The 138434-nt window shown below is 58.9% G+C and overlaps 3 protein-coding genes across 7 annotated transcripts; 2 read left to right on the top strand and 1 right to left on the bottom strand.

The window, feature by feature from the left end:
• Positions 1-15530: 15530 nt before the first annotated feature.
• On the bottom strand, positions 15531-16869 carry CEBPB (CCAAT enhancer binding protein beta). Its single transcript, XM_079118804.1, has one exon. The coding sequence runs from the start codon at positions 16707-16709 to the stop codon at positions 15681-15683; it is 1029 nt and encodes a 342-aa protein (XP_078974930.1). The 5' UTR covers positions 16710-16869; the 3' UTR covers positions 15531-15680.
• Positions 16870-45236: 28367 nt separating this feature from the next.
• Positions 45237-62887, top strand: LOC306653920 (plasmanylethanolamine desaturase 1). 2 transcript variants are annotated; one of them, XM_079127046.1, is made up of 6 exons: positions 45238-45469; positions 52146-52265; positions 58494-58585; positions 59423-59567; positions 60531-60743; positions 61499-62887. In XM_079127046.1, the coding sequence occupies exons 1-6, from the start codon at positions 45346-45348 to the stop codon at positions 61618-61620; spliced, it is 816 nt and encodes a 271-aa protein (XP_078983172.1). In that variant the 5' UTR covers positions 45238-45345; the 3' UTR covers positions 61621-62887. The 2 variants fall into 2 exon arrangements, with proteins under 2 accessions (XP_078983173.1, XP_078983172.1); XM_079127047.1 differs by lacking the exon at positions 52146-52265 and having other exon boundaries at positions 45237-45469.
• A 9670-nt stretch (positions 62888-72557) lies between these two features.
• UBE2V1 (ubiquitin conjugating enzyme E2 V1) lies at positions 72558-99869 on the top strand. 4 transcript variants are annotated; one of them, XM_079127049.1, is made up of 4 exons: positions 72558-72713; positions 87147-87295; positions 97325-97450; positions 98426-99869. In XM_079127049.1, exons 1-4 carry the CDS (start codon positions 72692-72694, stop codon positions 98570-98572), a joined length of 444 nt encoding a protein of 147 aa, XP_078983175.1. In that variant the 5' UTR covers positions 72558-72691; the 3' UTR covers positions 98573-99869. The 4 variants fall into 4 exon arrangements, with proteins under 4 accessions (XP_078983175.1, XP_078983176.1, XP_078983177.1 ...); XM_079127051.1 differs by lacking the exon at positions 72558-72713 and adding an exon at positions 93860-93917 and having other exon boundaries at positions 87159-87295; XM_079127052.1 differs by lacking the exon at positions 72558-72713 and adding an exon at positions 87432-87483 and having other exon boundaries at positions 87209-87295.
• Positions 99870-138434: the final 38565 nt, after the last annotated feature.

Genomic DNA, 138434 nt, shown 5'->3' with positions numbered 1-138434 from the left:
TCGGGAGGCCAGCCTGTCCCAAGGGCGCTGGGAGCCATGGGAGGTTACAGGGCAGGGGAGGGTCACGACCCAGCCTGCTGGTGTTTTGCAAGGCCATCGAGCAGCAGGTGGAGAGAGGGGGTCGGAGGAGGCTGGAGCTGCACTCAGGGCCCTTCTCCACAGTGAGGAAGCGGCAGGGTGGGCACCCGGCCCTGGAGGGCCCTGGGCCTGCCGTCGCCTCCCTCAGCCCTCGGGTTACCCAGGCCTGCCTCCTCATGGGGCCTGCTGACCCCCGGGCCCCCAGCCTCCCTCCCCAGCCCTGCCCCACGAGACCTGGTCCCCAGGCCTTCAGACGGGGGCAGGTCAGTCACCTGGACCCTCTCCCTTCCCACTCCAAGGATCCCAGCCAGAGACCCCATTTCCGCCCGGTTCTTCCGCCCCACTGTGGGGGCCCACTGGGAGGCCTGGAGACCCAGAGAGACACAGGCACCTGCCAAGGCCACCCTGCACACCCTGGCACAGGGGCCTGTGGCTGGATGAGGCCACCTCGGTCCTGTGTGTCATCTTGCCGACACCTGGGTTCCCTGATACAGTGCCCATGACTGGCCAGGAGATAATGGCAACCGGACTCTGGCCAGTGATCCATTACATCACAGCCAGGGCCCCGCGGGGGCTGAGGACGCAGAGGCAGGCTCTCGTGGGGCAGGACCAGGAGGGACGGGGCTGGGTACACAGGGGTCAGGGGACACAGACTGCTCAAGCTGCTTCCATGGTGCCCGCTGGCAGAGTTCCCCAGGGACACGACAGTGGTGAGTGACCCAGTGTCCACCCTCATGGAGAAGGCCAGCAACCACGTCAGTGCAGAACACCATTAAGTGGACAGCATGCTGAAGGAGAGAGGCAGGGAGACCTGGCAGGCCGGAGAGAGGCCTCCCCAGGGAGGTGACCTTGAGCTGAGGCTGGAGATGTTTCGGGCAGAGCTCCAGGAGGACGTGGAAGAAGAGCATGCAAGGCGAGGCATATGCAAAGGTCCTGAGGTGGACCAAGCCTGGGGTGGGGCAGGAAGGGAGGGCCAGCTTGATGGAGCAGGAGCGAGGGCAGAGCCCCCGCTTGGTGGAGGAGCCGGAGTTTCACTTAACATCATAGGGGCTTTCAAAGACTAGGCAGGGGACGGGACGGACCTGAACAGAGTGGAGCCGGGGCTCACTGGGCTGCTCCCACACTTGGCCTGGGGGCCTGAGTAACGGCAGGCTCTAGATCTGAGGGCCTGGCCTGTCTTCCCGGCCCTGATGCTCAGCCTTCTAGGCGGCAGCAGACCTGAGGAGCCAAACCCAGGGGCCCTCATGGAACATTCCAGACTGCGATGAGCTCAGTGCTGAGAACCAATTAGCTCGGCTACACCCCAGGACTCCCCAGCTCTTCTCCAAAAAGGCCCTCCTGGGGGCAGCCGCCAGTCTCGGGCCTCAGGAAGCCTGGAAGGGCAAGAACCCCGAGGCCTGCTGGCTCCTGGGGCTGCCCTGGCCCAGCCGGGACCCGGGGCTGTGGAAAGCGTCCTGTCGGGAAGCCCCCAGACCCTGCGCCGGCCACACCCGGGGGTGCACGCCCCGCCCGCCGGCCCCGCGCCCCACGCTGATGTCTCCACCGCTCCCACCTGCCCTCCTCGGCCTGTGTCTGAGTCTGTCCGTCTGTCTCTCGGGCCCACAACCAGGCTCTCCCCTCCCTGGTCTCCATCCCGGGGCAGGAGTGGGGCACACAGGCAGGAGCGGGAGGACGGGCCCGCCCTGGGCACCCCCAGGCCCTGGCCGAGCGGGGCTGCTGGGCAGGGAGGCCTGAAGTGAGCCTCCTGCTTGCTGGGCCTCCACACCACCCGGCTCTGAGCGGGAAGCACCAGCCCTTGGCACCTGGGGACCCCAGGCTGCCCGTCCCGGGGACCACACGGCTCCCTGCAGTCAGGACCTGAAGCCAGCACCGGGTCAGGCCCTCAGCCCTAACGGCAGGCTCCAGGGAAGGTGGCCTTGCCGCCCGAGCCCCACTCTCCTCCTGCAGTCGCCACCGGCTGTCCACGCCCCGGTTCTTCCTGATCCCGGTCTTTGTGAGCGTCGCCGGCTTCTCTCCTTGTCTCCATTTTAACCCAAGGAGCGAGAGGGCAGGCCCTCACCTGGCCTCCACCTGGTGGCCGGGAGCTCTCATCAGAACCACATCCTCCTCGTGGGCAGCACTGCCCGGTCCTCCCGCCCGGTCCTGCGGCCTCCCTCATGGGCCTCCGGTCCTTTCCAGTCTGCTTTCAAATAGAAAAATGTCACAGCGATGCCCAGCCCCCAGCACACGCCCGGGGCTGCGGGGCCCTGCAAGGTGGCGGTGAGTCTCCAGGGACCTGCCGAGCTGCCGGTTTCTGGGCATGCGTGCCGGGAAGCCCCAGAGCAGAGCACAGCCCAAGGAGCCCTGGCCGGACTCCCAGGAGAGGAGGCAGGGCCGTGGCCACCGGGCAAAGCGTCCAGCTGGGTGCCCGCTGCACTCTGCTCCCAGAGCTCCAGGGCGCAGCTCCGGGCCCCATCCCGGGTACTGAGCGAGGCCCAGAGGTGGGGAGGGGACAAGAGAAGCCTCTAATGAAACAGCAATGAGGAAGCAGAAAACCCAAGAGACAGGACAGGCAGAGAGGAGGCCGGGAAAGGAGCCCCAGAGCAAAGCGCCAGCAGGCTGGGAATCAGCCCCCGGTGCTGGCAGAGGCGGCGGAGGCTGGGGAGCCGGGGAGCTCCCCAGCCTGCCCCTCTTCCAGAACCAGCCGGGGCTGCCCTCTGCAGGAGCACGGCTCCCTGCCCACCCCAGCCCACCTCCCACTCCGCCCCGCCTGCCCCCAACTCATCAGGAGGCTGTAAACCCTCCAAGCAGGGAGGCTGGGGTCGAAAGTAACTCTGTGGCATCACCGGCCCAGCAGGAAGCCCATTAAAGCTCAGCAGGTCATTCCGTTCCTGAGCCTCCCCTCAGTGGTACAGTCCCTGCCCTTGGCTTCCCTGCCACCAGGAACGCCAGGAACGTGGAATGCATGGTGGACCCCAGGGCCTTTGCACTTGCTAGTGCCCCCTTCCCCAGACACTCCATGGTTCATGCCCTTCCCTTCCTCAGGGTTCCTTTGAACAGCTCCTTTCTCTGACCCCTATGGTTGGCAGCAGTGTCCCCCTCCCCTCCCCCCAGCACTCTCCTCCTCTTCGTCTCTCTCTGACCCTGGGCCCCACACCTCCACGGAACTCCACGGGCTCAGGCCTCACTTCCTGCGTGTGCTCGGCTCAGCACCAGGCCTGGCACATGGCAGGTGCTCAGTGAAGTCGCTGCTGGGGCTAGTCTGAGAGTCGTCCGCGTGCCAGGCTCTAGTTACAGAGCAGCAGAGAACAAAATGCAGACTTCAAGGCCAGGGCCAAGTCCGGGACACCCCCGCTCCTCCCAAGGTCCCTGCGACCTCTGCAGTTATTGTTCTTTCCAGAAAGTGCCAGGCTCCGTGACTGCTGACACGCGGCCTCCGGCCTGCGCTCTCACGGCCTTCGCGGGAAAACAGTGGTCCAGGGCCGGGCGGGCTTTCCCGCAGGGCGAACTGGTTTGGGATTTTGTCCCCTTTGCTTCCATAGCTCACCTGCCCATCACCTGTTTTTCCGAGCAGTGGGCCTGTGGCGTCCCCACCCACAGACAGGAGGGTTCACAGGGGTCGTGGTCCCTCAGACGTGGCTGCTGAGCATCCCCAGGTGTGGGGTAAACAGGGCACATCTGGATGAGGGCCTCAGGACTCCTGAGACCTTCCAGCCAGGCTCAGCGGGGAAAGAGCGGCATTGGCACCATCCACAGCAGCTCCACTTCCAAGACCAAACCCTGGGACCAACCAAATGTCTGCCAAGAGCAGAGTACCACACCATGAGCCGGGCACGGTGGCACAGCCTGTAATCCCAGCAACTCGGGAGGCTGAGGCAGGAGGATCCCAAGTTCAAGGCCAGCCTTGGTAACTTAGCAAGGCCCTCAGCAACGTAGTAAGACCCTGTCTCTAAATAAATAATAAAAGGACCGGAGACGTGACACAGTGGTCAAATGCCCCCGGGTTCAATCCCCAGTATTGGCCAAGAAAGAATGAAAGAGGAGGGAGGAGGCAGGGAGGAAGAAGGACATCACAGGAAAGCGGGGGTTTTTGCAGAGAAAGAAGCCAGACACAAAAGCAGATATCAAGACTGACTGGTCTGAATCTTCGGACTAGGCAGAACCTCGTCTGTGAGGCGTCAGGAGAGTGCCGTCCTGGTGACTGACGGCACAGAGATTCTGAGCAATCCGAGGGGTCTGTTCGGTGGCCAAGTGCCCGTTCCGGGGCGCCGACAGCATCGGGTGGCTGAAGAGGGGTCCAGCTCCTCTGCGCCCACTTCCTACCTCCACAGTAAGTTCAGAGGTTCAAAGAAAATTCCTTCTCAGAGAAAAAGGAAGGAAGACACATTTGCAAAGATAGGAAAGAAACGCATAGAAAGAAACTTGAACTTAGAACCCAAATCCCAAAACAGCAGGGGAGGGGCCGGAGGGGCCGGGAGGTGGGGGCCGCGACCCCAGGCTGACTTGGCTTGTTGGAAAAGGGCCCCTGTTTTGAGAGAATGTGGGCAAAGATGACTAGCGTCATTTTAACTCAGCATTTAATAGTGGAACCTGGGAATCGGGGCCAAGCAGGACTCAAAGCAGCTTGCCTCCTGCCCCCCGCTCTGCCCTCCGGGCGCACCCTGGCCGCCAGTCCTTGTTCCTCCTTTCAGGACAGACGCCCTCCGACCTCCACCTCCCACCTCCGGGGGCCAGAGGCATTGCCCAGGGCGTCCTCCCCACTTCTGGGAGGACGACACAGGTGAGGATGGGGCCACCTGCCCCGGTGTCCCTGAAGCTCCAAGGCGGTGACTCGGGTGTGAGCGCAGGTGACCTCCAGGACACGCGGTCCTGCGGGGCCAGCCGCACGAGATGCAGGCCTCTCGTTCCAGGATCACCGAGAACCAGCACGCCCACTGAGCACAGGACCCTCTGGACGCCTGCCCGGTCCCTCCTCAGCTTACCAAGAACGTCCACAAACTCAAGTGCCAAGTGAGACTTCTCTGACCTCGGGCAGCAGAAAGGCTTCGTCCTCCAGAACTTTCCACGCCGTCCAGCCATTTGCACGGGTAGGTGGCGCGAGGCCTCAGGGCCACAGGGCTCCCCCTCCCACAGAACGAGGCTCTGTGAGCACCTCGGGCTGCAGGCCTGCGGCTCCTCCACCCGCAGGGGGAGGTCCGCAGGCCAAGCTCCCAGCAGGCTCTGGGGAAATGGAGGCATGGAGGCATGGAGAGGGCAATGCCCAGCCTGCAGATTGGCCCCCACGCCTGTGGGGCTCCAGAGCTCACGCGCCAGCCCAGGAAGAAAGGCAGAGGCCGCGGGCGGAGGTTGGCAGCCACCCGGCCAAGGAGGGAGGCCAGGAGGGAGCTGCCCTCTGCCCCACTGCCTCCCCTCTCGACTTGGAGCCCTGAGCTCTGGGCTGCGCTGTCTTTGCCAAGTGCTGGTTTCGCCATGCCCCTGGCCCTGGGGAGCCTCTTGGAACAGAGCGGGCCAGTCCGGGCTGGTGAGGCCCAGTTGACGCTCTGGGGAGGAAGACACTCTGGACTCCCTCACACCCAGCTGCTGTGTGACCTCAGACAATGCGCACCCCCTCTCTGAGCGCCTGCGTCCTTTCTGGGTTTTTACTTTTGAAGCCCGGGTGCCAGAGGCAGTGTTCCCGGAATCCCAGTCCCCAGCACTGTTCCGGTGGTTGCCCGCCCGGCTCCGGGTTAGCCCGTTGGCTGCTTTACCTTGGCCCTTCCCCCCGCTCTGCCACCTCGCTCCCTGGTTTGATGTGCCTCTTCGAGTTTCAGGTTTTGACTTTACACAGAGGGGTCTCACCCGCGCACACGGCCCGGGGGGTTGACGGTTCTATGCACGGATCTCGACCTGTTCACAGGACCACCATCCCGATCAAGGCAGAAACTTCGCAGCAGCCGGGAGGCGGCCTCCTGCCCTTCCCAGGCATGACTCCTTGGCCACAGAGCAACCACTGTGGCTCCAGGGCTGGTGCCTGCTCTTGAACTCGCATCAGCGGGGCCTCTCAGGGGCGTCCCGGGCGCCTGTGTCCCTGGACAAGTCCCCTGTGGCACTTCCGAGTGTGCACCCTGAAGCCACGGAGCCTCTGCTCACGGACCTCGCTGGCCGCAAGGCCTCGGGCTGCCTCCCGCCTGGGGCGCACTGTGCCTGCAGCCTTCTGTGGGGGCGAGGCCCTGGTGCAGGAGGGCGGGTTTGGAGCTGGATGTGACTCTGAACCAGCCCCGGGCTCCCGCCAGCGCCTCCCTTTGCGGTTGGCTCTCTGCTCAGCCTCTCCTCCGGCCTGGGTTACCGGGGACTCAGTGTGGACCTGAGGTCCCTTTGCCCTGAACCCTGCAGCCCAGGCCCCTGACCTTCTGAAACCCACGCCTGGTGGTAAGAGCCCGTCAGGCCTTCCATCTCGGGCAGGGGCGGCCAGCAGGCCACGGGCCCCACGGGTCTGTGACGCTCATCTGCCCGGGATCACGCGGCCGCCTCCAGCCACCGTCAGCTCCTGCGGCCAGAAGCACTTGCTCCAGCCCCCGGTTCTGCTGGCCTCGACCTCCCCAGGGCGCCAGGCCAGGCCCTGCACGTGTCCCTCACTCCTGCTGGTCCAACGTGTCCTCCGGATGGGACTCAGGTTCTGCATCCCTGCGGGGACACACAGAAACCATTTCCTGCTCCCGTGTGTCCCCTCAGGTGACGCCCAGCCCTGACCTCTCACAGAAACAGGACAACCAGGGATGCCACCCAGGAGTCCCACAGGATGGGACGGGACACGGCCAGGGCTGGCTTCTGAACTACCCCCTGCACCTGCAGGGAGGCCGGGGCACCAGGAGCAGAGGCGCCGGCTGCCACGACCCAGACCTGCCTCCTGGCCTGGTCCTCGCCTGTGTCCCAGAACTCACACCCAGGACGTGGGGAGCGGAATTCCAGTCGGACCAGGTGCCTGATCGCCTGAGGAACCGGGCACGGAGGCCAGGGAGGCAGGGGTCCCCCCAAGGCCACACCGGCAGCCACCCAGGCCCCTGCACCCTCCGCCCAGTGACTGTCAACCAAGAGGGATTTTGCCCACAAGGGGACATGTAGCAATCGGGACAACATCCTGGGTCATCACACTGGGGGATGGAGAGCTGCTACTGGCTTCTAGTGGGTGGAGACCAGAGACGCTGACCAACACGCTACAGCGCACAGCTCCGTGGGGGACAGGGCGATTGGCCCCCAGTGCTCGGGTGCCTGGGCTGAGAGGCCCTGTCCACGCTGCACTCCTGGTGCAGGCAAAGGAGGCTCAAGTGTCTTCTGCCACCAGCTCCCTGCCAGGGCCACCTGGCTGCAGAGGACAGGCACTGGCCCCGGCAGCTCGAGGGACCCGAGGTGGGCGCTGCGTTTGGCAGAGGCTTTGCTGCCCACGTGTTTGCCACTGTTGATTTTTTTCCTGGATGCACAATGTTCGGGTCTGTGCATCGGAACGGGTTTAAGGGAGTCCCGGCCTCTGGGAGGCTGGGGGTGAGGATTCCCGGTAGTCAGGAGCCCCACCCTCTAACTTCTGGAAGCCGGACTCGGAACAATCTCAGCATATAAACAAATTAAGTGACAGAGACAACGATGGATCACAGCGCACCGGACACACAGGAAACCACGGCCACCGAGGAAGGACACGCGGATAACGACAGTGTGACCACATCGAGCGCTCTGCCCGGTTTCGAAGCACCAGCCCTCACTTGGCCAGCAGCGGGCAGGCTGAACACAGCACCCCTCTGTGGCTTTCCTGCAGGCCGCCCCAAGGGACCGGCCACCAAGCAGCTGGCCTGTGACCTCAAGAGCACCAAGGCCAGGAAGGTCAAGGGAAGTCCACAGAGCCAGCCTCGCTCACAGGAGACTGAAGACGCGTGGCCAGCGACGTGAGAGCCAAACCCGAGCCCGATCCTGAGTCGCCAGGCCGGCCAGAGCGCCTGGGCCGCACGTCGCATCCCTGTCCTACCCTGATGCTGGCTGAGTGACCGGCAGTTCTCCTCCTGCACGGGAGCTGCATTTCAAAACCTACCCACCACAAGGCGATGAAGAGCCCGGCATTTATTCTCAAATAATCCAGAAAAATGTTCTCCGTACGGTATTTGCAACTTTTCCATCAATTCGAGATCTTTTTCGAAATGATGATTTTAAAAAAACAGAGAAACAAAAGAAGAAAGAAGTAGCACAGAGAGCCACAGCGTCCCCTGCTCTGCAAGGCAGCCCAGCGTCCAGGTGAAACCCCGCCCGTGTCCATCCTCAGACCTGTCTGTCCCCGACACTGTCCATCTGCACCCCAAATGGGACACAGCCCAGACGTCTGTGACGACAAGACGGTGACTCCGTGGCGGAATCTCCACGTGGCAGGGTTCTGCTTGGTACCAGGAGGGGTCTTGGTGCACAGGGCCTGGCCCGTCGCCGCAGCCACCGCGCCCAACCAGAGAAGCCAGACCCAGTGCCCACCAGCCGCCCCCTCATCTGAAGCAGAGATGGCCAGGACTCCTGACCCTTCTGGGAAATGGAATGGTCACCCTCAGTGTGGGGGTGGTGAGCAGGTCCCAGGGCCCCTGGGTGCTGGCCTCTCTTGACCTGGACACTGGCGGGTCTGTGCCAGCAAAATCCAAGAGCCAAATACCTGGGTGGCGTGTACTTCCTGGTGTGTGCCGGGACAGAGGGACACTTTCCCAAGGCCCGGCGGGGTCTGCGAGAGGCAGGGGCAGGGGTCAAGGGGACAGTGGCCTGCGGCCATGGATCTGGCCAGGATCCAGGACCTGAGGCCAGGAAGGCTTGGTGAGCTCCGTGCCTGAGCTCCAGAGTGAAGCGGGAAAGGGCTCCTTTGTCCCTCAACATTCCCAGAGGGTCGGTCAGACAAGCCACGTGACTGACCCCACCCAGCACCAGAGGACAGCCAGGCAGCCCAGGTCCCCTGACCCGCCCCAGATCCCTCTCCTCCACGGCCCGAGGACCCTGCTGCCAGCTTCCCCAGGAGTTTTCGTCCTCTGCCACCTCTGTCCCTGCCAGGGCTCCAGGCTGGGACAGGGATCTGGTGACAGCTATAAAAATAAAAGCTCGCTGGGCCCAGCTCCCTGGCCTCCAGACTCACCCCAGAGATCTCGGCTGGCAGGCCCTGGGCCGGCTGGCAAAGCTGCCCACAGACCCTGGCCAGCCAGGGTCTCCAGGGAGCAGGTGGCCGAGGCAGCAGCCTGGGGCAGAGGGGTTATTCAGGGTGGCGCAGGGCACCTGGCCCCAGCACAGCTGCCCACACAGGCCGAGCTGCAGCAGAGCCTGGGTCTCTGTTTCCAAACGCCAGGCCCCCTGGGCAGACCACGAGCAGCGGCCAGGCGGACAGGACTTGGCGATGGAGAAGTTTCTGTCCATCCCAGGGTCTGGTTCAAGCCTGGCCTGACGCACATGAGACTTGAGAGTCACAGGGAAGAGACCCAAAGATGGCAGGACATTTCCGCAGCAGGATGTCTGGGTATTACTTCTATGATTAAAAGGATCAAATAAATTCCTTCTCCTGAGCAAGGAGCTCATTTCTATGCTCATGGGCAACAGAATCAGTAAAATATCCTCAGACCAGGAAGCACTGGGCACCGCGAAGAAATGCAGGTCACAGAAATGGCTCACATGGCTTGAGTCCCTCCCGGCGAATGTATCAGTTAGAAATAGATTCAGCTGCCGGTGACAGGAAGCCAAGTGACAGAGACCTCCCTAGCAGAGATTTCTTTTTCTCCCATGTCAACAAGTCCAGAGCGAGGCAGGAAAGGACGGTATAGCTGTCCCCCTGCCACGCAGGACTCAAGTGCCTTTGGTCTTTGGGTTTCATCACCACACATGAAGCACATGGCTTCTGTGCGGCCATATTTGTCTCATGGTTCAAGATGGCCCCCGCAGCTCTGGCCATCGCGTCTAAGTTCCAGGTAGGAAGTAGGAAGAAGTAAGTGGGCACAGTAAAGAAAAGAAGCCCAGCTGAGTCAGCCCCCTGTACGGAACTTCCCTGGAAGCCCCACCACGGCTTCTGTTCCATCTCACTGGTCATCCCTAGCTGCAAGGGAAGCTGAGAAATGCAGTGTCTTCAAGGGACGCTTGTCCCCGAAAATGGAGGCGTCCCATTCTAAAGGAGAGAGAAGGAAGGGGTGAAACCGTGAGAGGGAAATGCACGTAAAACGGAAACTCGGGGGGCAGCTGGGGACGGCCACACGCGGAGGCCTCTGGGCATTCACTCGGCCCAAGTCCACCTGTCATATCCTCACCGCCCGTTCTGAGAACCGTCACCATCCCCTCGTCACAGGCAGGGACACGCCCAGCCAGACACACAGCCAGGAGGTGGTGGGTTTGCACCTGGAACACAGGTGGCCTCTTGCAGCACATGTGTCTTAACCCACCAAGCGGTGACAACGGCAGTGACGATGGCGTGGCAAGGCGGCTGCCACATGCCCTGCGCCAGCACCAGTCTAGGCACATCATGTGGATGAACTCGGTCCTCACCGCCGCCCGATGAGGCAGGTCTATAATTGTCCAGAGAGGTGGAGTGACATACCTAAGGCGGCGCAGCAAGTCCGCAGGTTTCTCTGTGGGCATCGGGTTGAGGGTGCTCTTCACTTCCGTCTCCTGTGACCCTCCTCCTTCTCTGACCTCCCACCACAACCCCGCGTTCCTTGGGAACTTAAGAGACAACACCCCTGAGGGGCCCAGCCTCCTTCCTGTTCCCCAATCCCTCGCTGCTGCCTCCCTGTGCAGCCGGCCTGCCTCCTGCGCTGGGCTGGTGCCCTCTCGCCTGCAGTCAGGGCCTCCCGGAGAACTCTCCCTCCCTTGGCCGCCAGCCTTGTCCTGCAGGCCCCCTCCTGGCCAGCCCTGCCCCTCTTCCTGCCTGGTGACCAGCTCCCCGTGGCTCCGGGCCCTGGGTCACAGGCTGTCACCCGGGCTCTCCGGGGCGGGGCAGGCAGCGCTGCACCCTTCACCCACTACCCTCTGCCTCCTCCAGAAGGCCGGGGGCCGTCTCATTCCGTCAGCAGGCTTATCAAGGACTTGCTGGGTGCCAGGCCTGGCAGAGACACCCACTCGCTCATCCTCAAAACAACCTCTCCCAGCCTGGCGCTGGCCTCCGGGGCCTGCAGGAAGGCCCCGCCACCTCTGTCCCCCACCCCGCTCACCGCTGAGCTCCCCTCTGGCTCAGCCTGTTCGCAGGGCCTTTGCACCTGCTGACGCTTCTGTCCAGATGCCCCCCGAGGATCCCCAGGTACCCTCTGCCGCCACCCCCACTTTATTTTCTTCGAGGCCTTTGTCACCATCTGAGGCGTTTGCCAACTCCCTCGCTGCGTGTCGTCTGTCAGTCTCCCCACTAGAGCGTCAGCTCCAGGGGCAGGGACAATGCTGGGCCCAGCCTTGAGACGGGCCGACACGTGTACTCTCTGTTCACAGGTGAGGACGCCCAGGCCCAGGGAGGCGAGCCCAAGGTCCCCAAAGAGCAAAGGACAAAGTTCAGAACGTCTGTGTGGCCTGTGTGTGCTTGCCCCGGGCTCTTACCTCTCGTTGGGCATAGAGTGGTCAGGGCCTGCCTGCCTGTCCCTCAGTGTGACCAGGCCAGCAGGGAGGTAGCTGAGCTAGGGACCCAGATGGACCGAGATTCGAATGCCAGCATGACGCTCTCTGAGCCAGAGATGTTCTGCTCAGCGCCTGGCCCCTCCCACCATAAGCTGGGACTCAGGATACCCAAGAGGGTCCCAAACACCAGACGGCCAGGGCCCTGTGAGAGCCCGGCCTCCCCAGCAAGAGCCCCAGCCTCCCTGGGTTTGCCCGGCCCAGCCTCTGTCACTCCGGGCACGTAGCCCCCACAGCCACCATCAAAACTCTGGCATGGGGGGCCTGGGGCACCCAGGTCACCCGGCCCACAGGGCAGGATGGAGAACAGAGCGGAGACCCAGCTTGGAGGCCCTCTGCCTCCCGCAGGTGGCAGGTTCCCTCTCATGGCCGCTCACCAGCTCCGCGATGGCGACTTCCCCTGCGCTTCAGTGTCCCTGCCTGAGGAAGGGGAGTTGGCCGGCACCTGCCACGGGGCGTTCACAAGGACAAAGGCACATGAAGCACTGGGGACAGCCCAGGTGCAGAGCCAGCCCAGGGAGACCAGGACCTCCTGCCCGCCCGGCCCCACTTCTCTTCCCACAGAGTCCCTGCCCTCAGCTGTCATGTCTTGTCCCAGGTACTAAGTGCTTAGTGTCTGCTCTCAGTGGTCACCTCCATCTTGGTCACAACAGTCCCTGCACCTAGCAACGGGCGAGCACACTGCAGGTGCTCAGTAAGTGCCTGTCCAGCTGATGGAAAACAGCCCGGCCGTGAGTAACGAAGGTGGAGTGGTCTCCACCCGACAGGCCGTCCCTGGGGCGAGGAGCACTCTGCAGGGTTTAGAGGGAGCGGCTCCCCTTCCCTCTCCGGAGCCCACTCCTGCCACAAGCTGTGCAACCTCAGACAAGTCACTTCCCTCTCTGAGCCTGTGCACTTGGCAGGAAGATGCTGGTGGCGGACTCTGCAGCCTCCAAGGGGCTGACAGCTGATGACACTGTGAGCCCACCTCCGCCCAGGCCACACCGGTGGGGTCTTGTGCTCTCCTTCCTGTCCCCACCTTTCAGCTGGCAGAATCACGGGGCAGCGGAACAGCTGGTGGGACCAGGGGAAGGAGCGCGCTGTCACCTCGCCTGAGCAGACGTTGGCTGGGCTCCCAGGCTCGCCCTCCCAGCTGGGCTTGGTGGTCTCACCCACAAACGGGGCGCTAACCCCCTTCCCGGGACAGGGCCCGGGGCTGAGCGCCGCTCACTCCTGCCCTCTTCCAAGCTGGACTCGCCCTGCTGGTGACCGGCTGGGCGCATCCCTGGCTCCGGGCACCCCCACCAGCCCACTCTTTCTTGTTCCTGAACGGGCTGCTCCCTCCTCCCTGAAGCCCTCCGTCCTCGCAGCCTCGTGCTCCATGGGGTGGATGTCACCCTATCATGACGTCCCAAGTCCCCAGGCACGGCCCTGTCCACAGTGCTCCCACAGGAGGCCGCACGGAGCACTGTCAAATCCGAGACCCGTAACTGGCCTTCCAGCCTCTCGGGGGCCCCAGGGGGCTCGGGTTCAGAGCCTCTTTCTGCTGCTTCCAAACTCTGACGCTGTGTAGAAGTCACTTCAATCTGGGATTTGGGGTGCCTGGACCTGGGGCCGGGAAGGGAACCTCTAGGAAAGGCCCTGGACTTGGAGTGGAGGCCAGGATTTAAAACCAGCCTCAGCCTGAAACTTTCCACAGAGACTCGGGAATCAGACGCGGCCTCATCCCACCTTGAGCTTGGCCTCGTCCTGCGGCCTCGCGCTCCTCACTGGGGAGTGGGTGCCAGGCCCTCCCGGTGCCAGGCCAGCCATCCAGGGCATGGGTGTGTAACCAGCCTCCCTTGCTGCCACTCAGAGGGCGGAGGACAGGGAGGCTGCCCCCTTCATCTGTGTGTCCTCTGCAAAACAGGTGAGCAGCAGCCGCCCAGCTGTCAGTGACAGAGGGGACAGCGGGGCCTGAGGAGACGCCACCTCCACCCCCAGCTCCAGCCCCCAGGCTTTGCCTTGGGACACAAATCCCAGAGGCGGCTGACTGGTACTAAGGGAGGCCAGGAGGGTCACTGCGGCCCAGGACTGGACCAACCAGCATTGCCGGACCCCTCCTGGCCAGCTGTCCATCTGCCCAGGGCTGGGAGCAAATCCGGCCAGGGCCGCGGTGCAGCTATCTGCACCCAGTGGGCAGCACAGCCCTGGTGCCACCATGGAGACGCTAGCCGTAGGGAGGTGCGAGCTGAGGGTCCCCATGTGTCTCCTGAACTCCAGGCCCCAGAGGGAAGGGGAGGGGAGAGCACTCCCTTTCCTAAGCCACAGCCGGGGCAGCGGCTCCCAAGACCCCAGGCTGCCCCAGGCCCTTGGCAGGCCCAGCAAGGTCACCTGCCGCCCCTGAACTCCTCGGGGCAGGGTGACCCCAGCACGTTCCCTGACCCCGGGGCAGGAAGCTGCTCCAGGGCTCTAACGCAGGCATCCAACAGCGCCCAGCCGCCCACGGGCAGCCGTGAGGTTTAAATGAGATGGGCCACAGGGCTCTCGGACACAGGCCCTGGCCAACACTTGATGTGCTCACGCTGCCCTGAAGCCGGGCGCTGGGTGCCAGGAGCCTCCCAGCGAAAAAATAACAACAAGAGCAAGTGCTTATATAACGCCTCCTGCGCGCCAGGCTCCGTGGGACGCGGTGCTGGATCCTCCAACCCTCTCGACAGCTTCAACTCTCAGGAATGCTGTGCAGGGCCCCAGCCCGCGACGGGGCGCAGGGGGAGGCCGTCCCGGAATCAGGGACCAAGGCCTGGTTCAAACCCGGACTCAGCCACCTTGAGCACAGGTGAGGCCCAGCCTGAGAGTCCACATCTGGACCAAGAAGGCAAGGGGCCAGTGTCCTGTCCCAGGGGAAGGGCGTGTAGGTGTAGGAACCCCGCCCCCACTCCCTCCACCTGGCCCAGTCTCCTCCAGCTGGACAGGAACACACACCCCAGTCAGAGACACACAAACAGACTCGCCCACGCACGCACACACAGGCACGCACACCACCAGAGTATTTTTTAAACAGCCCACCTGGCTACACTTACCAACAGAATCTGCCCTGACTCGGGCTGGCAGGACCCAGACCTGATGCTCCTCCTCCAAAATCACAGAACTCCACACAGGGGTCACAGGCCTCCCGGCTCCTCCAAACCCACGCCTGACACTCAGGGGCGGCCAGAGACCCCAGATCCGCCTCCCCAGGCAGGGTTCCCAGCCAGCCCTTGTCCCCAGCACCCAGGGTGCTGAGTCACCCCGAAAACCTGACCCAGCGCTCTGCTCCCCATCTGCCAGCAGACCCTGGGGGGAGCAGCGAGGAGGAGGAAACCCAGCTGCACACCCCCACCCAAGCACTAAAAGTCCAAAAATAACCGCAGCCCCCTCACAGCAGAGGCAAAAACAAGCTGGTACAAAGCCACAGCAAAGAAAAAGCCGAAGCCAACTACTGCCCCCAAAAGGCTTTTTAACCATTCTCAAAAAAAGTTTATTAAAAGTGTTCTTACTTAATGCTCGAAACGGAAAAGATTCCCAAAATATACATACGCCTCTTTTCTCATAGAAATAGATTTTTTATAATACAAAAAGACCAAAAAAACAACGAAAACAACATCAACAGCAACAACCCCGGAGGAACATCTTTAAGCGATTACTCAGGCCCGGCTGACAGTTACACGTGGGTTGCGTCAGTCCCGTGTACACGCGCGTTCGGCCATGTTCCGCCGGCCGATTGCATCAACTCGGAACCGGCCGCCCGCCGGCGCCCGCAGCGGGGCGGGGGCAGAGTTCCAGCGCGTCCGCGCAGCGACGTCTCCTCTCGAGTGACCCACGGCGGGCGCCATTGCACGTGCGCTGGCCCGGGCCAAAGTGTAGGCAGAGAACGCAACGGCGAGTCTGCCCACGGGCTCCCCGCGCGGCCCGGCGCCCCAGCGCCCAAGTTCTGCCGGCGCCGCCCCGGCGGCGGCGGGGGCCGCGCGGCCGGCAGGGGGACGCGCGCGGGGGCCGCGCTAGCAGTGGCCGGAGGAGGCGAGCAAGGGCTCGGGCAGCTGCTTGAACAAGTTCCGCAGGGTGCTGAGCTCGCGCGACAGCTGCTCCACCTTCTTCTGGAGCCGCTCGTTCTCGGCCGTGAGCTCCAGGACCTTGTGCTGCGTCTCCAGGTTGCGCATCTTGGCCTTGTCGCGGCTCTTGCGCACGGCGATGTTGTTGCGCTCGCGCCGGATCTTGTACTCGTCGCTGTGCTTGTCCACCGTCTTCTTGGCCTTGCTCTTGACCTGCGCGGGCGCCGGCGCGGCCCCCGGGTAGCAGGCGGCCGGGGGCGCCTTGGCGTCGGCGGGGCTCGGCGTGCCGGGCGGGCTGGACGACGAGGACGTGGACAGGCTCCCGCTGCTGCCGCTCGGCACGGCCTGGTAGCCGAGGTAGGCGCGCAGCGCGTACGGGAAGCCCGCCGCCATGCCTGCGCCGCCGCCCGGCGCCCCGGCCTCCTCCTTCCGCTTGCAGTCCGCGGGCTCGAAGCCCGGCTCCGCCTTGAGCTCCGCGGGCGGCGGCGGCGGCGGCGGGTGCAGGGGCGCGAAGCAGCCGGGGTGCAGCGCGCCCTTGGCGGCCCCCAGGCGCCCCAGACTCACGTAGCCGTACTCGGCCGCCTTCTTGCAGTTCTTGCCCCCGTAGTCGTCGGAGAAGAGGTCGGAGAGGAAGTCGTGGTGCTGCCCGGAGGAGGCGGGCGCGGGGGCGGGCGCGGGCGGAGCCGCCTCGAAGGTGTCGGTGGCCGTGGCCGGCGCCGGGGCCTGCGGCGCGCCCAGCGGCTCCAGGTAGGGGCTGAAGTCGATGGCGCGCTCGTGGTCGCCGATGCTGCCCAGCTCGCCGGCGGGGGGGCGCGGCCCGGCTCTGGCCGCGGGGGGCGCCGCGGGGGCCGCCTTGCCGCCGTACGCAGCAGCCAAGCAGTCCGCCTCGTAGTAGAAGTTGGCCACTTCCATGGATTTAAAGGCAGGCGGCGGCGGCAGCGGGAGACATGCTGGGTCCCAGGCCACCAGGCGTTGCATGAACGCGGGTGCCCGGGGAGGGGGCCTGGGGCTGCCCGCTCCGGCCGGCCCGCAGGTGGCGCGGCCTCCCGGCTCCGGGCTGTCGCCTCTGTGCCCCCGCCGCCGCCGCTGCTGCTGCTTCTGCTGCTACCGCCGCCGCCGCTGCCGGTGGCAGCTATTAGTGCGGGGGCTGGCGCTGGACCCTCCGATGGGTCCCCTTCCCGGTCCCGTGCGCGGCTCTGACTCGCTAAAGTTTCTCCGGAGCCCGGTTATTTATAAGGCGGACCATGGTAACCGCTGCGTCACTGGAGGCCGCCCCGGCCCCTCCCGCTGCCGCCGGAACGCGACGGCCGCGACCGCCCGAGACCCCCGGGAGGGCGGCGGCTGGGCGCGGCGGCCCGGCAGGACTCGGCCGCGCGCCCTCCCGGGTGTCCCCCGACCGCGGGGGGCGGTCGCACGCCCCCTGCCCACCCCTGCCCGGCAGCCCCGGGATTGGGAAGGACAGGGGGAGGCGCGACCCCGCCCCCGGACCGCCCCCTCCGGGCGGGAGGCCGCGCCGGGAGGGGAGGGAAGCGGGGAGGGGGCGACCCGGTCGCCTTCCCCCACCCCAAACGCGGCCGCGGCCCGCCCCCTACTGGAGGAGGCCGTGGTTTCTAGATCGCCCGGGCCAGCTCCGAGGTCCCAGGGAAGGGCTCGCCTGACCCCGCTGGGACCCTGGAGACCCCGAGCCCCAGCTCCGGCGCCTGGAGAAGGGACCATCCCCGGGACCCTTCCTCAGCTGCCGCCCCGCCCTGAGCCCCCACTCGATCCCCAGCTCGTGGAAGGACAGGAATCCACGCCGGTGGAGACTCCCCTGCAGCCACCGCGAGTATGAGGACCCTGGGAATGGGGCTGAGGCCAGGGGCGGGCACCGCGGGGGCTTTGGCCCGGGTCGGCGGCCGCGCGCCTCCCCTAGTCCCGCCCGCCGCACCTGCCGGTCCGCTGAGACCACACCCAGCTCTTCTCCCGCCCTGCTCCACCCGACCTGGGCCTCGGAGAGGGTGGAAGGGGTGGGGGCTGCGTGGCTCTGCCACACTGTGTCACTGTGAGTCACTTCACTTCTCTGGGCTTCGGCGAAGGGTGTTGCTACTGTCAGGAGCAGTACTGTCCCCACACAGACTCCCAGATGCCACGCTTGATTCCTGTGACCATGGGGCGGGAAACGTCAGAGAGAAGCTGACCCCCACGGAGGGCAGGAGTGGAGGGGAACACGGCAGACCCCAGGTTACATGGCCTCCCGTCCTCCACCCCGTCATCCCAAAGGAAGAGCTTTATCCTGACCTACTTGCCAACCCCTGAGGCCACAAAGGGGCGGGAGCAAGCCAGACCCCACCTGGGCGGGACAGTGTGCAGGAAACAGAAGGGACTCCCCCAGTTTCACCAAGTCCCTACTGTGGCTGTAGGGTGGGCCTGGGCCAGGGTGCTTTTCCACCCTGCTGGGAAGATCTTTGGGCTGCCCGTCCAGGCTGGGACTGGAACAGCCTGGGCCTCTACCACCTGCCTCCTCCACCAGCCGGCTCAGTTCAGAGGGCTCTGTGCCCTCCCAGGCCCCACACCTAGGCCACTGGCGCAGCTCCCTAGGCCCACCTCTGCCACTCCCAGCCCCGGCCACCAGGCAAGAGCTCCGGGAGCTGCCTGGAGCTGACCCCCGGCCCACTGACCCCAGCCCTGGCCCCCGCGGGCTGGCAGGGATTGCTCAACCCTCAGCGTTATCTGCTGAGCTGGGGTGACCTCTGCCCCCAAGAGCTGGAGAAATGACATCTCTGTGTGCCCTTGGGGGTGGGGGGCAGGGAGGGACAGGATAAAACAAGGGCCTTGCCTGCCGGGTTCTGTCCTTCCCAGCAGCCTCTGGGCTGGGGAGGGATCAAGGCCCAGAGAGGCGTGGCAACTTCCCCAGGGCCACCCAGCCAGGCCTTCCTGCAAAAAAAGGAGACTCAAGAGCAGGCTGGAGGGCCTCAGCCTCCATGAGGCTGCCCGCCCCGCCCACTGTGGACTTCCTCCCCAGCCCGCCCTGCTTGTCCCCTCTGCCTCAGTTTCCCCAGCCCACATGCTCCGGGGCGGGCCCTGGGCAGTAGTCCTGGGCCTGGCAGTGGGGGCATTTGCCTCCCTGTCCCCAGCCTCCCTGTGTTTCACCCTGCTCCCCTTCACCTTCTCATGACCAAAAGTGCCCCCCTGCCGCCCTGCTGTCTGTCCCTGCTGCCCCCCAGAGCCAGCCGTCAGGACAGGATTTCTGTGCTGCCCCTCTGAGCCCAGCATGCGGCCCACAGAAGGTGCTCAGCAGATGGGCAATGAATGGGTGGAGCAGGCTGAGATGAAGGTGGGGTCCCCTGTCAGCTGGGCTATGCGACTACACGCAAAACGCCCCCCTGTGAGCCTCCGCCCTCAACCCTGCCTGGCCTCTCTGGGTTCTGGGGAAGATGGAGTGAGTCTGGAGCATCTGAAGCTAATTGGAAGATCTGCTGTGTGTCCTCTATCGATCTTCTTGCCTCTCTGATCCTATTTTAGTTCTCTCTGTGTGTTAACTAACTTAATTCTCCTGTGATTTGCAGAGGTGGGCCCTGTTATTATCTCCACTTTACAGATGAGCAAGCGTGGCCCAGCTGAGCTTAGGTGTGTCTGCTCAAGGTCACCTTGAGCAAGGGATGAGAAGTAGCATTTCCAGCCTGGCCTTCCTTTGGGATTTGGAATCCATTTCTCCGGGTCGGACAGTGTAAGTCCCACAGACTGGATGGAAAACCAGAGCCCCAAAGAAGAGTGACCTAGGGTCACACAGTGAAGCAAGGGGCAACAGACCAGTCCCCAAGGATCAGATCAGCCCCACCGGGGGTCTCGAGTCTCTGGCCTCCAGTAGGAACATGCTCCATTCTCACTGCCTGCTGCTGGGGACGGCCATCCCTGCCTGCAGGGCCCATCCAGGGCAGTCCAGGGTCCTGTGGGGAGAGCGACAGTGTGCCCTCCTTTACACCAGGCCTATTGCTGCATGGATCCTGCTGCCCACCACTAACGCTGACCCTTTCCCCAATGCCCCTGGCCAGGTCCGAGCCATGCCTGAGCGGCTGTACGGGCTCCTCTCTGCCCTGCAGGCAGCCAAGCCCAGACCTCCCCTCTCCCTTCCCAGGCTGCAGAGTGCTCCGGGAGGGGTCTCAAAGGGCAGCCAGTGACCCATCCAACCTGGAGATGTTCAGTCCAACCCCTGGGCTTGTGTGTGGTTTGTAGGGTTGGACTTGAACCCAGAAGCATTTAACCAATGAGCCACATCCCCAGCCCTTTTTATTTTTTTATTTTGAGATAGCGTCTTGCTAGGCTGCTGAGGAGTTCGCTAAGTTGCTGAGGCTGGCCTTGAACTTGTGGTCCTCCTGCCTCAGCCTCCTGAGTTGCTGGGATTACAGGCATGTGCCCCTGTGCCCAGCTAGAGTTGATTTTTCTTAAGTGAATGTATTGCTATTATAAAAATGATCAGGGGGCTGGGGCCGTGGCTCAGTGGTAGAGCACTCACCTAGCACGTGTGAGGCACTGGGTTCTAGCCTCAGCACCACATAAAAATAAGTTAAATAAAGGTATGTGTCCACCTACAATAAAGTTTAAAAAAAAAATTAGGAGACTTCACACCTAAATTCAGATTCCCAGCACTTTTTAAACCCAAAAGCTCAGGCCAGGCCCACATGGCCGCTCAGTGGTGGCGGGGAGGATCTATGGGGGCACAGTGCCCTCCTCCCGGGGCTCATGCCCCACACTGCTCCTCTGGAGCCTCCTCCCAGGCTCAGCAGCTTGTCCTTATCCCCATCGCAGGACACGGACGCTCCCATGTCCAGCAGGTGAGCCACCGAGGGGCCAGCAAGGGACCCCCCCAGGTTGGAAGGCAGCAGTAAGGTCTGGGGGTCTGGAGCCCCAGGGATGTGGGACTTGTACTCCTGCTCCTTCTAGGTGCCCTCTTGGCCCTGGTCCTCTCTGGCCACATCGGTGTCCCCTCCAGGCCTCGGGATGTGAGATCCCTCTCCCGGCTCGGGACCGCTGGCCCCGGGGCAGCCTCTCCCTCCCCGGCCCTACAGGGGCTTGGCCATGCACGCTGGCAAGAGAGCCGGGACCAGCAGCCACATCCCCGATTCCGTGTCGGGCCTGTTTCCCCACATGCCCAATGGGGCTGGCGGAGATGAGGCCGAGGGCTGCCAGTGGACATCCTCAGAACAGACCTGGAGTCCCCAGAGCCCCGCAGGCCAGCGGGAGACTCGCCCGGTGTCTGCTGCCACCATGTGGCGGTCCCTGGCACTGCAGGAGTGGTCGGCGCAGCCCACTGGGCGCCTTGCTCTGGGACACTGCGGCCAGTGCTGTGGGTGGGACAGCTGCTCCCAGGACGCGAACAGGCCCTAACAGGAACAAAATGTCCAACAGAAAGAGGAGGGGTGCTCCGCCTCCGAGTGGCCATCAGCAAGTGTCTTCTGGCCAAGGTCCCGACCCCAGGGACGCACCCGTGAAGGAGGCAGAAGTGATTCCGGTTCCGGGAGAGCTGAGCTTCTCCTGGGAAGACACAGGATGAGCAGGATGAGTGGTGGCCTCTACATTGTGTTCAACTCTGGAGGAAAATGCTGCAGGGGAGGGGGACCAGGAGTGCCAGGGGACTTGACTTACCTTAGAGTGGTCCCCAAAGGGCTCACTAAGGTGGCATTTGCACAGAGACCTGACTGCACAAGGGGAGTGGGCCTGGCAGGGGAGCAGCAAGTGCAAAGGCCCTGCGGTATCAGCAACCCAGCCCTGCGCAGCGGCGGCTGAGTAGAGGAAACCAGCAGGGAATTATGTCAGAGAAATAGTGGAGACCATACCACCCCCCTCCCCAGCTTTGTGGGCCACCGTGAACACTGGCTTCAACTCTGGGTGACCAGGAGCCACAGAGAGTGCTGAGCAGAGTGTGGGACCTGACTTGGGCTCTGATGGGACCTCTGCTGCAGGCGGCTCCCAGGCTGCAGTGGAGGGGAGGCCAGAGGCAGGCCCGTCGAGCTGGCTGGAGGTGAGGCTGGACCCCACTGGGGTGTTGGCCGGGGGCCTGGGAGAAGGGGTCGGATGCAGAAGGCAGGGTCTTCAGGATTTGCTGACGCACCTGATTCTAGATCAGCTACTCGGTGGACTGCACCACGGCCACTTAAAGCAACAAGGCCCGGGACACCCAAGCACGGGGGCAAAACTAAACTGCACCAGCGTTAAGGCCTGCGCGTGGCATACGGTCAGAGGGTGTGCAGGGAGCGCGGAGCCGGGGTGAGTGGGTACACATCCTGAGTCTGACCGACTCCGCAGGTCCAGGGGACACAGACCCCTGCGACGTGACAGTCACAAGGAAACGCCCTCATAAGGGACCTCAGACTGGGCGGACATTTCTCCAAAGACACACAACCAGCCAGCAGGCATGTGAGAAGATGCTCACCATCACCATCCCAGGTGACCCACATTCCAAGACCACGCAATCCACGTCACCCCATTAGGAGGGCTACTGCCGAGAGCAAAATGAGGCATCGGGAGGAGGTGCGGCAGCTGTGGGAAAGAGCCCAGCAAAGCTGCCATGTGGCCCAGGAGCCCCATTTCTGGCTGTGTGCCCAAAAGAGTTGAAAGCAGGCCTTGAAGGTGTGCGTGCACGTTCCCAGCAGCCTGATTCACGGCAGCAAAGAGGTGGAAGCAGCCCACCCACAGAATGAGCACAATGTGGTACATACCGACCATGGAATACTACTCAGCCCTAAAAAGGAAGCAGATTCTGTTGCATGATACATGGATGAGCCTTGAAATACCATTGCTAAGTGAAGTAAGCCAGACAAAAGGACACAGATGGGTGGGGCACCATGGCACACACCTGGAATCCCAGTGGCTTGGGAGGCTGAGGCAGGAGGATCACAAGTTCAAAGCCAGCCTTAGCAACTTAGGGAGGCCCTAAACAACTCAGTGAGACCCTGTCTCTAAATAATGTTTTTAAAAAGGGCTGAGAATGTGGCTCGGCAGTTAAGGCCCTTAGGTTCAATCGCCAGGTACCAAGAAAAAAAAAAAAAAGACCTAGATGGTCTGGGGGTGGGACGGGGGGCAGAGCTCTTGCTCAGCATGGATGAGGCTGTGGGTTCAATCACTGGCACTGCAAAAATAAAAATAAAAAATAGAAATAAAAGGACAAATACTCTGGTGGCACTTGTGAATCACTGAGAGTCGGCAGAGCCACAGAGACGTCGCTGGCAGGCGGTCGCCAAGGACTAAGGAGAGCGGGAGCAGGGCTGGAGTGTAATGGAGACAGTTTTCGTCTGGGAAGACGCAGGGTCGGAGGCGGGTGTGGGGGACAGTCCGCCGTGCGCGGGGACTTGGTGCTGCTGACTTTATGCGTGAGCAGTTCAGATGGTAAGTTTCATTTTGTATATTCTACCACAATTTGTAATAATAATAATAGTGATAAAGGACAGGGTGGATGGTCACGGGGACCCGGGAAGGGCCCCCATCCACGGCAAGTGGCAAGGGGACCCAGCGGAGGAGGCTCCGGGAGGATCGCACTGGCCCCAGGCCTTGGTCATCGGCGGGAGCTTCCTTAAGGTGACGTGCTGGGAGGAGTGGGAAGGGGCTCCCGGGCCCTCGCCACAGTCCTGATCCAGGTGGACGCATCCCGGCCAGGAACTGCAGGCGCGGATACCACAGAGACCCTCACGCTCCGAGGCCGGGGACACTGGGGCCCGCCACTGGCTGTCCTCACAGAGACACGAGGAGAACCAGGCAGCCCCAGGGAGGAACTGGACGGAGCTGTCCCTCGGAGCGTCCAGGGTGGCGGGAGTCCTTGACCTGGGCCAGGCCACCGGCAGCCGGCAGCCACATGCACGCCCCTGCGGGTGCTGCCCCGCCTGACCGCCTCCTCTCCACTCCACAGGGGGTCCCAGCCAGGCGGCCCCGTGTGCCCAGGTCACACGGCTCCACCCCACAGGCACGGCTCCTGGGCAGGCAGCCTGACCCTTGTGTCCCCCGGCCCCGCACACAGTGACCTGGAGCAGGTGTGAGGAGGTGCTCAGTGATTCGAGGGCTCAACTCAGGGAAAGCACCCCAGCCTCCACCTGCTGGACCTGCTGGGCCTCCACCTGCTGGGGACAGAGCAGCCGGGCTCTCTGGGCACCTGCAGTCGCACTGCCCGGAACTGTCAGCAGGGGGCGCGCGCCCGCCACCCGCCTCTGCAGCTACTGCCTGAGCCAGGAGACCTGGGTGAGAGGGAGCAGGGACGCAGGTGGTGTGCCTGCTGCGTCACAGGGACAATGTCCCAGCTGTCATCCAGTTTAGGGGTCCACGTCAGTGACCCCCAGAGAGTGCAGGCCCCTGGTCAGGTGGGTGCCCGGTGTCTGCCAGGTGCTGAGGAGCTGCACGCTGGTCCCTCACAGCCAGCCCAGCCCCAGCAGCCGGGCGCTGGCCTCTGCTCTCCGGGCATCAGGCCAAAGCTTCCGTGTGTCTTGGTGGCGTGTCTTGCCCCTCGTCTCCCGTGCCTGTCCCCTGGCCTCTCTCCCACCCTCTTCCCGAGGCAGCTGCTCTGCCTCTGGTGTCTTTTGTTTGAACGTGTCCCTGCAAAGCACATGCGTCCCGTGAAGGGCCATGGAGCCTGGCTCTTGCTGGGGTTCCACCAGGCAGCAGCCTCTGCAGGCTCCGTGCCCCCGCTGGACGCACCTGGTCCTGCATGTCCCTGTTGTGGGCACCCTGTCCCAGCCACCCCCCCCAGAAGTCATGTGGTGCCTCCCCAAGGTATGGACTTGGCCAGTACCGGGTGCTCTGCAGAAAGCCTGGCCCTTGCAGGCCGCCAGCTGCGCCCAGGGCTCCTGGGTCACCCCCTTGCCACAATCCACTTTTCTGTACTAGGCATTGACCCCAAGGGCACTTTACCACTGAGCCCTTTTTTGTTTGGGGACAGGGTTGCACCGCCAGGTCCGGCCGCCACCCACCTGTAGAATATTTTAATTTCAAACTGATTTCAGGCTCGAGGAAAAGTCACGGACACACACACGGTTCATATCTTCCAGATTCCCAAATGCTCTGCCACATTTAATTCCCTCCCTACTTCCAAACAGGTTGGTTTTTTTTTGTTGTTTTTTTTTTTTTTTTCCCCTGACCTGCCAAAGCCTAAGCTGCCTCTCTGAACACCTCAGGGTATATTTCCTAAAAATAAAAGCATTCTCTTAAATGACCACAGTATCAGGAAATCGATGCTGACATGCTACTATTATTATCTAACCCACAGTCCCCATTCAAATGTCACCATTTGCCCCCAGAATGTCCTCTGTAGGTCCCGGATGCACTTGCATTAGCTGTCCTGTCTCAATTGGACAGTTCCTCCGTTGTTTTCGGTCATGGCCTTGACACTGGAAGAGGACAGGCCAGTTATTCTGTAGAATGGGCCTGTCTGCGCTTCCTCCGTGGCCACGCCAGCTCTGAACCTCTGTCAGGACCCACAGGAGGGACACTGTCCACACTGCCACGGGAGCCGCAGGAGATCCCTGCGTCCTGTTGCTGTGACAGTAATATCACGGGATGGCCCGGTCACAGTGACTGCTGCCGGGGTGGGCACAATGAAAAGCCACCATTTTTAATAAATGGAGAGAGACTTTTGGACTATTTAATCCATTTCACATCCAACTTGCACCCACTGATCTCAGCACCTGCCTCAACCAGTGGACTGTCATGTAATAAATGACCCCAAAACTTAGTCTCGCCAAACGATAATGAGGCTCAGGGCAGCTCGGTGGTGGAGCACTGGCCTGGCACACCCGGCCCTGGCGTCCACCCTCAGCTCAGCAAAGACAAATGCAATAAAATAAAACAACGGTGGTCCACTTTCTCACTGTCCTTGTGGGACAGGAATGTGGAGCAGCTTGGCTTAGACACTCTCAGAAGGTGACAGTGGGACCTCAGCCAGCGTTGCAGTCATCGGAAAGCTCGGCCAGGCCAGGGATCGCACTGTCCCCTAGAATACGATGAAATACATTTTAAATACAATCGAAGCTGTAAATGCAAAACACACGTTTAATTTTGAATTTGCTAGCTGAAAACAAGAGAAGTGCAGATGAAATTCATGCTAGCAAGGTATTTTGTCACCCCCATGTGTCTTGAGTCCTTTCTTACGTCAACGTAGAGTGACGTGCCTGAGACGGGACGGTCCCTACCCTGCTGCCTTCACAGAGCTCATGCCCACCAGGAGGGTCCACTCGGCAGTGCTCGGCAGCCAGGGGCGGCAGGTGGCTTCGGGGCTGGACAGCTCTGTGCCGAGGGGTCTGTTCCAGCTGGCTCATGCCTCGGGCCGTGGGCAGGGGGCCTTGGTCCCTCGTCACAGCAGCTCGAGAGTCCTCGTGACAGGGAGGCTGCCTTCCCAGAAAGGGCCATTGCAGAGGGACAGCCAGGAGGGAGCCCACACCCTTCAGGACCCCGCCATCCACTCTGGCCGATCTTGTCCCAGGGATCAAGCCCACGCCCAGCCCTGCTGGAGGGACGTGGAGTCGACTCCGCTCTTCCAATAGAAAATGTCAGAGAATTCGTGGATGTATTTTAAAACCACACCCATTTTATTCGCTCACGTTCTGTGTAGCAGGGACCCAGTGATGTCCTTCTAGTCCACGACTTAGAAGCTGGCTGTCACCTTTGTTCGTGTGGATGCCCCGTGGACCTAGCCTGGGCAGGTGCTTGCGGTGAGCACCTCCCGCTCCCGGTGGGCCCGCGTTCTTCAGCCCGGCGCCGGGTGCGCCGGGTGCGCCTCTTCTCCGCGTTGCTGCTCTGTCCTGACGGCTTTCCGCGGAGGTGCTGCCTGTCTCCCTGCAGAAGTTCCTTCAGGGCCGCAGCACCGCTGCGGGACACCAGTGTCTTCTCACGCTGACGTCTGCCTTTTTTTTTAACGTTTTTTTTTTTTTTTTTTTTTTTTTTTTGGTTGCTGATGGACTGTTGTTTTATTCATTTATTTGCACGCGGTGCTGAGGATCCAGCCCAGGGCCTCACCCGGGCCAGGCAAGCGCCCACCGCAGCCCCAGCCAGCCCTGACCTCTGTTCTGCCCAGTGTCCTTCCCCAACCAGAATGGCTTCGTTTCAGTGTCATCGAAATTATTTTTAGAGAATCAGAGTCTTTGGGACAGGAGTGCCCTGTGCTTCTGCTTTACGAGCAAAGCAATAAACTTTCCTTTTTCTCAAAAAAAAAAATAATAATAATTTTTTTTTTTTTTTTTTTTTTTTCAGACATTTGTGCTTTTTGTGGTGGTGAAATTGAGATAGCATGAGATTTATCATTCTAAAGTGCACACTTGATCCGCGTAAAGCATCACTATTATCCGTTTCCAGAAGCTTCTTGTCAACCGGGACAGCTCTGCACCCACGGAGCGATAGCCGGTCTCCCTCCGCCCGCCGCAGGGAAGCCGGAGTCCACATCCTGCCCTTATGATCGTGACCGCTCTAGTGTCCCTGCAGGCCTGTGTCCGGCTGTGTCACTTAGTGTGACACTCCAGGGTCCCCGCGTTGCAGCGTGTGTCTGAATTCCGGCGCGTTTCAAGGCGGGGCAGTGCCGGTGCGGCCTCGCTGCGTGTCGGTCCTTCCTGCGGGTTGTCGCCGCCTCCTGGCCATTGTGAATAGTGCAGGATGCGCCGGTGTCTGCCCGCGGGGCCCTGGGCTGGGAAGCCGCCGCGGCCCGCGGTCCTCCGTCCAGCTCTGTGGGGAGGGTGCCCGTCGCCGGCAGCTCACGTCTGACTCGCAGGAGCAACGCGCAGGGCCGTCTGCACCCCACCACCTGCTACTTCCTGTGTGTCTTTAAATAATCGCCCAGTGGGTGGGCGTGAGAGGGTTTGATCTGCATCTTCCTGGGGACCGGGTGGAGCACCTTCTCCAGTTCTTGCCTCGCGACAACCCGCCTGGCTTTCTGAGCTGTGTTGTGAACGCCTGTGCCTTGGAATCCCGCCCGAGGCCCCTTCCCACCTGTACTCGTGGTGGCCGGGCAGTTGCTGGTTTCAGGATCTCTTACTGCAGAGATGAACAGCACACTGCTTCTCATTCACACCATCTGAGGAGTGCCCCTCGACCGCCACTGCCACCTACACCCCAAACACTCGGCCTCCCCGGGGAAAATTCATAGCGTGGAACAGCGGCTCTGGCCCCAGCCCCGGGCAACCTCAGAGGGACTCTGTCGCCATGGATCTGCTCCTCTGGGCACCTCAGGGGAGCCGGTCGCAGCGTCTGGCCTTCGGTGTCGTGCTTTGACTTAGCGCAGCAGCGTGTGGACTCAGCCCTGTTGGCGGCACGTGTCAGAATGCCAGTCCCAGCTGGGGCCAGCCCTGGGGGCGTGGGGCTGGGGGCAAGGGGGCGGGTCGCGACCGGCTGCGCAGGCTTCTCTCCTGGGCACCACGGTTCAACCAGGAAAGAGAAACCAGGAGCAGAGACACAGCGACTGTCCCGGGGGAGCTGGTCACGGGGTGATGGAGAAGCCCAGGAACCAAGCAGGGAAAGAAGGCCACGGCCTCAGAAGACACTCGAGGCCCTCAGTCGGAGGGATGAGGAAGGAGGGGCTCACAGCGGCCGGGCCCCTGGTCCCTGGGGAACGAACGGTGTCTCCCTGCAGGAGCCACTTACCACCCTGGAGAGACGCAGCCTTTGGCAGAGATGCGGCCTTAGCACAGGACAGAGGGAGAGGGACCCTGGCCTTGCCCCTCCTCCTGTCTCCTCCCCGGGGCCTGCCCAGGTCAGTGAGAAGTCACCTGGCCTGGAGCCTGGGACAGGTGGCCTGCCAAGATCAATCCTGGGGTCCAGAGAACAGGAATGGCAGGGGCAGGATCCAGCGCCAGGAGGGCAGGTCCTGGCTTCGTCTCGGCCCCTGCTGCGCATCCAGCCCTGGCTCCGGGGACCAGGGACCCTCTGCCTCTCCAGCTCCCACTGCACCCATCCTGGGTGCTTATCGGCCCCCTCCTGGGGGACAGCACTGCAGCCCACTCCTCTGTCTGGAACGCCTGAAGGGCCGCAGTTCCAGAGACCCCGGCAGGTGTGCCAGCCAGGCCACGACTGACCGATCGGCCACAGCGCCCCACCAGGTGTGTGGACGGACATCGTGATGAGCAGAGAGAGGGTGGGGACAGCCGGCGACCACCCACAGAACCAGGATCTCAGGACTGACGGACAGCAGGGGATGCTGGGCCAAGGCAGCCAGCCTCAACGGAGCGCCTACTGTGTGCCATCCATGCTGGTCTGCTCAGGCTGTGGTCACCACGTGTCACAGGCTGGTTTTAAGGACAGACATGTCTAGTCTCAGTGCAGGAGGCTGGACGGCCAGGACCAAGGTTCCTCCTGAGGCCCCCTCCTTGGTTACAGACCCCCTACCTCTCCCCGTGCCTTCTGGTCACCCCTCTGTGCATGTCCTCTTCTTATAAGGACAACGGTCGTGTTGGCTCAGGCCCACTAACCCACCTAACGACCTCTTTGAAGACGCCCCCAAACAGTCCCACCCTGAGGAACGAAGGGTAAGGAACCTCCTATCCCACGAGGTGGGCATCCACACTGTTCTCCAAATGGGGAGTTGGAGGACCAGGCGTGACCAGCCCAAGGTCACCCAGAGCTGGGCCTGCCCGGCACAGGCCCTGCGCTGCCCCAGGCCTGCTTCACCCACCGAACCCCAGGGACTCTTCTCTGCTTCTGCGACCGCCTCCGGATTCCCACCTCCCCTTTCCTTCTCTCCCGCTGGTTTCTGGGGTGAGGCTGTCCCACCAGGTACGGAGCCTTCCCTGCGTGCCAGGCCCTCCTGCTGGCATTCAGAGTCACGAGACGCCTTCGGAGGCGCAGGTGCTGGGCCTCTGCAGCACCGGGCACCGCCCCCGCCCTGCTCCTAAGGACGCTGCGCCCCGGGCGCCTGCCCTTGCGCCACGGTCCTCCGCGTGTGGCCACTGCCCAGAATGGTGCCACCTGACGCTTGCTGGCTTGCCGTCCCCACAACAGGCTCTGCCTGCTCCGTGAGACCCCAGCGCTCGCTGACGTCGCTGCTCCGTAAAGGATCAAGCCCACTCGCAGGCGGCTCTCACCAGCCACCCCGAGGTGGGCCCTGCAACCTCCTTCAGTAAGGAGCAGCTGAGGCTCTGAGGAAGCCCCCGCTTCTGCCACACCCGCCCGGCTAGGAAGCCAGGACTGGGTCAGCCCAGGCCAGTCTCCGCCGTCTTGTTCTGGAAATTCCCAGGCCAAGCTGAGCTGCAGGGCCACCTTGTGCCAGCAGGTGGCACCCGAGAGCTCCCGGTGGCCATGGCCCTGGAGGGCAGGGCGGTGTCTTTAATCACCTCCCAGGATGTTCCCAAGGTTCTCTGCACACACAGAGCTGCACCGCATTTTCGCACCTGGGTTCAAGGGCCAAGAGGAAAGGTTCCTAGAAAAGAGCTTGCCAAGAGCAGAAGACGCCGTTCATTGCAGCGCCTGCACCGCCTTGCCGAGCTGTTCAGGACGAGGCCCAGGGACCCCAGGAGGCACACAGCTGGCTGGGGAACAGCAGCCGAGCGCAGCCGAGCGCAGGGTCAGGGTTCTGCCTGGCTCCTCGGCTGTGGGCATTCCACAGCGCTCCCCTGTGCTTGGAGTGGCTGTCACTGAGGCTGAGCACAGTCAGGGGCCTGGGTCTGACGGTCCTTCACCAAGCATCCTCGCGCTTCGTCAGACAGAATGCGCTGGAGCTGCGGCCCTGCCCTAGCCAGGCTCCTCCCAGCCTCTCCTAGCAGGGAACAGCTGCTCTCCCTCCCTCCTGTCCAGAATGGCAGCCGTCCAGAGCTGAGCCGCGGCTCTTGGTGTCCAGGACCACCCTCAATCCGCCTTGTAGATCTTCCATCTTCAAATGGCAGTTTCCATCTCCAGGCCCAAAGTGGCTCGCGTCCGCTGTCACCCTCCCACTCAGTCCAGTGGGAGCAGAGGAGAGAGAAGTCATGCTCCTCAGGATGCAAGCCATGGGCGCCCCATCACTTCTCGCTCCTGCCCTTAGCCGAATTAGTCACATGTCACACCGCTGCAGGGGACGCTGGGAACAACGGCCTCTAGCTAACTCAGGCGGAGGCATTCACCATGGTGGAAATGTGGCTCGTCCTCTGCGCTCCTGTTTGCGAGCATCCACCATGGTGGGTGCGCAGGCTGGGGAAGTGGGCGGATTCTGATCTGCCTGCCCAGCTGGGGATCACCATCCTCTTCCCCTGGTTTCCTCCTTTGCACAGTCTCCTCCCTGCAGGAACCATGAGGAGCAGTGACACAGCCAGCATGGAGCCTGGGGTACGGGTGGCACTAACAGGCTCTCAGAAACAACAAAGATAATAAGAGAGTATGACCGGCCGGCACGGTGGCCACACCTGTGATCCCAGCGGCTCAGGAGGCTGAGGCACGAGGATGGTGAGATCAAAGCCAGCCTCAGCAATGGGGAGGCACTAAGCAGCTCAGTGAGACCCTGACTCTAAATAAAATACAAAATAGGGCTGGGGAGGTGGCTCAGTGGCCAGGTGCCCCTGAGTTCAACCCCTGGTACCAAAAAAAAAAAAAAAGAGAGAGAGAGAGAGACGGACACTCAACAAGATGGATAACCTAGAAGGAGTGGACGGATTCCTAAAAACCTGAGAGCTATGGAGGCTTAATCATAAAGAAATAGAAAATCCGAATAGATCTGTAACTAGTAGGAAGACTGAGTCAGTAGTCAAAAGTTTCCAACAAAGAAAAGCCTCAGACCTGGTGGTTTCATGGTGAATTCTACCAAATATTTAAAGAAAGACTAACTCAAGTCCTTTGCAAAATTTTCCACAAATCAAAGTGGAGGGAATGCTTCATAACTCGTTCCATGAGGCCAGCATGCCCCTAACAGCAGAGCCAGAGAAGCACACCGCAGAAAAGAAATTACAGGACAACATGCTGAAGAAAATATCCTCGACAAACAGAGTGAATCCAGCAGCGCACTAAGGGCTGTGTGCTAGGGCCAAGCGCATGGGTCAGTGCAAAACACGACATTAATAGAACAAGTTTGAAACCCGTGATCCTTGCAACCAATGCAGCAAAAGCAGGTGACAAAATTCAACACCCTTTCATGAAAGAAAAAAAAATTCAACAAACTAGGAATTGAAAGCAGTTACCTCAGACTCAATGAAAAAACCTGAAAGATTTTCCCATAAGACCAGGTATAAGGCAAGTGTGCCTACTTCTCTCCCCTCTGGTCAACACGGCACATAAGGTTCCTGCCAGAGCAAGGAAAGAAACCAAAGGTGTCTGAGCTGGAAGAAGCCAGCGAGATCATCTCTGTTACCAGATGACACGACCTGATGTGTAGAAAGTCCTAGAGACCACACGCCCACACACACACACTCACACGCAGGAAAAACTGTCAAGGTGAGTGACCTCAGCAAAGCAGCAGGACACAAAGGCAGCACAGAAAATCAGCTGCACTAACTGGACACCAACAACGAATGATCTGAAAAGAAAGTCACAATTCTATTTATAATATTATCAAAAAGAATAAAGTACTTAAAAATTAACCAAGAAAGTAAAATATTTGTATAATGCAAAGTACAAAACATTGCTGAATCTTTTAAAAATGGAAATATAGGGGCTGGGGCTGGGGTTCAGTGGTAGAGCGCTGGCCTAGTACTGGATTCGATCCTCAGAACCATGTAAAAGTAAATAACAGCATCGTGTCCATATACAACTAAAAAAATACTTTAAAAAAAAGTGGAAATATATACCATGTTCATGGATTGGAAGAACGCTCATATTGTTCTAATGTCAATTCCACCTAAAACAATCTACAGATCCAGTGCAATCCCTATCAAAATGCCAATGATGGTTTTTGCAGAAATAGAAAACCCCATCCCAAAGTGCATATGGCCTCTCAAGGGTCACCTAGCAGCCTAGACAACCTTGAAAGGGAGACACAAAGCTGGAGCATCACGCTTCCTGATTGTGAACCTTGTACAAAGCCGCAGTAATCTAAGTAGGGTGGTCCTGGCATAAAGACAGGGACTGATGGAAGAACAGAAAACCCAGCCAGGTGCAGAGGCACACTGTAGCCCCAGCGACTCAAGAGGCTGAGGCAGCAGGATCGAGAGTTCAAAGCCAGCCTCAGCAACTCTGCAAGGCACTAAGCAACTCAGTGAGACCCTGTCTCTAAATAAAAAATAGAAAGGGCTGGGGATGTGGCTCAGTGGTTAAGCACCCTGGGTTCAATCCCCAGGACCAAAAGGGAAAAAGAAAACCCAGAAATAAGCCCTCACACATATAGACAAATGATTGTTGACAAGGGTGCCAAACCCACCCAACGGGGAAAGGACCGTCTTTTCAACTAATGGTGCTGGGAAAACTGGATATCCACATGCCAAAGAACGACGTAGGCCCCTCACCTAACACCATGCCCGAAAATTAGCTCCACATGGGCAAAGGCCTAAATATGAGACTTAAAACTGTAAAGCTTTCAGGGGGAAGAAAGGGCAAGATTTCACAAAGTGGACTTGGCGTTGACTCCTCGTGGATGGCAGCACAGGCCCAGGCAGTGGGGGAGCAGAGAAGCTGCTGGAAACGCTCCACATGTGCATCAAAGCACCCGTCCACCGAGCAAAGGCAGCCTGGGGACAGGGAGAGCACCTGCCAATCACCCACGCCATAAGGCGATCGCATGCAGAATCACAGGAAGCTAAAACTCAACCACACCAACAGTTCCAAAAGGGCAAAGGACTTGCATCTACCCCTGGAAGAGGTAGGAAGGTCAAAACAGAAGAAAAGGTGCTGTACATCACTGATCATTACGGAAACGCAAATTAAAATCCCAAGGGGATACCACTGCATACCATCAGGATGGCCACTATCTTTAAATCAAACAACAAAAACAGGCTGCAGGGGCATCACCCAGTGGTCGAGCTCTTGCCTAGCACGCACCTGGCCCTGGGTTCTATTCCCATCATTGAGGAGGTAAAGAAATCAGAACTCTTAGGCTCTATTGGTGGGAACATAAAATGATGTAGTCAAGTGGGGCACAGTGGCGCACACCTGTAATCCCAGAAACTGGGGAGGCTGAGGCAGGAGGATCACAAATTTGAGGCCAGCCTCAGCAGCCTCAGCAACTTAGCAAGACTCTCTCCCAAAGTAAACATTTTTTTAAAGGACAGGAATAGCTCAGTGGCAGAGTGCTTACCTAGCATGTGCAAGGCCCTGAGCTCCATCCCCAGCACCACAAAAAAATAAAGAAAAGGGTGCAGAACGGCGAGGAGGAGGGCAGTTCCTCAGGAATGCAAGCAGGCCTGCCAAGTGACTCAGCAGTTCCACTTGTGGGTACACACCCAAGGGCCTCAAAGAGGCATTTGTACACCCACGTTGGTAGCAACACCGTTCACAATCACAAAGCATGGCAGCGACCGAGTGTTCACTGAACAGATGGGCACAAGGTGACCGCTCTACAACGGACATCATTCACATTTGACAGGCGCCACAGCGCCAATGACCCCGGGGCACTTTCGGCTGGTAACTTAGTGTCCAGTGTGTGTGTTTGGGAAGATGGCCTGGTCACCTGCAGACAGGCAGGTGAGGCTGCCCCGCTGTGAGCGGATGCCCGCCCCCCAGGGCTGCCGGGAAGGGCTGCCAGGTGACCCTGTGAGGCCGCTTCCACCACAGCTTTTAAGTCAGGATCGAGGGGGGCCAGGACAGAAAGAAATGGCAGCTGGTTTTTAAGTGAGCCGCCCCGCCCTGGCAGGCTCCTGGGGACCAGAGGTGACTCGGCAGAGGCCCCACCCTTGATTCGAATGGGGACGTTCCTGGGTAGCTCCGTTGGTGGGGTCGGGGAGGGAGACGTGTCAGCACAGAACCCGGGGAGGATGGAGCTGAGTCAGAGGCAATTAGCGCAGGTCGTAAAGCAGCGGCTCCCAGGGCCCGGCCCTCCCCAGCCCGCCCTGCAGGCCCCGCCACCGCCGCACAGAGGCTGGGTCCTGCTCTGAGCCGGGAAGCCGCCCTGGTGGACACCGAGCTCCCGGGATGGCTTGCCCACTGGTGTGACACGGGTGCACAGAGGCTTCCTTGAGCCCCTGCTGTCCACCCGGCAGGTGCATGCCCGGGTCCAGGGTGCTGGACCCCACGGGCGGCGGAGCTGGGGTCCCTCTGCACAGGGGGCGTCCAGCAGCATCTCCGGCCTCTACACGCTAGAAGCCAGTAGCCAGCCCCAGCCCATCCGTGACAACCACAGATGTCCCCGACATGAGGTCCCCCTGGGGTCACATCAGCCCCCGGGGACCTGCCACACCGACCGCACCAGCCCGTGGGCCGCGTCTGCGCAGATCCGCAGGCCTCGCCGGTGTCGCCTTTCCGCGCAGGTGCACAGGTGACCCTCCTGGGAGCGGTAGAGGAGGTCGGCGTGGCCAGCCTCGGAGTAAGGGCTCGGGTTATATCGGCCGAGTCTGGGCGTTCCATCTCCTGCTGGGGAAACAGACCCGGTCACAGGAGAGAAAGTCCGGGCCCTGACAGGCGGGCCCACGGGCACCGCGTCCGCACCGGGAGTGGGGCGCGTGCGCACGCAGGCCCGGGAGGAGGGACCCAAAGTCGGTTATACTACGCCTGCAACTTTCCTGTCGATTTGAAATACTTTTAAAGACTATCATCCGCCGCTGGGCCCGATGGCACACGCTTGAAATCCCAGCAGCTCAGGAGGCTGAGGCAGGAGGATCGCGAGTTCAAAGCCAGCCTCCGTAAAAGTACGGCGTTAAGCACCTCGGTGAGACCCTGTCTCTAAATAAAATACAAAAGAGGGCTGGGGATGTGGCTCAGTGGTCAAGTGCCCCTGAGTTCAATCCTCAGTACCAAAAAAAAAAAAAAAAACTATCATCCAACAAAGGCTTTCTTTTAATCACCTATATTTTATTCTAGCTTTTAAAACATGTTTTCATCTGTTGTTCCCACTTGCCCCCAGGAAAAGGAAAAATCATGATTGGGCCCAGAATCGGGGCCCCACTAGGGCGCGATTCCCCGAGGCTCCGGAAAAGGGGCCTCAGTGCGGGAGCAGAGCGCAGGAGGGCCTGAGAGCCCGCCGGGAGGGAAAGGCTAGAACTGTAACTGCGGGCGGGTGGGCGGGTCCCTGCCGTCCTGGCTCCTGGCCACCAGCCCCTCCCCTAGGCAGCCTGGTGCCTCCGGGAAGTGACCCCATCCCGGCTCCTCCAAGAGCCTTCACAGGGCAAAGGGTAACCCTGTCGCTCTGCTGACCAGGGAGAGATGCAGGCGCCCAGGAGGAACGAGGACGATTGCTGCGCGATCCAGGTGGGTGTTTGACTCGATAAAACGGGAGGAAGTGACTCCGTGAACCATCAGAGCCGAGGAGTCTTGGATGCTGCCCCAGAACTGCGCGTAGAGGCCAGTCCAGCCTCCCGAGATGAAAGGCCTTGCGCAGAGCCCAGAGGCCCTGGCCAACGACGGCCCACGCTGCTACTGCCGCCTGATCTCCTCTCGCCCTGAGCCAGGCCATCTTGGACTGGGAAGCCAAATGAAGCTGCATGAAGAGCCCAGAGGAAACCAGCAGAGGCTGCTCAGCAGCCCAGACTCCAAGGAAGCAATGGAACAAGCTGTCTCGAGGAACTGAGTTTGGGGATGAACGGAGAGATTGGGTGAAGCTATAACCTGGCCTGGTTCACAGTAAGCACTCAACAAACTCTGGCCAGGCCTGCTCCCAGCCCCCAAGCCGCCCACGCCCTCTGCTGGAGAGGCACTGTGAGGACTCCACACCAGCAGGGTGGAGGCCAAAAGGAAGGACCTACCTACGCCTGCGTGGCAGAGGCTTCAGCTTATCAAATAATATTCGTTCTTTTCTTGTTCCCAGAACTCCAGCCTTTTAGCTAGTCTCCTAAGAGAAAAACTCCATATGACCAAGACTAAGTTCTAACCAGTAGGCAAGAAACAGGGACGTGCTGTTGTCGCTCCTTCCTGCTGGACTACATCACAATGGCTGGAGCATGAGCAACCTTCTGGGTCCCTGAGGTGGAAGCCCCCACCGCCCCCATCGAGGTCGGTGCTGAAGGTGCCTGATGGCGGGGGATCTGCCACTCTACCGTCTCCTGTAACTGTGTGACAGAGAAAGAAACATCAGCCCTGTTGAAGCCACTGTGACTTTGGGATATCTGTCACCTGCAGTTAAATCTAGCGCAAACAAATGCACTTCCTTCCCCCTCCCGCAGATGAGAGAACTGATACAAGGTGCAGCAGCTGCGGCCGGGACACAGCACAGCCACCTGAGCCGGGCCTGCTCCCCATGGCCTCCCGGCCCCGGGTTGCCCCTGCGCCCCAGGAGACTGCTGTTCCCTCCTCTTGGCCTCGCTCTGCCACGACCTCTGCCCATCGCCCGCTGTGCCTTTTCCCTGGTGACATGTCACCCCACTGTGGGTGAGTTTGCTTTTCTAGTTCCAGTTTTTCCTTCTGTAAACGGTGTCAAATAGCACGGGTATTTAAATGCCTGGCACAGAGTGAACAGCTTCCAGCCTCGGCAAATAATTCTCCATTCCTTGCTGCCGGCTCCCTCCCTGACCTCCACCCCACACTCTACAAGGCAAGGAAGAAGAAAGACTGAGAAATAGAACAGGGAATTTACTCAATTCTTGTAACCGTGAAGTCAAGAGAAAAGTTAGAGTGCAGGTGGGGCTTGCTCTAGGGGCCCAGTGCTCCTAGTAACAGCTAAAGCTCACCGGGTATTTACCACGTGCCAGGGGCCCTTCTGACTACTGCATACTGACCTGTCTATCTTCACAACAGTTACCATCTCCATTTCCTACATGAGGAAACTGACATTCTGATGGAGTAAATAATTGGCCCATGGTCACAAAGCACACAGTGGTGGGGCTGAGACTCAAACCTAAATCTGTCCACCTGGAGAGGTAAGTCCTCCTTCAGGTGGAGCTTGATCCAGCAACTCAAAGATCTCGGCAAGGACCTGGTCTCTCTTGGTCTCTTCTTTTTGCTTCCTCTAATGCCGAACTCACCCCAAGGATGTCCCCCGCCCCACCCCAGCCCACCAGCCAATTCCAGTGAGACCTACTTCCTCACCCCCACCCCACTTCCATACCAGGATCCTGAAACCCACTGCCGTCGGACGGTCTGAAGACCTGTGCCCGTCTCTGAGCCTGTCACTGCTTAGTGTTGCCTGGGGCGGGTGGGGGGGGGGGGGCCTGAACATCCAGGGGCCGAGAATGAGGTGGGGGAGACTCCTCCAAAACTGTAGGGTGTCACATCTACCGAGGACGAGGAATGGACGTGGGCGGCCAGCAGAGGCCTCCGCCCCACTCACATGCAGGCAAAAGGCTCTGAAATGGATGGCGCAGGAAACCGAGGCCTGGCGTGGGAAGGGCCCTTCGGTCCACACCGGGCCCTTGCAGGCCCAGGGACAGGAGGTGGCAGGCCCGGCGTAGACGGCCAGCGGGTGCTGGAGTGGGAGGGGTGCCCAGTGACTGGTTTGGGGAGCAAGTGGCCCTGCTGGGCACACACAGCCTCGGGAGACCCACGCCTGGACCCCCAGCCCCCGCTTGCCCGGAGGCCGTTCTCGCAGCCTGGACAGCCTCTCTGAGGCTCCCAGCCTCCTTCCAGGTGCTGGCCTGGGTCCCTGAAGAGGCCTGTGGGCTGCAGCTCCCGAAGGCACGTCGGGAAGAACCCGATCCAGCGAGTCTTTGGGCGACGATGACGAGTCAGTGCCTGCGCCTGGCGGCGACGTTCAGGCGGGGGGCTCTGCGGGTCCTCCCGCCCCTGCCCCCCGCTGCTCCCACGTCCCTTTCCCCAGCGGCCTTCCTGGCCACCCCGGCAGCAGTGCCGCTGCCTGTCCTCCAGACCCAGCCTCCCCTTGCTGCCGCTCGCAGGTTCCGCTAGGGCACTCCTGCTGCCCCTGCCGCGCCCACCCAGCTCCGGCTCCGGAGGCGGCTGCCAGGCTGGCTCACTGCCCGCGTCGGCGCCCACGTCAGCGCGGGGGTGTTCCCGGCGCCCCGGCTGCGGCCCCGCAGGGCACCAGGAACAGCCCTCGGCAGCGAGGCTCAGGGGACGCCCCGGCACAGGGCTGGACGGGAGCGGGCGCCGCCGCAGCGGGCGGGCGGCAGAAGCCTCCGGGAGGCCCCCAGCCGCCCTCCTCCCCTGACACCCCGCCACCATCCTGCTGTCACCTGCCGGGCTGACTACCTGCCTCTGCTCTGGCTGCTGCAGGACCTTCTCTAAGCAGCGACGGAGGCGCGGCTCCCCTGTCCGTGCTTGGGTAAAGTCTGGTTTCCCACACGGGCACCGAGCTCGCCCAGCCCCTGCCCGGCTTCACCGCCCGGTCACCCCGCTCCAGCCTCCAGGACTTCTTCCCAGTTCAGGAATTAAAACCAGTCTTTCACCTGAAGGCCTTCACACACAGGGGTCCCTGTGCCTGGAAGCCCCGCATGCCTCCCTGACCCCCGTCCCACTTAGCCTGCAGCTTCAGCCCAGTGACCTCTTCCTCCAGGAAGCCCTCCCTGATTGCTCGCCCCATGGTGAGCTGCCCACATGCATTCCCAACGTGTGTGTCCACCTCTCGTCCATTTCAACACATGCTTGTCCTACGCTTGCTGTGCCATCTGGCCCCTAGTGCCTCTCTGATCCTGCCCCCTGCCCCCTTGCTCTCTGCCCCAGCCACATGCTCTCTGCTATGGTCTGCACATGGTTTGAGGGTGTCCCCATGTGGCTCAGCACTGGAGCTTGGTCCTCAGTGGGGCAGAGTTGGGGCCTAGAGGGATGTGGCTAGTGTGGAGGGTGTGCCTTGGAAGGATCTCCACCGTTCTCCTAGGATTATAAAAGAGCAAGCCTAGCCCTCTCCAGGCTCTCTCGGGCTTCCTGTCTTACCAAGTGATCACTCTGTGCACACGTTCCTGGTGATGCCATCTATCTCAAGATCCTGAGCAGAGCTAAGTCAAAGCCAGTAACAGCCCTTGAACTCCAGAACTATAAACTCATAAACCTCTTTTCTTTATAAAGCACACAGCCTCAGGCATTTTATCACAGTAACAGAAAATGGACTGATACAGCATTCTTGTTCTTCCTTGAAGACACCCAGCAGGGCCTTTGCACTTTTCTCACCTGGGTATCTGCACAGTGGCTCATTTACTTCCTTCAGGTGTCTGTTCAAAGGTCACCTCTTCAGAGAGACCTTGCTGACATCATCCCTGCCCCTGATGAGGTACTCCCCTTTCTTCACCACTTCCTTTCTTTGCACAGCACTTGCCCCTACCTGGCAATATATCATCTTTTTACCTGTTCACTGCCTGTCCCTTTTGCAACCAAGGACATCTCGTTCACTGGTGTCTTGCCACACTTGGCACAACACCCAGCCCACATCGGGCCTCAGGACAGATTTGGTCACTAAATGAAAGGGGTGATCAAGATCCACATGACTCAAGGCAAATCACGGGGCTCCCTCCCCAACATGGTGACATCTTGGGGGTGCCTCAGCCAGCTCTGCAGTCTGAGTCTCAGCCGGGAGGAGATGGAGAACAGGGACCCAAGGAGGAGAAGAGGGCAGCCACGTGACTCAGGTACGAGGGCACCAGGAAGCAGGAACCGCAGGTGCAGAGGTCCCACAGCAGGAAACAAACAGGTGACGGGAGGGGACTTGGGAAGCTGGCAGGGCCTCGGCTCTCAGGGGCCAGCCCCAGCCCAGGGTCAAGTGCCACCGACGGGGAGTTAATGGGCGTGGCCCTTCCCCTGTCCCCTTGCAGCTGGTTCTCTGCACTTCTGTGGCAGGTTCTGTGACAGCCCCACGCCCTCAGCTGTGGGTCCAGCTTGGTCTGCTCCTCCTGTCGCTCATCCCTGCCCCTGACCTTCGCCTTCCTCCACTCAAATGCGACCAAAGTCACACGTCAACTCTCTGGGCATGAACACTTGGCGCCCACTTGACACCTCAGCTCAGGACATGAGCCAGCACCTCCCACGCAGGGTGCCCCCCACCTGCCCCACCAGAGCCTCCCCCGCTCAGGCCACGGCTCCCCCATGCTTCCCTCACTCTGGGCAAACACCTGGCGTGGTCCTCGTTTCTCTTTCCCGGCCCTCGGCAAATCCGAAGCACGTCCTGAATCCACCACTTCTGCACCTGTGTGGCCGCCACCCTGCTCTGACCCTCCGTTGCCTCCTGCCCGGACTAGTCAGCTCCCTGGGGTTTCCTGCCTCCAAAGGACCCCGGGTCCGTCCCCTCACACAGCCAGAGGGTCCTCTTTCCATGCAAAGTTAGGTCACTGCCGGATTCTGCCCAAGGTCACAGCACTGTCTGGCAGAACTTTGTGTGAATTCCATCCGCACCGTCAGTTCATTAGCCACCTGCCACAGGTGAGCACAGGACACCTGCCATGTGCCTAGCGCAGCAGAAGGACTGGCTTTGAAATCTTCTCTGAGTTGACTTATGGGGTACACGTTGCGTCGCCAAGGCTGGGGAAGCTTGCTCTCAAAGCCCAGCCTGTGGGGCCGGGTGGGGCTCAGCGCCCAGTGCTTGCCTGGCATGTGAGAGGCACTGGGCTCCATCCTCAGCACCACATGTAAATAAATGAGATAAAGGTCCGTTGACAACTACAAAATATATATTTTAAATTTAAAAAATGCAGCCCACGGGGATATGAATTAGTACAGATTCCAGTGGCATGATCTACCCACCCACCAATCCGTTTGTGTCTATCAAAATGACAAAAGCATTAGCATCTGTCCCAGCAACCCCACCCCAAGAGGCCTGTGCTACTGATCTCCCGGCATGTGCGAAGCACGAGTTTGTAACACGCAAAGAGGAGCCACGCAAGTCTCCGTCCTGGGCGGCCAGTTAGCTGAGTTACGGTCCAGCCATACTGAGGAATATAATGCACCGTGAAAAAAGCAGTGCAGCCAGGTGACAGCAAAAGCAGAGAGAAAAGCAGACGAACTGGACTTCATCAAAAGTGAGACGTGTGTGTGTCAAGAGGCACTGTTAAGAAAGTCAAAGCACAACCCCCACGATGATGGAAAATATTTTGGCAGGGGTACCAGGGATTGAACCCAGGGCACCCGACCACTGAGCCTCATCCCCAGCCCTATTTTGTATTTTATTTAGAGACAGGGTCTCACTGAGTTGCTTAGCACCTTTCTGTTGCTGAGGCTGGCTTTGAACTCACAATTCTCCTGCCTCAGCCTCTGGAGCCGCTGGGATTACAGGTGTGGCCACCACACCTGGCTGAGAAAACATTTTCAAATCATCTCTCTGATGAAAGGTTAACAACCACAATATATAAAGAACTTCTGCAATTGAACAACAAAAAGCCAAATAAGCCAGGCACCATGGTTCATGCCTGTGGACCCCAGCAACTCAAGATGCTGAGTTAAGAGGATCGCAAGTTCAAGGTCAGTCTGCAAAACTCAGGGGACACTGTCTTAAAAAACAAAGAGGACTGAGCATGCCTGGGTTCAACCTCCAGTACAAAAAATAAAAAAGACAAGCCACCAGTTCTTAACTGGGGAAAGGATCTGAATACATTTTTCTCCAATAAAAGATCTGTGAAGGGGCAATAAGCACCCGAGAGGTGCCCTCATCATTACCCACTGGGAAATCAAGCCACCATGGGAGGTTGGGCCTCATGTGTCAGACACCCTACAGTGGAAAGTGGCAGGGTCTGGGATGTCACTGCTGGTGGGGTGCGAAAGGTGCGGCTGCTGTCCAGAGCGTGGGGCCCCTCAAAAGGCCAACTGGGAGTCCCACTGGGAGGTCCATGCCCGGCCAGTCCAGGCACGGCCTGGGGCGCCACCGGGCTCGGCTGACTTCGCAGCCCTAAAGTGGAAAAGAAATGTCTGCACGTCAAACGTGCCAGCAGACGGGGCACCGGAACCCTGTACGCCGGGGGGCGGGGCTGAGGCCCCCATTGAGCTTTCGTGCGGAGGAGCCCCAGGCGCCACGCCCAGCTGGAGAAGCGGGTCAGGACTCTGCGGCGTGGAACCACCACGGGCAGCAAATCCACAGGGCCAGGAAGAGAAGAGTGATCGCCAGGGGCTGGGGAAGAGGAAAACGGGGACCGACTGCTGACGGGAATGACTAGAGTGTTCTAGAATCAGCTGATGGTGATGACTCACAATGTTGTGCATACACTGAAGGACACGGAGTCTGACGCTCTGACCAGGTGCGCTCTACATTTTAAAAACTCTAATTTCTATCTTTAAAATGGTTGCGGGGAGCCAGTGACTGTGGTGCACGCCTATAATCCCAGAGGCTCAGGAGGCTAAGGCCGGAGGATTGAGAGTTCAAAGCCAGCCTCAGCAATTGAGAGTTCAAAGCCAGCCTCAGCAATTTAGCCAGGCCTAAGCAACTTAGCGAGAACCAATTTCAGAATAAAATATAAAAAGGGCTGGGGATGTGCCTCACTTTAGCGCCCCTGGGTTCAATCCTATGCTAGGGCAAGATGGAAAACAATGACCCCACAGCAGAAGACTACATGTCTCTTTTGTGTAAAAAGAGGAAGACAATAAGTATTCATTTTGTCTGTATTTGCATAAAAGTATTAGGGTAGACAAGACACTCATTGCCAGGTAACTCATTACGTGGGGTGGACTGGAGCAGGGTCAGGGCTGGGAGTAAGTCTTCTGTTGTGCATCCTTTTGTGTCATTTTGATTTTCAGAGCATGTGTCTTACCTGTTAAAAATAAAATCATTTTTTAAAGTGAAAGTCAGGTCCCACCATCCCTCTGCTCAAAACCCTGTGTCAAAACCCTGTGTGGAAGGGACGCCCCAGGTCATTTTAAGGAAGACCCGATAATCTCTTTCAAGGCCCTGCCTCCTGGCCCCCAGCCTCCCCTCCTCTCAGCTCCCTCTGCACCACCTGGCTCTCTCGCATGTCTCCTTTCAGTTTCTGGAACACGACAAGCAAGTTCCTGGCTCAGGACATTAGCACTTGTGGCTCCTCAGCTCAGAACCAGTTGTCCCCAGACATCTGCACAAGAGGTTCCCTCCTCTCCTTTAAGACCTGGCTTAAATGTCGCCTTCTTGAACAAGCCTTCCCTGACCCCTACCCCACACCGTCCAGGAGCGCCAGGACCCTGCACTGCTCCCTGCTGCTTCCCTAGAATGGCGCTGGGCCTTCTGCCCTCCACAAGCAAGCGTGGAGTGAGTGGAGGAAGCACCAGCAGACTCCGGCCACCAAGGGGCCTCTAGATACCAACAGCCACCAGCTGCTCATTCAGCTTGGCGACACAGCAAACTTTAGAGGTGGTTTCCCTGAAATCTGAGATCCAGGCCCCACAAAGCAAGGCAAAATAACCTCCCGGGCTGAAGCTGTTGAAACCTGGCTCAAGGCCAGACAGTTCACCAGAATTTGCCAGGGCTTGGGCTGCGACCTGTGTTGGTCATTCCAAGGTGGCTCTTGGTCCCTGAGAAGAGGTATGGGAAGGAGACAGGAAGGGGCATGAGGCTGACCAGGGGCAGTGGCCATGCAGGGTAGGAATGCTCAGAAAATAGCCCTGGGGTGGCTGGAAGCCCAGGAATTCAGGGCTTTAGTCCTCAGAGAAGAATGAAGATGGAGCCTTAGAGAGAACTTCTGGAAGATCCTCCCCTGCTGGAACCTCTCAGGTCCTTCAGCCACTAGGGCAGCTCCGTCTGATGGCACCGTGTGGAATTCCTACGAGCAATCACTTCTGTAGTCAGCTAGAGCTCGGGAAAAGCCAGCTGCGTCCATCTACCTGCTCCAGTATTAAAGGCATCTGGCTGAGCCTTAATTCATTCAAGGCTTCTGGGGCTTCCACCACGTGCCAGCTGCAGCTCCAGTCAGTGGGTTCCCCTGTGAACAAAGGAAGTCCCTGCCTCGGGAGACTGTTCTATGGTAGAGGAGACAGGAACTGCAAGTTCACCGCTCATGACAAGGCTGTGAAGACAAAACGGGGTGATGTCACAGTGACTGGAGGAGGGGGCACCTCTGAGCCCGGGTCTAGGGGTCTCTTGGTGTCGCTTCTCTTTCTCTTGGCCCAGGGCCTGGCAGCTAGTAGGCGCTCAACTAATCTCACAGTGACTCCTGTTGTCATTGTCACCAGTTTACTGTCCCTGCCCTGGGAAGAATGAGAGCCGGGGCGGGCCCGGCTCGGGGGTCTTCTCGCCGGGCGCACAGGGACCCGCGGTCCTGGGGACATCCCACTAGGAGGCTTGACACGCTGCTGTAACCCCGCCCCGCTGGGAGCCTCCCACCAGGTGCCCGCCGAGCTCCCGGCTCGCATACTTCGCCCAGTGGGCGCTTAATGGTGTGTGCTGGGGAAACGCCCGCCTCGGGCCCCGCCCGGCCCATTGCACCGGCCGGTAAACCGAGGCGCAGGCGGGCGGCGACGCGCCGGGATTCCAGAAGGCCGGAGCGCGGCCGGCGGGGGCGGAGCGCGGCAGGCGGGGGCGCGCCGCCACCCCACGCTTCCGCGCCCAGCTGCGCCCAGCTGCGGCCCCGCCCCCGGCGCCGCGGTTGGCTGCGGCTCGGAGGCCGCCGATTGGCCGGCGCGTTTCCGGTGCGGGCCCCGATTGGCTGTGACGCGAGGCCCGGCAGAGCCCCCGCCCGCGCCGCCGCCGCGCCCAGCGCTGGGCGGTCATTGGGCGGCGTGATCTCGCCGCGGTTCCGCGGCCGTGCCGCCGCCGCCGCCGCCGCCAGCAGAGCGCACCGGGCGGGCCGGGCGAGTGGCCATGGCGGGCGCCGAGGACGGGCCGGGCCAGCAGCCGGAGCTCGACGAGGATGAGGCGGCGTATTGCCGGCGCTGGGGCGCGCAGCACGCCGGGGCCCGCGAGCTGGCCGCGCTCTACTCGCCAGGTAGGACCTCCGGGCCCCCCTCCGGGCCTGCAGTCACCCGCCCGGCTGCGGACAGCGACCCTGGGCTCCCCAGGTCGGAACGCCAGCCGCGGGCCCAGATGGGGAACTCCAGCCCCGGCTTCTAACTTGCAAACAACGCTCCCGGGTCCGGGGACCCCGTCCCAGTCCTTGCCGAGCCCAAGCCTGAACCCCAGCTCGGGGGCTCTCTGGCTGCAGGGACACTCCCAGATCAAGGATACCGCCCTATCAGGTCCCGGATCCCCAAACAGCTTCCATCCTACTGCACATCCGGAATCCTAGCCCCAGGGCGCTTGGGCTGCAGTGAGCGCCTCTAGACTTGGGAACCTTCACTTCAGGACCCGGTTCAAGACTGAGGCAGCCCTTTGACTACAGGCACTGTCCCTGGCCCCCAAAGTCACATCCCATCCTGGTTTTCCGGGATCGAGAATCCACATACATCCTTTACCCCATCTGCATTCTAACTGGGGTTCTGGGCTGCAGATAGTGACCTCGCCCGCGCCCAATCTGGGAACCCTAACTTGGAGGTTGCAGACTGTGCCAGACGCCCTTTCCCCCACCTTGGTTGTCTCCCCTACCCCCGTGGAACCCTCTGGTGCAGAGCCTCACCCCTAGCCCCGTGTGCCTGGATTCTAGGAGTGGGGGATGCAAAGCCCCCGGTATAAGCCCCCTCTGTACACAAGCCCCAAACCCAGCCCTCAGTCTCCCCCGCGTTCATATATTAACCCCCTCCAGTAAGACTGGGGTGGAGCCCCCGGGTTCCTCAGACGACTTGGATTCTTGCCACAGGCCAAGGTTCCTCCCTGTTTCTTCCTGCTGTGCCCAGCATTCATGCTTCAGTAAGTGCCAGTCCCCATCCTGTTCCCTGGCTCCCATGTGAGCCCCAGGACCTTGTTGCCTGCCTCCCCCGAAGAACTCCAGACTGTGTGAACGGAACTGCCTGAGGTCCCTCTGCCTGCCTGTCACCATCACATCAAGCTTTGTCTGTCAAACATTCTGACCTCTTTCCTTTTGCCAGGAAAGGTGCCACCATGTGCTGCCCTTGCCGGGTGGGCCTGGGGCCTCCAGTGGCTTGACTTCCTGCCCTGGATAGCCTGGGATTAACGAAGTCTCAGCCTAAGGGGTCGCATGACCTTGGGCCCTTTGCTTTTCCTCTCTGGGTCCGGGGTGGCTGGAGTCTGCAGCCTTCCAGAGCCGCCTGGTCCCTGCTGCCATGGTTTCTTCAGGCCACGCCCAGAGCACCAGCCTCTAGATGTGAAACCTCGTGCTCTCCTTGGGGGAAGTCGGGGCTGGCCTCCGCAGCCCAGCTGTGTGACCTGGCCAGGCCACGTTTCCTCCCCAGCTTCAGCATCCTCACCTCTAGAACAGGCATCTTGAGTGCGTGAGGAAAGGAAGCGAGGTTGTGTGGGGTGCCTGGCAGCCAGTCAGCACTCCCTGCAGCTGACCGGCAGCCTGACCTTTGCTGTGAACGCAGAGCGGGCTCCTCTGTCTAGTGCTCAGGCCCCTTTGCCCTGGGACTCAACGGCAGAGGTCTGAAGGCCTCCGCTTGACAGGAGCTCTGCCCACCTGCCTGTCTTCAGCCAGCGCAGATTGTTCCCAGGCCTTGCCAGCCTCCCAGGGACTCCGCTCACCACTCCGTCATGACTGCACGTCTGCCCACATCTGGTTCTGTTTTCCCCAAGCATCCTTCTCTCTGCAGAATAGCCGCATTCTGTCTGTCGCCGCCTCCTGGTACCCAAACTGGTCAAGGCCTTCTCTCCTGCTGACTGGGAGGGGGAAGAGGAAAGCCTGGTCAAACTGAGTCTTCCAAATTCCTTTCCATAGGCCTCTCTCTCCTCACTGTGTGACCTTGGGGAAATACCTTGACCTCTCTGGACTGGACCTGAGAAACAGACTCAATGCATATTGAACACCTATGTCCTGTCTCTGTTCTAGGCCCTGGGAGCAGAGCAGCGAACAAGACAGAAAAACTGGAGCTGGCGTTTTAGTAGGGAGACAGCCAGTAAACCCCAAAATAAGGGAAATGTTTTCCTGCTCAATGGTGACAAGCTCTGTGAAGCCAGAACAGGGAAGGGGGAAGACTAGGGAGGGAGGGACACATGGAGACGGCGCAGTTCAGGCCTCTGGGCAGATGACATTTGCACAGAGACCTGAGGGCAGAGGGCGAGAGAGCAGAGCCTTGAGGGTGTGAGGAAGGGTTCTGTCCGGGCCAGGGTAACGGCAGTTGCAAAGGCCCTGGGGTGGGAGCGCGCCCGGCATGTTCGTAGAAAGCAGGGAGCCTGTGGCCAGGATGTCAGCAGGGAGAAGTCCCGGGTTCCGGGGCTGAATTCTTGCGATTCCTGGACCGGAGGTGGTTTGGCACTTGATGGTTGACGGGTTGATCATGGATACCAAGGGCAGTTGACACATTCACCATCTATTGAGCATCGACTGTGTGCCGGGCCTTTTCCTCACAGGCTCTTGCTTCACCCTGGCTCCAGCTGTGAGGTGCGTTTCCTCCGCTTACCATAGGAGGAGGCGGCCCTGTCACCCCTCCCCACCCCCCACGCACACAAGAGCCCTGCAGGCCGGTCCTGGGCGGGATTAGGCCATGTCTGTCCCACAGTGGGAAGGTCAGCGAGGCCAGAGAGGGTGCGCTTGGCCCTCCCTGTCCTCTGTCATGACAGTGCCTGAGGCACGGCAGCGACCTGCCCAAGGTCGCAGCCAGTCAGCAGCAACCCTGGACGGCGCCTGCGGGGGCACTCTGGGTTCCGAGTTCTCTTCTTATTCTTCTCTTCTCAGTACTGGGGCCTGGACCCAGGGCCCTCTGACCACACCCAGGCCCGTTTTTATTTTCACTTCGAGACAGTCGCCAAAGGCTGGCCTCAAACTTTCTGTCCTCCTGCCTCGGCCTCCCGGGTGGATGATTTGCCGGCGAGCCTCGTGGTGCCAGCTTAGGTTCTATGTTCTCAGCTGTCACTGTGAAGGGAGCCCACCAGGGACGGGTGTCGAGGGCGCACGTGCCCCAGGTTGGCAGGGTAGGGCCCGTGGCAGAGTGGGCCTGGTGTGTGCAGGGAGCCGTGGGGTGTTGTGGGGCAGCCAGGGTAGAGGGGACCACAGAGGGTGGGCAGAGAGGGGATGCAGCCAGACCCCAGCTGGGGCTGGTCCTGGGCACTGGGAGCCATGGAGGGTCCTACACAGCACCCCACTCTGGTTTGACTTCCATAGCAACAAACGACCCCACACTGAACATCAGGGTGTGTGAAGGGTCTGGTGGTCCTGGCCAGGCTTCCCACCAGACAGGCAGGCTGGGAGGTGAGGCAGGGGTCTGGCTTTCAAAAGGTGCAGCCAAAACCCAGCTGTGCGCGCCACTTCTGGGGGCCACAGACTACAGGGCTCCTGGGGGCCTGAAGGATCCCGGATACGGTGTCCACCTCCCCTGGCCAACAGTGGATGCCCCTGCCCGGCGCTGGAGGGACCCCATGTGGACAAGGGAAGGTGGAGGCGCAGGCCTCTGCTCTTCTGCTCTGTTTCTCCTCCTTCCACGTCTCTGATTCCTGCGGCCTCTTCCCTGGGTGTTCCTCTGGCCCTGGTCGCGTCCCTCTCTGTATGTCCAGTCCCTCCATCTCTGTGAAGCCCAGGGTCTCCTGGTGTTCAGGGGCGGTCAGAAGTACAGCTCTCTGGGCGCTTGTTGCATCAGAGCGGAAGAGGCGAGCCCGGTGCCCAGCCCCAACTGTGGCCTGCCCCCCAGGCCTGGACCGTCCTTGGCCGCCAAGCCCGGGCTGTGGACGAGGAGCTCGTGTTAGAGCCAGAGGAGGCGGCCTCCTGGGTGCCAAGCACGGCCCTTGCACCCACCCCGCCTCAGCCTGCCCATCTGGGAAATGGCAGTGTCCAGGCCAGCTGCCCTCACGGGCCTGGAAGGCTGAAGGCCTATGTCCCGACTGTCGGGTGACCTCAGCCTTCGCCTCCCCAGGCTGTTTTCTCCCTCTGAAGGTGGGGAGGCTGGTCCCCAGCTGGGGAGGTCTGAGGGGACCAAGGCTGTCCTTGGCGCCTACTCAGTGACCCACCAAGGCTGCTGATTGTCGCCTGTGGATTTTTTGTGGATGAGAACCGAGGTTCTCCATTCACAGGATTCAGAGTCAAAAGAGGAGCGGATTTAGATGGGAAATAGCCGGGTTTCAGGGATGTTTTTCATGGCACAGGGCAAGACCGGGGCCATCTTCGGCATCAGGACCGTCCAGGACATCCAGGTGACCAGGTCACCTCTGCAAGTCCAGCATCCGCCCCAGCTTTGAGCCTGGCGTCCTCATCTGGGAAAGTGGGTTCTGGCTCCTTCCGCGAAGGTGCTGAGGCCTGAGTGTGACCCTCCTCAGAGGACGGCACAGGCCCACCCAGGGCCACCTCACCCAGGCAGTGCGAGGACACAGGCAGGTCCCCATCAGACACTGTGGCCTCCGCCTGCTCAGGCCCGTGTTCTCAGGGGAAGCCGGAACTAGGAATGCGTGTGACTTTTAAATTTAGCTCATTTAAAAGGAAAACCAAGCACAAAACCTGCCAGGCCTCAGCTTGGCAGCATCTCTGGTGGGGCCAGCGGACGTCACCCTCGTCACTGCTGCTGTCCTCTGACATGCTGCCGCTGTCCACTCTGCCCAGCTTTCCCTGCAGGCTGCGAGGGAGCTGGCAGGGAGGGGCCACCTGCCCTTGGTTTCCTGCTGTGCCCTCAGAGCCCCTGCCCTGCCACCCACCCTGGGGCTTCCTGGTTTCTGCACCCTGGGCCCTGGACAAACAGGAACTGGAAAGGGGAAGGCCGGCCACGTGGGAGACGGCCTCCGTCCTCTGCTGCGTGACCTCCGCTGAAGTCCTTGCTCTGTCTTGGCCTCTGACCTCTGCTGAACGAGAGACCAAAGGGATGTGACCCTGCAGTTGCCCTGCCGGCTCCGAGCCTGGGTCTTTTCCTGGGCAAGGGGAGGGCAGCTGCCCTGGTTCAGGTTCAAGGTGGTCTGGAGCTGTGTGACCTCTCTGAGCCTCAGTTTCCCTTTCTGGACAGAGCCTGAGACTTCCTTCCCAAGGCGTGCTGGTGAGGGGCACCCAGAGTCAGCCTGCTCATCTTCCTTTAGGACTGTGACTGGGGACATACTGAGCACCAGGTGCCGGGGCCCTGAAGAGTGGGCCAGGCACGTCCCCAGCCTCCTGAGTTCATGCTCTGGTTGGACTGTGGTCCTGAGTGGAGCGTCCCAGGTGGGAGCGCAGAGGCTGGAGGAGCCTCGAGGGTGGCTTCCTGGAGGTGGAGGCTTCGGGGCTGAGGTCCGCAGGAGCAGGGGCAGATCACCAGGTGCAGAGGCGCGGGTCTGCACGCTCTCCCGTCTCTCCTGACCCCTTCGCTGATCACTTCAGGGGCCTGTTTGGCACTGTTTGAGATGCCCTGGCCTCCTGGCCCAGGATGTCATTAGAGTGGTTGGGGGGTGGCCTCAGGAGCTGGACAGGTAGGGTAAGGGAGGGTCTTAGGAGCCAGACCCTCTGGCCAGGGGATCCCAGTCTGTAGCCATGGGCAACTTCCTTGAGCACTCTGACCCTTAGTCTTCTTCTCTGCAGGTCTTTACCTCCACAGGTGCCTGGCACTTGGTGCTCCCTCAATGCCCCACAGTCATGATAATAAAATTACCACCGTTAAGGGTCTCATGCCTGTGGGCCCTGCTGCCTGTCACAGGTTCTGGGTCACCCACGTGATGTTTTGAAAGTGTGGATGTGGTGGATTCGAAAGGAGTAAATGAAAAGCCGTCTCCACCAGGCTCTTTCATGAGGGCTGCTCGCGGCCCCTCGCACCCACGCCGTGTCCTGTACATCTCTCCATGTCCATGGCTAGGCAGCTGCCCAGGCACGTCCTGGCTGAGGAGGTGCCATGGACTGGGTTGGTGTGCCCGTCCAGGGTCATGGACATGGGTGACTTCCAAAGTCCTGACACCTCAGGCAGCCACAGTGTGAATCCGAGTGTCCCGGCTTGTGGGTCCGTTAAAAATGCATGGTGCTGGGTGGGACGGCGAGTTTAAGGCCAGCCTGGGCACTAACTTAGTCTCATAATAAAAATCAGAAAAGGGCTGGGGATGTGGTTCAGGGGTGGAGCGTCCCTGGGCTCCATCCAGCCCCAGTTCTGCAGGAATTGCGAGTGCGGGGCGGTAGAAGAGCTCTCACAGCCGAGTCCTGCGCGCTGGCTTCTCCAAATGTGCTGCTCTGCTCAAGCCACCTGCCCTGACTCCCAGCATGAGTCAGCTGGGTAGTGCCAACCCTAGTGTCCCCAAAGCCCTGTTTTTCCATGACCTCCTGACTCAGGCCTGGAACCTGCTCAGGGGAGGCTGGGCAGGATAGAGCCTCCAGGATCAGAGGCTATTTGTAGCCTCTACCTCCAGATAATTGCCTGCCAAGGCCACATGGTGCCGAGTGCCTCTGGTTAAGACAGAAGAGACGTTCACTTGAGTTCCCTGGGGTGTCTCCGGAGAGAACACGCAGGGCCTGGGAGGCGCTCGAGTCCCTACTGCGCAGGAGCGGCACGGTGCGTGTGACCGTGATCGGGCCTCAGCGGGCTCATCTGTGAAGTGGGCAGCGGGCCGTGCGCTCCTGGGCGGGGTTGGCGCGGACCCCGCCGCCTGGCGCCTGCGGCCCTCAGCCCACCCTCTCCCCGCAGGCAAGCGCCTCCAGGAGTGGTGCTCGGTGGTCCTGTGCTTCAGCCTCATCGCCTACAACCTGGTCCACCTGCTGCTGCTGGCCCGCTGGGAGCACACGCCCTCGGTCATCCTGGGCGTCGGTGAGTGGCCGCCGTCCTGCCCGCCCCGCGGGTGCGCACTCGCATCAGTGGGCGCGGGAGCCCCGCCTTCCCATCTCAGTGGGCGGCGCCGTGACGTCATCCCCAGGTCCTCTCCTCCTGGGCCACCTGCTCTTCGCTCCTACCCCCCGCCCCCTCCTGGTGGTCCTCACTCCCCTGGCACCGCCCCACTGGCCAGTGTCCACACGTGACCCAAGGGAGGGGTCCTGCTAGAGGCCCAGGCCTCCTGCCGCCCGTCCCCCTTACGTGCCTAGGTGGAGCCCAGCTCCTCTCCTCGACTGCACCCACCGGTCACTGTCCTGCTGCTTACCCTGCTCCTGCTGCACCGGCCTCTTCCACCACCTCAGGGCCTCTGCGCATGCTGTGCCCTGAGCCCGGATCTCTCCTCAAAGCATGTAGCTACATGATTCAAGGTGCTTTGAGGTCACCTCCTTAGAGAGGCCCTTCCTGGTTGCTCCTCAAAAGTAGCCTCGGGGCATGCAAATGCACGCCTGCGGTCCCAGCCTGGCAGGCTGAGGCAGGAAGATGGCCAACCTCAACACCTTAGCAAAACCCTGTCTCGGGGTAGACAGACAGGGCTGGGATGGGCTCAGTGGTAGCGCCCCTGGGTTCCATCCCCACTACTGAAGAAATAGAAAAGAGCAGTCCTTCCACAGCTGTGCCCCGCCCGCTCTGCGCCCGAGGGCAGAGACTTCAGGGCTGTGTCCGCCCCAAGCTCAAGGCCTGCTCCCAGGGGGCACGGCACTTACTGATCTGAATGAAGGAGTGAGCTGGTGCTTTCCGCGTCCACCCTCCCCTGTCCACAGCTGGTGAAGCGAGGGTCTTCATTTTCCAGATGAGGAAGCTGAGGCTTGGAAGGGAGGGCGGGGAGCCACACGCTGAGAAGCCCACGCATGCCTGGCCGCCCGCCCCTCCCCAGCCCTCGCCCTCTCAGCAAGGGGCAGCTGCGTCTCTGCTCCTGCCTGGCCTCCCTCGGGGTTCAGCGCCCACAATCTCATTAAAAGCATTCTGGCGGCCTAAGCCAGTAACGCTCAGGCCACTAACCGAGCCATCTGGGGCTGGGTTTGGGGGACGGGCTAGCTGGAGGGGCACGAGGGAGACCTGGCCAGTGCTGGGAGCCTGGGCCCCACCTGCCCCCAGGGATGGGAGGGACCTGCAGCAGTGCACAGACTGGGGTCACGGCTGGCGGCTTGTGTGTCCCTGGCGTCTCGGAGCCTCGTTTCCCACCCGCGTACGACAGGGCAGCCCTGGGGCTGGTGCGTGGGGCAGGAGGGTCGAGGGTTTCAGGCCAGCTCTTTTTTTTTTTAATGTTTTTAGATGTTGGTGGCCCTTCTTTTATTCATTTGTTTTTATGTGGTGCTGAGAATGGAACGCAGGGCCTCGCACATGCTAGGCACAGCCCTAGCCCCCAGGCCGGCTTTGGCAACTCAGGAGACCCTGTCTCTCAATAAAAAGTAAAGAGGGCCGGGGGTTAGGCCCCACAGGTTCAGTCCCTGCCACCTGAGGTGTGGCGAGGCCCAAATGCAGGTGTTCCTAGTACTGGGGGGACCAGGACTGAGAAGCCGGGAGGGACACTGCCGTCACGCAGCTCACCGTGGCCTCACTGGTCAGTTCAACGGTGTCTATTTTGTGAGCACTTACTGGGTGCCAGCCCTGGGCACTTCCCACTCTGACCACCATCCTCTGCAAGGTCAGGGAACGTGGGACCCAAGCCAGCTGTGTGCTGTGTGGCCAGCTGGGGGGCATCGGGGCAGGGCATGGCCTCCTTCCCTGGTTGGGCCCTGGGCTCCCAGCCCGGCCATGAGCAGCCCCGGGGGAGGCGTGGCTCCCTGTCCTGCACCTCTGTCTCTGGCCGATAAGAGTAGACAATCCCTGATAGTGGTGTTGACAAAGCCCCAATTGATTTAAATAGCTGCCCTGATTTGTGTGTTAACACACAGACGGGAGGGCACCGTGCCAGCCCCCTACCCGTCCCTATCTTCCCAGAGATTACGGTGCCCCAAGCAAGCCCAAGAAATCATGCAGAGCACAACCGTGAAAGGCGAGCAGTTGACGAAGCCAGGGCGGGAGGCGCGTCCCAGCAGAGGGAGCCCCGAGTGTCCAGGCCTGTGGCTGGTGTGTGCCCGCGTTAGGGGAGCAGAAGGGAGACCTGGTGGCTGGGCACAGCTCACCAGAGGAAAGGCAGGGGCCTGGTGGCACAGGCGCTATCTGGACTGCAGGAGATTCTCTGAGAAGCCCAGCGAGGCGTCCGCAGGGCGCCGTGTGCTCTGACGCCGGGGAAGGATGGGGGTGCGGGGGCAGGAGGTGATTGCTATGCTCAGCCGGTGCGGCAGGGCCTGCAGGTGGGACAGGCTGTGGGACTGCGAACGAGCTGTTAGGTGGTCTGTTAGTTGTGCTGTTGGGTTGCATGGTGGTGAGAGGGGGGGGTCAGCGGCCACTGGCCAGGGACGGCCGAGGGGCAGGAGGGAGGCACTGCCCCTCTGAGACGTGCTGGAGGGGAGGAATCAAGCCTGCAGAGGACGTGGGAGGCCACCCAGAGGCTAGCAGGCGCCCCTGGCCGAGGGCACAGCAGCCAGGTCACTGTCCAGCCCCGTGAGGAGAGGCAGGGCCAGTGGGAGGCTAAGGCATCGCCCGAGGGACACAGGCCAAGAGGAGAGCATCTCCCGCAGGCTTAGAGATCAGCTAGGAACAGCCCAGCCGCAAGATGGGGGCCGCCGGTGTTGGCCAGGTGAAGCTCGTTAAGTGACCTTGACAAGGACAGCATCCGACCCCAGTGGGTGAGCACATGAGGGCGGGAAGCGGAGGAAGAGGCAGGGTGGAGGAGCGGGAGTCCTGGAGCCGGCGCGGGGCGGGGCCCAGTGGCCTCAGGTTCTGGCGCTCAGGTGGAGCTGGCCGAGCTGACAGGCAGGACCGGCCCAGGACAGCTCAGCAAGCCCCAGACCATGGGCTGGGCCCCGGTGCCTCTCGGCCACTCGGTCTCCACAGCAGGCCCTCGAGGTAGGCAGGATGGAGAAGTGCCTGCTGAGTGACCCGCAGGGAAGCGGAAGCTCGAGGCCCAGGGACTGTCTCACACCACTGGTGAGTTGGGAGCCTGGAGGGAACTGTCCCCATGCCAGTGTCTGCAGGGAAGGGTGGTGGCTGAAGCTGCCCCAGGGCGAGCCAGTCTCAGCCACCACCCAGCCACCAGCAGGCTGGGACAAAGAGTCTTCTGTGTCCCTTCCACCCTGCCCCCATTAAAGGGGCCTTGCAGGCAGGCAGCCTGGAATCTGCTCTAGAAAGAGCGTCCCCAGGCCCAGGATCCCGAGCTGTTGCTGCCGAGGGAGGGGGAGGCCCTCCCTGCCTGCGTGCTTCCTGACAGCTGTCCATAGCGCCAAGGCCTGAAGGCCAGGGGCTGGTCACTTGGCAGGCACAAGACTGGGTACTGAGAGGGAAGGGCCTTGACCCACCAGGGCGGCTTCTGGGGAGCTCTCTGTGGCCCAGGTCAGAGCACTTGACCGGCTGGCCTGCTGGTGACCCTGGTGACTGGGGGCAGGGCCCTCGCACCCCCATCTCGTGGACCTGTTGTGGAGGCTCGTCCACCCACACTCCGCGGTGGGCGGCCCTCGCAGTGGTCCATGGTGGCCCCACAGCCGCCCAGACACTCGGCCACTGTGTGACCTTGGACGGTCCTTCCCTTGAGTCCCCTGGGTCCTCTGGGAAGGGGCCGTGAAGCGGCGTTGACCTTGGTTCGCAGACTATTCCGAAGTTTTCTTCCGCGGGGCGGTTCCCACCTCTCTCTTTCCTCCCCTTCTAAGGTCTGGCGTCGGCACCGTGCTGGCCACAGTGGGCCCGGTGCTGACCGGAGCCGAGCCTCGGTCCTCCTTTCCAGGGGCCCAGCTAGCAGCACGTTGTGCGATCGCCACGACTGAGGTCAGGCTCCAGGGCGCGGCCGCCTCGCAGACTGTCCCTGTGCCACGTTCCTCGACTGCTTTCCCCTTCGCCTGTGTGGTGCCGGGAACGGAGACCCAGGCCTTGGGCGGAGCCCCGCCCGACTTCTCTCAGTCTGGGTGACCTTGACCGTTTTCATAGTCGGCCTCTCAGTTGGGTTTCCCTATTTATTTTCCCTTTTTTCTTCGTACTGGGGATTGAACGTGGACTCTGCCACTGAGCCACGTCCCGGACCTCTTTCCTGTTTGAGGCAGGTTCTCACCAGGTGGCCCAGGCTGACCTGGACTCTGTGGTCCTGCCGCCTCTCTCGAGTCGCTAGGGTGACAGGTGTGCGCCACCGTGCCCGCTGCCTCCGGGGGCTGTTGCTGATGGTTCCCTGATGACGGGGCTGGTGGCCGGGGTCCCTGTTCATCGTCATAGGCAGCCAGCCGTTGGCACAGCCTGCCACCCGCAGTTGCCCGGAGCACCTGGCTCAGGTGTGAGTGCACCTGAGCACCAGAGGCCCCTGCAGCACACTGGCCAGCCCCAAGGACGAGCGTGGTCCTGTCACACGTGTCCCCTCCTGCTGTCACTGGGTCTCAGTGTCCGGGAGCATTACATGCTCAGGACAGTGAAGGCAATTGGGTGCGGGCTGCCTTGGGCAGTGAGGATTAAGAACCTGATGTCGCAAGGTGCTGGCGGGGCCTGGGAGTGTCAGGTGCCCAAGACCATCGGGTTGAAAATACGCTGCTGTCTTGAGGGGAAGCCACACCAGCCCAGCCTCCACAGTGCCTGGGGGAGGACATGTCCTACTCCACCTGGACGCTGGGACAGTGGTCAGCGAAGAGAGGGCACACAGATGCCCTGACCCGGGATGAGCTGTGGGAAGTTCTAGAACAGGCTGGGTCAGTCCGCGCTGCTGGCAGCAGGTCTGTGGTGGCACAGGACAGGAGTGGGGAGATGCAGGGCAGGGGAGCCTGCAGGAGCTGGGCCAGCACACCAGGGCCCAGCGACTGGGAAAGCTGCAGCTGGACATGTGGGCAGCCGCCAGGTTTGCGTGGTTTACGCCACTCACACTCAGGACAGCTGTGGAAGCTGCGGCTTGGCTGGGCGATGGTCGGACAGGGCTCCTGGGGAGAAGGCCAAGCTGTGCAAGGCCTGTACCACGTGGGGGCTGTGGCCATTAAGCCACGAGGTGAGCTGTGGTCTGGGGAATGCAGGGGCTCAGGAGGGCCTGGGCTCTGAAATGCCCTCCTCTTGCCTGTGGCTGCTTCTCAAGAAGGCAGAATTCAAAGGCCACATCGGTATGATTGGAACAGGCCTCTGGAGATGCAAGTGAAGATGCCGAGGCCCAGAGGAGGCAAGGGGCTTGTCCTGGGTCACACAGCAATTATAGTGGTAAAAGATGAAGCCTCCAGCCCTCAACGTGGCTCCACCGTGGCTCTCGTGACGTGGCTCCTTGTCTCTCCTGGTGCGCAGAGATAGCGTGGCCACATCCCCTGGTGTGCAGGAGGAGCTCTCATCCCGCCCTGGGCCTGCGGAGGTGCAGCCTGCGGTGGACATACTGTCCTGTCCCGGGGCCGCCACTGCCGGGCCACGTGACCAGGGGTGGTTGACATCTTTGAGCCTCTTTTCTTATCCAAGAAACAGGGACCACACATGGAGCCACCTCGGGCGTCAGGAGTACCCTGGAGGGAACGGCAGGGACGTGGCTTCGTGCGGTGGCCCAGGTGGCCCACACCCCGAGGGAGATGGCCGAGGACCTGTGGAGCGGGTTCAGGGGAGCCTGCCAGGCCCCGTGGGCCCTTCCAGCCTGCGCTTCGGCGTGGTTGCCACCCGCCCTCCTGCCCTGCCCACCTCCTGCCTGAGCGCGACTCGAGGGGTGGGCGCCCCAAAGCCTCCGGAAAGTTCTCTCCATAGCCGAGAGGTGTTGGTCCCCGAGGGGCCCACTCCACGCTGAGCAGGTGGAAACAAAGACAAGGACAGGCAGCTAGAGGCCACAAGGTGGCCGCACTGGTGACCGGGTGGGGTGGGGTGGCCTCTACTCCCCCGTGGGCGCCGTCGGACCAGCCCAAGGCCAGCAGGCTCGCCGTGGGGAGGGGCCAGCACCTGGCAGGCCGGCGCAGGCATCCGAGTCGCCAGCTGCTCCCGGGCCTGCCGCTCCTGCAGGGCAGAGCGCTGCCGCAGGGAAGAAGCCGTCCCCGTCGGGAGGGACCGTCCTCGCCCCAGCCGAGCAGCCGAGGGCTGCCTCTCGAGGAGGGGTCGCGCTGGCGGCCGTCTGCAGCCACCTCCTCTCACCCACAGTTGCAGGGGCTGTCACCGCGGACTTCTTCTCCGGCCTGGTGCACTGGGGAGCCGACACGTGGGGCTCCGTGGAGCTGCCCATCGTGGGCAAGGTGGGTATGCTGGGCGCGTGGCGCGGAGCCCCTGTCCTCTCAGCCTCGGGGTCCCTGTCCAAAGGCGGCTCCGTCGCTGCGGCCTCCCATCCCACTTTGTGGAAGCAGAGGTGCCAGGACCAGCCGCGCCCAGAGCATAGGGTTTGCCTGCCCTTGAGCTCCAGGCCTGTCTCGTTCACCGTTCCCCACACCCCACTTCTGACTTTAATTGGGTCCAGTCTTGCACCGGTCAGGCCTCCCTGGAGTGGCAGAAAGTCTGATCTGGTTTAACCACACGCAGTTCTCATTCCGGTACCTGAAAGGCCGGGGTCAGAGCAGATCAAGGCGTGGCGGAGCGCAGGACAGCAGCCAGCAGTCTGGTCTCCATCTCCCTCCACCTCCGCCCGGTGGCTGCCCCGCCAGCCCACATCCATGCGGCCCGCTCAGAACAGGAGCGCATCCCCTCCCCTCCCTACTGGCTCGCTCCCATTGGCCCAGCTTGGGTCCGGTGCCCTCCACCGGCCAGTCCCTGTGGCCAGGGGATGGGTGCTCTGGTTGGCAGGCCTGCATACGTGCCATCCGCCTCTCTGAGCAGCTTGTACCCAAGGAGGGGAGGCAGAGGGCCCCGCTGTCCCTGCGAGGGGCCTCTCCGGATGTCCAGGGGCAGATGGTCCCCGGGCCCCCTGAGGCCAGGCATGGACTGAGTCCCCAGGGTGGTGAAGGCCTGCCAGGCTCCTGCGCCCTGGAGGCCGGGCAGGGTCTGCCTGGGTGCCAGCGCGTGGCGCCTCCACCTGCGCGTCCCAGCGCCTGGAGAGGCAGATGCCATGGGCTGACTGGTCGGTGCTCCGCTGCCACCAGGCCTTCATCCGGCCGTTTCGGGAGCATCACATCGACCCCACGGCCATCACGCGGCACGACTTCATCGAGACCAACGGCGACAACTGCCTGGTGATGCTGCTGCCTCTGCTCAACATGGCCTACAAGTTCCGCACCCAGAGCCCAGGTGAGGTCGCCGCGGCTGGGCGGCGGGGACAGGGCCAGGCAGCCTCCTCCCTGTGTGCGTGTCCTGCGGCCCTCGTGTGTTCGGGTGTGCTCCGTTGGTGGCCACGCGGAGTCGGGGTACTGGACCCAGAGACTGGGTCTCTGTCTGCCCCCGGCCGTCAGAGCTGGCCTGTGGCCTGCCACCTGGGTCCTCGTCCCCACCAGCTTCCCTGACCCGAGCTGCTCCAGTTTACCTGCCGCCCCGCTCCGCCCAGCCCAGCCTTTGCTCCTTCTGCTGGCCCCCGGGCTCTGGGTGGGAACAGGCTGCCCGGCTCCCCAGCAGGCAGACACTGCGCTCGGTGGAGGTCAGGCGGCCACGTCCTGTCACCTCCCGGGTCCTCAGAGCAGCTCCTGTGGGTGGAGGTGATGGCTGTCTACAGGCCAGCGGAGCTGTCCCAGGTGCATGGCTGCTGAGTGCCCCCTGCCCTCCTCGCCACCCGGGAGGCCCCGCCTCTCCCCGCAGGGTGAGCCTGAAGGCTGTTGCCTCGCCGGAGGCGTCAGCTCGTGGAGCCCGTAACACGGGGCGCCTCCCCACCCTGGCCTGCCTGCCTGCCTCCACGGGCGTCTGTCCCCAGGAGACTCCTGGACCAGGCCTGTGTCAGGGAACCTGGCGAAGGCTTATCCCCGCTTAGTGACTAAGAAGATGAGACTCAGAGACTGTCCCCGGCCTGGTTCTTGTCAGCAGGAGGTGTCAGGGCAGGGTCCGGACCCCACTCTGGCTGACGGCAGTGTCCACCTTGCAGACTGTTCCCCGTGCTTCCCCGTCACGGGCCTCCCGAGTGGGATGGGGTGTCCCAGCTGGCCTGAGGCTAGCCGAGGCTGGAAGACCTACCTAGGTGCCGTCCTGGCAGCAGAGCTGCCCAGGGACCAGAGCGAGGGCTGGGTGGCCATGGCCGGCCACGTGACAGCACCCTGTCCCACCCAGAGGCCCTGGAGCAGCTGTACCCCTGGGCGTGCTTTGTCTTCTGCCTGAGCATCTTCGGCACCTTCACCAACCAGATCCACAAGTGGTCGCACACATACTTCGGGCTGCCACGCTGGGTCACCTTCCTACAGGACTGGCATATCATCCTGCCACGGAAGCACCATCGCATCCACCACGTCTCGCCCCACGAGACCTACTTCTGCATCACCACAGGTGCGGCCCCCGTGAGGGCTGCATGCCCTGGGGTCAGGGGGACAGAGTCTCCGAAGGGCCCAGAACACAGAGCGTCAACTCAGTGCGCTGGGCAGCCCTCAGGGTGCTCAAGATGCCAGAGTAGACAAGAGATAGACCCCCCGCCCCACTATGGAGCTGTGGCTCCACCCACCCAGCCAGCCAGCAGGTGTTTGTTGAGCACCTACTATGTACCAGTCTCTGCTCTGGGCTTAGGACCCAACCGTGACTAAAACAGACTCCCCTCGGGGGGGAGACACAGCAAGTAAAATGTGTAGCCCATCCGCTGGAGGAGATGGAGCAGGGCACGGGCGAGGGAGCGGAGGGTTCCCCCTCTAAGTGGGGTGCTCAGAGGGGAGTTAAGCAGACCTGAAGGAACTGGGGGAGGTGCTGCAGGGGTCTGGAGACGCCCCAGGAGTGCCAAGCAGCGAGGGGGCGCGTGGGGAGGAGGGAGCGGGTGGGGCGGAGGACGCTGCTGAGGCCAGGAGGTCAGACCTGGACGAGCTTGGGGTCCTGGGAGGCCCAGGGAGGGGTCCTTCTGGCCTGAGGCAGGACTGCCCTGCTGGGACGGCACGTGGGCCAGTGCCAGAGGGGTGAGTGTCCCCGGGGCCACCGGGCTTCTTTCCAGCTCGAGTGTATGGGCTCAGGGGGTGGTCCTGCGGCCACCTCCACCTCAGCTGCAGGCGCCGTGGCCCCCAGGCAGGGCCGCCCCCTCAGCCCGTGCCCTTCTGCCGCAGGCTGGCTCAACTACCCGCTGGAGAAGCTGGGCTTCTGGCGGCGCCTGGAGGACCTCATCCAGGGCCTGACGGGCGAGAAGCCTCGAGCGGACGACATGAAGTGGGCCCAGAAGGTCAAGTAGCTCCTCCAAGCCGGCCTCCCGGCTGCCAGCCTTCCCTCGCCCCCCAACGAAGCCATCTGCCAGACCCCGGCCTCCTCGAGCTGGCCCTCCGCGTGGGAGGACGTCTCCGGGCTGGGCCTGGGCACCCCGCCCACCCCTCATGACAGAATACTCGAGCCACTGATGTTTTCATTTCCTCCCGTGTCGTCTTTCCCGGGCCTCCCAGCCAGCCGAGCTGCCCGTCTGCCAAGCCTGGCTGCAGAAACGAGCCCTGGCCGCCAGCTGGCCCTCGGGCACAGGGTCCGCTCCTGCACCCCTGCCTCCCACCACAGGTGGACCGTCAGTGTGGCTGCATTGGGCTCCTGAGTCTCCTGTGTCCTTCCTTGTTGACACCAGTGGTCCAGGGAGGCCCCAGGACACTCCCGCGTCCCCAGGTCACTGTCCTGCCATGGTCCTATAAACTGACCCAGAGGCCTTGGTAGGGGGACAGCCCAAGCCACTAACTTCAGCCCCACCTGTCCACCCAGGGATGGCAAGCCCCGCAAGGGTCAGGGCAGCTGGCCAGGAAAGGCCGGGATCCTCCACCCAGGCCTGGACATCCCAGGCCCCCACCTCCACCTGCCCACGTGCTTCTGGCCAGACCTGGCATCCCGTACAGGAGTAGCCTTGCAGAGCATGGCCCTGCAGAGGCTTGTGGTCACTGGGGAAGGGTACCGTGTCCCTTCTGGCCAAGGTGTGTCGGAGAAGGAAGAGTGGGGCTTTCTGTTTTTTTTTTTTTGTTTTTTTTTTTTAAAGGTGCTTGCTTGTTTAATGTAAATAATAGAAAGCCTTAATATCTTTTCTGTAATATGGAGTAATATTTTAATGTCATGTTTTGGATGTACATAATATATTTATAACAGCAGCGAGACCTGCTTAACCTTGGCCGCCTCCTGGTGTTTCCTGGTGGGCTGGGTTGGGGGGAGTTCGGAGCCTGGGGGGAGGCTCACCCACCCCATTCCCAGCTCCCCCCAGCCCTAGCCTCAGGATGGGGGTCCATCACCCGAGACAGCGAATCAATGTTGACATGCTCCCAACGCTTTGGGAAGGACCGGACATGGTGGCCTTTCCTCAGATCATGGTGGAGTAGTGAGGACTGATCCCGACCCCAGAATCCCTCCAGCAAATGTTTACTGGCACCTGCCGAGTGCAGGCTGGGGTCCCGCAGGAACAAGCCCAGGAGAACCTGCCCTGGTGGAGCCGACCCCCTGGGGAAAGAGACAATAAACATAAATAAATGCACTAGAAATTCAGACGGTGATTTGCAAAGGAAACCAGACCCTTGGTGGGCAGGCAGGGTGGGGCACATGGGTAGGGGCCGCTCGCTCCGCTGAGACCTGGGAGGCAGAGCCACCAGGGAGCATGGGGAAGGGGCCTCTAGGTGGGACCGCCAGTGCCAAGGCCCCGAGGCAGGACCAGGCTGAGGGGACCTGAGTGAGCAGGGGAAGAGGCGGCTGGAAACCCAGGGAGTTGGGCAGCCTCACAGGCCAAGGTGAGTGCCTGACTGCAGACATTTTAAACAAAGAAAACTGTTCATATTTTGAACAAGTGACATTGAGGCAACATATGTGCCAGACACTGGGATTCAGTAGTGGACACTAAAGTTCTGCAGACTACAGAGTCCAGCCTGGGATGGGTGGAGCCAGTGGCGAGGTGCTTGCCTGGGTGTGAGGCCTTATTCCCTCCCCAGCACTGCAGAAGCCAAACAAGGAAATCTAGGCTGGACTCATTCCTGCAGCGAGCCAGGAGAGAGGGCCTGTGGGGACAAGGAAACGGTAAGAAGCAATCACACATGGCACACAAATGTGCTGGCCCAGGAGGCTGAGGCAGGAGGATGGCGAGGCCAAAGCCAGCCTCAGCAACAGCAGCAAGGCACTCAGCAACTCAGTGAGACCGAGTCTAAACAATAAGAAGCAGGGCTGGGGATGAGGCTCAGTGATCAAGCACCCTGGGTTCAATCGCAACCAAAAAAAAGTGACCCAAGCCTTGGTTGTCCTTGAAGTTTGATCACCACTAGACTTTTATGCCTGTGTCAGGGGGACCAATAATGGAAGGGACGTTAGCATTTGACATCTCCTAAGTGACAGAAAACTAAAGCACAGCTGTGCATGTGACGGTTGCCCGTAATCCCAGCTACTCTGGAGGTTGAAGCAGGAACATCACAAGTTCAAGACCAGCCTGGGCAACTTAGCAAGACCCTTCTCAAAATAAGAAAGAAAAGGGGCTGGGGTGGCGCTTGGTGATAAGATGTCCCTGGGTTCAGTCCCCAGTACCACCACCCCGAAAGAAAACTAAACAAATGTACAGCTCGAGTAGTCGTATCAGCTGATGAACTGCCAAGTCCATGGGGTGGCCCTGTCGTACGGTTTGGCAGAACCCGGGACTCAGGACTCGACAGAACTTGGTCTCTGCCTCGGCCCTTTCCCCTGAGGTGAGACTTGGCAGTGACAGCTGTCCGTCTCAGGAGCCTCCTTCCCAGTGGCTGTGGTGAGGCCCAGGGCAGACGCCGTTGGCTTGGGTTGGTCATGTGCCTACCCCTGACCAATCGCCTTGGCCTAAAAGGGGGGCACAGGTAAGTGACTGGCCAAGAGTGAACTGGTCCCCGGCAGCTGCAGGTGGGATCAGAGGGCGGGAGGTAGAGTCTAAGATGGATGGGGCAGGGAGCCAGGCTCAGAGGGACAGACGGGGCTGCTCTCCTGTTCCCAGACCCTGCCAACCTGCGGCAGTTGCCCTGGGGCTAGCAAAATAAACGAGACCAGAGAGGTCCAGTGGCCAGCACGAGGTCTCGCAACCAAAAACGGTCGAGCCAGGCCTCAAACTCACCCTGTCGCCTGAATCCCGAGGGCTAGAAACTTGCTTTTCAAACCAGAGGAAGCCAAGCTCTGCTTCCGGTCAGAGTGTCGGGCCACAGAGGAGATCAGGCTGGCAAACGTGTGTCTGTGCCAGACAGGAAATGCCACCCCACACCTAAACACCTGGCACCTGCCAGATGGCAGAGCGCTTGGCAGTCCCGCAATTACTCTGAGCACCATTTGCAGATAGGGACACTGAGGCCTGGAGGTCACGTATCATGCTCAAGGTCACAGCTGCTAGGTGGCAGAACCCCGACTTAGCTTGTGCCCACCCCCAAAGCCTTTGCTTCCCTAGTGGGAAGGCCAGTGCAGATGCTCTGGGAAAACAGCAGCCCCGCGAGGGATGGCAGCCACGCTGGGGGCTGGGATGACCTGGAAACCGCAGCTGCCACGCACAGAAATCCAGATCTTTCGAAGGTGGGCTCACCCTGCACCACACGGAAGAACAAGGAGGCCCGGATCTCTAGCACGGTGGCTCAGGACCAGACATCCTTAACAAGACCCCAGAGCACAAGAAATAAGAGCAAGAATCCATTAATGGGATGGGTTCAAACTAGAAGGTTTTTTCTCAGCACAGGAAACAATCGATAATGTGAAGAGAGAGCCTACAGAGTGGGAGAAAATCTTTTCCACACACACTTCAGACAGCGCTCATCTCCAAAGTTTATAAAGAACTTTAAAAACTACACCCAAAATACAAAGAACCCAATCAATAAATGGGCTAAGGAAATGGGCAGACATTTCACAGAAGAAGATGTACACATGGTCAACAAATATATGAAAAAGTGCTCATCATCCTTAGTAATTAGAGAAATGCAAATTAAAACCACCCTAAGATTTCATCTAACTCCAATTAGAATGGCTAATATCAAGAACACAAGCAATAATAAGTGTTGGCAGAGATATGGGTAAAAAGGTACACTCATACATTGCTGGTGGAGTTGCAAATTGGTGCAGCCACTCTGGAAAGCAGTGTGGAGATTCCTCAGAAAGCTTGGAATGGACCCACCATTTGACCCAGCAATCCCACTTCTCGGTTTATACCCAAAGGACTTAAAATCAGTAACACAGCCACATCAATGTTCACAGCAGCTCAATTCACAATAGCTAGATTGTGGAACCAACCTAGATGCCTTTGGATTGATGAATGGATAAAGAAACTGCGGTATATATACACAGTGGAATATTATTCAGCCATTAAGAAGAATAAAATTATGGCATTTGCTGATAAGTGGATGAAGTTGGAAAATATCATGCTAAGTGAAATAGGCCAAGCCCCAAAAGGCCAATTGTTTTCTCTGATAAGTGGATGACGATATACAATGGGGGAGGGGGGAGAGAAGAATGAAGGAACTTTGGATGGTGTAGAGGAAAATGGGGTGGGAGGAGAGCGGGGATGGAAAAACAGTAGAATGAGACAGACAGTGTCACCCTGTATCTATGTATGGTTACATGAATGCTGTGAATCTGCATCATGCACAACCATAGAAATGAAAGTTGTGCCCCATTTGTGTACAATGAATCAAAATGCAGTCTGTAAAAATAAAGATTTTTAATTAAAAAAACAAACAAACAACAACAACAAAAAAAAAAAAAAACCCGTAATGCTGGCCGGAGCTCACCTGTACTCTCAGCAACTCGGGAGGCTGAGGCAGGAGGATCACAAGTGCAAGGCCAGCGTCAGCAACTTAGTGAGACCCTGTCTCAAAATAAAACATAAAACGGGCTGGGGATGTGGCTCAGTGGTTCAGCATCAGAGTTCAAAAAACAAACAAAGGCCGGCCAAGCAAAACAGGTGGTCAGGGCCACCTGCTGCCCAGAGCTGCCCAACCTGCGCCGGATGGTCCAGCTTTGGGTGAGCACGTGCTGCTACCTGGTGGTGGAGCAGGGAAGGTGACATCCGCGGCAAACCTGGGCTCCCAAGCACCCGTCTGCGCTGGCTTCTCCTCAGAGGGGGGCAGGCACACACCTCAGGGTGCCTGCCCCCAACTTAACCCACCCTCGTTGGGTGAACCCCAAATGCTCCAGCTACCCTTTTAAACATGGTCTTGTAGCAGGTAATGCCCGCCTAATATCAAAGGTGTGAGCTGGGCGAGGGGCGCACACCTGTGATCCCAGCGAGGCCGGAGGCTGAGGCAGGAGGCTGGCAAGCTCCAGGGTGGCCCCGGGCAACTTAGCAAGACTGTAGCTCGAGTTAAAAATAAAAGGACTGGAGATGCAGTCCAGTGGTGGAGTGTCTCTGGGTTCTAAAAACATACTGAATTTTTCAAAAAACAAAAAACGGGTCATCGAGGCACAGTGGCACCTGTAATCCTGTCACCCGGGAGGCCGAAGCAGGAGACTCACAGCCTCAGCAATTTAACCTCAGCAACTGAAACCCTGTCTCAAAAATTTAAAACATTTTTAAAGGGCTGGGGGTGTAGCTCAGTGGTAGCGCGCCCCCGTGTTAAATCCCAGTACACCCCCACACACGTGCACACACACACACAAGAATGTGAACACAAACCGGGCTACAGCGGGGCCATCTGGCCACAGAGGCCCAAACCCGGCCCGCCTGTTTTGCCACACCCACAAGCCCTCTTTTTAAACTGGTGGCGGGAAGAATAATTCAGCACAGGAAATTCAAATGCCAGGGGCCATGGCAGCACTTAGCTGGCACGCGGCGGTGCCCTCTCACTTACCATTGTCCCTGGCTCCTTCGTGCTGCAGCCACAGGGGTAAATGACTTCACCAGAGGTCTGCTGCCTGCGGAGCCGTGAGGCCGGCCTCTGCCAGGTGCGCAGGCCCCAATCCAGGGAGGGGCAGAGCTCCCCAAGCCTCGCTCCCCTCCCAGGCCCGGCAGGCCCATGGTTTTGAGAGGCCCTTGCAAGTCCCGCACAGGCACACAAGGCACACAGGGCAGTCTCCCCACTGACAGCAGGCAGGGCTGTGCCCCCGTCCCCTTTTCACCTGACTCGTTTGGAGATAGTGTTAAAAAGAAAGCTAACTTTTTTTTTTTTTTTTTTTTTTTTTTTTCTTTTCTTTTGGTACCAGGGACTGCACCCGGGGCATTTAGCCACTGAGCCACATCCCCCATCCCCTGCCCTTTCTACTTTTTATTTAGAGAGAGGGTCTTGCTAAGTTGCTGAGGCTGGCCTCAACTTGCAATCCTCCTGCCTCAGCCTCCCGAGTCGCTGGGGCTACGGCGCCCCCGCGCCCAGCCTGACTCACTCCTTTATACAGCCACGTGGCACTTTGCCTTCAAGACAGACCTTCGTGTTTTAAATCCACCATCCCATGGAGGTTGAGGTTGTTTTCAGCCTTAGGTCTTACAAGCTGTTGTTACCTGCAATAGAGAACCTAGATCTTTGCTCATAAGGGTCATGGGATCTGAAGGGTCAGCTCCTAGGAAGTGAATTGCTGGGTCCAAGGGTGTTCGTTTTAAAGCTCCAGGGAGGCGGTGCGCATTCACACTCAGTTGGTGGCTGCCGAGATGGCTGGTTTGCCCACACCCTTGCCAGCTCCCTGTTATCACATGCTGAGCTCTTTGCCAATCTGATAGGTGGGTTTACTTTACATTTCTCTTACTGTATTTCATTGACTCTAAGATGTCTGGGTCCTAAGATGCATCCTGATTTCAGATATGTTTGAATGTAAAAATTTGAATCTTAGAACGGTTGAAAAATGATGACTTATTGTGAATTTAAAAGGCATTTGCAATTCCTTCGCTGTTCTTTTCCTCTCCCTAATTTCCTGGAAAACAGTGTAGTGATGGCTAAGAGTTTGGGGGTTCAGATCCCAGTTCTGCCACTTACAAGCTTGTGACTATGGGCAAATCACTTAACCTTTCTGGGTCTCAGTTGTGTCACCTGTAAAATGGAGAGAATAAAGGTAAGTACACATAGGATAGTCATGAAGATTAAAGAAATTACTATATGAAAACCACTATGTTCCAGGAACACAGTAAATGCTCAATAAATATTTGCTGACCTCATCTTTCTCTTGTGTTGTTTATCCTTTCTTTTTTCCTTTGCAGTGCCGGTTGAGACCCAGGGCCTCTGCATGCTAGGCAGGCGCTCTGCCATCTAGTTATACCCAGCTCCTTTGTGTTAACGAAGTTCAAGGGCACTTGATAAGTTCCCTCATGCAGCCCCTAGTTTTCATCCCTTTTTCCAGGGCCACAAAAGTAATCTAATCACATAATCAGACACTGCAGAAATAAACTGTATAGAAACCAAAGGCTGGGGAGGGGGGGCGTAGCTCAGTGGTAGAACACGTGAGTTCAACCCCTGCACCAGAGGAAGCGGGGAGAGGGAGAGGAAGGGTTGTGGGGGGGAGACACACACACCAACCAAAGGAAACAATCCAGATGTCCACCAATACAGTGGGTGAAATGCACCGTGACCCCCTACTCACCCACTCCCACCCCTTTTTAACTCAATATCTAGCAACTACATCACTCAGTAAAATGTCTTAAGGCTGTGTTCAGACACACCTCAGGTGTAGGAGTCCACATATGTCACCAATGCCACTAGCACATGTCACACCCCTGTTAACCGCAGACACCTACCCAGGGATTCTACCCCCGGCCTTAGGTGTCTGTGACCTTGCCTGTAAACGGTCCATCAGCTTGACTTCCTGTGGCTTGTATGAAAAGCTATAGCATGAAGGCCGGGTTGGGGGTTCTTAACTGTAGATTGGAAGCATAAAGCTCGTGGGTATCATATGCTTTTACATTTTTACATTCTGAATATACTTTTTGAGCTCCACTTTTATTTATCACTCACAATGGGCGATGGGGGGCAGGAACCCAGGCAGGCTGCGCTGAGCTACACCCCCAGGGGAACAGGCTTCTTGAGCCTACTCCACGCCTTTCACATCCAGATTCCCGTCTGGGGTTCGCCACCTCCTTACAGCAGTTATTCAGTGAATGAACTGGACCACCGCGCAGCTCCCCGAGCTGATTAGGTGTGCTATTGGCTCTGGCTACCAAAAACCTACCCGAGCGCCGCTTAAGCCTCGGGCACTTAAGGTCTCGGGCCTTCCGAGCCTGCAGGCAGGACCGGTTCCCTCAGCAGCTCAACCACCTCTCCCAGGACCTGGCTCTTGCCATCTTTCTGCACTGCGATCTTTGTTTGGAGTGTCAGTTTTATGGCCTCCTGGCCTCAAATGACTGTTATGGCTGCGACCATCACAACCTCGTATTGTAGAAAGGAGGGGAACAGACCACCCCCTGCTCCCCCCACCAAAAAAAAAAAAAAAAAAACCTCGCCTTCCTCAGCTTTTCCCGGGGAGGGAGCCGGTTCCAACACCCCTCCCCCACGCATGGCGACGCCGGCAGTCGCCAGGGTCCGGCACCTCTCTTTTCTGGACCTCTCCTTGGTGAAATGGCACACCTGGTGACACGTCTGCTTGTAACCGCCCAGAGTCCACTTCCCTCCCCACGGGGAACCGGCAGGTGCTAGGGTTAAAGGAAGTGGATCCCAAACTGATTTCACTCCTTCCTCGCTGTGTGACCCTGGAAAAGTCATCTAACTCCTCGGAGCCTCGGTTTCCTCGACCACAAACGGGGATGGTCAGGGCTAGTTTGCAAGGGTCACTGAGGATTAAATAATAATAGCAACTAATACTTAAATAGCACTTAGTGCCAAGCTTTCTTCTAAATTCTCTAGTTCTGTTAACCATTTTAATCTTCACAACAATCCGATAAAACAGGATTCTCTTATCGCCATCAGCCGAGTTTATCAGCTCAAGCGCAGGAGGAATCCCGCGTCCGGGATTGGCTGTGACGTCCAGGAAGGGGGCGGAGCCTCCCTGAGGGCGCGTGGGCTCCGGGAGTACTACAACTCCCAGCAGGCACCGCGACCACCGGACTACAATTACCAGCATGCCCCGGGCCTTCCGCTTAACCTTTTCCTCTTACGAAGCATTCTGCACAGGAGTTCACGTTATATTCCATCTTGCTTGCAAGAAACTCCCACAAGAACTAGAAAATCTATGCGAACGTTTTCTGAGCGTCGTGGATAAGAGACTTGTGTGTTAATCCTCACTCCTCCACCTAAGGGCTCTGAGTCTGTGTTGGTTTTTTTTTTTTCATCTTTAAAATGGGGCTATTCCCAGGAGTGGCTGCTTCCAGTTGTGAGAGAGAGAAGCAGGATAAAATGGCTTGGTAAATGTCAATTTTTCTGGCATCCCTTCTTCCCCCCCCTGTGCCAAGGAGTTTTATCGAAGTATTTCATCTCGATAGCAAACCTCTGGGTCGATACTAACCTGCCCCTTTCAGAAAGGGAAGCTGGTGCCTGGAGTCATGTGGTGAGTGGGAAGAAAGACTTGAACCTGGAAAACTTCACGTCAGACACGAGTCCACCTCAGGAGCCCAGTGTTTACGCTTGCTACTGATACTGTACAATGACCCAAAATCCACAGCATTTTCTGTGCTTCCCAAGTCAAATTGGTATCATGTGCTACATAAAATAATGTCAAGTTGCGTTGCGTGTGGCTGTAAAAGGAGGAACGCCTGGCATTTTGAGAGCCAATTATAGCTGAAGTTGACCTGTTTGGAGAAACCGAGGAAGAGGTGATCCTAGATCTAGGGATGTAGGTAAAGCCCCGAGAAGAAAGGGCCCTGAAAAGGTTGTGCTTCCCGAGAAGGGCCACTGTACTGGACAGTTGTGCAGTGCCCAGGCCAGGGGGAAGCAAGCCGGGCCCCACGCAGCCTTACAAGGGCAGTCAGGACATGAGTGGAAGCCTCCTTAAATTCTGTGCCCTAGATAGGTCACTGCCCCACCCTAGTCCAGTTATAGGTACATCCTTGCAGGTAGGGCAGCCCAAGTGCTTCTACTTGCTACCGACCTTTTACAATGACCCAAAGTTCAGGACAAATATTTTCAGTGCTCCCAACCAGGAGAGACCCCGTTTCCACTTGCCCTGGAGAGAATGTTAAGAGGCCCCTTCAGTCTAACATGTGTCCTCTCTGGGTGATAACTCCATGGTCCTTGTCCAGGGGGAACGGGGAGCCCCCTGAAGGCCTTAATGGAAGGGCGTTTTGAGTAGACTGGCTGCTGAGGCCATCCAGGGGATAGCGGCCCTGCCCCTCCGTGGAACCGGGGATGGAGTGGAGAGATGTTTGCCAAGAACTGCTGTCCAGGAAAGGCGCGGAGTGGAATGTTCTGGGTGAGGGCCTTGGGCTTCCTGTCCCTCTGTTCTGAGTGCTGGTCCTTCCTCTGCTGGGGTTAGCAGTATGACCTTGAACTGGGTCCTTCATAGTTCTCAGCCTTGGCCTTCACAGCCGTATAAAGCTTCATAAAGGAGTTGCTAGTTGAATTTAATATGTTTGCAAATATATATGTCTCCAAGGCGTCTGTACATGTCCTTTGCATCAATCGGGTCTCTGTTGAAACGTGACCACCTTAGGAGGCTCTTCCTGACTCTTCCCTGCTGCCCCTTTACTGGTCTGTTCTCTATCCAGTCATAGTTATACTGTCCTTATTTGTTGACTTGCGCTTTGTCTCCGACTAGGATCTAACCGCGAAAAGCAGGGACTTGATTCTTTAGGGATGTGCGTCCACCTAGCACAGTGCCTGGTACACAGCTGATGCTTAACAAATACATGAATGCACGAGTAGACTGGTGAGTGAAGGAATGAATGCACGAGTGGATGGATGAGCAAAGGCTTTCGTTGCCACCTTAAAGGTCCCAGGCCTCCTCTGGCCAGGGAGCAACAACCCTGGAAGCAAGACCTCCTGGCCTGCGTTCAAATTCTGACTCGGCCACTTAACAGCTGAGTTTAGCTAAATCGCCTGGTCTCGCGCAGCTTCACTTTCCACGTTGATGCAGAGCTGGTAAGGACGTTGTGCGGATCCGGCTAGACAGGAACGTGTCCGAGGCGGAAGGAGCGCTTTTTGTTTGCGGCTTTCTTTTCCCCTTTTCTGTCACAGTCGCGCCCTCCCACGCCTAATCGCCCCTGCCCCTCTCACCAAGCACCTCAACACCACCCTCGCACCCGCGCCGGAAGCGACTTGCAGGTTGCCGGGCCCTCGCGCACGCAGATATCTCCTCGCCCTGAAAGGGTTCTGGGCGGCAGCCCTTCCCGGCCGGCGCGCGCCGGTCCGCGGGCGGGCGTCAGCGGCGCCGTCTGCGCCTGCGCCTGCGCCTGCGCGCCAGCGCCCGGGGATGGGCGGGGGGAGAAGAAGGGGCCGGCCTTCGAGCGACAGCGACGCAAGATGGCAGCCACCACGGGCTCGGGTGAGCGGGGGCGGGCCCGGCCGGCCGAGGGGGTGCGGGCTGGGCCGGGGCCGGGGGCCCGCGAAGGCCCCTGCAGCGGGGCCGGCGTCTCCGCGCCGCCCTGTTCGCGGGGCTCCGCGTCGGCGGCCCGCGCGGCCCGCCGGGGAGGAGAAGCAGGCGGCGGCCGGAAGCACGGGCGGGGGCCGAGGGGCCTGTGGGCGGCGAGCGGGCCCCGCGGCGCGGCCGAGGGCAGCGGGGAGGGGAGGCGCCCGCGGCGGCCGGAAGCCCCTGCCGGCCGCGGGCCCCGGGACGTGTGCCCGCCGGACGGCGAGGCGCCCGGGGGCGGGCGGGCGGAGGAAGCGCGGCCGGTGGCGGAGCAGCCCCGCACGGCCAGGCGTTGGCCGAGCAAGTCGGCAGGTTGGGGAGGGAGGCGTCGCGTGGCTGCGTGCGGGGAAGCAGGGCATCTCCTCGGGCGGCCGGGGGTCGGGCTGGGGCGACCCGGGGCACCCCCGGCCCCAGGCCCTGTGCGAGGGCTCAGATGACTCTCCAAGTCAGGGAGTCAGGGAGGCCAGCCGCGAGTGGAGCGGGAGAGGGCGGCAGGGAGAGGGCACGCGGGAGCGCCCAGAGGTGGCTCCCTGGAGGGGGAATTCTGTTCCTGCCCCGGTGAGGGAAGCAGACCTGGGAGTGGCTGTCCGGTGGAGGCCTTCTCTCCTTTCCACTCCTTTGGGTCATTGGGACAGATTGGTGGGTTCAGTTCAGAAGTTCCCCGTTGGCCGGATGGGACAGACAGATCAGATGAAGGACAGCGAAGAGGGAATACTCGAGGAAGGGACTCCGGTCTGGTGGTCCCTGGTAGGCTAAGGGAAGCAGCACTTGGAGACTGGATCCTCTGCTGTGCACACTTGCGGGACCCGAAGATGATACCCAAAGGGGCTGATGGAGGATTAGCATTCTGCCCTTGAACATCCAGGGATGGACTCAGATGGTCGTGGAGGTGGGTTGGTCATTGGCTGGGGAAGAGAGTCAGAGCCTGGAGGTGCAGGATTTGGGGAGACCTTGTCTTCCCTTTGATGAGGCTGCACCCTCAGCCCAGGAAGTTCTCCCAGACGGAATGAAGGTGGATGATCTCTGATAGAGGAAGCAAACAGGCCCGCAGGGACACCAGCCTGGGTACTAAAGCCCTTGGGTGTAAGGCAGGGGGGGTCACTAGCGGTGTGGAGGTGTAAGGGGAGCTCATCTTTTCAGGATGTTGCTCTTTCGTATCCAAGTATGACTGAGGGTGGGACCTAAAGAGTTGGATGCAGGGGACCTAATAAAAGCAACCTACTAGATTTTGGTTTCAGCTAGTACGTTGCTGAGTCAGTTCACTTACCAAAACACTACCACAGGCACTCCCAGGAGACAGAGGCCAAGTCAGGGCAGGCTTCTCACCAGAATACCATCCCCGCCAGGTTGCTATGAGCTGGGGAAGGCAGCGTGTCCGTGGCAGCCATTGTTACCGTGCAGCTTAGCCCTGTTTGCAGTTGCTTGAGATTGGCTACCTGCAATCCGGTTTAACAGCTCCTTAATTCTAACCTCCCGAGGCCTTTCCAGTTTGAGAGTGCTTCATAAATGCTAGGCAATCAGAAAAACGTGAGCAGCTGCTGTCTAGTGGACTACATGAGCACATGGCATGGTTTAGATAGAGAGCAGGCGTAAGGCACCCTATACTTGGTTTCCCAAAATGGATAGTTACTGAGGGCCTGTATGTCCTATTATGGGTAGCAAACAAGATGGATATAGCTCCTGTCCTTGAATTCCCATTCAAATCAGGGAGAAAGCTATTACGAGAGTAAATAATTAGGAATATTTTCAGCCAAGTGTGGTGGTGCATGCTTGTAATCCCAGCAGTTGGAAGGCTGCGGCAGGAGGATCCCAAGTTCAAAGTCAGCCTCAGCAATGTAGTAAGGCCCTAAGCAACTTAGATCCTGTCTCAACAAATAAAAATGGTTGGGGATATGGCTCAGTGGTTAAGTACTCCTAGGTTCAGTCCCTGGTACCAAAACCAAACAGGAATATTTTCAGATAGCAGTGAGTGCTTTGAAGGAAATTGTATGATGTGATAGTTTCTGGAGAGATGGTCAAAGTAGGCTTCTCTGGGAAAGTGGCATTTGAACTGAGACAGATGATGGAAAGAGCCAACCCTGCAGCTTGTCCCTTAGGGAGGACTCTTCATGCAAAGACCCTAATATGGGTCCAAGCTTCATGTGTTGAAAGAACAAAAGTCCTCAGTGTGTGAGGGAGACTCGTTAAGGAGTTAGCTCAGAGATGTGGCTTTGGATTTCGTGAAGTACAAGGGAAAGCTATTGAACTAGTATATCATATGAAATAGGCACTCAGTAAATATTGGTTGAATGAATGACTGAATGCCTTAAAATGACATGTGACTTGTGCCCGCAGGTAATGAAAGGCGTGGCATCAGAAGGACCTCAGCTGGGTTAGACTGAAATGCGTGTGCAGACTTTCTAATCCTGAGAAGGCTGCGAAGTGTGTTCAGGAGCCTGTGCTCAGGGTTAAAGTGGACCTGCTGATCAGTCTGTGCCCTGGATGCCAGGAAATAGCTGTGAAGCCTTTGAGTTCCTGCAAAGGCTGACCTTAGCTTTTTATGGTCAGCACTTGGCCACACCACCTTCTCATTCCCCTGGGCCTGTGGTATGTGGTTTCTGCACAGATCCTAGAGAGTAGGACTGTGAAAAATCCCCCTATCCCCAGGATGCCACACTGTGACAGGTGACTTCCTCCTGCCCTGTGTAAGAGTGCAGGACCTCAGACAGTGGTCCTTGCTGTCACCCTGCAGCCCACAGACTTCCCTGACAGTGAACTAGAAACCAGGTCCCAGAGGGGTAAGCCCTCGCTGGGCGTGACTTCATATTTGCCTACATAAGAGTGGCCTCATGTACACATCTGGCTTACGGAAATTTAACATGTGGGCAGTAGAGATTAAATAGCTTTCCCTAGAGAAAGCTGGGGATGGTGATGAGAACCCACGTCCTTTAGCAGGTCTCAGTTCCTGTGTGTCCCTGTGCGAGCCATCTTGAGTCACTTGTGGCCAAGTGACTTTTGCACAGGATGGGCCCTACATTCAAGGAGAGCTCCCTGTCGTGTCAGCCGGAGAAACTGCAGTCTGCTCCAGTGATGGGGACTGGCATCGCTGGGCCAGTGCCAGCCGTTGTCCAGTCAGGGGACCGCCAGGGTGCCTTCTGATGCTGACTTTGCCCCCTCACGTTAACTTTTAAATCTCCCTGCTCCCCTGCACGTTCTCGACCCCCTCCTCTTTCTCTCCTCCTCATTCCTCCCCATTTTGAATCGTGACTCTGGGTAGTGTGATCCAGTAGAGTACAAACTGTGCATCCTCTGCCTCGTCTAAAAGGCCCCAGCAAGGATGGAGCAGCACAGTGGGTGAAGTAAATATCGTAAAGCCACTACTTTGATAGCACGTGCAGTGCTTTGGAGTATCCCGGGGACTTTGCGGGGCCTTTCCTGTCATCTCCTCTTGGCTCTCCACAGCCCAGTGAGCTAACCAGGGACGTGTGGGCCCCATGGTGTTACGGAGGGAGTTTGGTGGCTGGCCGAGAAGTGGCGATGGTGAGGCTGGAGCCCAGGCATTTTGACTGCAGTGTCCCCACCCCAACCCGCTCCAGGACCTTAGGAAAGAACGGGGAAGACAGGGGCTTTGACATGCTCTTCCTGAGTCCTGGAGTGTTTATGATTTGGGTGAAAGAAAGGACTTTAATGAGAAGCGTCTGCCACCCGCTTCAGGAACCCTTTCTATAGCATCCCTGCACTGTTGATCCCCTCCTGGGTAATGAGAGTTGGGACCATTTTTAGGGAAGTGCTTACATTTACCCTGAGTAACTCACGCCTCCTGGGCCCTGGCATATCACGTACAAAGTAGTCCTCATCTTCGTTTGCAAGCAAGCCCTCAGCCTTCTTTTTTAGGCTGCACGTTGGACTGTGTGCTAATTGCTGTAGTAAACACATCTCATTTTTCACAGAACCCTCTCGAGGCAGACATCTGTGGGAAGGTGAGGAAGCAGAGCTGGAGAGGTGTGGCTTAACTGAGATGCAGGGCCAGGGGGTGCAGGACTGGGACATTTCTGCCCCAGGACAGGTGGTCTTCCAGCCCTTGGCTTGTCTGTTGACATTTCTGCCTCAGCCAAGCAGATAACAGTGGGTGAATAGCAGGCATCTTTCCTCGGCTCACGTCCACCCTGTGGCGAGTCCAGCAGGTGCAACCCCAAATGTGCCCTGTCTCCACTGTTGGCTCCCTGTAACCAGAACACCATCTCTCCCGTGTGGACGTCAGGGAAGCCTGCTTTGTCTTCCCCTTTTCCAGACATTTTCTACACAGGAGGCAGAATGTCAGGACCTGTCATTTCCCCTCAGAAAGCCCTTCCTGGTGCACTTGCAGAATAAGCTCAGGTTTTTCCCACGGCCCACCAGGCCCCGAGTGGTCCTGGCCCTGCCGTCCCCTCTCCTCACGTTGGTAGCACACACTTGTGCTCCTGCTCTTCCCCTGCTGGCTGTGCTGTGTCCCCACATCTTCACGTGCCTGGCTGCTTATCATTCTCCAGGATGCAACCCTCTCCAGAAAGTTCATTCCTGACCACTCCTTTGCATGGAGTTTTCTTTTTTGGGACCGGGGATTGAACCCAGGGACGCTTAACCACTGAGCCACATCCTCAGTCCTTTTTATTTTTTATTTTGAGACAGGGTCTTGCTGAGTTGCTTAGGGCCTCTCTGCGTTGCTGAGGCTGGCCTTGAGCTTGTGATCCTGCCTCAGCGTCCCAAGTTGCTGGGATTGCATGTGTGCACCACTGTGCCTGACTACATAGCTTTCTTTGTCACTCTCCCAGGTACCTGTTTTGTTTTCTTCTAAAGCACAAGCTTACCTGAAGTCTTATTTGTTTACTTATTTTCTGTTCCTTTCATCAAGCAGGATTCTGTCTTGTTCTCTGCTAAGTTCCCGGCATCCAGCCTGGTCCCTGACATTGTAGGTAGCTGTTCAGTCAATATTTGTTGAATGTTGCAGTGATTAATCCAGGGTCTTACTTTGGTGTTGCCAAGAATGTAATTTGGCATGTAGAGAAGCAGTGTATCTGATCAGACAGAAGCAAAGTGACCCTTCAGCCTTCCACAAGGAAAGCTCTCACCCTGGCGCTCGGCTTGGTGCTTTATCGTGGAATTAACTGTGTCCTTGCCTTCCCCAGTGTCCTGACTCACTTCTTAACGGCTTACTCTTTGTCTGCACCCCTGTGGGAGAAAATCTAGTCCTTGGCCTTCCTCGCTGACCCTAGCCTGGAGCTCAAGGTCTTGCACTCTGTCACGGGTAGTTTGCTGCAGTTTCTTCCCCTAGAGCAATGGGTCTCAAACGAGGGAGCATCCAGGTGGCCTGGCGGGCCTGTCACGTTGCTGGGACACTCTCTGGGACACTCTCGGAGTTCCCGTTCTGGAGTTCCGGTGGAGCATGTTCCCAGCTGATGTCTCTGAGGACCACAGGGGATGAAGCATTGCTCTGGAGGAGAGAGGTCCGCCGCTCTGGGCAGGCGCCTCCCAGGCAGCAGCCACACCAGCTGCTTGCTCAGCTTTGTCCTCTGCCCTCAGGATGAGCCTGGTGCCTTCCCTTGCAGGCCTTCCCGTTTTCTGAAGTGGGAGCGGCACCACATTCCTCGCTCAGTTCACTGTTTCCTCGAATGAACGCAAACCCAGGTAGCCAGCAGCTTCCTTCTCAGGAGCCCTGGAGGCTCTGCTACTCTAACTCAGGTCCTGGGCCAGGCCGGGCTCTCCAGCAGTCACGTGCTGCGATGTCCTTTCTGTACCACAGACATTTCGTATGTTGCTGTCTTCTGATTACTGCTCTAAGTGTCTTAGGATGACGTGGTGTCAGACTATCAAATATTCATGCTTCTCCAACCTCCGTGTTGTGTTCTCTTTGTAGTTTCCTGCAGCTGCTGACTTTTAAGTTTATATTTAGCCAAGAGAATAACTGGCTGGCTTTTGATACTGACACAGATCCAGGAAAAATCCTCTGGAAAGAATTCTGAAGTAATAGGAACAAATATTTTCTTAGAAAAGGTCGTGGACTGCTGTGATGTTTTAGCACCCTGGTGAAATTATCTTATGTTCGTAGGTAACTTTTTAGTAGTTACAGTCTACTTAACTATACTTATTAGATGTAGATTTTCCTTGTTTATGTCTAGTTCTTATAGAACCTGTAGTTCTCTCGGTTTTGCAAGATTAACACAAGTCCATTTTTATATCCTCTGTATCATCACTTGACGCTGTTTTTCTAGCTGCATTTTAGATGTCAGATTGACCAAGAAATATTGGAAATCTTAAAATTTAGTTTGAGTCTGTTGATTAAAGTACAGTAGGAATAAAACATCAGAATATTGGGTTTTCTGGTCAATTATTCTTCCGTTCTTTGGAATATGTAAACTTCATTTTTTAATTTATTCACTAAAATATTTTAAGTCATGATTTTGATCTTATGCTCTCCATTTGGGTAGAATGAGCTCCTCACTCTTGACAAATACATCCTTAAGGCTTCAGGATCTCTGAACTCCGCCTGTGCTTAGATTTATATACCTGAAGTAGCCCCTGAAATTCTAGGACTAGGGTGTAGTTAGGCCATTTGGATTTAAATGCTCTTTTGTTTTGCAGAAAGTATTGACATATTAACTTTGTATGCAATGTTTGGAATATTAATAACATGCTTTCATACAGATTTTATAAAACAGTTCATTTTACAAAAGTAAAATGAACCATTTTCCTGTGTGGTTTGAGTGAGAAAACAATTTTCCCTCATTTAAAAAAAAAAAGAAAAGAAAGGCTATACTTCCCTGTCTTAAAATAAAAAGGACTGGGATGTGGCTCAGTGGAAAAGCGCCCCTGGGTTCAGCACCCAGGACCCGAAAAGTTTTGATGAGTAAACCAAGAGGAGAAAACGGAGAGGTTAGTTGTTAATTGTGGAACAAGGGATCAAGTCAGCCACTTGGCTGTGGGACAGAATTCCAGGGTGAGGCAGCAAGTGCAGAGGAGAGGGAAGGTCGCCGCCTCCCAAGTGTAGAGCTCTGGTGTGGCCGAGGGTAAGGGAGCAAGCGAGAAGTGGCAAGGGATGGTGGTGGTGGCGGTGGGCTGTGCAGGCCAGGGCATGAGTTGGCAGTGCTGGCAGGAAGCCAGTGGTGGGCTTGAAGGGCAGGGATCGCACCCAGCTTATCTTTAAAAGGATCGTTCTGGAAAACAGACTAGATAGAGGGATCAGAGCGATCACAGTGGAAACAGTAAAGAGTGACTAGATTTGTAAATGGCTTGGATATGGACAGGGAAGATTCCTTGTCAGGACTCCAAAGTTTAGGGTCAGGAGAAATGCTTGTACCACAACCTTGAGACGGGTTTTCAGTAGTGTTCTTGGAGGAAGAGAGCAAGGGACTCCATTTTGGAGGTGTGTGGATGAGGACAGTTGGGAGGCAGCTAACGGGAAGTATAAATTGGACATTCCTTCCTTGGATCCTTGATCTGGGTAAAGTCACCTGGGGGATGGAACAGGTCAAGACCTCAAAGAGCAGAGATTGAGGGACCACCCTGAGACCCAGCAGCCAGGGAGGGGAAAGAACCTGGGTTGAGGAGGGCAAGGAGCCCAGAGCACCAGTAACTTGGGGTGGGGGCTGGGAATCGACTGTGGGCTTTGACTGTAGGATTGGAGGGGCGTGGAGCCCCTGGCACCAGTGACTGGGTAGGAAGGCCTGGCTGGAGTAGCTGCCTGTGTGGAGAACCACAGACAAGCACTCTAGACGACCCTTTTGAGACTTTTTGGTTTTTTTTTTTTTTTTTGCTAATAAGGAACAAAGAAGATGGTAGCTGGAGGAGGACTTGGGGTTAAGCGAGGGGTCTGGGTTGTTTGTTTTTATGCTGGATCCTACAGTGTGCTGGTGGAGGTGATTCAGTAGCAGACTTAAAATGTGCCAGGTCTTCTGCTTACAGGTGCTTTCCAGGTCTTTCTTACTCTCTCCTGCCACATGCAGGCAGGAGCATTGTGATTCCTTCTTTGCTGGGGCTCAAGGAAACGTGTTCAGGTGTAGAGCTAAATTGCTGGAAGGTGGTGGAGTCAGAGCACTTGAGGGTGTAGCTCAGTGGTAGAGCACTTGCCTAGCATGCATGAAGGCCCTGGTTGATTGATTTCCCAGCAGTACCAAAGAAAAAAACCAAAGTTGGGCTGTGAGAACTTGATCCCAGGTCTGGGTTCCTAAACCTCTGCTTGAGACGTATCACATGTTCACTGAAGGCCATGCTGGTTCTTGTTGGTGGGAGTTGCGTAGCCAGCACTCGGACCTGCCCTTTAGGAATAGAGTGCTGGACCAGATGGCCTGCTGCCCTCTGGCATCCGGAGCTTGATGAGGTGAGTCTGCACACAGGGAGACATGGGCCGACTTTGTTTGCCCTGATAAAAGTGGAGTTTGCAGACCTTTATATTCTTTTATGCTCCATTTTTTAAATTTTTCAACAAATGTTTATCTGAGACCTTCTGTACATAGGCCAGTTGGTTGGTTGGTTGGTTTTGTTTATCACATTGTGAAACCAGGAACTTCGCCGCACTCAAGCGCCTTGATACAGACCGTGGCAAATCTCTCAACAGCCCTCTGCTTCCCATCAGCCAGGCCTGTGAGAAGTTCCGTAACAGGTTTTGTCACAGAATCGATTTCAAGCAAATGCTTCTGACTCTGTACCTGAAACATTAGCAGTAGCCATCCCCAGGCTGGCCTCGGCCTTCCAGACTGTCTTGAGCATTTCCTGGGAGCCTTGCTCCGCCTTTCCTCTGGTCCTACTCAGGGCCACGTGCAGCTCCCCACCAGTTACCCAAAAGGTAAAGTCCAGTCTTAGTAACATGACCCCAGCCTCTTCATCTCTCAGTGGATTTCATAGGGGTGTGAGCCCTCAAAAGCTAAGAAACCCTGTCCTGTGGCAGGCTGTACTTCTTTCTTGTGTTTCCATACTGTGTGTTCCGCTGACCCTTGTGTGTGCGTGTAGCTTTGTGTGTGCGTGTCTTGTGTGCGCGCTGAGACGCGACGTGCTGTCAGAAGGCTCCTGTCGTTCCTTCTCCGTAGCCCCGTGTTGTCTGGCGCAGAGCTGCAGAAGTGTTGGATGATTACCACGCTGAAAGAAGATGTATGTGCGTATATGCTGATAATTTATATATAGGGCAGGTTTTTTTTTGGAGCAGGTGAAAGCCAAAATTTGCAGTCCTGGAAAGTGTAGAGGTGGTTTTGGGGATTTGGGGGGTTTTTGGCTTGTAAATGTGGTGGCCAGTTTGACACATTCTGAACATGATGAGCCCGCTGTGGTTCCTTGACAGGAGCGTCATGCCCTTAGTGTAGGGGAGTGCAGTAATTTGATTTCCGCTAGCTGTTGGTCTTCTCCAATTTTTGCTTTTAGTCAGTTTTTGAGTTAAAAAAGTTTGTGTCTTAAAAAAGTGAGCTAAGAATTAAGAGCCTTTGTTAGGAGCTTTCTAGTTTGCGGATGGGCTCTTCGAGATTCAGCTAAATAAGGCTTAACAAAGTACTTAAACGCCAGATGCCAGCAGACTGTCTAAGCTGAATATGGGATGTTTGAGCTCAAGGAATTTGTCACCTCTGGTGACAGCATGGGATGGGACACAGGGGCTCCACCACCGAGCCACGCCCAGCCCTGCTCAGAGGAATTTCTGACCCAGTTAGATGCAAAATGGTGCTCCACGAACCGAGTCCAACCCATAGGCTGGTCGGGGCCCAGGAGTGACCTTCCACTTTCAGCAGGCTCACCTCGGTCCCAGCTCTCCGTGTGCTTTCAGCCAGGTAGTGAGGAGAGCTCAGAGCAGCCGCTGTCCTCGCTAATGCTCTCTTGTTCTTTGGGAGATATAGTTATTTCATAAGATACATCTTTTATCTTAACATGATCTTTGTTGCAACTAGTTTTAAATGAATAAACTTTTTTTTTAAAATTTCTCAGTTGTAATTTCTAACTTCGCAAATATCAGTAGCTGTAAAACCCACATAAACAAAAACTTTTAGAAGTCTTTGTTAAATTTTAAGGATGTGAAGGAGTCTTGAGACCAAGTTTGAGAACCTCTATTCAAATGGAATAAATGTTTATTGTCATTTCTTGGTATATAGTGTAGTTATTCTGATATTTTTGTGTTTCTTCCAACTCCTTCTTGAAATATTTCTACATTGCCTAATAGATACTGACCAATACAAAGTTTTTTATTCATTAAACTGTTTCTGGTGCCTCTTTTACAATTTGAATCAAAATCGAATTGCCTGGACTGAGTTGTGTAGGGAGAGCACTTGCCTAGCTAGATCCCCAGCACCTCAAAAGTAATTTGGATGGCATTGTTCCAGATTCCAGGATTACAGGTGCAACAGCAGCTCACTTTGCCCTCCATGATTCTCAGTTACTTTTCCAGGTGCTGACTTAAAGTACATTGAACTGATCTCCATATTTCTTTTCTTTTCTTTTTGGTACCAGGGATCGAACCCAGGGGTCCTTAACCACAGAGCCACATCCCCAGCACTTTAATATTTTATTTAGAGGTGGGTCTCACTGAGGCTGCTTTAAACTTGATCCTCCTGCCTCAGCCTCCTGAGCTGCTGAGATCACAGGCACATGCCACATGCCCAGCTGGCCTCTGTTTCTTTGGGTCAATTGTATGTGGGCGTTTTGCACCTTTTTTTTAAAGTAATTTTGAATATCTGATCCAATAGAGATGTGTGTTGGAAATACAGGGTTAATCACCAATATACTATTTTGTCCTACTTCACAAATTAAAATTAAACAACCCAAAAAATGTAACTTGAATCACCATCTATTTTGAAACTAATAGCAGAGATCTTGTGGTATTTGGATTTAGAACTTTTTTTTTTTTTTTTTTTGCGGTGCTGGGGATTGAACCCAGGGCCTTATGCTTGCAGGGCAGGCATTCTACCAACTGAGCGATCTCCCCAGCCCGATTTAGAACTTCTTAATCAGGTCTGGTTGTTAGATGAGAAGATGTCACTTGAGCCATAGGATGTTCTTTGCTAAAGTTTACAAGATGACTAGTGCTACTAGAAATGGCTCCTCCTAGCTTTTAAATACCTGACACAGAAAGTGATCATTATGGAGGTCAGGTGTCCTGTAACTGAAGTGGAGCGTGGCTTGTGGGTATTGAGAAGGAAGAGTCTGCTAGAAGAGGAACTTCAAAGGCCCCGAGATGGGGACCTTGCCTAGAGTGCTGTTGGCTTAATTCCTAACTGTTTTTTTCATTTTGTTTTGTTATGGTAAAAGAAATCAGAGCCTGGTGCCAGCCAGTAGTTCCAGCTAGGCGCCTGCCTGTGGTAGTCCCAGGTACTCGGGAAGCTGAGTCAGAAGGATTGCTTAAGCCCAAGAGTTCAAGGCGAGCCTGGGCCACATAGCAAGACCCTGTCTCCAAAAAAAGAAAGAAAGAAGAAAAATAACCCATAATCCTTGCACACAGAGATAACCATTGTTAACACCTTGGTTCCAGTGTTAAGCTTCTTGAGATGTCTCTTCTTCGTTGGTTTGCTAGGGCTGCCATAACAAAATGCCACATATTTCAGTGTTATGTCTTTGAGAGGGGACTTAATCCAGTGTAGCTGAAGAATCCATTCCGTGTGCTGCAGATGAAAAATGCCAGTGTTTCTCAAACCAGCATCAAGTACAGTTTTTGCTGTTTCTTTCAAGAACTGTATGATATTTAATATTTTCTTCTTCAGTCAACTGACTACTTATAGTTATTTTTTAAAGAATAATTTAGCCAAGTGCAGTGGTGAATGCCTGTAATCCCAGTGGCTTGGGAGTCTGAGGCAGGAGGATCACAAGTTCAAGGTCAGCCTAGGCAGTTTAGCAAGATCCTGTCTCACAATAAAAAAGAAAAAAGACTGGGGGTGTGGTTCAGTGGTTAAACTCGGGTGGATATAAATCCTAGTACCAAAAAAAAACAAAAAAAAAAGGGATAATTTACCGTTGTTGTAAATGGGGAGTTAGGATACTGTTATTTGCCCTAGGTAAGTTTTTCTTTTTCTTTTTTTCTTTTTTTTTTTTTTTTTTTTTTTTCCCAGTAGCAGGGATGGAACCTAGAATCTCACAGTCTCACTCTCCTAGGCCAGAGCTGTACCACCACGCTACTCCCCCAACCCCTGAATAAGTTATTCTTAAAAATGTGTTACTGGGCTGGGGTTGTGGCTCAGTGGTAGAGCATTTCCCTCGCATGTGTGAGGTACTGGGTTTGATTCTCAGCACCACATTTAAAATAAGTGTCCATTGACAAAAAAATATTTTTAAAAGTTTATTACTGAGCCACATGGTGGCACACACCTGTAATCCCAGCAGCTTGAGAGGCTGATGCAGGAGGATCTCGAGTTCAAAGCCAGCCTCAGCAACTTAGTGAGACCCTGTCTCTAAATAGAATATTTTTTTAAATGACTAGGGATGTGGCTTGTGGTTAAGTGCCCGTGGGTTCAGTCCCCAGTAAACCCCACTCCCCTTCCTCCCCCCAGAAATCATTACTGTAAGATGGAGCTTCCGGTCACACACCTGAAGTCATCTAATGTGCCATTCACAGCTCTCTCCTTCCAGTTGCTCAGACCTAAACCCTGGGAGCTGTAGACCTCCTCACACGTCTCGGGCACCTGACTGCTCAGACCTCTAGTACCCAGCATCGTATCACACTGTCACCTCCGTGGGCAGGTCGCTGGTGCCTTGTGTGGGGTGGTCGCAGGGGCCTCTTGGCTGCTTCCTCCCTGCGTTCTTCACCCAGCAGGCGAGGGGTTCTGGGAGACGGCTCAGGCCTCTCCTGGGTCTCACTTCCTGCTGCTGTTCTTCCACAACCTCCCTGGGGCCTTTTTGCTTGCTCTGCCTCCTGCCTCAAGACACGCCCTCAGCGTTCTGTAGGTCAGTCCCTGCTTCCTTGTCTTCAGTCAGGACACCCATGACAGTGATTTGAAGCCGCAGCCCTGCCCTCCATCACTTGCTGCTCTCAGGACGCCATGCGCGCAGACTGTGTAATTCACACGGACTTGTCAGTGCGGAGCTCTTGCTGGAATAAGACTCCATGGGTCTGGCGTCGTTCTGCTCATGCTTGTTCCCCAGGGCCTAGAGAAGTGTCCAGCCACGCAGGGCTCAGGCGCGTCCTGGTTGAATCAGCAAGGCCTGTGTCCTGTCTTAGGAGAGGCCGACATGTACTGGGGAAACCTCCCGTGTCTCGGGTTCCTCCAGGCCTCTCGAGTCAGGTAGTAAGTCCTGCTTGCCTCTGAGTCTGACCAGAGGGAGCGTTGGCCTTCAAGGCTTAGGTAGCTTGTAATTTGTAATTTGTCTAGATTCCAAATTTCCCCCCAAAGGAAATAGTGCAAAAGACAGAGAAAATGGGAGAGGATGGAGAGGCCAGCAGGAGTGGTTGGGCGAGCAGCCTCAGAGGAGGTGCTCCACGCCCGGCCAGGAAGAAGGGCCCTAGGCCGCCCACCCCAAGTCCCAGCCCGGAAGGCCCCAGCGCCTCGGGTCATTCTTGAGAGACATCTAAACGGGCCTCAACCCTGTCCGAACTCGGGTACTGGCTTGGACCTGCGCGGTTTGAGTGTGGCTTTTATGAGCTACTAGCCCAGACTTGGGGTTTTGGAAGCGGGTATGTTAGGGAACCAGCTGCTGCCTTCTGCCTTTTCACAAATGGGGAGAGAAACTGCAGCTTACAGAATGGAACATTTCATCCATGGCACCTTCCCTGACTCTTAGTTGATTAAGAAAATACCATTTTTATTTGATGTGTCTATGGCAGCTGTTCCTCCTACTGTCATTTGAAAGTCATTCCAATGAATGAGCTTACCCTTGCCTCAGAAGTACGTATAAGACCAGGCACAGTGGCACACACCTGTGATCCAGTGACTTGGGAGGCTGAGGCCAGAGGACTGCGAGTTCAAGACCAGCCTTGGCAACTTAGTGAACGCCTGTCTCCAAATACACCCCTGGGTCTGATCCCCAGTACCAAAAAAAAGAAGAGAGATGGCATAAGAGCAAAACAAAACAAAAAAGCCTCTGTCGGATACTTAGGCTGGCACTTCATTGGTGGTTTTCACTCTAGCGGACCCGCAGGGATCAACGTTTGGATGTGTAAAATCTTGATGAACTTCGTCAAGGCTGGGGTGGGTGCCCTAAGTTTGTTTTTCTAGCCCTGATCACGTCACCTGTCACAGAACACATGCTTCTTCCCTCTGGTCGTGCTAGTTAATGTCAGTGCACTGGTAAGCGCTGGTCTGAGCGGGACGGCCGTGAGGAGCTGTTTGCATGTTCGCAGCTGCGTTGCCAGGTAGTGACGACAAGCAGCCGGCTCTGTGCTTACAGGTCCCCCTGTAGTTGCTAGTATCTTGAATTTCTTTCCATTTATTTTAGGAGTAAAAGTCCCTCGCAATTTCCGACTGTTGGAAGAACTCGAAGAAGGCCAGAAAGGAGTAGGAGATGGCACAGTTAGCTGGGGTCTAGAAGATGACGAAGACATGACACTTACGAGATGGACAGGGATGATAATTGGGCCTCCAAGAGTAAGCGTCGAGCTGCGGCTATAAATGTCAATGTCTTAAATTCACTGTGCCTCCTTTTAGAAACGTACTAGCCTTATCGCGGAAAAAGCTCACCAATGGTATATTTTCTGAAATGTGGCTATTCTTTTTTGACCAGTTTCAGTTTATATATGTGAACCTCCTCTGATGCTGTTTAATCCCTCTGAATGGTAAGCAAAAACCTGTTTAGACTCGGTGTGAATTTACATGTCATGTAGCCAGTGAGGCTTGAGATCTTTGAATCCTCAGGTGTACTTTAGAGCAAACTGTCCAATTACCAGACTCCAGGCCTAGCCAGCAGTCCTGAAGCCGATCCCAGAGGAATTTGGGGACGCCTGCACAGTCGTGGTTTCTCAGGTCTGCCGTGTCTGTATCCTAATTCACTGGGCCAACCAGCAAAGGTCTGATCTCAGCTCTGCTCTGTTCCAGGCCTTGTTAGATCCAGGGAGCTTTGCAAAGAAGGACCCTGACAAGGAGTTGGGGAAGGTGACTGTCAGAGCGTGTGATTTGTTGAGTTTCCAGCGTTCATAATGCCAGCTTCCCCTTTATTGAGGAAACATAGCGAACCCTCGAGAACTGTTACTTACTCTCCCCAGGTCCCGTTGGTAGATCTCTTGGTGTGATTGCGTTCCATTTCACAGATGAGGAAACAGATCAGGAGTGGTCACTGCTGAGTCACATAGCTGATAACTGCCCTGCCAAGTCTGTCGACTGGGAGTCCCCTTACCAGCTACTCCGCCACGTGGTCTCGCTGTGTTCCTGCTTTGAGAGTTTATTTGTTACCATTATGGAGTTGCCCTGAGCGCTCTGTACTGTATTAACTTGACATAGGAGCCAAGGAATAGCTTCCTACAAGGTGACGCTCACTGCAGACAGACTGGGAGCTCCTGCCTGACAGTGCTTGAGGACAGTGACATCCCCTCCTAACTGCCTGCGAGCTCTGTTTCACTGTGGGCGGGACGGCTGGGGCGAGGCCGAAGCTCCTCGTTGGGGCGCCCCAGCAGGCACCTAGATCAGTGGCACTGGTGGTGCATGACACTAAAAAGCGCTGCATGTTCTTTTTTTTTTTAATATTTTTAGTTGTACCTGGACACAGTGCCTTTATTTTATTCATGTATTTATATGTGGCGCTGAGGATCAAACCCAGTGCCTCACACGTGCTAGGCAAGCGCACTACCACTGAGCCACAACCCCAGCCCTCCTGTTGCTTTTTAAGTCATTTTTGTGACACTGTAGATTTTTTGGGGGTGGGGTGTGATACATTTAATGTGTTTTTACTCGTTTCTTTATCCTCTTTCCTATGAAGAAGGCTTGTTTCTCCATCGAGGTGATTTTCTTTGCTGTCCCATTGTATGCTCTTGGCTTCTTCCCTGCATTTCTTAAGAAAGGTGTAGGATTGTTGAGGATGAGACTCTTCCTCCTCCTCCTTCCTCCCAGAGTACCTGGGAATGACTCAGAGTGGGGTAGTTGTTCAGTAGATTTGTTCACCAGTTCACTCATTCATAGTTCCCACAAGTAAGAGCGAACTAGTGTGCAACATTGTGAATACACTAAATACCACTGAATTATATATTTAAAAAAAGCAACAAGAAGCCAGGCATGGTGGCACATGCCTATAATCCCAGCAACTCAGGAGGCTGAGGCAAGAAGAGCACAAATATAAGGGTAGCCACAGCAACTTAGCCAGATCCTTTCCCAAATTAGAAATAAAAAGGGCCGGGGGGGGGGGGGTGGCTCAGTTTAATCCCTAGTATCGGGTAGGGGGGACAATCAGGAAGTTCTATTGGGAATATTCTATTCCACCTAAAGCAGCTTGGATTACCCTGAATTTTAATTTTTCTCTTTTCAAAGGGAATAAGTTTTAGTAGTAGCGATAGTATGCAGGTACTTTCCATGTATCTATTTAGTAAGAGCTTTATTGAGATATAAATTCCCATATTATAGAATTCACCCTGTTAAAGTGTATAATTCAGGAGTTTTATCCCATTGAGTTGTGCAAATGTCACTATTTTCATCACCCCAAAAAGAATTCATCAACTGCTATTCATCAGCAGTCACTCACTACCCCCTACTTTCAAACGTTGACAGACATTAAACTACTTTCAATTCTATGGATTTGCCTCTTCTGGATGTTGCATATTAGTGGATACTGTGAGTCATCTCCTGTGTCTGGCTTCCCTTAGCCTGTTACAACTCTTTTTTAAGACTGGATGTTCTCTTGTTTGGATATACCATATTTTGTTTATTCATTCATAAGTTGATTGACATTTGAATTGGCTCTACCTTTTGGCTCTTTTAAATAGTGATGCTAAGAACGTTTGTGGACTGGCTTTTGCATGAACGTTCATTTTCCGTTCTCTTGGGTGTGAATCTAGGAGCAGAATTGCTGGATCATATGACAATGGTGTCTCACATTTGAGGAAGTTCCAAACTGTCTCCCAAAGCTGCTGTACCATTTTACAGTCCTGCTAGCAGTGCACGGGGTTTCCATTTCTCCACCTCCTCACCCCTACGGTTTATCTTATTTTCTGTCTTTGTACCCCTATAATTTTGATTTACCTGGTTCTCCAAGGTTAAAAACAAAGTCATAAAAAGAACTCTGCTTCTAGATGTTTCCTATAACCAGTCAATTTTATGATCAGTGTACAAGATATTTGCTCTGTAGTTGGAATATTGACATAATTATTAAAGCTTCTAACCTGAGTAATTCATCTTTCTATTTATTTATTTTTTTATTGTTTTACCTAAGAGAAAGTTTTCCATTCAAAATTTAAAAGGCAGGAACTGGGCACAGAGGCACACACCTGTAATCCCAGCTACTCAGGAGGCTGAAACAAGAGGATCACAAGTTCAAGGCCAACCTGGGCAACTTAGACCCTGTCTCAAAATGAAAAAGGGCTGGCGATGTGGCTCAGTGATTAAGTGCCCCTGGGTTGAATCCCTGGTACAAAACAAAAAAGACTGAAAGTATAGCTTAGTGGTAAAGAGGAATCCCTGGGTTCATTTCCTGGCACTGCAGGGGGCGGAGGGGACAGCCCTGAGGATGTAACTCAGTGGTGGAGCTTAGCATGTGCAGGGCCATGAGTTCAATCCCCAGTGCCACAAAATTCTTTTTTTTTTTTTTAGACGAAGGCTGGAGGCATGGTTCAGTGGCAGAGTGCTTGCCTAGCATGCACAGGCCTTGGGTTCAGTCCCAGTACCCCAGTAAAACTTTTTTTAAAAGCATATACCATGTGATCCAGTAATTCTGCTAGGAATTTACTCCTCAGTTTTTCTGTTGTATTGCTCAAAGGCAGTGTAGAAAATCACTTCATGCAGTATTGCCAATAATACCAAGATATTGGAAATGACCTCAGTGTCTTTGAATAGACCATCTTAGGTACCCCTTAGCTATTGGAAAGAACGAGACGTGCTTGTGTGCTGAGACGTAATGGCCTGTCTGATGTGTAAGTGAAAAAGGTTCCAAAGCCCTCCACGGAGTAGCCTGCGGTTCCAGTGGGGGCCACTGATTGTGGGAGGAGGCGGTCACATGTGTCTGCCCGTGCTGTGTGCTTAGGATGTCTTTTTAAAGCACACGAGCTGGTGACATGGGTGGGCCTCTTCAGAAGGGAGTGGCAGGCCAGGATAGGGAGAAAACTTCATTTCCACCTTTTTGTGCTCGTTGTTTTCATCACGTCTCATTTGACTAACACACACGCCTCACGTCTCACGTGTCCTTCAAAGCACAGCTTCCTGTCTCCCTGCAGAACTCTGGCACACATCTGACTGCACTCACTTTGGGTGTGCATGCTTCTCTGACCGCAGAGTCGCTAGCAGTGGCTAGTGTCTACAGCCCAGCGCACTGGCTCTTTTTGTGGTGCTTCTAGGGCTGTCCTGTGCATTGCAAGATGTTTAGCCGCATCCCTGACCTCTCCTCACTAGATGCCATTAACACCCCAGTCCCCACTGTGACAGCTGTAAATACCTGGTGACATTGCTGCATTCCCCACGGCCCTGGCCCAGGGCAGAAGTGGCCCTGGCTGGGAAACGCCATCAGGCCTCTGAGGCAGGTGAGAGCCGGGGGATGGGTCTGTGCGCATCTTGCCCGAGGTCGGGCCGGGATTTCCAGGGCACTTGGGGAAAGGAAAGCACTTCCTGTGGGGTGGCTACCACAGAGTGACGCTGCGCGGCGTCCGCCTGCCGGTGTGTGGGTGCGCAGGGCAGGTCCTCCTGAAAGAGAGTGAGCCCACACGTGCGAAGCTCTGCAGTCAGGCATTTCCTCGGCAGGTGGTGGACACTTCCCTACCAGTGCAGAAGCAGCTTGCAATTCTGTGACTGGCACCTGAGTGTCTGGCAGTATAGCCTAGGAAGTGGACTTAGTTCTCCTTAACTCTGCATCGCCCAAGAAAAGAAATTGTGTCAGATATTTCTTTCCACCCCCCAGCTTTGAGGTATGATTGACCAGTGGAAATTGTGTATATTCAAGGTGTACAGCTTGGCGATTTGGTGTGCACACACATTGTATGGTGTTGCCACATTCAAACAGATCAACACGTCCACCAACACACAGGTACTGTGTGTGCACGTCTGTGTCTGTCCGTGGTGAGGACTTTTAAGATGAGCTTTCCCCAGGCGTGGTGGTGCGCACCTGTAATCCCAGCCGCTTGGGAGTCTGAGGCAGGAGGACCACAAGTTGGAGACCAGCCTAGGCAAGACCCTGTCTCAAAATAACATGTTTATAAAGGAGCTGAGACGTAGGGCAGTGGCAGTGTGCTTCCACCTTGCGTGAGGCCCTCGGCTCCGTCCACTGTGCCATAGAGGGAAAAAGAGGTACTCTTAGCAAACGTCAAGGATCCAATCCAGTGTTCCTGACCATAGTCACAGAATGTATTCATAACTGGAAGTTTGTGCCCTCTGACCCTTTCCCCCACATATCAGCTCCCAGCAGCTACCATGCTGCTCTCTGCTTCTATGAAACTCAGCTTTTGGATTCCACATATTAGTAAGATCAAACAGTATTGGTTGGTGTCTGGCTCGTTTAAGTCAGTAACCTGCCCTCCACGTTCATATGTACTGTTGCAGGTGGAGGGACTTCTTTCTTCGTGGCTGAGTAAGATTCTTCTGTGTGCATGTGTGTAGACAGAGTGGATGTTCAGCACACCCCACCCCCATCCATTCCTTCTTCAGTGGACGCTTGAGGTCACCTGCTTCCCCATCTTGGCTGTTGAGCGGCGCTGCGGTGGACATAAAGTGCCCGTTGGGTGCTGCTGCTGGCTCTCGGATGTGAGCCCATGCCGGTGTTTCCTCTGCAATCAGTCCATACAGGAAGCTGGTCAGAGAGGTGCAGGCGGAAGGCACAGAGCAGAAAGTGGCCACCTGCTGGGCAGGGCGGCCAGAGAAGAAAGCAGGCCCAGGAGCCCTGGCCTCTGACTTGGGGCCGCAGGCAGAAGGAGCAGGAGCTTCTGTCCTCTTTCCCTTCACACCAGGCTCATGCAGTAGTTGGACAGTGTGATCTTTAGGTAGTAGGACATCTGGGGGACACTAGGGCCACACTGGAGATGGGACCGTGGCTCCCAGAAGGACGCCACAGTGGTGGGACGAGGGAGTGTGTGCAGAGGACACTGCCCCGTTCTGTGCTGCCGGGCCAGCTCCTGCCCGCCTCTGTGCTCGACTCAGCCAGGCTCTGCAAGGCAGGGGCAGGGCGAGGGGACTTGCTGCCTCCTGTCTGCCCATCCTTCTGTGCCTCAGTTTCTGCGCTTCCTCCTGGCATCAGCAGTGGGTCCAGCCCATCACCTCCCCCGCCCTCCTGCCCCAGGGCGGTACCTGCGGTGACCAGGCGGCGGCCCCTCGGGAGGCCGGAGCTCAGCCGTTGGACCTCTTCCCTAGGCCCCAGCCCTGGGCACAGGGCGTATTCCTTCCGTTCCCTCTTTGCTCTTCGAGCCCACTGACACCTGTTTAATCAGTGCCTGTTGTGCTGTCTTCCACCTAACCATGGTCCCCACCCCTGGTCCACGTGTGACTGATCAGCAGGGTGGCCTATCTCTGCCACCCTTTCCTGCTGTCTGCACCTGCCTGCTGCCTGCGTGCTGAGCCATTCAGGTCTTACCCGTCTGTTCATGTAGACACGGGGCTGAGCCCACGCTGCGCTACCATGGCTTTTTTTTTTTTTTTTTTTTTTTTGAGACAGGGCCTCACTAAGTTACTGAGGCTGACCTCCCATGTAGCTGGGATTATAGACATGTGCCACTGTGCCCAGCAAATCTTAGGCTCTGTAGAATGTCCCTTCAGGAGTTCACCCTCCATTCTAACACAGCATGTGTACATTAAGTATAATTTATAGGGCAACAGGTGTATGCTCCCAGCGTGCACACACACTCATGCCGCACACAAAAGTAATTCATATGTAACGGTGCAGGTTTAGAATTGAGTAAGCAATTGACTGGCTGACCAAATGTTACCTTTTTGTATGTTTAGATTTTAGATTTTATTTTTTTGCATATTTTTGTAGCAACTACCTTATTCTTTTTCTTATATCTCATACTTTGTTATTTTTTTCTTTTATTGCAGTACTAGGGATTGAACCCAGGTCCCATCGTGCATGCTAGGCAAATGCTCTACCATCAAGGTACATTCCCAGTCCCTTTTTAAATTTTATTTTGAGACAGAGTCTCATTAAGTTGCCCAGGCTGGCTGGAATTTGCAATTCTCCTGCCTTAGTCTCCCAAGTAGCTAGAATCGTAGGCAGGTGCCACCATGCTTGCCTTCATACATTTTAAAATAAATTTTATTTTATAATGCTCTTAGGTTTCAGAAAAGTAGTGAAGGTGGTGCAGAAAGGGCCTGTGACACCTTCCCCTGTTGGCAGCCTCTTGTGCTAGTGTGGCAGGCACTGCTCCTCCAGCGTCCACGCATCGGTATTAAGTGAAGCTGCTCTGTGAGTTCTTCATGTTCACCTTTGTCTTGTCCTGGAGTCCACGTAGTACGTATGCCACGTGCACTCGCCATCCTGTCTCGAGCTCCTTGGGCTCCGACATTCTCAGGGGTTTTTTTGTTTGTTTGTTTTTTGGTACCAGGGATTGAACTCGGGGGCACTTGATCACTAAGCCACATCCCCAGCCCTATTTTGTATTTTATTTAGAGACGGGGTCTCACTGAGTTGCTTAGTGCCGTGCTAAGGTGCTGAGGCTGGCTTTGAACTCTCCATCCTCCTGCCTCAGCCTTCGTAGCCTCTGGGATTACAGGTGTGGCCACCGTGTGTGGCTCTTGGGGGTTTTCTGAGGCCCCTGACTGGAGGAGCACTGGTCGTGTATTTTGTGGGAAGTGTCTGTGGAAATTTGCCTGGTGTTTTCTCGTGGTCAGAGGGGGTTATCTCACATGTGTGTCTCAGGCCCCAGAAAGGCTTATGATTTCAAGGCTCTGGACCTGTAGTGCGGAATGGGCAGAGTAGACTGCGGGGAGGAGGAGGAAAGGGGAGGGGAGCTGCTAGGGAGTGGCGTTGGCCAAACTGCACTGTTTCCTGTGCGCACGTGCCAGTCCGCCGCGTGTGCAGCTATCAGGCACCAATAAAAAGCGGGGAGGGAAAAAAAGAAATCGACTGTGTGCGCAAACCTGCCCCGACCTGGAGGAAGGTGTGTGTCTGATGTGGAGGCGGTGGGTCATCTGCTGTGTCCTGCAGCGGGTGAGTGCAGCGTGTGGACGTGTCGTGGTGGTGTGGTCAGTCCTTTGCAGGTGGGTTTTAGGTGGCTTATAGTTACCTTTTGCTGTTAAGACAGTGCCTTGCACTTTTCTGAACCAGTCAGCATCCCGTGCAGGCGAGGAGTGACTTGCTGCTCTGACCCACCCACCCCCGTTCTGGCGAACTGCATCTTAAGTTTCATGCATGTCATCAGTGTTTCATGATCAAATAATCTTTTTTAGGTGTATTTCATGGGCGTGATTGTTCACACTTGTGGGGCTCCATATGGTCATTAGATACAGGCACGGGGTGTGAAGCGATCTAATCAGGATCGTTACATTTCTACCTCCCGAAACACGGAAATCCCGAGTGTTCCTGGAACCCTCCTTCGGCACATCGCCCTCTTGACTGGGACCTTTGCAGCGGCTCTGGGGATGCTCAGGAACAGTGAAAGGATGAAATCAGACGCGCTGTTTCCGGAGAAAGCCTCGCACCGGCTTCCTAAGCCCCCAGAGCTGTGCCCGCTGCGCTGGGCACTGTGCGTGTTCCGGGGCGAGCGCCAGGCCACGTCATGGTCGGACGTTCGGTGGTTCCCCTCTTCCGTGAGGGCTGGCGCAGGGGTTTCAAGTGTCCTTCAGTGTCGAGTCCTGATCTCCGTGACGGCCGTGTCCGCTGCCTGCCTCTGCCACATCAGTGCTGTAGCGAGCGAGCCATGAAATGAGCAAGACAGGCCGCAGAACGTGCCGGCGACGGCCAGATGGTGCAGCGAGGCCACGGGACGAGAGGGACCCACCCGCGTGCCCTCTTCGCCTCCTGCTTTGGTTTTCCGGGGAGCCTTTGTCCTTGGAGGGAGCACTGAACTGCAGTGAGGTGTCCACTCCGTGAAGCGTGGCAAGCACGAGCGGCTGCCAGGCGGCCCCCAGGTGGCACCCAGGTAGAGCTGGTGGGACTGGAGAGGAATGGGGGGCCAGAGGCTCCTCCCTGGCTCTCCCAGAACCTGCGCAGGCTGAGGCCAGTGAGGCCGTGTCTGTGGGAGCAGATCCCAGGGGAGCAAGAAGACAGGCTCAGTGGGTTCCCACGAGGGGCTGGTGGTGGAGGAGGTGGGGGGTCTTGGGGTGGAAGCAGTGGGGCTGAGGGAAAGGGGCTTGGCCGACCCAACCCGTAGGGGTTTTGGCCTTTTGGTTTGTTTTGGTGCTGAGGATGGAACCCAGGGTGGCTTTCCCACTGAGCCACATCCCCAGTCCTTGTTCTTTGCGACAGGGTCGTGCTGAGCTTAGGCTGCTGAAGCTGGCCTCAAGCTCACACCCCTCCTGCCTCGCCCCGAGTCGCTGGGATAGCCGGTGTGGGCACTGTGCCCCGCAGTCTGGGCTCTGCCTGCAGAATGGGCAGGAGAGACGGCAGCAGCACTTCAGGAGGGAGGAGAGGAGCATGGACGGTGCGTGGGCAGCCACAGTTGGACTTTGGTTCTGTTAGTTTGGGGTCCTGGGACGCGGGTACGTGAATGACTTCTGAGTCTTCAGATGTGTCTGGGTTTCTGTCAGGGGCAGGCCACACAGCGTGTCGGAGGCTGGGACTGAGGGTGTGAGCTCGCCTGGCATGCGGGACGCCCTGGGTTCAATTCTGAAGGGAATCCACTGCGGTTGGTTCCCCCCAGGGGCCACTAGGTGTCACTGTTCGTAGGAGCAGTGGCTCGTACAGCAGGACTGCTGAGGGGACACACAGGGGCCCTGCCCTCACAGTGGGACACCCCCCTGCAATGTAGCTTAGAACAGGACAGAGTAAGGGACTGGGCAGATCCTAAACTGGGCCTTTGGGTTGTGTGGTAGTCCAGTGGGGGACACTCCAGGCAAGAGGGGCAGCCCAGCTTGGGCAGCAGTTTCGTGCCCACTAGGAAGGTCACTGGTGTAAGTGGAACTTCCCTGTGTTTCTCACAAAGGCGTGGTTGGCATTTTTCAAAGGACTGGTGTTTCCTGTGCAGGCCTGGGATCCCGGCCTCCTGCCTGACCACTGCATGCCCTAGTGTCAGCCACCGTGCCTGCGGGGGAAGGGAGCCCTGAGGGTGGATGCCCTGGGGGCAGTGGCCGTCCCACCCTCTGCACAGGTGGTGCCCTGGCCCACAAGCCTGGGGTGAGCGGGGTCGCGGCAGAGCAGGGCGGCCTTCAGGGAGAGGCGGCCCCGTGAGGCTTGGCGACACTGGAAACAAGTTGTCTTCTTCTTCCCCCAAAGCCTGGGGACCTGTGGCCGCTGGCTGCGCACAGCACTTGAGTCCTCCAGTCAGGAATGAATGGTGTTGTACGTCTGTCTGTCTGAGCTCCATGTTGGTAATTGCCTGACATCTTTGTACCCTTTCTTTCCAGACAATTTATGAAAACCGAATATACAGCCTTAAAATAGAATGTGGACCTAAATACCCAGAAGCACCCCCCTTTGTAAGATTTGTAACAAAAATTAATATGAATGGAGTTAATAGTTCTAATGGAGTGGTAAGTTGTGTTTCTGTCCCCACTTGTCCCTCTGGGCTGAGAGTTGCTTTGTGCTTTGGAGGTTATGTCAGTGTCTGTGCACCTGGGAGCGGGACCTCCTCCCAGCCGTGTTTACCGGCCCCTCAGGTCACCTTTCTGTGGCCTGCACTGCTTAGCACTTTGAGATAAGGGTGTATTCAGTCCCCGTGAGGCGGAGACGTGATGGGGCAAGCGACCAGAGGCCTTGGCCACACCCTGACCTCCAGGCCCTACCTATTGGGGTGATATTTTTATCTCTTAATAACCTTGCTTTTTAAACTTACTTTGATACATTCATTCATGAATCTGAGATCCAAGACGCTCCAGGATCCTTTTGTGCTGGGGATGGAGCCGGGCCTAGGGTGCACCCCGCTGCCCCCGTCAGCCCCTCCTGCCTGCGCTGCTGGCTGAACTCCTAGGGGCCATGTCGCAGGGTCTTGCACTTACTGAGATCACGCCAGACCTGTGTCCTTAGCATATTCAGAAAACTTGAAAAGAAAATCGGAGACGAGCCTCGAGCTTTTGGTGCAGCGGTAAGGTGTCTGGGCCACCTGGCACTTGGGAGCGCTGTGCCGCGCAGGGTCCAAGCCGCCCACTGCCTTTGCCACCCCTACTGCCCTGTGCTTCCTTGTCATCTCCTCCTTGGGTATGGCATCCAAGGCCCGGGATGGCCACAGCTGGCCCACAGCAGGTCATTCTTGCCCAGCCAAGTTGGATGGGGTTGAGCCCCTCCCAAGTGCCAGCGTCACCCTTGCCCTCTCCCAAATTGGGACACAAAAGAAAAACGGTGGCTGGAGGAGGAGATCCCGCATGTGGGCGTCCTGCAGGTCAGGTGTCACCTGTGATAGCACGCTCAGCCTGAGAACTGCGCTCTGACCAGCCCGTACCGCGGCGCAGCCCAGGCGTGCGGCTGTTTGACTTGTGGACCTGAGTGATGGTTCTGTCTCCTTCCCGTAGGTGGATCCACGGGCCATATCAGTGCTAGCAAAATGGCAGAGTTCGTACAGCATCAAGGTCGTTCTGCAAGAGCTACGGCGCCTAATGGTGTCTAAAGAAAACGTGAAACTCCCTCAGCCGCCGGAAGGACAGTGCTACAGCAATTAATCAAAAAGGAAACCACAGCCCCATTCGATTTGAGCAGTCTTCATTTTCCACCGTAGTGAATTTTCTAGACACATCTTGTAGACTCAGAGTACTGGAAAGAAAGCTCCCATTCAAAGGCAGTTTATCTTAAGATACTGTAAACGATACTAATTTGTCCATTTGAAATATATAAGTTGTGCTATAACAAATCCTCCTGTCAAGTGTAACCACTGTCCATGTAGTTGAACTTCTGGGATCAAGAAAGTCTATTTAAATCGATTCCCATCCTGACCGGTGGGCACATCTAACTCAACTGTGAAAAGACACATCACACAACCACCTTGCTGCTGATGACGTGGCCGGGGCTCTGCCTTCTCCCTCCCCTGCCTCCGCCCACCCTGGGACAGCCCCCGAGAGGCCTGCTAGAGCAGAGCAAAGGTGGCAGGTGGCACCTGGGGACTGCGCTGGGCGGGCTGCTTTGCCTCACTTGGTCACCTTTAAGTCTTAAAACGCTCCCCTTCCAAGCCATGGTCCCCCACTCTCCACCCCCATCCTTGGCCGAAGCACAGATTGTAACCCTTCGTCCCCTCTGAAATCGGCCTTCGCGAGGAATTCAGGGCTCCCTCCCCCACCTGATCGAGGGGTGCTGCTTTCCCTCCTCCTCAGCCCCTGTCCACTGGCACCACCCGCGCTCTTCTCCACTGTCCTCGACTTGGCCAGAGCCCTGGGTCAGCTCGGAAAGCCCCTGACCTCCCTCCTCCACTCCTGGAACCACCCCCATCCCCTCTCGTCCAGCCTGGGCAACGAGCTGTGGCTCCTGGGCCTGCGCTCTGCTGTCACCCTCAGCCCATGCGTCTGGCCCAGGTCCTAAGGTGGACAGGGCAGCCACCAGGGTTTCCCAGACCTGCCAGCCCTCATAGTCCCTGCTGGCTAGACCTGCAGAAAGGCCACTTGAAGACACTCGTGAGCACACAGGGTCCCTCTGGATTTTTCCTTCTCCTGTAATGACTTGGCTTGCAGACGGTGAAGAGGGGTGACCAGGGCTCCTGTTGGGGTCCCCTGCCATCCACGTGGGTGCAGTGCGGAATCTGACAACTGGAACCAGAGAAACCTGGACCCAGCGCACAGGCTGGTTTTGGTGCCGCTGCTTCCCAGGTGCTCAGCAGGGACTGAGGAGAAGCCGGTGTGCACAGCAGGCCCTGGAGTCTGCGGGCCCGGCTTCCTGGCACGTTGCTGCGTCTCCCACTTCCCGTTCAGGACCACTAAATGCTGAAATGCGGATGCATAACGAAATAAAGGCAATTCATGGTGTTCTGAAGGGTTTTTTTTTTTTTTTCTCTTTTGTGTAAAACCACCTTTTGAAGCGGCAACTATCAAGTCTGAAAAGCAATTGATGTTCCCATTAGTCTCTTTCTGGGGGAAACGTTAGTTCTAAGGATTTAACGTCCTGTACCTAAAGTTTAAGATGACAGTATTCCATAAGCAGCCTTTTTATCGTCAGACCATTGCCTGATTTTAATATAATAAAAAGTGTGCATTAATATTTAACAGGCTGTGCTGTTCTTCCTCCTGGCATATTAATTTGGCAGTTTTTAATGCTTTAGATGCTTTGGGATTCATTGGCCCTTTGTAGAAAAATTTAGGATTTTTGGGCCAACAGGCAAAAGCCAAGGTCCTTATGTAAGTGCTTAATTATATAAAAGAGAGCAAATTTCCAGAGTACAGTATTTCTGTTGTTACTATCCTACCAACACGACGATAGTTTCTTTTTCTAGGGAATCACCTTGCCTAATCGAGGTTCGAAGTTCATGTTCTCAGTAATCAAGTAAGTTGCAAATGCTTGTCTACAAAAATTGTCATTCAAGAACCTGAACAAGCAGTGGCCAGAGGGGCCATGGGCCGTCATTTGCCAGCCCGTGACCCAGAAGATGGTGGTTTAAAAGAACATTCTTCCACAGGGTGCATCCCAGCAGCCCAGGAGGCTGAGGCAGGAGGATCAGAAGCTCGAGGCCAGCCTGGGTAACTTAGCAAGACCCTGTCTCAAAAATAAAATGCCTTGGGACATAGCTCAGTGGAAGAGCACTTGCCTAGCATGCTCGAGACCCTGGTTCCATCCCCAGCACTGCAATTAAAGAGAAGAGAAGGCACCCTCTGGTGGGCCGGCAGGGGGCCATGGGTAGGTCTCTGCCCCGCAGGCTGTGACCAGCTTCCTGGACCCGGATGAGGCTAAGGCCCCTGAGCTGCAGCTCAGCTGTCCCAGCAGGTCCTGGAGTGGTCTCTTGCCCCTCACCTCAGGAGGCCCCAAGGTCCTTGCCACGACCTGTCCCTGCTCACTGCCTCATCACTTCCAGGAAGGAAGTTTAGGACTGAACTTCAGGGATCCTATCCTTTAAAGAGAGGGGTCGTGAGAGCAGCTGCCTTCTCCCAGTTAGATGCCAGGGCCCGGGGGACCCCTGCTGTGCAGGCACACTGCTACAGACGGGAGGCTGAGAAGGGAGGTCCTCGGGCCTCACCACTGCTGCGCTCGCAGAGGGAGAAGGTCCCCTGCACCGTGGTTCAGGCCCGCACCAGCGCAGAGGCGGAGCTCTCTGACCTTAGCAGAGAAGCTGTGGAGGGTTTTGGGGGAATATTTCCAACATTTGTATGTCAAGTAACAAACTTGTACCCTGTGTGAGGCAAAGTAAGCATCTCTGGGCCATGACCACACTGGGGGCCTCTGTAGCCCTCCAGCTGCCCCTTGTTCTCCATTGATGACCCATGTGGTGCCCTTTGAGCTCCGGGAGGTCTGTGGTCTTGGAAGCTCTGCCCAGGCGCGTGTCGTGGGTCCCATGGCCAGGCAGGAGCGCCTGTGTCCCTGTGTCGACAGGTCATGGGAGGGGGACCACAGCCCACCTGTGTCCCATCTAGAAGCAGTATCCCCCACTGTGAGCGTCAGACCATTCATTGTGATCCCGAAGTGCTAAGAAGCTGAGCGTCTCTTCCTGAGTCACAGAAAGCAGGGGGTGTCTGCCAGTCATGATAGGAAGTGAGAGGTGGCAGCCACACAGCTGGGGAAGGACAGCACACAGGTAAGCCAGGCCTAGTGGCCCAGGCCTGTATGTAATCCCAGTGACTCCGGACGGCAAGTTCAAGGTCAGCCTCAGCAACAGTGAGACCCTGTCCCAAAAAGTAGAAAGGGCTGGGGTGTGGCTCCATGGCAGTGCCTTGGGTCAGTCCCCAGTGCCGAAAACAACAGCCCCGTGGACAGGTGAATCTGCCCCTCACCCTTGGCCGCAGACCATCATGCCACTGGAGGCTCCAGGCAGCTAGGAAGTGCTGCCCAGGGCGGAAGGGTGGGCATGCGGGGCAGACGCCCAGACCCATCCTCCCCAGCCTGCGAGCCCCTGGAGGCTCCCCCGTGCCCCCTCCCCTCTCCCCCTCTCCCCCTTTTTATACACAGGGCTGTGGCTTCACATGGCTCCTGCCTGGGGCTGTGGGCGAATGCCCTGGGGGCAGGTTCTCTCGGGGATCCGGCATTTTAAACTGACGTTTTCAAGTGGCCTGCAAGAGTGTGGACTTCCTCCCACCAGGTGCAGGCCGTGTCCCTGTCCCCAGCGCCCACCTGTCCTGGACTGGACAGGGTGTTCCCTCCGTGGGGCGACGGGTCCCCTGCTCGCCCGGAGTTGTTCTCCTCACTGACCTGCAAGTGCCCTCTGGCTCCTTTTGGAGTATGGAGTCGCTCCTGTGGCTTGACAGGACTGGCTGGCTGTTGGGTGGCCACTGTCACCGGCCATACTGGGCTTGTGGTCACTACAGCTGGGGGGAAACTCCTGCCTGGTAGCCAGTGGGGACATTTTCAGCCCCTCTCCTAGAAGACTGGAAAGTGGCCTCTGCCCGCGAGTCCCACGGCGGGGGGGTGTTAAGAACGGGGCATGTGGCTGGCAGGTGGCCCGCTAGCACCCATTAGCTGTCCCGGGGCCGGGACAAGCCGCTCCCTCCTGGCCAAACCAGTGCCTCGAGCCCACGGTGGCGCTCTAAGCTGACGCCAAGAGGCATGGTGCCTCCAGACGGGCTGCCACGGCCCCCGAGCCCACGTCGCTGTCTCCTCCCTGGGCACAGCTCAGCCTCGCCCCTCTCAGCCGTGCCCATGCCCCTCCTGGCCGTCTACAGCTGGGCCTGCTGTGTGGTGCTGGCACGGGGTCCACATCTAACCGTCTGATGTTCCCTCTGCCGTCCCCTCACCCGCCATTCCCTGCCCCAAACCCAGTGCTGGGAACAGTGCTTAGCGCAAGTCCAGGTGTGTTAACGGAAGGAGTGGCCTGCCCTCTCCTGCAGTCCACGGCCAGTGACAAGAGAAGGGTCCCCCAGCCCTGGGAAGCACCCTGATGGGCAGCTGGGGAGCTGGGTGGAGGCCACACAGTGTGGCCCTGGCTGCAGGAATTCTGAGAATCAGTCCTGAGTCACTTCTGGCAAGTCGCCTCAGGCCTGCTGTGGCCACCAGCAGGGCCAGACAGCTGCAGGACCGGTGCTGTCCTGAGGGGCCAGCAGGGCCTGCCCCTCCCGCTCCCTGCCTCACCAGCAGGATCTGGGAAGGCCGGCGGGGGCCACCTGCCTTCAACCTGGTGGGCACCTGCTGCCTCCATCCGGGGCTTCCAGGGGCGGGGCGCCAAGGACAGTCATGGACGCAATAGTGACGCCACCATCCCCACCTCAGGCAGGTCACCAATAGACGACATCCGTCCTGGGTGGTGGCCAAGGAGGTGCCTTCCTAAACGCACTTAAAGTGAAAGCCCATCGTGCAGAAGCAAAGCCAGTGAGCGCTCAGATGTGGCAAAAAGTCGCCTTGGGGTGGGTGTGACTGAGATGGCCTGCAGACCTATCGCTAGTCCCTGTCACCACCCACAGCGACTTTTACGCAATTATCTGCCCCTCCCCGCCCCGCTGGAGCGTCAGCTGGAGGGCTGGGAAGGGCCTCTTGTGCTTGTCCCTGCGTCCCTGCTCGTCTGGCCTCCGCCTACCCGCGACCTCAGCACGGACCGGCAGGGCGGGGGTCTGGACGTGCTTTCTCGGCGCGGAGGTGGGGTCATCGCCCTGTCTACCCCACCGATGCCGGGGCGGCCCCGGGCCAGGCCCTCCGCCTCCCTGCCGTGCGACCCCGGGCAGGTTCCTGACCCTCTCTGTGCCTGTCGCTGTCCACCGAGGTGTCCCCAGCATTGGCCGCTATTTTAGGTGGAGGGGCTTCCCACGGTCCTCGGCTGACCAACGCCAGGTGTCCCACTGCGCGCAAGCGGAGACCGGGCTGCGGCGCCCGCGGAGGCCAGCGGGGGGCGCCGGCGCGCTGCGCACCGAAGCAGGCCACGCGTCCCTCCAGCCCCGGCAGGAGGAGGGGACCGACCGGCGACGCGGCCGCGGGGCGGGCAGCGCCAGGGTGTGCCCGGCGCGCGCGGACCCCGCACCTGCGCCGCCGCGCGCGGTCTCCCCGCGGACCCTCCGCCCCGCGGCGCCAGGGCCACCGGCGGGGCACGTGGCGGGTCGCGCCCTCGAGGCCTGGCGGGCGGGGGCCGGCACGGAAGCGACCGCCCCGGCTCGGGAACGTGGCGGCCTTCGCTGGGCCCCGGGAGCCGGCCACCGGGGCGCGGGAGGTGCGCCCGCCCCGTGGCGGCGGTACCGCCAGGGCTTCAGGTCGGCGATCCCGGCCGCCAGCCGCCGCAGGCTCGCCCCCTCCCCGCCAGCTGCTCCACCCCGCCCCCGGCCTCCCCGGGAGCTTGCATTCATTGGTCCAGGGAGCATTATTGAGTGCTCACTGTATGCCAGACCCAGCGCTGGAAAACAGCAGGAACAAGTGAGAGAAGAATCCGCCGCGGACCGCACACCCCCTGGCTCAGGAGGCCGAGGCAGGAGGATCGGAGTTCAAAGCCAGCCTCAGCAACAGCGAGGCTAGGCAACTCAGTGAGACCCTGTCTCCAAATAAAATAGGAACGCCCCTGGTTCAATCTCTGGTACTGTAAAAGAGAAGAGGGAAAGGCTCTAGTCTCCACAGAGAGGTGCCCTAAACAAGCAGAAAGTGGCCTAAACAATGAGCTGTGGCCTCGCAGGCCCCCTGCTGGCCCACTTGCTCTGTTCAGGGCCCAGTGGGGAGTGGACACTGGCGGGAGGCAGAGGCCCGGCCTCAGTGCCCAGCGCTCTCCGGGCTGCATGCAACCAGGAGCAGTGGTCTCTCCTACCGCTGCCACCCCAGGCTGCTGTGCCCCCGTTCACATGGGGCCCCCGGCCTGGTCCACACTGTTAACTCTCCCGGGTCACCCTGAGCTGTGTGGAGTGCTCTGACCCTCAGGCAGGGCCACCATCTGCCCAGGCCAGCCCTGCCCGGAGTCCCTCCCCACCCCCATGGGCTCTGGCGCTCAAGCTATGGGTTCCTTGGAATGTAATTATTTTTCTTCCCAGATAACTCAGGCCAGGAGACTGGGCTGGCCACTTCCGGCCACACTGCCCTCACTGCCTCCCTGACCCCTTCACAAACTTGACGCTGCTGCAGTCAGAGGCCAAGAGCCAGACCCAGCCTCCCTCCCTCGCTGACCCTTGACCCGTGCCCCGCTCCAAGAATCTGACTGAAGCCCCGACTCAGAACGTGCTGACCCAGCGTGGCCCCCAAAGGACACTGCCCTGGACAGTTTCCGCATCCATTCTAAACACTCAGCCTGCTGAGCAACCCACACGCCCAGGTGCACTTGTCCACCTATGTTTTTATTGTCATTGCTGTTTGTGTGCTGGCGACGGAGCCAGGGCCTGGGGCCTGCTGCAGCTGGCACTAGCTGGACAGGCACTCCGCCTCCCAGCCGGCGCCCAGCCCTCCACAAGTATTTAATGAGCAGCTACTGTGTGCAGGCACTGTGGAGATCTGGAGCATACAGCAAGACCAAAACAGGCCCAAGACCCTGGGGATGCTGGCGGCCCGCGGAGGGTAGGGGGCCATACACAAAGAAGAGGAAACCGTGCGATGCGGGCGTGGGCGGTGAGGAGCACTCCAGAGGGACACAAAGCCCGAGGGAGCCGGTGACAGGGGTGTGGTCAGGAGGTGGCATTTGAGCAGACACCTGGAGGAGGTCAGGAGGGAGTCATGTGACATGTGGGGAAGAGGAAACAGCTAGTGCAAAGGCCCCAGGGCAGGAGCGCACTGGACCTGGAGCAGCCGCTGCAGGCCAGTGTGGCTGGAGCTGAAAGGTGGCTGGGGGTGGGGACAGAGGACAGCAAGTGACTGCAAGAGGCCAAGGGACAGAGGGTGGGGCTGGTCCCAGCATTCCCAAGAGAGGCGGCGAGAGGCGGGGTGCCGGGCTCCCTGTTGCTTCCCCTTCCCCGCAGCCCGCGGGGTCCCTGCAGCAGGATGCCCGGTGGCAGGAAGGGATAGGGAGCTGACCAGTCCAGGTGGCCCTCGAGGAAATCCAGTGAGGTCCACATCTGCGTCCCCAGAGGAGGGAAAAAGGGCCGCCTGCTCAAATTCAGAAAGGCCCCCGCCCACAGGCACAGCCCGCCCCGGAGGACCTGGGGCCGGCACCTCCCGGTCCTGGTTGGCAGAGCCAGGCCTACGCTGCACAGCCTCGCGGCTGCGACAGGAACCCGATGACTCCGAGGCACAGAGAGCCTGAGTGACTTGCCCCGGACCACACAGCCACACAGTGGAATTCCTGTGACCTGGAGCCAGTGACCTCGACTGCCAACCACCCACCGCCCAGCCCATCCTCCGCTCCCAGCCCGGCCAGGGCGCCGGTGCCCGCCGACTCTTCGGCTGAGAGGTGTTGTCACCAGCTCAGGGCTGGGACCAGACGAAGGACGGCAGCCTCCGGGCCCAGGGCCTCTGCGTCCAGAGCACTCCCTTGGGCCCAGTGGGCTGAGGGGACCCAGGGCTGGACCTGGCGGAGCCTCCTGACCAGTGACCGTTTGACAGAAGGAAATCGCCCACGTGACCTTCCAGGGGAGCCTGCCTGCCCCTCGTCCTCCACCCATCCCTCCAGAGGCCCCTTGGAGGCGGAAGAGGCTGGTGCAGCCTTCGGCAGGTTGCTGTCCTCTGTCCCCTCAACCTGACCACAGGCAGCGACCCAGAGAGCCCTGAGTGCCACCGCCCGGGAGGGACATGCCAGCCCTCCCACCAGCCAGGCCCCTAAGCCTGGGGAGCAGGGACCCGGAGCACGTGCCCACAGCAGCGGGCAGCGCGGACGCGCCTCTGCGCCCACTGCTGCTGTGCTCGGAGGCCCAGAGCCAGCACCCCGGCTGGGACCTTCCTGGCCCAAGCTCACAGACCCTCCTGCACGACCTTGGGATTTGCTGCTGGGGTGGGCCAGGACTCTGAGGCCCAGAGAGGGTTACCATCCACCCAAAGACACACAGCAGCCCTGGAGACAGCGCAGGGGTCCTGAGCCTGGGGAGCAGCCGTTGGCACATGCCTGTGTTTACGCTCGGTGTGCATATGGGTGCCTGCTGTGAGCCGGCCCCCTCCAGGGTTTGGGCCCTCCTGGGTCGGGCTGGGAGGGAGGCCGCCCCTGGGCCTCCCTCCACAGGGACAAGGACAGTGCGGCCCTCCCCCTCCGCCCCCCCAGGGGGCCCACACCTCTGGGCCCCCTTCTCTGGGTCCCGAAGAGCAGGAGGGACCTGACCCAGGCCCGGTGAGACCCAGGCCCAGAGGCGGAGCCACGCCTGGTGCCCCGGACCTGGACCTGGACCGGGAGCTAGAATCCCAGCCACGCTCCGCACCTCGGCCTCCCCATCTGCACAGCGGCAAAAACGGGGCCTCCCCAGCAGCTGGGAATCGGCCTGGGTGGGGCCAGGTGGTCCCGCTGTGGCACCCGGCGCGGGCGGGGAGGCGGGCAGAGGGCCCAGCCCGAGAGACGCCCCACGGAGGCCACGGCACCCACGGCCCCTTACAAGTGTCCCCAGCCCAGAAGCAAGTGGACTCTCACTGCCCCTCAGGGAGGCAGGGAGGCCCGTGGCAGCAGGGGAGACCTGGACCCGCGATGGCCTCACAGCCAGGACAGGCGGCGCCCACAGCTCGCGGGCACAGTCACCGTTTTCCGCTCCTGTCCTGTGCCCCGCTTGCCCGGGATGACCGGCTGTCACACGCCTGTGTGACGTCACCCCCGGTGGCTTTGCTGTGTTTTACGTGGCGCTGGAGGTTGAACCGGGGTCTCTGCCACTGAGACACAGCCCAGCCCTTCCGGTCCTTTCAAATCTGGACAGTGTCCCAGGTGCCGGGCTGGCCTCGAAGCTGCCGTGGCCGGGACTGCAGGTGGCCCGGCCTGACTCTGCGTGCTTCCACAGACGTGCAGGCCGCCGCGCGGTGCCGTCCGTTCTTTAAGGCCGCGTCTCCTCCCTGGGCCTCGGGCACCTCTGGTTGGCACCTGGTGGCAGAAGCGAAGGCTGCGGAGCCTCTGAGGACGCTCCGGCCGTCCCCACGGCGAGGCGGTGCTTGGCCCGTCGCAGGCAGGGGCGACGCAGGCGCTCCGCAGCCAGGGCTTGGTTTGGATCCCGCCCCTGCCCCTCACCTGCTGTGTGCCCCGGGCAACTGTGCCGACATCTCTGATCATCACTTCCTCACTGCAGCCTGGACAGCTGGGCCACTTCAGCAACTGTGGGGAGATCCAGCAAGATGGAGCCCATGGAGGGCAAGACTAATGTTTGTGTTGATAGATCAGAAAAATAACAGGACCAGTGCCAACGACAGCACCTGCAGAGTCTGCGGGGTTGGGCCGGCGTGTGGAGTCAAATCACTCCGGTCACCATCCCCACAACCTTTGAGGAAGGGGCATTATTTGCCCCATTTGGCAGATGAAGAAACTGAGGCACAGAGAGGGTAAGCAACCTGCCTAACATCACACAGCAAGTGAAATCGCAGAGTGGGGAAGGGAACTTTGGATTGGGGCGGAGCCCTTGCCTTTTCAGCCATGGGCCTCTCTGCCTCCAACACCAGGAGAGGGGGCTTCCTCAGGTCCTTGGCGTCGTCTTCTCTGAAAGTTAGGAATTTCCCAGAAGCCTTGTTGGAATTCAGATCGTTGTTAGAATGACAGGCGCCCTCTGGGCCACCAGCCTCCTCCAGGGCCCCTCTCTATGGCGGCCTCTCCAGAGAGCAGCCAAGACAGCCGAACTTCAGGCGCTGACCGAGCCCTGCTTTGACCCCGCCCACGGCCACGTTAGGAGCGTGAAGTCCAAGCCTGGGCCCCTCCACAGGCACCAGGCTCCCTGGGGTGGGCCCTGTTGGGGCGGCAGGGCTTTGGAAGGTCTGGCAGCAGCAGCCAATCCCCGGGGCTCCTTGGGCCGCTTCCTCCACAGCAGCTCCTGCAGTGACCAGTTCCCCAGTTGCAGATGGGGAAATGGAGGCGCAGCAGGGGACCGTCATCCCTGCACCCTGCTGCTTCCTGATTCCAGAGCCACAGCAGGACTAAGGGCAGATGGGTGGGGGACTTCCCGCCCACTTCCTGGCTCTGGGCCGCCCTGCGGCTGCTGGAGTCATTGGGGCGACCTGTGCGGAAGGCTTCAGGAGGAGGCCGAGGTCCTGGTGAGGACACGGGTTCGGGGGCCTAGGCTGGGCTGGGGGCCTGTGGGACCTGACTTTCCAGTGGCAGCAGTGGGCCGGCCCTCACGGCGCCCCTCGGCCACGCGGTCATTGCCCGGACCACACGCAGGGCCCAGGATGCACACCCGCTGGGCTCCCTGCGCCCGGCCAGCCAGGCCTCAGAAGCGCTGGGTCTTTCCTCGCCCATGGCTCGGAACCAACGCGGGTGAAAACAGAAGCAGCACATCCCGCGCCGCGTCCCAGCGCCTCCCTCTGCGCCTCGCGAGCCCTCCTCCCTCCCTCCCGCCCATGGCCCTGGCCTGCGGGCCTCTCCCATCTGCCTCCACGCGGCCGGCGCCCTGCCTGTGTGCCCTGCCTGTCGCTGTGTCCCCCCTTCTCTTGACACTGCCTGACCAGGGTGGCCTCGCCTGTTTCCCAACGTGGCCCCTCTCCGAGGTTCCAGGTGGACGTGGGCTTTGGAAGGGACGCTCCTGTGTGCCAGGTCCCGGCACAGGCTCTGTCCTCACGGGCTGCAGCCCGAGGCTGGAACTTTACAGAAACGAAGGGTTAATTGCGGCTGCAACAAGGAAGCTCCACCAGGAGTCGTGGGACACTGGGCCTGCTGGGCTGCGCGGCCAGGCCCTGAGTCCCAGGCCAGGCCTGTGTGGTGGCCTGCAGGACCTGCCTCCCGCCCAGGATGCCCCTGGGCTCCCCCGAAGTTCCCGGGGCGCGGGCGGGGCGCGTTGGACCTTCCCCTCCGTGGGAAGGGCTTTCCTGTGGGTTCGTGGGGTCCAACTGGGGAATGTTAAAGGTCAGCGAGGAAACGCTTCCTGCGAAGCATAAGCTGCGGAAGCGCTGCGGGAGGCGCCCGTCTGCTCGCAGCTCCGCAGCCCAGACGCTTTTCGCAGGCAGATGCGCTCAAAGAGTCGCGTGATCAGTAGGTGCTCCATAAGTGTCTGAATACATGAATGGCCAGCCCTGGCCCTGGGGACAGGGAGATGAGGGAGCCACCAGCCCCAGCCCTGGGCGCTCCCTGGGTGCAGTGTCCACACTGCCTGCTGCCGAGGGGGTAGACAGTCAGTGCTCTCTGTAAGTGCTGGTGGTGGCTGGGGTCCCCCTGGGGTCCCCTGTCTTTGCTGTCATGGTTGGCTGGGGAGCCTTGGTACAGTCAGGGCCCAGCAAGGGTGGCCCAGGAGGCTGACGGGTGGCACAGGGGAGGCCAGCCTGCAGGGTGTGGAGACCGGACGGGGACCTAGACCTCATTCCCTCTGGGCCTCCACTCGGGGCACCTTTCAGCACCCGGGTCTCTGTTACCAGCCAGTGTGCAGGCGTCAGGACCCTGGGGAAGGGAGTCCATGGGCGGGGAGGAGCCACGGCTGGACAGGCAGAGAGGCGTGGCGCAGTCCCCCAGGGCCTCATGGCTGCAGTGAGGACCTGGGCGGTCCCCTGGAAGGCCCCACACGGGAGCAGCGCCGACTGACCCGGGGCCATTCAGCCTGGGCGCTGCGGACGCGGCCCATCGCTCTGGCAGGCCCGGCCTATGCTGTGCTAACCGGGCCGCGTCCCGGCCTCTGCCCGCAGGGTGCCAGCAGCTTCTCCACCGTCCCCGTGGGACCAGCAAACGGCCTCCACCTGACGCGTGTCCAGGGAGGCGGAGTCGCCCGGGTGGTCCCGATCCCCCTGCTCGGCCAAGGCCGGGGCTGAGGCTGGAAGTAGCCTGGAACCAGCGGGGAGCCCCTGCCAACCGGGCCAGGGCCACCGCAGTGGCGGGCCAGGCCAGGGAGGGGCCCCAAGTTCCCACTTGGTTCCAAGGCAGGACTGACAGGCATGGAGGGCTGGGAGGAGGGAGAGACAGAGGCCCGAGCCTCGGCTGGGCGGGCAGAGTCCACACGGATGTCTTGGGTCGGCTGCACAGGCAGGGGCGGGGTGGAGGACTTGCCTGACCTCCCCTCAGGAACTCACTTTTGGGGGCACCACCTCGTTGGCTTCTCACGACAGTCATTCCGGGTTGGCAACCTTAGAAACCTTAATTACAGAGGAGGATGCAGGAGCTCAGAGAGGCTGCCTGACTTACCTGAGGTCACACAGCAAGTCAGGCTTAGGGATAGCAGCTTGTTCTAGGACTCGAACACTGACCTTTGTCCGGCTCTTAGAGCTGGTCCCGATGGGAGTTTGTGGCTTTGCTTAATAACTTTGCAATTTTCTTTGTTTTCTAAAGTTTCTTCAATGAATATCTTTCTCTTTTTCAATCAGAAAGAATCCGGAGCAAGAGAGGGTTTTATGGGCTTGCGTGTGGGGGAGACTCTGGGAAGCTGCTCCCACTCGGCAGCCGTCCCTGCGCCTCGGCTTCCTTGGCAGCCCCAGTCCAGGGCAGGATCCTGGCACACTTTGGAGAGGGCACATTAGCAATGGCTCCCAGAAGAGCAGCGTCCGATGTGCAGTTCTGCCTCTCAGTGGACCGCCAGAACTCGGGCGCTGGGGCGTGGCCAGCACCAGGCCCTGGCTCCATCCCCAGCACGAGAAAAGAAAGTCAAGAAAAGAATTGCCTGAGTCCTCAAAGACAGGACCACAGGAACATTGGGGGGCCCGTGATAGTGAGTTACAGGCGGCCACCCAGACACCCATCAGCAAAGGTCTGGAAAATAAGTGCATGTGTCCACACAGTGGAATATCACGCAGCTGTGAAAAAGAGCGAGGCTGTGGAGAAGGTTGGGCATGTTGTCAAGTGAAAAGGCCAGACAGAGCAGTGTATGTGTGCATTTTATTATTGTTTTATTTCATTTATTTTGCAGAACTGGGGTTTTGAAACCAGGGTTGTTCTACCACTGAGCCACATCCCCCAGTCCTCCGTATTTTTTATTTTAAGATGGAGCCTGGCTAAGTTGCCAGAGGCTGGCCTTGAACCTGTGATCCGCCTGCCTCCGCCCTGGGAGTAGCTGGGATTACAGGCGTGGGCCACCGCACCTGGTTCCTGTCTCAATACCATTTGTTAAAAAAAAAAAATAGCATTAGTCCTTGTCAGCATGACACCAGGAGGGGCTGAGGTCGGGGCAGGAGAGTGTTCAAGGACACCTGGAGAGGAGCAGCCCGCCCTGCCCGCACCGCGCCCTGGCTTTGTTGGGGGCGCCCTTCTGAGCGGGGCCACCGCTGCCCCAGGGACGGAGTGAGTGGGAAGGGGTCGCTTGCGCCGCGCCCTCTCCAGGTCGCGGGCGTGGCTCCCGCTCCGGGCGCCCGCTCCAGGCCGCGCGCTGGTCTGGCGGCTGCGGCGGGGCTCGCAGCCAGGGCCGGCCGGGCCTCCTCGCAGCAGCTCTTGATAAAGCCCCTCTGTGCGGGGGCGGGGCGGCCGGCTGGAGCCAGCGCACATCTGGAGGCCAGCGCGCCCGGCCGCCGGGCTGACAGCGGCGCCACCCGGAGCCGCACGCCCGGCCCTGGGTAAACACGCCCGCGCCCACCCAGCGGCTCACCTTTCGCCCACAAGGCTGCCTTTCTTCTCGGACCCCGGCCGAGGCCACCACCAACATTCCTCCCGGGCACTGGGCAGAACGGCTGGCCGAAATCCGAATCGAGGCTCTGACGCAGAGGGGACCTTGGAAAAGCACCTACTACTTGCCAGCAGTTTCAGACTCACTGGAGGCCGGGCTGGAGCTAAGGGTGTGCGCTCCGTAACTACAAGGCCTGGGTTCAAATCGCAGCTCCAGCTGTGTTACCTTAGGAAAAATCACTCAACCTCTCTGAGCCTCATCTGAAAATGGGGATAATAATAGCCTCTGACTCAAAGGGTTATGTGAATATTAGAGAAGCTGTCACAAGTAAATTTCTGGGAAGAGTCCTGGGCTCCCTACTGTGGCCACATCCCTGGCTGAGAGATTCTGCTCCCTGCCCAGCATGAGGGAAGGTGGGGAAACGGAGCAGCATCCTTAGTGGAGCAGGGAGGGGTCCCGGGACCCGAGACAGACCTCTACCCTTGGAACGAGCGGCTGCCCAGGACCCCTGTGATGTCCAGGGCCCTCGGGGCTCCAGCAGTTTGGAAACAGGTGGTCATGGGTGCAGTGGGTCAGGCCAGGACCCCTGCGCCCTTTCCTGGGGATCAGGGCCCAGTACCTGCCTGGGGGACGGCAGGCCTGGTCCGAATCTTCTTCCTGTGCCAAGCGGTGGACTCCAGGGTTGGTGGGCGGCAGGGTCTGAGTGCCGGGCAGCTGCTGGTGCCGGCCGGGCGCCACCTGTCCTATAGGAGTGGCATGGCAACTTCAACGCGTCCCACTGCCTCCCTGGCCCCCGGGGTCCTCACCTGGGGGCAGGGGACCAACAGCACTGAGGCCAGTGACCTTCCCACCCTCCATTCCCGCATCAGCAGCGGGGACAATACCATCGAGCACCCGTTTGTCTGGCATCGGGGAAACAGTGGCCACCAGACAGGCACCGTGCCTGGCACAGAGGAGGGAGCTGATCGGAGGCAGGGTGGCTTCCTGGAGGAGGCCTCGGGGACGGGAGGCTGGCCACCGAGGCCTGTGCCGTGCCGCCTGCAGGAGCGAATCCCAGCCAAGAGCCGGCTGGCCTCCCACCGCCCGCCTCCTGCCTCCCGCCTCCCCAGGGCTTTACTTAGCAGGTCCCCCCGTCCCACTGCGGGCTGGGGCCCCAGAGCTGGAGCAAATCCCGTGCCAACCCCCATGGAGGACCCTCGACCCCTTTTTGTCCCCGACCTCCTCTGGCCTCAGTGTCCCTCTCTGAGCAATGGGCTGAACGTCCTCCCCTGGCCCAGAGCCCTCACCCAGGGAGGCGTGATGTGAGGCGGCCGCAGCCGCGGACGGGGTCCCTCCACCTGCTGCCGCCCCCGGCCCTCATGAACCTGCTCGCCAGGCTGGAGCCAGCCGCCATCTGGAGCACGGGCTGTTTATGGAGCCAGGCGGCGGCCCTGGCCCTGACCCGCCAATCTGGAAGCGATTAGCGGCCGGCAGGAGCATTTGGCGTTCTCATCAGCCGCGCCCCCGCCTGGCGGGCGCTCTGGGGGTCTCCGAGGAGCCCCCTTCTCGCGGGGCACTGCAGCTCAGACCCGCTCGGAGGCCAGGGCGGCGGGACTGGGCCACACGCAGGCCAGGACGGAGGCGCAGCTGCGGGGGACCATGGGGACTGGCCTGAGGGAGGAGAAACCTCCTGCAGAACCTTCTGGCGCTTGGCGTGGATCGGCCAGCAGCAGAGAAGACAGCGCGAACCCGGCCCGAGGGTGTGGGGACCTGGGTCCCTCCCGCCACTGTCACCAGAGCCTTGGGTCTCCGGTCACAGGGACCCGTACGCCTGGCTTCTTTCTCCCTTTCTCTGCCAGTGGCCTCCCTCCCCCGGTCACTTCTGGCCTTGGGGTCTGGGCCAGGCTCCGTGTGGGCCTGGGGCCTGCGGCGCGCGGTCCTGAGCCCTCGGCCCGGGGCGTGAGTCGGGGCGAGGCCACCCCGTCAGGAGGTCCTGTGCCCATGGTCCTCCTCCGCTTTGCCGACGAGCGGGTGACCGGGGCTCAGGCCGAGGCCCCTGCCCAGCGCCGCCTGGCAGTGAGGTGGGGCTGAGACAGGCCTGTGCTGTGCCCCTCAGGCCACCTGCCTCTGCGCGCCCTGGCGCACCGCTGGCCCTCGTCCTCCTGGGCCGGGGTCCCCGTGCTGGGAACACCCTGGCGCAGCGTCATCTGCGCTGGTGGGAGTTCCATTCCCAGAAGGGCCTGGTCAGCCACGGCTGCGAGCAGCCCCTGGGTGAGCCATTGCCTCACTGTCCTCTGCAGGGAGGTGCTGCTGACCGCTGCCCGGCCGGGCCCTGCCTGGCTGCGGCTTCTGGCCTGGCTCCAGGAAACTCACTGCCAGGCCCCGCAGGTCAGGGCACGTGGCCCCAGGCTCTCTAGGTCCACTCCTCCTCTGCTGGTGGAGGACGCCGTCCCCTCTGGCCTCCCCACCTGCAGCCTGGCCTCTCCTGTCTGTGCTCCCGCAGAGCCAGCGCAAACCTGGTAAGAGCCCAGTGGAACCAGGCGCCAGAGGCCAGAGACTTTGGAGGCTGAGGCGGGAGGACCGTGAGTTCAGAGCCAGCCTCAGCAACTCAGTGAGAACTCGTTTCTAAATAAGATGCAAAAAAATGGCTGGGATGTGGCTCAGCGGTTCAGTGCCCCTGGCTCGATCCCCAGTACCAAGAAATAAACGGAAATCAAAGACGCTAAGTGGGACCTGGCCTGCCCTGGCTCACCCCACCCACCTGCACTTTGGGACGGGACCTGCCCCCTCCCGGCACGCAGGCTGGGGTCACACTGGGCTCTAGTTGCAGGCTGTCCTCACCCCTCCCCAGATGGAGGTTCTGCCTGTTATCACTCCTGAGTCTGGTGGTAGAGCAGAGCCTGGGTGTGCCAGGTGCTCAGGGACCAGTTGTCAGATGTGCACCCATGAACAAGTCCCCGGGACCACAGCCGAGCAGAAGGGGGCAGAAGGGAAGAAAGAAGGTCTCATAAAGCACCTACTGTGCGCCTCAGGCCCTCTGGTCCCATGGCCTGTGGGACTCATGGCAGAGGCGAGGAAACCGGGCCCCGCGGCTCCACAGACCCTCCTCCGTCTCCCTCTCGTCTCTGGGGCTGGGCTGGAGTGGCGGCGGAAAACAGCCGGGCCCCCACCTGGTGCTTCCGAGCTGGCGGGCAGGGCAGAGCCTGGGAGCGGCAGAGTCAGTGGCTCAGCCTGGAGACACTGGCGCTCCGTCAGCCTGGGGGTCCCAGCACCCCCGCAACAAGCCAGCTTAGCAGCTGTGCTCCTGACGCAGCTGGTGTCTGTCCCTGTCCGCTAGACAGGACAAGGGCTGACCTCGGTGCTGCCCGCTGTGCCGGCCGGCTGTGCGCCTTCTGCAGACGCGCCCGTGTTCAGCCGGCCACAGAGGCAGGGGTGGGGAGGCTGAGCCCCCTGGTGGGTGTCGGCCTGCCGGGGACCCAGGAAGGCGACCCAGGAGGGAGGCTGGGACAAGGAGCGGGCGCCAGATCAGGGTGAGGTGGGCTTTCCCGGAGGGAGGGGCTGGGGCGGGGAGGAAGCTCGGGTCCTCATCCGCTGGGACGCGGGCGTGGGAGCGCACGCCGCTGCCCAGGCTCCCTCTCCAGACCTTTTTGAAAGTTGAAAATAGTCCCCAGTGGCAAGGGGCCACGCAGCCACATCACCAGAGTGACTGACAGTCTGACAGTGGACACGGGCAGCCTTCGGCCAACCCTGAAGCCAGCCTGGGCGTGAGGCCCCTCCTGCGCCCCTCGGCCTCTGGGCACTTCCATCTCAGTGACGTAGCTGGGGTGGCATTTGGGAAGCGGGGCCGCCCACGGTGACAACAGCCCCCATCTGTCCCCCCCCTCCCCATGGCACGTCCCCACTGATGTCGCTCTGGATTCTGTGACCAGAGCGCCGGTCCTGTGGTGACGGCCCCACCCTCCCCAGGACGGGTACGTGGTCACACTCAGTAAGCACCTGCGGGACGAGCCAAGGAAAGCTGAGCAGAGGAGCTGCCACCTCTTATTCCTCCTCCCCTCCCCCTTCCTTCCTGATAGTTACTGAGCACCTACTATGTGTCAGGCACCATGCTAGGCACTGAGGGCACCACAGGGACCAGAACAAAGTCCCCAGCACCCTGGAGCCAAGTGGCGCTGAGGAGAGTCGGGGACAGTGCGGTGACCAGGGAGCAGGTGCAAACAGGAGCTGCAGAGGGGTAGGGAGGGTCCCTCGGTGCTGCCCCACCAGGAGCAGAGTGGGGTGTCTCCGCAGGGGGACCCTGTGGCGGCTCTCGATGGAGCAGGGGCCGCAGGGTAGCCCGGCACCGATCGCGAAGCTGTCTGGAAGGACAGGGACCTTCGGAGGGAGAAGGACGCATGTTGTGAAAGAGGAAACCCCGGAGCTGGCAAGTGTCCGGCCTGCCCTGCCCTCCAGCCCGGAAGGCCCCAGAGGAAGTGACGCCGTGCCCGGCGCAGCTCCACCCGGAGCGGATCCCAGAGCCGGGAGGAAGAGTGTCCCCTTCCCGGCAGGGGCAGCTGGGCAAAGCAGGAAGACCCGCAGCCCCTGGAAGCTGGTGACTCAGGTGGAGCGCCCGCCACTGGCTTTCTCCTCTGGGGAAAGGCGCCGTGCGCCTTCCAGGCAGGGGTGCCGGAAAGTCCTCTGGGAGCCCTGGCGGGCTGGGCAAGGCCGGGCACATCCTCCAGCTGACGTCCCGTGCCCTGCTCCACGCTCCCTCAGGCCGCCCAGTGAGCCACCGTGAGAGTCTTCAGGCCCCTCCCTCTCCTGGGGGCCTCAGGTCCCTGCAATCACCCTCTCTGGGCCTGGGGGCGGGATGGAGATGACGGGGGGCTGCCCAGACTGCTCAGCCCCAGACTCTGAGTCAGGGGATGCTGGGGTGCTTGGCAGGAAGTGACACAGAGCCTCACATACAATGCGAGGAAACTGAGGTACTCGGGACGCGCAGGCCAAGTCGCCACTGCGCCGAGCCCTGGGCCCGGGCTCAGGCAGCCCTTCCACAGGCACAAGTGAGGCGACAACAGCAGACTCAGGCACAGCACGAGGTGACGGGCAGCGCGCAGCGGGCAGCAGGCTGATCTGACTGCAGAGCTGGACACCTAAGCCTGTTTCCTGTCTGGAGGAGGAGGGGTGAGGGGGCTGGAAGGCTGCAGGCAGGGACACTGCAGACCTCGTCCACAGGACCAAGGGCACAGACCAGGGTCCAGGGGTCAGCTCCATGCTCCGGTACCCTGGGTGGCCCAGGGCAGCCTGCAGAGGCCCCAGCCTCCAGCCTGGCCCAGCAACCTGGAATGTGCCCTGCTTCAGTCAGCAGAAAACAGCGGAGACGCCACCAGACCCAACGTCAGTTAAACAATAAATGTAAGTGGGTTAAACGGGTCTGCTAAAAGACAAAGACTCACATCAGACGGAAAACCAAAACCGCCCGTCTATTAGTTGAATAAATGTGTGTTAAATAATCTGTTCCAGGTCTGTTTTGCATTCCAGTGATAGGGCTGGAGAGGCGGCTCAGCGGTAGCTCGCTTGCCCAGCGTGCACGGGCCCTGGGTTTGGTCCCCAGCACCGCCTCACACCCCCTCCACACACACATACACTCACACACATGCAGATTCTAATCATAGATCAAAATGAAATCTGTCCAGGAACAGGATCTAGGAGAGACCTGCAGGGTGAGGTCTGGGTGGAGCCTGAGAATGGAGGGGCAGAGGGGGCTGGGTAGCTGGACAACAGCACTCGTGGGTGAGGGTGCTGGATGAGGGGGGAGAGGCCCCAGGGCCAGACGCCCCAGAGTGTGAACAGGGCAGGACTGTGGCCAGGGCCTGGAGGGTCAGGATGGAGACGAGCTGGGTCTTGTTTGCCCAGAGCTGTGGGCTCCTGGCTCCCCAGCAGGACTATTGACTTTCCCAGCCAGGGGCCCTTCCTCCTGCTCAGGGGACTCAAGATGGCAGATCAAACTTCCCCACTGGGAAGAAGACCTACCAGGAGTAACTGGGTGCCTGGCTCTGATACTTAATCAGCATTAAGTACTGCGGTCAGGTGGCTTTCCTTTTTCCTTTCCACGTGTGTGTGTGTGTGTGTGCATGTGTGTGTACACATATGTGTGATTACTGGGATTAAAACTTCATCCCCAGTCCCCCCTTTTATTGGTACCAGGGATTGAACTCAGGGGCGCTAACCTGAGCCACATCCCCAGCCCTTTTTATGTTGTATATAGAGACAGGGTCTCACTGGGTTGCTTAGCACCTCGCTGAGTTGCTGAGGCTGGCTTTGAACTCGTGATCCTCCTGCCTCAGCCTCCCGAGTGGCTAGGATTACAGGGGGGCGCCACTGCACCCAGCCCCGAGTCCTTCGTGTTTTTTATTTTGAGACGGTGTCTCTTTAGGTCGCCCAGGCTAGCCTTGAACTTGCTACCCTCCTGCTGTACCGTCAAAGCCACTAGGATCACAGGCACATGCCGCCATGCCCAGCCTCAAGTCGGTTTCCTTCCTACTTTACAGATGAGAAACAGAGTGACCTGCCCAAGGTCACACAGCCAGGGTGCAGTGGGGCTGGGTTTGAACTCGGTGTGTGGTGCTGTCCGCACCTTGGAAGTGGCAGTGCAGAGGCCTCAGCCAGCTGAGTGTCCCCATGGGGATCCCCTTCCCTCTAGGACTTTGCTTCTCTTTCTGGAAAACAGGTAAGGTCAGCATCGGGGCCTTGGTGACCTCCTCCCTTGGGGCGGGGGCTTCAGTGCTGAGCAGGCCACTCCTTAGCTGATCCTCATGGTGACCCCATTAACGGAGGAGGAAACCGAGGCTCAGAGTGGGGAGGGGAGTGTCTGGTGGCCGAGAGCCCTCCTGCGGCCTGGCACTGAGTGAGTTAACTGAACGGTGAATCCAGGATGGGCCAGCTAAGGATGTGGGTGGGGAGGGGACGACGGGGCAGGGACACCAGGCTCATCAGAGGGAGGGCGGCCTGGGCCGGGACCTGCTGCATCCTGGTGTCCCCAGGGACAGGGCCTGGGAAGTCCCCTGTCTCTTCAGGCCTTGCCTGGGTCCTGCCCCACAAACAGGAAGTGCCAGGACCGCCCGCCAGGCCCTGGGAAGCGCCGGGGTGCAGAGCTGCAGCCTCAGTGGGCTGCGTGACCTTGGGCAGGACCTTCGCCCTCTCTGGGCCTTGCTCTCCGCGGTCCAGGCTCCGAGCAGAGAGGCTCTGCCAGCTCCGGCCACAACTCCTTGGGCGGTGGCCGTCCCCAGGAAGCCCAGCCCCTGCGTTGCACCTGGGGCACGCTGTGTCCCGGAGCCTGGGGAGCCCCTCAGGGCGTCTGGAGGGACCATAGGCCCCTGGCAAGGGCCTGCGTCCTGGGCCCAGGACCGCGGCTCTCTCCTCGCCTGTCTCCCTCCTGTGAGGGGGGCAGGGCCGGGACACTGGCTCCATCTGAGTGGCAGCAGGATCGCGGGACCCACGGCAGGAGCAGGGATGGAGAGCTGGCGGGGAAGTGGCCAGGAGGTGGCCGGGAGGCCCACGCAGGCGTCCAGCCTGCAGCTGCAGCTCCTGGTTACCGGTGCTCCTTCCTGTGAGAAAGGGCAAGCAGACGACAGGGAGCCGGTGGTCAGGACCAGACCCCCTTCCTGGGGGGACGGGGGGACGGGGGGACGGGGAGGTGGGCCTGGAGCAGGGGTGCCAGTGGCTCTGTTCCCTCCTCGGGTCCTTCCAGGCAGGAAGCTGGTGCTCAAGTGGCAGCCTTCTGTGACTGGTCCTCACAACCTCCCAGCCCCAAGCCTTCTCAGCAAGCCACAACCCCACCAAGGTGGTTGAGCCTGGATCAGAGAAGCACAGCAACTTGCCTGAGGTCACACAGCAGCGTGGCAGATGGCTCCTCAGGTCTTCCCTGGGAAGCTCTGAAGTCCCAAGTGTAAACGGGAAGGAAGTCACCTACCACTTCACGCTCGAGGGCAGCAGGAGTCCCAGACCTGGAAGAAACCTGGGGAGGTCCCTTTGAGGTGCCAAGCAGGCGACGGCTTCCATCTGGGGGCTTTGGTGCAGGACGTGTCCCAGGCAGAAAAGGGAAGCAGGCTCTGGGTGCACCTCGCGGGGCAGGAGCCCCAGGTGAAGTGGCACCCCACGCACGGCTGTCAGGTGGGTGTTGGTGCAGCTGTTACTGAAGACCTGTCAGGGCGGGTGCGGGGCCACCGTGATCCCGGCGGCTCAGGAGGCTGAGGCAGGAGGATCGCGAGGTTGAAGCCAGCCTCAGCAGCTCGCTTAGTGAGGCCCTGCCTGGGACAGAAGTGTAAGACAGGGCTGGGGTGTGGCCAATGTCCAGTGCCCGGGTTCCACCCAGTGCCACCGACTGAACAAGCCGTCATTATTCATCACGGTCTGAAGTCACGGCCTGTGGCTGTCGGCCTGGGTTCCCCACAGGCCCTCTTGGGGCCGAAGTCAGGGGCCTGGACTTGCAGGGGCGCTGGTGTGGCTGCCCACCGTCCGGGCTGAGCGGCCCTCTCTTCTCCATGTGGCCCGGGTTCAGTCACCCCTCTTGCAAGATGAGTGGGCCACAGGCCGGAGCTCGGGAACCGCCGGCCACACAGCCCAGAGCTGGCCCCTGGAGGCTTCCTGGTGTCCCCGGGAGGGGCCAGGGCCCTGCGGGAAGCGGCCGGGGCTGGCGGGCGGGCACTTTGATCCGCTTTACGAGCGGCTGTTTATGGAGAGCCCGGCGCCCTCCCCGCCACAGGCTGTGTCTCGTCACCGGCACGCGGGATATGGGCCGTCCCTGGAGAGTCCGCCTGCGGCCTGGGCCCCGCTTCCTGCAGCCTGGCCCACACCCTGACCCTGGCCTGCGCCTGGGAACAGGGAGGCCCTGGCCAGACCCCGGGGCAGGGCCTCTGGCGACTGCTCTGCAGTCCCAAGTGACAGCTCGGTCCCACCTCGGGGTCTTTGCCCTGCGGGGCCGCGGGGCCCCCAGCTCTTCCCACGTCCCTCCCCTGCTGCAGGGCATGGGGACACCTCCATGGCAGCCTCCTGACCCTCTGCCACAACCCACGTCCCCTCAGCCGTCCTGCCATCCCCATCCGGCAGCGGGCATGGCTCTGGCACACAGAAGGGGCTCAATAAACAACACGAGCGCTCTCGGTGAGGGTGAGCGCTGGAGGCCGAGGACCAGGCGTCCAGAGCCACCCGGAGCAGCCTCCAGCAGGCGACTGACCCGCCCGGGTCCCCTGCCCGGACCCCTGGTCTCTCGCCGAGGCCCCTCCCCTCAGCCCCGCCCTGCCGGTCACACCTGCGTCGCTGACCAGGAGCTGCAGACACAGGTGTCCAACCAGACGGGCTGGTTCGGGGCTTTGGCCCAGGACGTGCTGTGGGATGCCAGGGACACCTGCTCCGCACCTGCCGGGCCTCCGCGGCCACCGAGGCCCGCAATCCCCGCCCCCCGCTCCCCAGCGGGTGCTCTGTGACCTGGGGCAGGTGCGCCTCTCGGGCCCTGCCAGAGCAGCGTGGGCTTGGCTGGCCCTCCTCCTGCGGACTCCGCACCGCAGCCTCCTCCTCCAGGCCAGCTGGGGTCTGGCCGGCCAGGTGGGGTGTGCATGCTGCCCGCACCTGCTGGGGAGGCCGCTCTCTCCTCACCGACAAGCCTGGAGGCAGTTGCTGTGGTCATCCCTTGCTCTAGCTGAGGTTGCGGAGGTCCAGAAACAGAGAGGGCAGGACACTTGACCAGGGTCACACAGCAAGCAGGATTCAACCCCAAATTTGTGGTTTTCTCTTCCTCCAACATGTCTCTCCTTAGGGAGTCGACATTGCTTCAGCTCTGCCTAAAACCTACACAGGGCAGGCATTTGGCCAGGCCCAGACTCTTTCAAAATATTCCTAAGCAGACTGGGACGGGCAGAGCCCTGTGCCAGGTCTGGGGACACAGCATGAATTAGAAAGAGCTGACCTTCCAGTGGGGGACCAAGAAGGGTCTGGCGGGATCTCTTCAGGCTCCACGGGGCAAACACGGGGAGCAGGGACTCACGGGCCTCGGGGCTCCCTGGGGGCAGGGCTGCTCGGAGACCTGAGGGAGCAAGGCTCTGGGTGAGAGGAGGGAGAGCAAGCTAGGAGGGCAGGCGGAGGAAGGCGCTGGGGGCTGGACGCAGGTGGCGGTCTCAGAGGCCTAGCCGGGAGCTCAGACCTGCCAGGGTGGTGAGCTCAGCAGGGTCAGGTCAGCCCCAGAGAGCCAGATGCCTTCAGTGCCCCCGAGACTCTGGGCAAGGGAGACCCCAGGGCCAGTCAACCAGACAGGGGCCTGAGAGAACCCAGATTCCCAGCATTCAAGCCACCCTGCAAGGTTCAGAGAGGGTGAGACACTTGTCTGAGCTCACGCAGCCTGGAAAGGAAAGCAGGTCTCTTAGAACTGCACCCAGCTCTGGCAGACTTGAGCTCTTTCTACCCAGACACGGTGCTGCCCGTCCACAGTCCATTCTTCCATTTCATTCAGGGCTTTTGGTAATTCAGTCAATGAATTATTATTGAGCACCTATTATGTGCCAGGCCAAAATAGATGAACAGAGACCAGAACAAATAAGCCCAACTTCTGTGACTCCCCACTACCCCATGGGGGAGACAGACGTTGAGCCACTCAAGAAGTGATGTGCCCTGCAGATGGGCTTGGATTTTAACCCCAGTCGTCACTTGCTGGCTGTGCAGCCTTGGGCAAATTACTTAACATCTGTCTCTCAGTTTCCTCACGTATAAAATGGGAGGTTACTATAACACCTACTTCATAGAGTCGTTCACAGCTCTCAGCTGGCACGCGCGCTCTCCAGAGCCCCGTCGTCCGTTCCTTCATTACTACAGGTTCTGAGTGAGCCACGCCCTGAACACAGATCACATGTGTTTGTGTCAGTATTTATTGAATGACAATGAATTCTCCAGTGGTATCACTTTTTTTTTTAGTACTGGGGACTGAACCCAGGGGGACTTAACTACTGAGCCACATCCCAGCCCTTTTTAAAATATTTTATTCAGAGACAGGGTCTCACTGAGTTGCTCAGTGCCTCCCTGTTGCTGAGGCTGAACTCTCGATCCTCCTGCCTCAGCCTCCAGAGCCGCTCCCTGGGATTACAGGCGTGGCCACCACTACCAGTAGCTGTAGCAATTCACCGGACACTTGAGGCTGGCTTGGTAGCCCTGAGCAGGGCGATCACAGGTTCTTTTATTCCATTTCAATCTTAACATCCAGTCACACCGTCCTTCACACGGAGATGCCAGAAGACAGACAGACGTTACAGAAAGTCTAAGAAAGGGTTCCCAGTGGCCAAGAGTTTAAAGAGGCAGTTCCCAGCTGGGGAGTCGGCACGGCCTGTAATCTCTGCAACTCCGGAGGCTGAGGCAGGAGGATCACGGGTTCAAGACCAGACTCAGCAACTCAGCGAGAACCCACCTCAGGATAAAAGGCTGGGGATGTGGCTCAGTGGGAGGACACTGGCCAGCACGCGAGCGCCCTGAGCTCCGGCTGCAGCACATGCGCACACACACGGCGGGGGACACCGCCAAGAGCGAGGGCAGAGTAGTGGCAAACCCACGAGGGTCCTCGCAGGTGTCTGGGTAGGTGACAACCAGCCGAGAAGGACGTGGTCAGGGTGCCGCGCAGTTCTAGGCCAGGGTCTGGACAGCAGGCAGTTTCGAAATGGGCCACGTCAATCAGGGAGATACGGCTGGGCGGAAGCCCCAGGGACAGTCAGGAGTTGGTCGCCTGTCGCCCTGTGACGCACTCACTGGATGGTCTGATAAGAGGCCGGTCCGCGTCCTGTGGACCACCGTCCCGTACGCGTCCCAGGGGAGGGTGGGTCGCCTCGGATTTAGTTTGGTAATTCAGGTGGCGATTGAGATCAGCGGGGTTGATTAGTTTATCAGTTGTGCCTTATGATCGGGCTGAGTGGCGGGTGGGGTCCTTCTTTCCAGGAAGTTCTGTAGGTCCGACACCTGGTGGCGATCTACTCGCCACAACGAGTAATCAAATCATTCGGCCTTAGCCTCGCACTCAAAGTCAAATAGCTTCGCGGGTGCACGCCTGTAACCCCAGGTGCTCGCGAGGCTGAGGCAGGAGGATAACAAGTTCGAGGCCAGCCTCAGCAACCTAGCGAGACCCTAACTAACTTAATGCAACTTGGGAGGCTGAGACCTTGCCTTAGAATAAAAATAAAAAGCACTGGGGATGCAGCTCAGTGGTAAAGCTCCTCTGGACTCAATCCCCAGTCCAAAAAAAAAGGAAGAAAGTAGTTTAGGGACAACCGCGGCTTTATAAAGTGGAATAACTCGCAGAGACCAGCCTGCTCTCCATGTCCCTGTGTATCTGGGAACTGGGGACTCAGAAGTGACAGAGATGACGCAGTCTCTGCCGGCATCGGGGTCTGGCGTTCTGCTCCCAAAGCATCGGCTCTGGAGCTGTTTCCACCCTCCTCCAGGAAGCCTCCGGGGTGACCCTGGCCGCCAGAAGGGGCCTCACTCCCAGGTCCCCCTGCTGACCACAGCGGCTGCTCCACCTCAGGGTGCAGGGGCCCAGGCATGGTCAGCGAGAGCTGCAGACTCCGGAGGTGGGAGGAGTGACTTTTGCAGGCAGGACTGTCCCTCCCATGGGCAGGTCCAGCTCCTCGCGTGTTACCCCGCAGGTCTGGCTGCAGGGAAGCTGCCCACAGGCGACCGTGGGACTTCTCCAGGGCACATGGTAAGCACCGGCCTTTGACCCCGGCTGACAGGCAAAGACCAGTCTGGGGGCCTCCGATTCCCGGGCGAAATCCAGGCGTCCTGCTTCTTCATGGTGATGCCCACTCTGCTACCCGTCCTGCCCGCCGCAGTCTCCGCCATGCCGACTGCTCCTCTTTGGCTCACTTAACTACCTGCCCAGCACCTGCAGGCACTGAAGCCACCTGACCTTGGCCTGCGGCAGGGGAAAGGACAGCAAGCGGTGGAACTTGAGGAGGGAGTGGGGCGGCCTGGGCTCCCGGAGCCGCCCGGAGGCACCGCCCGCACATCCGGGGCTGGGACAGAACAGCCCCTCTGACCTCCACAGGGTCTTCTGATTGACCCCCGGGCCTCTCCCGGCGGATCTGCAGCTCGCGTAGTCTGTAGATGAGTGAGTGTGTGGCCGCTGAGGACTCTGGGGGAACTCGAATCTTGGATCTGCCATTTCCTGGCTGTGTGGCCCTGAGCAAGGGCCTTACATCCTCTGGTCCAGTTTCATCCATAAAACCAGCCCCGGGCCAGCAGCAGAGCAGAGGAAGGGGACCTTTCCCCTGTTTGACGTGAAGTCAAGTCTTGGCCACATGTGAACACCTTCGATCCCCACCAAAGGATGAGGAAACCAAGGCACCTGGGCCACCTGGCCAGGAAGGGCAGACAAAGATTTTTTTTTAATTTTTAAATTTTTTTTGGTCCTGGGATTTGAATTTACCCCTTCCTCCTTCCTTTTCTTTTCCTTTTTTTTTTTTTTTTTTTTTTTTTTCCTTTTGAGACAGGGTCTCACTAAATTGCTGAGGCTGGCCTCAAACTTGCAATCCTCCTGCCTCAGCCTCCTGAGTCGCTGGAATTACAGGCGTGCACCACCATGCTCAGCTAGGGGTCTCTTTTTAACTTAAATTAAGTCCAGAGTTGCATCAAAAACTCAGCCTGGGGCTGGGGAGATAGCTCAGCTGGTAGAGTGCTTGCCTCACAAACATAAGGCCCTGAGTTCGAGCCCCAGTACCAAAAAACAAAAAAAACTCAGCCTGAGGGACAGGGGACGTGGCTCAGTGATAGAGCATTTGCCTAGCATGCATGAAGCTCTGGGTTCAATCTCCCAGCATTGCAAAACAACTCCCCAAAAAACAACAGCAACACTGTCTCAAAATAAAACATAAAAAGGGCTGGGATGTGACTCAGTGGTTAAATGTCCCACTGGTTCAATCTCCAGTACCAGAAAAGAAGAATTTTCTCTTTTTTTTTTTTTTTTGCATGATATTAGAAGGAAGTGTAAAATGATTATATGCAGTGCTTCCAAGTGTAGTGAAACTGGAACTGTCATAAAACACTGGTTGTACTATAAATTAGGAAAAACCATTAAGAAAGGCACCTTGATAAAGGAAAGGGGTGGGGGAGGGAGGAAGGAAAGGGGAAATAATAGCAAATGATATTGGACAAATTATACTGTTACACTGTACGCATGTACAATATGTAACAATATATCCCAGCATTATGTACGACTACAATGCACCAATAAAATCATGTGGTGGGAGAAGCAAAACTTTAAAAAAGGCAACTTGAAAGCAAATGTATAAAGTGACTAAAACTACCTTAATCCTACTGTTGACGATGAATATAGCAAACCTAATAAGTAATTTCTACCTATAAACATCCTCCAATTATTTCTACATTTGCCAACCACCATGTCCACTGACTAGGGAAAAAAAACAGCAACAACAACTGCCCAGGTGGGGTGTGGTGGCCTGTGATCCCAGCAGCTCAGGAGGCTGAGGCAGGAGGATCACGAGTTCAAAGACAGCCTCAGCAACTTAGGGAGGCCCTGTTTCAAAAAATATATATTAAAAGGGTGGGGATGTGGCTCAGTGGTTAGTGCCCCCCGGGTTCAATCCCTGGGACCAAAAAGATGAAATCTGAAAACACAGCCTGACATGTAGCAGGTGCTCAATAAATTACCCGACAAAGGAATAAAGAGTCGTGATGCCGCACCGCCAACCCTCCGGAAGCCCACCAGGCCCGTGGGCGCCTTCCAGCCGGCGGGGTCTCCCTCGGCCCCCGCAGGCCGGCCCAGCTGCACAGGGTGCTTCTGTGTGCACTGGGGCGCTGGCTCCGTCTGGGGTGACCTGCGGGGCCGCCAGCCACGCTCTGAGCGCGATCCCCGCCTGGGGCCTTGGGAGAGGAGCGGTCTGCCGTGGGCAGCTGCGCCGGCTTCTCCCGGTCCCCGGCCACTCCCGGGCCGGACCGAGGCGCTGGTGAGGCTCGTGGTAGTGAGGCCGGACGGGCACCTCCCGCAGGAAGGGGTAGCCAGCGGCCTCCTGGACAGGCCACGGCGTGGGGAGGCAGAGCCCGTCCCCATCCCGGGGGCACTGAGCCCTGCTGGGATCCTGGGCAGCCTCCGTGGTCACTGCACGGCTCACCTCCGGGTCCACGTGAGCCCCCGCCCGCCCCTGCAGGGCCCTCTGCCAGCAGAGGCCAATCCCCGGGGCCTGTCTCCTGGCCTCCCGCCCCGTCACCTCCTCAGGTGCGGGTGCAGCGCCTCCGGATTCCCACGGGCCTCCCCCCCCCCCACTCTTCCCACAGGCGCCCCTCCCTCCCTCCAGATTCTTCCGCGCGTGGCCCCTCCGCCCTTCCCGCTGAGCCTTCTCTCACTCTGTCCAGCACATTCTGTCTCCCTGGGGACAACCCAGGGGCAGCAGGCAGGCTGTGCCCTCCGTTCACCAAGCATCCCATGTGGCCAGAGAGGGCCCGCTGCACTAGGTGCTCAGTACCCTCTGGGCAGACGGATGAGGGTGAGCGGGAGGGACCCGGAGGGCTGGGAAGACCCCACACAGGGGTCAGGGAGGCTTCTTGGGTCCTCTGGAATGTTCCAGGTGGAAGACGCTGCGAGTGCAAAGGTGCTGGGGCTGGAACCTGATCCTGTGATCTTAGGGAGAGAGCTGGAGGCTGAGGCAGGAGGACCACGAGTTCAAGGCCAGCCTCGGCGACTTTAGGACCTGGCCTCAAAAAAAAATAAATAAAAATGGGCTGGAATGTGGCTCCGTGGTTGGGTCCTGGGTTCAATCCCGGTACCAAAAAAAGGAAAGAAAGCAAGCGAGCTGTAAAGTCCCCGTGTGTGTGTGTGTGTGTGTGTGTGTGTGTGTGTGCGCGCGCGCGCGCAACGGGGGGAGGGGCGGAGGGGGAGGGGCAGGGGGCGGGCAGGGCACCGCAGCACTCTCTGCCTGCATTGGGGAGCTCAGGGACCCCACTTGCACCGCAGGGCCCCCTTCACCTCCCACAGGGATTCCCTGAAGGTCAGCCTGGGACCTGTGCCCCACCCTCCGGCCCCACCTCCCTCTCTTCCCGCCAGGCCTGCCAGCGACGCCGGGAAGTTGTGACTCAGGCTCTGGCCTCGGCCTCCCTCCCTGCCCTGTCCTGGGCTGGGCTGCAGCCAGCCTTGGCCTGATGTCCAACCTGGAGCCTGACGTCCGCCTCGGCTGGCAGCTCCCCCCGCAGGGCGGGCACCCGCTGGGAGCGGGAGCAATGGCCCCAGCCACACGGTTAGCCCCCTTCTCCAGGAGGGAGACTGAGGCTCTGAGGCGGGACACTTGTCACAGAACCGGGACCCTGGGGACAGGGTGCTTGTGGTGGCCGGGCAGCGCTGGCACGTCCAGGGCAGCAGGCTGGGGGCTGGTCCTCGCCAGGCAGAGTGACCAAGTGCTTTTGCAGGGGCCACCCCAGCAGCAGGGGAGGCCCCTGCCCCAGCCTGGGCCGCTGGCTCTGGCTCGCCTCCAGCCCCAGAGCTGGGGCCTCCTCCCTCAGGACTCCGCCCGGCACACCCTCAGAAGAGCCAGGCCAGGCCCCAGGACACAGGCCACCTCCTGGGACGAGTGGACCCTCTGGCCTCAGCCCCTCCTCAGATCAGCCAGGACTGAACACCACCCTCGGCTCCCCAGAGGAAGGCACGGCTTCCCGGGCGCCATCCCACCTGACCGAGGCTTCAGCCCCAGCTGCACCCCGCTGGCTTTCACCCTTGGGCGGTGTCCCCACCTCCCTGGGCCTGTGCACACGCACCGCCTTCCCGGTTGCTTTCTGAGTGGCTGAGTCAGCACGCGCCTGCCTGGTACACTGCTTGGCACACAGCAGATGCTCAGAGACGTCCCCACTGTCCTTCTGCAGCCTGGTCTGCGCCAAGTCTCAGCAAAGAGGCTTAGGGACGCACCTGCCATGCCCAGGTGGGAAGCTCGCCGGTGGAACTTCTCTGTCACCATGTCCCTGCTGCCCTTTGGGGTTAGATCCTAACCACGTGCAGATAAAGGAGGAAAATAAAGGTCCAGCGACGGCTGAGAAGTCCTGAGAGGACCGCGAACCACGGGCACCTCCACCCTGCCACGTGGGCCAACCCGAGCAGGGCGCCAGGCCGGGCGGGAGCAGGGTCCAGCCGCTGGCCGCGCCGGGCAGGGATCCTGGAACGAGGCGGCGGTCAGGGCTGCCCCAGGCCAGCGGGCCGCATGCAGGGAACTGGCTGCGGAGAAACCGCGAGCACCGTACCCAACAGGGAAAAGCCTCCGCGCCCCGCGCACCGGGCAGCCAGGAGGCCGGCAGCACTGGTGGCGCTGCTCCGGGGACGCCTGCCACGCTCGGGCCTGGCACCTGCGGCCCACGCCACGCCCACCTCTGCTGCCCTCCTCCACCGCGCCCTGCGCGTTCTGCACCCCGTGGGAGGCGATGCGAGACTCCTGGCAGCCCCGCACTGCACTGTAGTTGTGGGGAGGAGACCATGTCTTCCCGGGCCACGGGGAATGATGCCACAGGGCAGTGAGTGTGCGGGGTAACGTGGGGTGCGTTTAGCTAGGGTCACCAAGGAGGTGACACACGCGGAGTTTGAAGGGGAAAGAGGGTCCAAGTGGCTCTTCAACGGGACCTGCCAGCCCTGTGCACGCCCTGCCCACCTCCACCCTGCCAGGCTCCCCTCTTCACTGAGTTCCAGGAAGTCTTCCTGCTCTGCCTCAGGGCCTTCGCACCTGCTGTTCGCCTAGCCCGTTCCTCGCACACCCCTGGACCAGCCCTTCTCACCATTTGGATCTTTGTTCAAACATTTCCTCAGGGAGGCCTGTCTCCAGGGGCCCTACAGTCCCGCTTGGTAACCTCCCTCTGTTCTACTTCCGTGTTAACACTTTTCCCACCCAGAACTATCTTCCACATGAGCCTATATCTGCCTGTCCACTAGACGGTCAGCTCACGAGAGCTGGATTTTCAGTCTGTCTTGTCCTCTGGATTACCCTCTCTGTTCCATTCCTAGAACAGTACACAGCAGCATACAGTACATGCTCAAGAAACGTCTGTGGGAGTCAAGCACATCAGCAACTGCGCGACTGTGTGAGGGAGGGGGAGAGGGCGAGGAGGGCTGTGCCCCAGGCACCCCGGGTGTCAGCAAGGCCTGCTTGGTGAGGAGCGGCCCTGGGGTAGGAAGGAAGCAGGTGGCCAAGGGAGCCGGGACTGTCCACCTGTCCCCCTCCTTCACTGTGCATGGTGGTGTTTGCTTTTGGGGTGCTGGAGATGGAACCCAGGGGCGCTGCCCCCAGCCACATCCCCAGCCCTTTCTGGCTTTTATTTTGAGACGGGGTCTTGCTAAGTTGCCCAGGCCAGCCTTGAATGTGATTCCCCTGCCTCAGCCTCCGGTCGCTGGGTTACAGGTGCTTCCCCCCCAGCCGTCCCCCTCCTCCGTGATGTCCCTTCCGTCCACACAGCTAGGTTTCTGCCCATCCAGTCCCCACCCGCATCCTGGCGGTGCCAGCCTCCAGCCCAGGGACTCCCCGGGACTTTCCCCAACAGGCGAGGGCTCGGGCAGGAAATAATGGCAGGAAGCAGGGTCCCTGCCACTGCCACCCAGGACGTGAGCAGAGGGGACAGCCTGTGCCACAGGATGTTCTGCCGAGCCCCACCCGGTGCCCTGCCTGCAGCCAGGAGGCATGCCCGCGGGGCCCTGGGCAGGCCGGCACACTCTCAGAGCCTGTGCCCCTGGGCAGGGACTGCTGCCTCACAGAGCTATGTGGGAAAGAAGCGGGGCCGTGACCGACGCCCCGGGTGGCCCACGGTTCTCGCGGGACAGACTGACACCAACGGGACATGGGCCATATTTACACTAAGGCAGTGGTTGTTCATCTGAAATTCATGCTGAGCTGGCATCTGGGTTCTGCTGTTGTTGTTTTTGGTTTTGGCCCTGGGGATCGAACCCGGGGGTGCTTAATCACAGGGCCATGTCCCTAGTCCTTTTTGTTTGTTTTTTTGAGACAAGGTCTTGCTCGGTTGCTTAGGGCCTCACTAGGTTGCTGAGGCTGGCCTTGAACTGTGGGCCTCCGGCCTCAGCCTCCTGAGTTGCTGGGATTACAGGCGTGTGCCACCACGCCCGGCTTCTGGGGTTCTTCCTGTTGTTGATGACCTGGTTTCTCCCGATCGCGGTGACCCTTGGCTGCTGTGAAACAGATGTGCAATGACCTTCGCCAGGTGAGGGGATGAAGACACGGCACTGAACCACCTCAGCTGAGGCCCCTGAACAGGCATCGCCATGCGGCTGTCACTGTTTCTCGCCGTGGCTCAGAAGTTCCGGCTTCTAGAACCTCCCCTCAGCTCTCTGCTGGGGACAAGGCTGCAGCGGGAAGTGACTCAGCAGGCCCGCAGGCTTCCAGGCAGCTCCCGCCTCCACGTGGTCACCAGCCCAGACACGGCCACCAGCTAAGGAGCCGAGGCCCACAGAGGCAACAGGACAGGACGCCTCCCAGCTGGTGGCGGCGCCCCAGGGCCCAGGAGCTGCGCCGCTCAGACACCTGCCGGCCCCTGGGCCCCCCGAGGAGTCACCGGCCCAGGCTTCCCCAGGGCGTCCCAGGCCATCCCAGCTCCACAGCTGGGCACCACCCCAGGGCTGTGCACCTCCCGGCAGGCCCAGCAGATGTGGAAACCACAGCTGGGAACCGCGGACTGTGGGCGGCAGGCGGGGCTCTCGGTGAGTCACTCGGTGAGCTGCTGTGGAGGGCCTGCTGGCCAGACCCCCAGGCCTGTGTCTCTGGTTGTGGGGAGACGCGCTCAGAGACCCCAGCGCACAGCAAGCGCTCCGGCATCTCTCCTCCGCGTGCGCCCACTGTTGCCCGGTGCCCCGGGACTCTGCCTGGCCCGAGGGAGACCAGGTCACGCCAGGAAGCCAGATGCAGAAAAACCCAGGGAGTCATCAGACCAGGGAGCCTGGGGGTCTGTCCTGTAGCGTCTCCAGTGACACTCAGGACAACCCTGAGCAGGAGGGCTGTTCCCACCTCCGTCCCGAGGCTTCAGTATCTCCCGCACCTAGGACGAGTGAGCCATTGCAGGACACCTACGGTTGTCAAGTCCCTTCACAGGCATCCAGCCAGCCGGCCAGCCAACAACTGCTTGCTAAAACCTGGGGACACAGCATAGCATCAAAGTGTACAGCATACGGTCCATATAAGAGCACAGGCTGAGCCAGATGCACCAACCAGCTGTGTGACATTGGCAAGTATCTTGACTACTCTGAGCCCCAGGGGCTATGAGAATTCAAGACCCCTCTCCAGCTGGAGGGCAGAGCACATGGCCCAGCGGACACTGAGCAGGGCCTACCCGGGGTTTTCCTTTTTATCTCCATTTCCCCCATGAACGCAGAAGCCTCCGAGTGGCGGGCTGGCACTGGGTCCAGACGTCTAATCGATGAGAAGACCCTCCCTCGGGCTCTCAGCCTCAGTGCCTTCCAGCTCGAGGGCTCCGGGTCCAGACGAGCACAGCTTTCAGCCTTGTGCCCCCAGCACCCCTGTTGAGATTGAATCCCCACCAAGAGGTATGAAAAGCGGGGACCACGTGGGACGGGTAAGAGGTGTGAGGCCAAGCTGTGGTGGCCACGCCTGTAATCCCAGCGACCCAAGAGGCTGAGGTCACAAGGAGGATCACAAGTTCAAGGCCAGCCTGGGCAACCGAGCGAGACCTTGCCTCAGAATAAAAAATGAGGGCTGGGGAGATAGCTCAGTTGGTAGAGTGCTTGCCTCGCAAGCACAAGGCCCTCAGCTCCATCCCCAGCACCCAAAAAAATAAAATTAAATACATAAATGAATAAATAAATAATGAAAAGTACCCATCTGTGGAGTTCAGCCACAGAAACGCGGAGCCGGAGGAAGACAGCCTGGACCCCAGCCGCCCTTGCGCGGGGTCCCGAGGACCACCCCCCACTCCCAGACGCACAGTTGTGCAGGTGGCACTCGGGACCGCTGTACTAAGGGACATGGCCAGGTGGGCCCCAGGGCTGACGTGCCTGTCGCCCAGGCAGAGCCCAGAGCAGAAGCCAGGGCCTGAGGTGGGGTGGGGAAGAGGGAAGGAGGTGGAAGGAGGGGAGACCAGGAGGAAGGAGGGGAAAGAAAGCAGGGAGGCGGAGAGAGGAGCAGAGCAAAGACTCGCCCCCGCCGCCCGGCCGCCGCCGGAGCCAGACCACAGACTCTCATTTTCTCCCCTGATTTTTCTGCCAGAGGCAGGAATGTTCTCCCTTGGGAAGCTCCGAAATAGCTGAGCTCAGAAGCCAGGCTGGGAGAGGACTCCGGCTGGAGGAGGGACACCAAAGGACTCCGTGGAGCGGAGGCCGAGGGACCGCGGCCGCCAGCCGGCCAGGGTTCAGATCCCAGTTTCCCCCTTCCTGCCCCTGCCCCTTGGATGTGGCCTCTGCCGCTCACCCACAGAGCAGGAATCAGTAATGGGACCAGGACTGGCTGCACCAGGTATTCAGATGTCATTATCAGCGCTGGGCTCCGCGGCGCAAGCCTTTGATCCCAGTGACTTAGAAGGCTGAGGCAGGAGGATCACAAGTTTGAGGCCAGCCTCAGCAATTCAGTGAAATCCTCAGCAACTTAGCCAGAACTTGTCTCAAATTTTAAAACAAAAATAATGAAGAATTAAAAGGGGTCTGGGGTTGTGGCTCAGTGGTAGAGCGCTTGTCTAGCATGTGTGAGGCACTGGGTTCGATTCTCAGCGCCACAATAAATGAATAAGATAAAGGCATTGTGTCCATCTGATTTTTTTTTTAATTAAAAGGGGGCTGGGGATATAGCTCAGTTGGTAGAGTGCTTGCCTTGCATGCACAAGGCCCTGGGTTCAATCCCCAGCATCCCCCACCCCGGCCAAAAAAAAATTAAAAGGGCTTTGTATGTATCTCAGTGGTAAAATGTCCCTGAGTTCAATCCCCAGTACTAACAACAACAAAAAAGTTTCATCAAAAAATTTCAGCTGGACAGACACTTTACAGAAGAAGATATACAGGCAATTAATAAATATATGAAAAAGTGTTCATCATCTCTAGTAATTAGAGAAATGCAAATTAAAACAGCTCCAAGATTTCATCTTACTCCAGTTAGAATGGCTGTTATCAAGAACACTAGCAATAATAGATGTTGGCGTAGATGTGGGGAAAGGCACACTCATGCATTGTTGGTGGGGTTGCAAATTGGTGCAGCCACTCTGGAAAGCAGTGCGGAGATTCCTCAGAAAACTTGGAATGGACCCACCATTTGACCCAGCTATCCCACTCCTCGGTTTATACCGGAAGGACTTAAAATTGGGATACTACAGTGATGCAGCCACATCAATATTCATAGCAGCTCAATTCACAATAGCTAGATTGTGGAACCAACCTAGATGCCCTTCAACAAATGAATGGATAAAGAAACTGTGGTATATACACACACTGGAACATTACTCAGCCATAAAGAATAATAAATAATATTATGGCACTTCACATAAATGGATGGAATTGGAGAATATCATGCTAAGTGAAATAAGCCAATCCCAAAAAACCAAAGGCCGAATGTTTTCCCTGATCAGTGGATGATGATACATAATGGGGGTGGCGGGGTGAGAGAAGAATGGAGGAACTTTAGATTATGTAGCTGAAATGAGAGGGAGGAGGGAGCGGGGTACGAAAGATGGTGGACTGAGACATCATTACCTTATACACATGTATGATTACACGAATGGTGTGAATCTACATCGTGCACAACTATGGAAACAAAATGATGTACCCTATTTGTGTACAATGAGTCAAAATGCAGCCTGTAAAAATAAAAAAACAAGAAATAAAAAAATTAAAAACCACAAAAAAATTTTCATAGCCAGCCTCTGAACCTTCAGGGTTCCCCCTCATCAAGCCAAGGTGAACCCCACAACCCGGATCCCACCCGACCTGCTTAGTACCCGCAACAGAAATCACCTCATTCCTCACGCGACCAGCTCAAATCCCAGCCGGGCTCCCACTGGCGGAGGGAGAAAAGTGCTCTGATTGGTCAGGCCTGGGTCACGTGCCCACCCAAGGCTGGCGCGCCCTCCGCGCCCCCACCATGGAAACCCCGGATTGAGGCAGAGAAGGGAGAGAGCGCCGCAGGACGTCCCAGCAGGGGCCCAGGAAGGACAGGGCCAGGCCGGGAGCTACGGCACCTGCTGAACTGACATGGCCCTGGTGACGCTGGGTGACAAGTTCCCACTGAGAGAGAGAAGGCTCAGAGAGGGGACCTGCCCTGACCAGGCCACCAGGGGCGCCTGCGCCTGAGCCTTCTCGGCTCTCACCTCCACCAGATGGAAATGACGGTGGCTTACAGGACGCCGCTGTGGCTCCCGTCCTCACTGCTGACCCCGCCCCCGCCCCCCGGGCGACCCCCAAGGGTGCCGCCTGAGGCTCTGGGGGGTCCAGGCACTTGCCCAGACTCACACAGCAGGGCGAGAGGAGCCAGGGTCTGCCTCCTGCCACCCCCAGTGCCGGGGCAGGGATGGGAGAGCAGGGCCCCGGCCAGGCCACCTTCCAGTGGCCCCAGGACCTCGGTCGGCTGCGACGGAAGCCCCAGCTCAGCTGTCATCTTGATACAAGGGACCCCAGGCAGTCCAGGGCCGGCTGGAGCCACGCCTGGGAAAGGTGTGGGGTGAGCTCTGGCGGCCCGAGGCCCGCTGCGCCCGAGCGGCCCCTTAAGTCCCTGACAAGCCGCTCCCATCACAGGCAGCTGTGCAGCACAGCTGCGCACCTGGGGCCCTGAGCTGCCTCCCGGCGTCCTGGCGAGCAGTCCCCATGAGCTCATCCTCACGCCTGGAGGGGGGACCGCCACCATCACCATCCCCTCCACGCAGGGGAAACTGAGGCCCAGGGTGACGCTGCGCTCCCCCCAGGCTGCTGTCTCAGAGCCCGCCTCTCCCTGCCCGTTTCTTCCTCCTTCCCTTTTGGTACCAAGGATTGAGCCCCGGGGCGCTGGACCCCTGAGCCTCGTCCCAAGTAGAGACAGGGTCTCACTCAGTTAGGGCCTCGCTTAGTGACTGGGGCTGGCTTTGAACTCGCGATCCTCCTGCCTCGGCCTCCGCAGCGCTGGGATCGCGCGCATGCGCCACCGCCCCCATCCCCATATAGCCTCCGTCTTTGTTTTCCCGGCCAGCGTTCCTCCATCACGCTGCCAGCCCGGCCCTGGAGCCCAGCTCTTAACCATGATCCAGGACCCGCAGGGAACCCCGTAGCTGCCTCTCATGCGGTGCTGGAGCCCGCCCCCTGAGTTGGGGTCCCACCCTGAGTCTGCAAACAGGGTGGCCCAGACTCCCCAGGATTCCATCCTGAGCAGCCACCCTGCTGCAACCCTGCCAGGGAAGCAGGCCCTGAGCGGGTGCGTGCAGTGCCCAGGGGCACACAGCCCTGGGCTCAGCTGTGGCTTCCCGGGCAGCATCTCTGGAGGTCCGCGCACACACACAACCCCCCTTGAGGCAGAGGCTGCCTCCCGCTGCCTCCCCGCTGGCTCCACGCTGGCTGCAGGACATTTGTTACAGCGTCAGTACCAGCGCCCACCCTGATGGGGGCCGGCAGGCAGGGGGGCTTCCTGGCGCTCTGGAGGGAGGAATGCGCCCCCGCCCCCAGCCCCATATGGCCTCCGTCCTGGCCCATCTGCTTCCCATTGCCCAACAGGCCGCTGCGGGGCTGCCAGAGCCCGCCCGCAGGGGTGTGAAGTTTATGTGGCCGGGCCTGGAGCCGGCGGTGACAGGGCCACACACGCGCACAGACACAGGACGCCCCCTACCAGCCCTGATGTGCGCACGCGCACACACATCAGTCCACACTCATGTGTCCCCAGCCTCCAACAGCTAACAAGAGAGGCCCCTCCAGCCCCAGGGACCTCTGGCTGGGACGCAAACGCCCGCAGCTTCCGCAGCGAACAGCAACCCGGCGCAGACACTCACTGCCCACAGACCCCACCCTGCGACCCAGCAGCACCCCGTGTGACCCCACGCACACCTGCACACACACCTCTGCCCCACGTGGCACGACACAGAGGGACGTGAACTCGCGATCCTCCTGGCCACAGGCCCAGGTCTCGGAGAGGCCACCTGGTGGGGAAGGGGCCTTGCCTCTGCACAGGACAGCTGCTCCCCTCCCCTCGACTAAGCGGCACTCCTCCCCCAGACCTGGGGGCCGCACCTCCATCGCCACCCCAGACTGAAGCCCAGGGGCTCCTTCCCCAGGTCACCGGCGGGGGCCCAGAGCCAGATTCAAACCCAGGCCCCTGGACCCTGCATCCAGTGCTCCCTGGGTGCCCTCAGGTGCCCCAGGGGGCTCCCTCCCCAGATGGACCTCAACTGTCTCCTCCAGTCCTGGGATGGAACTCAGGGATCCATGAACCTGGACTTCAGGAAAGGACGTCTAGACTCTCGCCAACCTCCAGCTGGAACCTGGCGCTCCCTTCCCTCGCCCCTTCCCTGGCCGGAGACAAGCCGGGCACAGCAGCTGGACTCCCGCACTGTCCCTGGAATCCTGGTCCTCTTGGCGTCTCTTTCCGCGTCTGAAGAGCATTTATCCTCTTCCCAGGTCCCTGGGGCCAGGAGTGTGGCTCTGTGCGGAGTGTGCACTTGGCACACTGGAGGCCCTGGGTTCCAGCCCCCGTGCCCCAAAAAACAAAAACCCAAAACACTAAACCCACCTTGGTTATTAGGCCTGCCGCAACATCGTGACATTAAGGGCATTCATGAAAGACACCAGCTCAGTGGTGGAGGGGACCGCCTCACATGCTCTAGACCCTGGTTCCAGCCCAGCAAAAAAAAGAAAAGTTATCACCATACCAAACATCTGGCTGTCAAATATTTTAATAACCCAATCCAACGTCCCTGGATTTCTTCTAATCCTGTACACTCTCACTTATGA

The sequence above is a fragment of the Sciurus vulgaris genome, assembly GCF_902686455.1.
Source record: "Sciurus vulgaris genome assembly, chromosome: 2".
Taxonomy (NCBI): domain Eukaryota; kingdom Metazoa; phylum Chordata; class Mammalia; order Rodentia; family Sciuridae; genus Sciurus; species Sciurus vulgaris.
This window is presented reverse-complemented; position numbering and strand designations above follow the sequence as displayed.

Bases quoted from the DNA above. Each gene is read 5' to 3' on its own strand.
- LOC306653920 (XM_079127046.1), top strand. From the start codon at position 45,346: ATGGCGGGCGCCGAGGACGGGCCGGGCCAGCAGCCGGAGCTCGACGAG. The intron at 45,470-52,145 runs GTAGGACCTCCG...CTCTCCCCGCAG, and splicing joins GGCCGCGCTCTACTCGCCAG to GCAAGCGCCTCCAGGAGTGG. The intron at 58,586-59,422 runs GTGGGTATGCTG...CGCTGCCACCAG, and splicing joins AGCTGCCCATCGTGGGCAAG to GCCTTCATCCGGCCGTTTCG.
- CEBPB (XM_079118804.1), bottom strand. From the start codon at position 16,709: ATGCAACGCCTGGTGGCCTGGGACCCAGCATGTCTCCCGCTGCCGCCG.
- UBE2V1 (XM_079127049.1), top strand. From the start codon at position 72,692: ATGGCAGCCACCACGGGCTCGG. The intron at 72,714-87,146 runs GTGAGCGGGGGC...CATTTATTTTAG, and splicing joins GGCAGCCACCACGGGCTCGG to GAGTAAAAGTCCCTCGCAAT. The intron at 87,296-97,324 runs GTAAGCGTCGAG...CTTTCTTTCCAG, and splicing joins TGATAATTGGGCCTCCAAGA to ACAATTTATGAAAACCGAAT.